Source organism: Bos indicus x Bos taurus, chromosome 10 (genome assembly GCF_003369695.1).
Source record: "Bos indicus x Bos taurus breed Angus x Brahman F1 hybrid chromosome 10, Bos_hybrid_MaternalHap_v2.0, whole genome shotgun sequence".
Classification (NCBI taxonomy): Eukaryota; Metazoa; Chordata; class Mammalia; order Artiodactyla; family Bovidae; genus Bos; species Bos indicus x Bos taurus.
Genome location: NC_040085.1, coordinates 80,108,700 through 80,252,396, shown reverse-complemented (window position 1 = coordinate 80,252,396; position 143,697 = coordinate 80,108,700). Strand labels below are relative to the sequence as shown.

Sequence of the window (143,697 nt, the reverse complement as noted above, 5' to 3'; positions counted from 1 at the left end):
TTTGTTTTGATGCTGTTGAACGTCATAAGCTGTTTGTAAATTTTGAAGACTAATCCCTTATCAGTCACATCATTTGCGAATATTTTCCCCTCATCTGTGGGTTACTTTTGTTTTGTTTATTGTTTCCTTTGCTGTGCAAAAGCTTTTAAGTCCCATTTGTTTATTTTTGCTTTTATTTCCATTATTCTGGGAGATGGATCGAAAAAGATGTTGTAATTTATGTCACAGAGTGTTCTGCCTATGTTTTCCTCTAGGAGCTTCATAGTGTCCAGTCTCACATTTAGGTCTTCAATCCATTTTGAGCTTATTTTTGGGTATAGTGTTAAAGAATGATCTAATTTCTTTTTTTTTTTTTTTAACATATGGCTGTCCAGTTTTCCCAGCACCATGAGATTTTTAAAGTACCCCACAGTGGACAGTACTATGCAGATCATTAAAACAGAATGACATGATAGCAAGTGGTTAAATGGCTACTGAGAACAGGTGGTTTGGGAGCATCTCTCAAAGGAAATGACCTTTACTCTGAGTCCTGAATGACCGGAAGGAACCAGCCGCGTGGGCAGCTCCTCCAGGAGAGGAGTCTAGAGGTCCAGCCAAGAGCAGAAACAGCCACAGTGTCCTTGAGGAGGGTGCTGGAGGAACCGAGGGGAGAAGGGTGGGAGGTGTGGCTGGAGCAAGGAAGCTACATCCTGTCAGGCTTTATATGCCAAGGCAAAGAGTTGGGGTTTTGAAGATTTGTTGGGAACCTATCAGAGGCTTTTAAGCAGAATGGTATGATCTGTTTAGAAGAGCATTTTGGCTCTGATATGGAGACTAAACCATCAAGCAGTGGGGTTCCTGCAATTGTTTAGGAGAGAATGGGGGTGATTTAGGCCAGAATGGGAGCAGTGAAGACGGAGGGATGAAGAAAGACTGGGGAGATGCTCTGGAGCCCGAGTCCAGAGGTCTTGTGAAAGGCCTGGATGCCAAGGCAAGGAAAAGAGTCAGGGACATTCCCGGAAGGAGAAAGGGCACTCCTATCAAATGAGGGAGGGAGCCTGGGCAGGGGAGGAGGTGATCAGGAAGTGTCTGCGAGTGAACAGCAGTGTGCTCTTGCGTGACACCAGGTGTGCTCACAGTTTCATTTTAGAGGCTTCCGTGTCAGCCTCAGTTTCCTCTTCCGTCAAATGGGCATGGAGATAGCATCTTGAGGCTTTCTTTTGAAGGTTAAATGAGAAAGCCTGTAAAGGGCCAGCACCGTCTGGCACAGAGGCAAGGCACGATGAATGAGCGCTCTCATCCAGTGCCCCACCCCTGACACACCCTCAACCCACCAGCCACAGACTGTCTGCGGCTCTCTCCTGGGGCGTGCACAGACACCTCTGTCTCCTCTGGGAGGGTCCCAATTCCCAGGCAGAACCAATTCCCCTACCCGCTTCCTGGGGGATTCTTCTACATTTGGTGCTTCTTGTAGGAAGGGCTGGAGCAAACAGCAGGGGAAACCGTGGCCCCAGGGCTGAGATTTTCTCAGATGAGTGAGACCCAGAAGTCCTGGGGGGACTTGCAGAGGGGTAAGAATAAGTGAATGGAGGAAGAAGGAAGGCAGTAGATGCTGCTTCTCTGTCCCATGGGGGACCAAGGGTCACAGGACCCCGAGGGGCTTACAGTTCTCTGCTCAGGGTCCCTCCCCACCTGCCAGTGACTCAGGGAGCCCAAAGGGCCCCAGGAACTTGCCTCAACTTGCCTTTACTGGAAATGCTTCTGGATCTTCCAGAACTGGAACCTCTGAGCAGTCCCCAGGGCTTCCAGGAGTTACTCCTCCCATCTACTCTCCTCCCCTACAGAGCACAAGTGCTATATATATATATATTCAAGTTATGTATGTAATATGTAGGGGAAGTATATATACATAAATACGTGTATGTCATATTTTATAAATATATATATGCATAGAAAGACTAAAAAGATGCACGTTAAAATATTAAAGGTGAATTTTCTCTGGGTGGCTAAACTGTGAGTGATTTCCATTTTTATCTTTGTGCTTTTTTGTATTTTCCACCATGCAGTGTTTTCCAACAAGGGCAAAATGTTATAAAGAACCTCCAAAATATCTTCCATGATTCTAATCTCTTCCTGAAATGGAGGGGAATGTTTGTGTAGGAGTAACAGAGAACATTCATTTACTTACTCATTCAATTCATTCATTCTTTCATTTGACAAATATCTGAGAGCAAAATGGGTATGATTGCTGGACCCTATGGTAACAGCAGACATGTAAGGTATAATTCCTGTCCTAAGAAGCTTTTAAATTCATATTTTAAAAACTGAAAGCAGAAAACCACAAGGAAATGAGTGAGTGAGTAATGCAGGAAATGAAAGGTCCTGAGGAGGACGAGAGGACTTGCAGCTGAAAGCATCATCAGAGACAATTCGAGAAATGGGGTTCGAACTGGGCTTGAAGGGACGGTCCAGACTTGGACAGGGGAGCAGGGGGAAGGACATTGCAGGCAAGGTGAATGGCGGAAGCAAAGGCACAGAAGCAGGAAAGGATTGGGGATGTTTACAAATTAGCAATAAAGCACTGTACAGTGTGTCTTGGCCATCAACAGCTAACAAGTCAAGGCTCATTTTGTATATTGAGAGTTTTGCTCAAAGTAATCCTGTGACGAAACAGGATTCATAGGCAGGGAAACTAAAAGCTGAGGAGATAATGGCTTCTGTCCAATGCCTCCAAGTTGCAGTGGAAGGTATGGAAAGAGAAGGTTTTCAGATCTCCTGACCCCATGGGTGCTCACATCTGGGAAAGAACATGTGGATAGAGATAGAGGGTTTCTCATCAACAGAGAAACTAATGGGACTTCCCTGAGGGTCCAGTGGCTAAGAGTCTCAAAACAGGGGGCCTGGGTTTAATACCTGATCCTGCATGCCACAATTAAGACCCAGGACAGCCACATAAATGAATAAAAATAAATATCTTTTTTAAAAAAGAGAAAGAAGCCAATCACTAAGAATGTGGAGCAGCATTCCATTACTCATAAACAAGTGGCCAAATGAATACAAGTGTCCATAGGCTGTGAGGAACTGAAGAACCTCCTGATGAAGGTGAAAGAGGAGAGTGAAAAGGCTGGCGCAAAACTCAACACTCAAAAAACTAAGATCATGACATCGGCCCCATCACTTCATGGCAAATAGATGGGCAAACAATGGAAACAGTGACAGACTTTATTTTCTTGGGCTCCAAAATCATTGCAGGTGGTCATGGCAGTCATAGAATTAAAAGACACTTGCTCCTTGGAAGAAAAGCTATGACAAACCTAGACAGCATATTAAAAAGCAGAGACATCACTTTGCCGACAAAGGCACGTATAGTCAAAGCTATGGTTTCTCCAGTAGTCATGTACAAATGTGAGAGCTGGACCATAAAGAAGGCTGAGCACCAAAGAATTGATGCTTTCGAACTGTGGTGCTGGAGAAGATTCTTGAGAGTCTCTTGGACAGCAAGGAGATCAAACCAGTCCATCCTAAAGGAAATCAACCCTGAATATTCATTGGAAGGACTAATGCTGAAGCTGAAGCTCCAGTACTTTGGCCATCTGATGCAAAGAGCTGACCCCTTGGAAAAGACTCTGATGCTGGGAAAGACTGAAGCAGGAGGAGAAGGGGACGACAGAGGATAAGATGGCTTGATGGCACCACCGACTGGAAGGACATGAGTTTGAACAAACTCCAGAAGATAGTGAAGGACCTTGGTGTGCTTCAGTCCATAGGGTCACAAAGAGTCAGACACAGCCTAGTGACTGAACAACGACAAGCTGTACATCATTGCTTAGGCAGAGAGAAAGGTGTAGAAAAATACATACTCTTCTGTCAACATTCATTTGAGTGGAGGAAGGTGCAGGAAAGAGAAGAAAGGTGGGAAAAAGAAGAAAGAAAATGAGTTAAAAGTTTTAGAGAATGCAGCTGGGGAAAGCATAAGAATATATGGACAAATACATTATTGCAGGCATACTTTATAATGGCAAAAACGTAAACAATTGAAGTGTTTAGTTAAAGATTTTGTTGTTCACCTGCTAAGTTGTGTCCAACTCTTTTGTGACCCCATAGATTGTAGCCCATCAGGCTCCTCTGTCCATGGGATTTCCCAGGCAAGGATATTGGAGTGGGTTGCCATTTCTTTCTCCAGGGGATCTTCCCCAGCAAGGGATTAAACCCACGTCTCCCTGCATCCCTGTAGGCTCAGCAGTAGAGAATCTACCTGAAATGCAGGAGACTCAAGTTTGAGCCCTGGTTCAGGAAGATGCCCTGGAGAAGGAAATGACAACCCACTCCAGTACTCTTGCCTGGGAAATCCCATGGACAGAGGAGCCTGGTGGCCTGCTGTCCATGGGGTCACAAAAGAGTTGGACCCAACTTAGTGACTCAACAACAACAAAGGTTTTACTTAAAATAGTTATGGCATATTTGTACCATTGGAAGCATGCTTAGTCTTTAAAAATGACAAAGAACATACATGATTATCAACATGAAATAGTGTTTAGAAGACACATTTTTTTAGGGGGAAAATTAAGTAATCGTATGGCTCAGACGGTAAAGAATCTGCCTGTAATGCAGGAGGCCTGGGTTCGATGCCTGGGTTGGGAAGATGTCCCAGAGGAGGGTATGGCACCCCACTCCAGGATTCTTGCCTGGGAAATCCCATGCACAGAGGAGCCTGGAGGGCTACAGTCTATGGGGTTGCAAAGAGCTGGACATGACTGAGTGACTATCACTTTCACTTTCCATGTATAATATAAGCCTAGCTCTTTATGTTAATTTGTACTTGGAATTTACTCCAATAATGGCTGTCAGTGGCTATGGGATTTTTTTTTTTTTTTAATAAAAATAGCTTGGTTTTAAGATGGGGAAAATTAGCAAGAATTCTAATCTTCTTTTATTTACTTTTCTTAAATTACTTTTTCTTATTTACTAGATTTAATCTCAGGCATTGTCCCTTCCTTTACTTCCCTACTTGATCAATGGTCCTTCTGGAGCTCTGTGACAAGGGCTGTCTGGTTCCTGAGATACCCCACATGTGCAAAGACTTGTCCTGAGATCCATCCTGGGGCTTATTCACAACAGATCCTCAACCCCAAAATAAACATCTGGGGTGTTTCCTCTTCCTAAAGGGGAAGCAGAAGGCCCTGGTGAACAGAGGGAAGGGTGAGCCCTGTCTAGACCATCATCCCAGGGGAATTCTGTCCACGCAGTTCCCCCTGGAAATCCCCGAGACCCAGAACAGCTCCGCTGACTCAGGCCACCCATTCTGGTGGCACCTCGGATCCCAGCCCTTCTCCAGCACCCCACTCCTTCCCATCCCCGCAAGGAAAGGCAGATTATCCTAGAGGCAGGTGGAGCATGGTGATCTTATAAAGGAGAATTTGCTCAGCAAAGTAATGGATCCAATTAGGGCCTCCTAGGTTGATGGGCCTATCAAGTCCAGCCTTGATCCTTGCCTGCAGAAAATCCTCTCTCCCAGTTCTGGGAACACAACTGGTGGGGACTTGGTCCAAAGGGACTCAAAGAACAAAGAGGCATTTCAGGGGTGTAGGCTAACAGGCTCCACTTTCATTTCCAAGTAAAAGAATCAAGGAAAGTGATTCTCAACCATGTGCAACTTGCTCCAAGGAGACGTTTGGCAAGGTCTGGCGACAGTTTTGGTTGTCACAGCTGGAAGCTCTGTGTGTGTGTGTGTGTGTGTGTGTGTGTGTTGCTGGCCTGAGATGCTGCTAAGCATCTCAGAATGCACAGAATAGCACCCTCTCCCATCAAAGAATTATCCAACCCCAACTGTCAATAGTGCTAAGGCTGGGAAACCAGTCTAAGGGGTGTTCTCTGCTTTACAGATGCAAAGAAAAGGTACTCAGACTTGAGGACATCTGAAAATGAAGACCTAGTGGGAGGAGAATTTTCCTAAAGATAAGAGCAATGTTTCCAAGCTGTTGTTCCCCCTCAAAATATGGTACAGAATCTATTTCAAAAATATGTTTTAAATAAATGATGAATGGATAAAGAGGATGTGGTACATGTACAGAATGGAAGACTGCTCAGCCATAAAAAGAATGAAATAATGCCATTTGCAGCAACATGGATGAACCTAGAGATTATCATACTAAGTGAAGAAGGTCAAAAAGAGAAAGGCAAATATCATATGATATCGCTTATACGTGGAATATAAAATGTAACACAGTGAACTTATCTACGAAACGGAAACAGACTCATAGACAAAAAGAACAGACTTACGACTGCCAAAGGGAGGAGGAGAAGGGGAGGGATGGATTGGAGTTTGGGGTCGGCAGATGCAAACTATTGTATACAGAATGGATAAACAGCAAGGTTCTACTGTATAGCACAGAGATCTATGTTCAATATCCTGTGATAAACCATAATGGAAAAGACCACTGAAGAATGTATATGTATGTATAACTGAATCACTTTGCTGCACAGCAGAAATTAACACAACACTGTAAATCAACTATCAGTTCAGTTCAGTCGCTCAGTCGTGTCCGACTCTTTGCGACCCCATGAATCGCAGCACACCAGGCCTCCCTGTCCATCACAAACTCCCGGAGTTCACTCAGACTCACATCCATCAAGTCAGTGATGCCATCCAGCCATCTCATCCTCTGTCGTCCCTTTCTCCTCCTGCCCCCAATCCCTCCCAGCATCAGAGTCTTTTCCAATGAGTCAACTCTTCGCATGAGGTGGCCAAAGTACTGGAGTTTCATACCTCAGTAAAAAATTATTGAAAACGTGAAATGATAACAAAAATAGATTATTGTCTTATAAATACTTTTTTAAGGCAAAAAGTGCAGGAAAGGACAGAGGACAAAGGAGAAACACCTAGATTCTGGCCACTAGCTTGCTCTGGTTCTGAGCATTTGGTAATTAAAAACAGACTTCTTCATCAGGAACCCAGAAAAATAAAGCAAAAGAATAAAATCCATATTTGTCATGTAACATTTATCATTATTCAGAACCTCGGAAATATCTTTGACTGCCCTGAGACTTATGTCAATATAAACAAAGTGAACTAGAAATTTAGTAACACTTGCTTTAACTACCAGATGGTCAAATGTCTATGGATGAAGTTTAATCAGTGAAGATTTGAATAACTATGTCTGCATGGATCATATCTGCCAGATCTTCATTTGGCATCTTCCAGATCTTCATTTGGCATCTTCCAGGAAATCTTGGTTACTTCCTTGAATATTTTGAGCCTCTGATCGGATACTGTAACATGTCCTCCTCCTTGGACTCATTCCCAAGATCTGATTTAATTCACCAAATATTTACTGAGTCCTTCCAATGTGCCCAGCAGGAAGGTAGCTGCTGTTGTTTAGTTGCTAAGTTGTGTCCAACTCTTTTGCGACCCCATGGATCGTAGCCCGCCAGGCTCCTCTGTCCATGAGATTTCCCAGGCAAGCATATTGGGGTGGATTGCCATTTCCTCCTTCAGGGGATTTTCTCAACCCAGGGATTGAACTCCTGTCTCCTGCTTGGCAGGCGGATTCTTTTCCACGGAGCTACCTGGGAAGCCCCGCGGCTGTGGATAGGTAATACAATGCATGGATGCTAATTTGGGATTAGCATCTCCAGGATTTAAGACTGAAGGCTTGAAAAAACATTGACGCTTCTAATGGAAGAGGATGCTAGGTGAGTAAGTGGGAGCTGAATAGGGCTGCAAGATAATGACTTGGCATCAGATGTTCAAATATCAGTTTAGTTCAGTTGCTCAGTTGTGTCCGACTCCTTGCAACCCCATGGACTGCAGCACGCCAGGCCTCCCTGTCCATCACCAACTCCTGGAGTTTACTCAAACTCATCTCCCTTGAGTCAGTGATGCCATCCAACCATCTCATTCTCTGTCCTCCCCTTCTCCTCTCGCCTTCAATCTTTCCCATCATCAGGGTCTTTTCAAGTGAGTCAGCTCTTCGCATCAGGTGGCCAAAGTATTGGAGTTTCAGTTTCAACATCAGTCCTTCCAATAAACACTCAGGACTGATCTCCTTTAGGATGGACTGGTTGGATCTCCTTGCAGTCCAAGGGACTCTCAAGAGTCTTCTCCAACACCACAGATCAAAAGCATCAATTCTTCAGTGCTCAGCTTTCTTTATAGTCCAACTCTCACATCCATACATGACTACTGGAAAAACCATAGCCTTGACTAGATGGATATCCCAGTGGAAAATATTCATGAAAATGTTGGAACTGGAGGGTTGGATCTCAGGTAGAACTAGCAGCTCAAGATCTAAACGTGGAAATCTTCCACGGAAAGATGAGTCCACTGAGGTGAGCAGAAAATAGAACAAAAGCCCAAGGGCTTGACCTTAAGATGCAATTCATAGTTGAGGGGTAGGAGGGGGAAAAGAATGCCACAAAGGAGATGAGTAAGAGCAATTAGAGAACTAGGAAGAAAACCAGGAGAGCGTGGCACCATTGTAGCTGAGGAGGGAGAGTTGGTTGGGGTTTTTTTTTTTTTTGATCTTTTTATTGTTTTTTTAAGGAACAGTCAAACAGTCAAAACTTCAGAGCATAAACCCTGAGAAAAGGATCCTGGGATGCAGGATGACCAACTGCCCTAGTTTGTCCAAGGCTGTCTGGCTTTTAGTACTGAAAGTCTCACATCCCAGGAAACATCTCAGTCCTGGGCAAACAGGACAGCTGGGATGTGCAAAGCCTGAAGCTAAGGGCTAAGCTGGGGCACCACAAATGAATGTTTCAGCAGCTAGTCATGTAGACACATACCATCCAAGAGACCACATTTTTAAAAAAATCAGACTCTGTATTTGCCACATTCTCTGAGCTTGACCCTGAGCTCGGACATAGGCCAAGGTTAATGAACTGAACTAGTTGGATCCAGTCTTTGAAAACCTTTGATCACTTTTTGAGGTTTTTGGCCTGGAGACATCTCGTATCATAAAGTTTAGCTAGCCAAACTCTTATTTGGCTCAAGTACTGTTTCTCTAAATTGCCTTCACTCAAGTAATTGCTTTTACTGGAAACACAGCTGTCAAGATAGAGTTGCCAGCCTTTCAGAAAAGAAAGTAAATGTAAAAACTGATGTAGCAAAACAAATAAATAACAACAAAGTACCTGATGGGCCTGAGAGAAAGATGCAAGAAAATGAGCTCACTCCATCAAAGCTATAGGTCCACTTTGGGGAAAACTGCAACCGATTTGGAGAACTACAAGGTGCTTCTCTGGCAACTTCCAGAAGCCCATAGCTTTTCTGAAGACCAAACATATTGTGGTTTTGTGAGCAGTGGTTGCCAAGCTCTTTTTCTAGTAGTATCTTGTGGTGTTTGGAAATTAAGGGAAACTGTGAATGATTTTCATGTTTTCTGGTTTTGTTTTTTACATGCATCTATTTCTGCCCATTTCCTTTAAGCTAGGAGGCCAAAAGCTGGCAGCCTGTGAGCCAATTCAGACTGTGAATGTGTTTTCTTTGGCCTACACGCTGTTTTTCAAATTTTTGAATTAGTTGCCAGCATTGAAAAATGAGAAGATATCCCTTCCCCCACTCACACACCAAAAAAATCAGGATTTCCTGCTTTTCTTGAAAAATTGGAGGATCTGGAGACACTGGGTTGCATGTCCACACTGCAGTGATCCACAGGAGCTGAGCAACAATGGCCCCCTTTGGACAGGGTACGTGCTCTTGGCCCCATCCCCACCTAGCCTGCTACCTCGCTTTGGTTTACCTACCAGACCCATCTCAAGACTCCACAGAGGAATGAGGCTTCCAAAATACCTAGCTCATTAGTTCTAAACCACTTGCCTTGACCTGCTTTCCATACATCCCAAAAGGTTCCCAAGACTTGGAGGTTCTGAAATTGTGACTGATTTCCTGTTTGCGGATTCGACTCCTCCACCTGGTCTAACACCTGGCACAATTTCCTCAGGCTACCTGTATTTCCTGCCCGTTTTGCCCCTGTGTCTCTACACCAGGAAGACCTACTCATATTCCATGCTGCTGGCAGCCACAAAAACCAAGCCAGAGGCTCCCCGTATGGTTGGCTCTCACCCCATATCTGTCCCTGCTCTGGTTCCCCACTCACAACTTCTTTCAGGGCGCACCTGGGGACTGACCCTCCAACTCTGTCTCCTGTTTCCATCCCTGAAATCATCTCTTGGACTTAACCACAGAATTAAGCTCTTGTTTCAACTCTGGGCCTGTCTTTCTCAAGCTTTGCTTATGACTCTTTGTACTTAAAAAATCTTCAGCTAAACCCAGCTCTTGGAAGTGTATTCGTCAGAGTAGTGCTCACTGCTATAACCAACAAATCCCCAACATTTCAAGGACTTAACACCATAAGAGTTATTTCTCACTCACATAACAGTCAAAGGCGAACTTTCCTGGTCTTAAGGCAAGACCCAGGCTCCTTCCAACTGTGGCTCTGCTATCCTTGAAGGTCTCAGAATCCTCTTTAACCAGCTAATGGGCAGGAAAAGAAGAGAATGGTAAGAAAGCCCTGCCTCTTCACTGCTTTTCAGCCTGAAATCAATACATGTCATTTCCACTCATTCGCTTGATGAGAGCTAACCATGCATTCTCACCTAAATGTACAAGATGAGAAGTATAATCTGGGGAAGGCGGGGTGGGGGTGCCATCCCCCAATGACAGTGTCTGCAAGGGAGGGGAGAGCATGAGTTTGGGGAGGGCAGTTGGTCTTCGCACCACAGTGCCCTGTCCAAGTAGAGACCTGCAGAGCTGTTTCCTGGCTGAGCTGGTACTAGTCCCCATTAAGCTGACTCATTTGAAAAGACCCTGATGCTGGGAAAGATTGAGGGCAGGAGGAGAAGGGGACAATAGAGGATGAGAGGTTGGATGGCATCACTGACTCAATGGACATGGGTTTGAGTAAACCTTGGGAGTTAGTGATGGACAGGGAGGTCTGGCATGCTGCGGTTCATGGGGTCACAAAGAGTTGGGCACGAATGAGCGACTGAACTGACTGACTGACTGAAGTATGGAAAGGAAATTGCATGTTTTCCTCCAGGACTATAGAACTCTTCATGGCAACTGACAAAAACCCAAATCAGCCTAAAGAGAAAGGGCATTTGCTGGTTCCCTGAACTGGGAGGGTCAGGGGAATGAGGCAACCTAAGTGCAATTGGACCCAGAGCCTTAACCATGGGTGTTAGGTTTCTCTTTTTCTTTGCATTGCCATTTCTTGACTGAGGACCCTCTATCCTTCTGGAGATTTTCTCAGTGTGGCAGGGAAGGAGGCTGATAGCTGTGCTTGTATTGCACCCTCCCAATTCCGTGCTCTAAAAGGCAAAGGCCACTTCTCCAGCTCCAAACTTTAAAAACCACAGAGAAGGCTCCAATTGACCTGGAAGGGGCTAGAGGCCTACCTGGGAGACAGATGAACTGTGAGTTCCTTTTCCAGCACACTGGAGTGGGAGAGGAGCAGCTTTCTTAGGGAGGGAGCTACTGAAGAAGAGACAAAGCAATACATACATGAACCTTTGACCACACCCGCTCTGAGCATACCTCTCCGGCCAGCTCAGATCCCAGGCCTCATGCATGTTCCAGGGAGCAGCCCCCTGAGGCCAGAGCATGCTCAGTCTATACTGTTTTAGTTAAAGCCATAGTTTCCATAAGAGTTAATAGGACCTTCATGAATTTCCATAAATTCACCAGAGTTGGGAAAGGCCTGATAAGTTTCTTGACAAGATTTGAAGGCCTTTTAAGTTTCATCAAGTTCCACCATAGGGAACTCTTTACATAATGAAATATCATTAGAAAATGTATATTTTTCAGGCAGGAATTCACTTCAAATGCTAAAGTATCTCCTTTACTCATCCGACCAACAAATAATTATTAATAATGTCTGTGTCTAGTTAGGAGTAAGATGCTGGGCATGCAGTGATGGATAAATTCAATTCATGACCTCACTAGGCTTAGAGTCTCCAGAAACAAGTCAAACTTAGAGTCTCTTAAGCAAACACAGCTGAAGCAAAATGGGATATCTTGACCAAGTCTTTAAGATCATGCTGTTACACAAACAAACAAAAACACCCTAAATCCTGAGTATAGAATCAAGAGATTCTCAAGAATGGAAAAAATTCCGGGCATGTTGGATAAATAAAGGCAGGAATCAGGAGCAAACAGCAGGCAGAATATCTTGAAGTCATGGCATATGGCCAAGGAATTTGGAGTGTAGGTATCACTGGCATGCTACCTTGCAGGTATGCCGTTAGGACCAGCCATCATCCAACTTCTTCCTTGACTGCTACTGAGTTTTAGAGGGAGATTTTTTCCCCATGAATACACATTACCAATTTTTTAAAATAAATTTTTATTTTATGTTTATTATTTTGGCTGCACTGGGTCTTCATTGCTGCACACAGGCTTTCTCTAGCTATGGCAAGCGAGGGCTATCCTCCAGCTGCAGTGCCTGGGCTTCTCACTGCGGTGTCTTCTCTTGTTGCAGAGCCTGGGCACTATGTACCCTGGCTCAGTAGTTGTGGCATTTGGGCTTAGTTGCTCTAGAAGCAACTAAGAATCTTCCCAGATCAGGGATCGAACCCATGTCCCCTGCATTGACAGGGGAATTCTTAACCATTGGACCACTAGGGAAGTCCCCCCCACCCCAGAACATTCTCAGAGACTTATAATACCATTACATGAAGTAAAGAAAATCTATACAGTCTAACTCTTGATTCTTTTAATATACTTTTTACTTATGACTAATTTTTGATTTCCAGAAAAGTTGCAAAGACAATACAGAGAGTTTCTGTATAACAGTCACCCAGTTTCTCCAAACAGTACCTTTGTCAGAACTAAAGAACCAACATTGCGATATTACTGTTCACTACTTTGGCCACCTCATGCAAAGAGTTGACTCATTGGAAAAGACTCTGATACTGGGAGGGATTAGGGGCAGGAGGAGAAGGGGACGACAGAGGATGAGATGGCTGGATGGCTTCACTGACTCGATGGACGTGAGTCTGAGTGAACTCCGGGAGTTGGTGATGGACAGGGAGGCCTGGCATGCTGCGATTCATGGGGTCGCAAAGAGTCGGACACGACTGAGCGACTGAACTGAACTGAAAGGCCCTACTTCACTTAGGCATTTTTGTTAGGCGTTATTCTGATTTCACTGCTTTCCGGCTGCTATCCTTTTTCTGTTCCAAGATCCAATCCAGGATACCACATTGAATTTTGTGGCTCTTGATTTTTAAGGATGGTTATTCGTCAGGCGTGGGTCAGCTGTCTCTCTCCTTGCTGCCAATGCCTCAGACATTTCATGGTTCGTTAGCACCTGCTATAGAGTGTGAACAAGGGGAGGAAACAATTTTGAAATGCAAATCAGCCAAATGTTGTTATTTATTGGTTTGTGGCAGTTAGCTCAGTTGTTAATAAGGCCAAGGTTACTGGCTCCATCTCTGTAAATGAGTCAGCCAGCTTAGCAATGATAGGGGAAATTTTCTCCTGTGGCCATTATTTGCACCCTAAATCTTGTTCAGCTTCTCTGAAATCTTTTTACCACAATGGGATAGTGGTGGGAGTGTCTACCCTATTACCTTGCTACTCAAAGTGGGTTATGGGCCAGTAGCATCAGCATCCCCTGGAGCTTGTTGGAAATACAGAATCTCAGGCCCCGCCCAGATCTAGGAATCAGAACCTGCACTTTAACAGGATTCGCAGGTGACAAACAAGCAAGGCCATTCTGCAAACATTTCTTAAAAACCTACCCTATAAAAATACTGGAGTCTCAAGCGAAAAAAGGAAGCACATCCCACCATCAGAGAACATACCCACCACCTAGTGGGGATTCCAGACAAGCCGACTGACAATTATCATGTCATATGTAAGCTGAGAGCTGAAGAATAAGAAGACTTAGCCAGTTGAAAGAGGGAGGAAGGTACACGGGGTGAGGGTGGAGGAAAAGCAGGCTGAGGGTGGAGAAACTCAGAGGCAAGGGAGACCATGGTATCTCCTGGGAATTGTACACAGTACATGGCTAGAGCATCACATGCCAACTCTGGGAATGTATGATGGGGATGATCCAGAGATTTCTTTCTCTCTGTATTCACCAGCATCTTCAACGCATATTATTAAGCACCAACTACATGCCTGGCACCATGCTAGGTGTTGGGGATATGGGTAATAAATATCCCATTCGATACAAGACTCTAGTCCAGGTCAGTTAAATGTTGTAATTACCCAAACAACTGGAGGGAAACGGTGCACAATATACCAGAGGCCTTGCAGCTGCAGCTCAAGGATCCCTGAGATGCAACATAGGGAGGTTAGGCCTATGTTCACGTAGGGTCAGTAGAGTGTGACAAATATTGAAGGGCTAAGAAAAGGGGTCCCAACTAAATCCTCCTTTAACTAAAGAGTACATGAGTCCCATTGGGCCAAAAGGTGATGCCAAGGTCAGTGCTTGAATTCATTTTTGTGTTGCTGCATAACAAATCACCACATACTTAGTGTCTCAAAAAGAAACCCACGTATTAGCTGACAGTCCTATAGGTCAGAAGCCCAGCAGGCTCAGTTGCACTCTCTGCATAGGTTCTTCCAAGGCTGAACTCAAGATATCAGCAGGCTGGGTGCTTATCTGGAGGTGCTGGGGAAGAATCCATTTCTAAATTCATCCAGGTATTAGCAAAATTCAAGTGCTGTGGCTATAGAGCTGAGGTCCCTGTTTTCTTGCTGGCTGCCAGCCGGAGTCCGCCACGGTCTGCTCCTAGACACCACTCACATTCTTTCTCAAGTGGCCTCTTAAATCTTCAAAGCCATCAGTGTTAGTTGTTAAGTCATGTCTGACTCTGCGACCCGTGGACTATAGTCTGCCAGGCTCCTCTGTCCATGGGATTCTCCAGGCAAGAATACTGGAGTGGATTGCCATTGCCTTCTCCAGGGGATCTTCCAGACCCAGGGATTGAAGCTGGGTCTCCTGCATTGCAGGCAGACTCTTGACCATCTGAGCCACCAGTAAAAGCTCCCTCACTCTCTGAATCTCCAACTTCCTCTTCTGCTGCAAGCTGAGAAAACTCCTTGCTCCAAAGGACCACATGATTAGATCAGTCCCACCTGGATAATCTCCCTCTCCAAACGTCAACTGTGCCATACAACATGCTATAATCAAGGGAGTCATATCTCATCATATGCAGAGGTTCTGGGAGTAGGCTATCTGTGGGTTTGGGGATGGAGACCAGGGACAATTTTAGAAATGCTGTCTGCTACAGGAGCTAGGAATCAAATGGAGTTTTGGAATCCTAATTGGCAGGTCTTGGTTCCACATGAGGTTGATGGTGAGAGTGGGAAGAGGAGTGTGCCATGTTTTTGATGTGCTCCAGGGAGGCGTGTCCTGGCACTGTTCTGACTGCAGACACTCAGAGATTGCACACAGATAAACCTTGTGTTTTATCTGATCTCTTGCAGGATTCTGGTGATCACGGTTACTTCTGGGGCCAAGCTCCTCCTTCCCCTGAATTAGGTCAGCCTATAAATCTTCTTGCCATCCCCGTGAAGGGTCTCTTCTGTTCTGTTCCATGAGAACCCGGATCTGGAGCTCAGTCCCATTTCAGTCTTGGCCCCAAAAGTCACTTGCTGTGGTTTTGGTGGGAGCAGCAGACCCTACCAAGCTTTGAGACATGCACCCAAGAGCACCAAGCATTTCTCTCCCTGGAGTTCCTTCATGATGATTGGCCCTCTCGCCTCTCTACTGGCGTGCTGCGGTCCATGGGGTAGCAAAGAACCGGATACGACTTAGCGACTGAACAGCAACAACAATCTCGCCCCCTCCCTAACTTCCCATCCTGCACCACTTCACCTCTTCCTGCCTGTCAGAAGCCAACCCCATTTCTCCCTTTATCATTTGTAGACCAATTCCATCTTCCCCAGCTCCAAATTTTCTTCTGCACAGCTGATGACTTGACTAAAGCTTTGGAGTCACCACTTGTAAGGATCTACCAGATTCAGTCCTTAAGTCAAGACCACACTCCTCCCAAGTCTTTGTCTTTCCAGGGGAGTGAGGGCCACAGTGGTTTCACATCCTTGTGGATAGAAGTGCCCAGTACAGGGGGAGCACAGGGTTGCAGCACCTCCCCTCGTGGGTCACAGGGAAGGGAAGAAACAGTGACTGCTGCTGCTGCTAAGTTGCTTCAGTCGTGTCCGACTCTGTACGACCCCATAGACAGCAGCCCACCAGGCTCCCCCGTCCGTGGGATTCTCCAGACAAGAACACTGGAGTGGGTTACCATTTCCTTCTCCAATGCACGAAAGTGAAAAGTGAAAGTGAAGTCACTCAGTCGTGTCCGACTCTTAGCGACCCCAGGGACTGCAGCCCACCAGGCTCCTCCATCCACGGGATTCTCCAGGCAAGAGTACTGGAGTGGGGTGCCATTGCCTTCTCCAGAAACAGTGACTAGGAGGGTGGAAACCAGGTCCCAACTAAGGAGAATAGTTTGTATTAAAGTGGGAGCAGAGAGAGAGCGTTCAAAGCCTGTTTTAGAAAGTGAAGAAGCACAGAAGTGGACCTTGAAGGAAGATTAGGATTCAAGTAAGCAGAGAAGATAAAACAGTTTTCCAAGCAGGGACCTATTGGCAGGAAAGGCAAGGAAGAAAGAGGACGGTAGGACCTTCTTGTGAATTACCAGACCTTTTTGACTTGAGTGGAGTGCTGTCACAGAACATGCTGGGTGTCAAGGCCAGTTGATAAAAGGCCTAGAACATGAGGCTATTACCAGACTTCCCTCCCACCGGCAGTATTAGGAGCCAATGAGGTTTTTAGCCTAGCATGTCAATTTATGCTACCAAAGTCACTTTTTATTGACTTAGCCAGCCTGTTTGCAAGTGTATACTTTCAGATTACACAAAACCCACTTTTAAACACACACAAACACTTCTGATTCACCAAAGAACAACAGTTTGTTAACAACCTGCATTGATTTTTTTTTTTTTTTCCCTTTGGGTTGGTGATTTCTTAGTTCACTGGGAATCAGCAGCAGAGCCACCACTGACAGTCAAAGTATTAGGTGAGACGAATTGGTGTTCAGCATCCAGTTCCACTTTTTACAAAAGGCTTCCCTGGTGGCTCAGATGGTAAAGAATTTGCCTGCAAAGATCCAGGTTCAATTCCTGGGACAAGAAGATCCCATGGAGAAGGGAATGGCAGAAAGGCAACCCACTACAGTATTCTTGCCTGGAGAATTCCACAGACGGAGGAACCTGGAGGGCTACAGTCCATAGGGTAGCAGAGTCACGACTGAGCAACTAACACTTTCACTTTCACTTCCACTTTTTATTGGATCTTCTTAAAAGATGCTGCTGCTGCTAAGTCACTTCAGTTGTGTCTGATTCTGTGCGACCCCACAGACATCAGCCTACCAGGCTTCCCTGTCCCTGGGATTCTCCAGGCAAGAACACTGGAGTGGGTTGCCATTTCCTTCTCCAATGCATGAAAGTGAAAAGTGAAAGTGAAGTCGCTCAGTCGTGTCCAACTCTTCTCAACCCCATGGACTGCAGCCTATCAGGCTCCTCCATCCTTGGGATTTTCCAGGCAAGAGTGCTGGAGTGGGGTGCCATTGCCTTCTCCAGTCTTGAAAGCTAGAGAACCATAAACTTTGTTTCTCAGAATCCCTTGTGGCTAGCGTTCTGAACGATGCAAATTAGGCTCCATCAATTAAATGCACTCATGAGACATTTAAATGGCAGAAGGGAGTCAGGGGGCACCTTTCTGATGCTTTGGCTATATCTGCTGAAGAGCAATGTCAAAACCATGTGGACAGCTACAGCAGCAGTCCAGTGTTCAGTTTCAAGATCTGTGAGTGTCAAGTGGAAGTTGTGGCAGAGGTGGGACTTGATCCCTGGATTACAGCCATGGTAGTGAATTCTTAAATCGAGCAGTTTCATTAGTAGCCTCTTATTTATGGAGGAGTCATAGTTCCCCAGGCAGGTTAGTTCTGCAGTGCTCTGGTTTCCATTCTAAGAGGGAGCTCAGTCCTCCAACTCTTCTGATAATTATAATTTATTAATTTTATTTCTGGCTTAAAATACCTTAAGTGGCTTCTGTTTCTCGCTCTGAACCTTAAATTCTGCAGCAAGAGTATATAAAAGCATAGTTTGCCACTAAATAGACTCAGAAAATATTCTTAGGGTTGGCATCCACACTGTGGTGAATTGAGGGGTCTGGGACTACATGTGTCCAGCATCTGAGCTCCTCTAGGATAAGGTTCCCAAAGCATCTACCTCTAATGATACACATGCGTCCCTCTGTGGGAGAATTTTAGATAGCACACGGGTGAACATTTACACGGTTTTAGTGGATGCATATTTATTTTTAAATGTTCTAGAAGAAAATTGATGGGTAGCATATCAGACCTGATTTCATGTGTCAGTGACTTCATGAATATTATTGTTTATGGGAAGGCTAGAATGGATTGTGGGCACTCCAGAAAAGCATGTTAATTAATTTAATGAAAATATGAAAGAAATAACAGATGGCACACAGAATTGGCAACAACCATGGAGATGGTATTCAAGTGACTGAGGTTTGGAAAACCCTTTCCTAGTAACTAATTTTTTTCTTTTGTTGGCTGTGAGGCATGTGGGATCTTAGCTCTCCAACCAGGGACTGAACTTGAACCCTCTGCATTGAAAGGCGAAGTCTTAACCACTGGGCCACCAGGGAAGTCCCCTAGTAACTCATTCTTGAGTCCTATCACTGTACGAATGAGGGGAAGCAATTTGAGACCATAAATCCTGTGCTTCAGCCTTTACCAGACCCCATCCCCAAAACTGCCATTCTTTTTAACTCCAGACATGACACAAAGTCTATAATTCTTTGGAACGTCACGGAGAGAACATAAAGAACCCTGGAGTTATCATGTGCCAAGGCTGGACCAGCCCATCAGCAGAACCAAAGGGTGGGGCTCAGAGGAGAGACTGTAGAATGAGCTCAGCTCCAGGAACAGTATGTATTCAGCACAGAGACATAAGTTCAGAAATACCAGACTTGGGTGTGTTTGTTATGGAAACTTACTATAGCGAGAAGGAGAGGAAGAACCCAGGACTGTTCTCAAAGGGAAAGCTGGCAAAGTCATCTCCTAGGAGTCCCTGTCAGAAGCCACCAACCCCAGACACAGTGACAAAATAAGGGGACAGCCAGGAGCCACCCTACCTCTCTGCTCTCGTTTTTATCCCTCAGACCTCAGAAAAGATAATGCAGATATATGACGCTAAATGTAATGAGTACAAATTGCAACTACTCCAAAGCTATACCTTGATAAAGCTTAACTGCAGCAGCAGGGAGATAAGACAAGAAACTGGACTAGAGGACATTTAGAAGAAAGGGTCTAATAGGTCAGTGATTTCTAAACGCTGGTCTATAGACCAGGTCTATAGACCAGTGTCCTGCTGACTACAGAGTAATCACCTGTAAGGAGGGTGGGTGGGTGTTTTTAAGTTTTTTCCAGCTTGACTGAGATGTAACTGACATATAACATTGTGTACGTTGAAGGTGTGCAGTGTGCTCATTTATATGCTTATATATTGCAAAACGATTGCCACCGTAGGACGGGTGTGTGCTTTAAAATTGTAGATTCCCAGTCACCACCCAGAGAGCATTCTGGTTCAGGTCAGAGATAGACTCTCAGGATTGGTGCCTGTAACAAGCTGCCCTGACAGTTCTGATGTTCAGTCAACTTTTCAAACTACTTTTTGAGCCCTTGTGACACATGTCTCGTTGCTTCTTTCCATTCCCCGTGGGCCCAGCCTAGTTCCTTTCTCCCACGTTGGTTGACCCTGACAGCTCACTAACCCATCTTCTGCCTCTCTCTTATCTTTAAATGCTTTGGAGCCAGAACCAATGTCTCTATTGAGCAGGAAAATCATACAGTAAAGAGAAATATGATTTGGTGTCCAAAAAGAGGTTTCCTTCTTGGGAAAAGTCATCATGTAACCTCTCAAAATTGTTATTCTCCTCATCTTTAGCAATAGTGGTTAAGAAATGTGCCCATGTTACTGGGTTGTTGTAAGGATCAGACAAAACTATGGATCCAAACACTTAGCGACATGTGCTCTAAGTTAACCACGTTGTTTCTGTGCTCAGGAGCACGCACTAGCTCGTGGAGCCTACGTGTCTCATTTAGTCTGGCTGACTGGCATCTCTTCCTTTGGGAACTGTCTCCCTTTCCCTCTTCTGCAGTGTTCTGCAGGTCAGTCCCAAAGCCTCTGCAGTGAGCACGTGACCCAAGCTAAGCCAATGAGACTCTGTCCTCGGAATCTGACCACTGAGTGGGGATTCAGGGATGAGATATTTGAAGTTGAGTCATGGATTCATCCTCTGGAGATCCCCTCTGGCTTGGTCAGTTCTCCCTTCAATTCTATAAACTCCCCAATGTCCTTGCAACAGATTGTCCTCTTTTTCATTTCAGCGAACCTAGAATTGATTCCTGTCTTCTGAAATTAAGGAGCCCTAAATGATACAGCTCCCTGATTTTTACCTGTGTTAAAAATTCTCCACATTGTATTTGCATCTCACTTACTGGCTCTTCCCTAACTAAGCTTAAGCCCTTGTGTAACAATCCCCTGGGAGATAGCTATCAGACTGTTTGCATTTTATGGGCAAGAAGGAGGTCTAACTCATTTCTGTCCTATGCCAGATGGCTTGACGTAGTACTTGAGAACTAGCTCGGACATTTTAAAGTAAGAAAAGGCATTCTGTGGCTCAGAGTAGAAATGTTTTCCAGAGACCAAGATTACAGAGAATCTGGGTATCAATCAAGTTCTTGGGAAATTTTTTAAAGTATGTTCTAGAGAATATATTCTAATTTTTTGGCTAGAAATTAGATTTGGAAACTTAAGATAGAGGGCCTGATGCTCAATGAGGCCAGATGCTCCTGGATTTAATATATCATAACCCTCTGAATTATGCATTTGGGTGTTCAGAAAGATTATTTGTACCCTCAGGACATCTCAATGACCCAGGAAATCTTATTCATAAAGGCTGAGTTTTAGGAACTTAAGTCTAAAAGACCATAAAATTTTTTTGAGAAAAGAACGGAAAACAAATTCTTAACTGATCACAAATAAAATTAAAAAGTGCTGATTTTGGATTGATCTGATGGCAACACTCTTAGTAAATTCTCTTTCACTTCCGTATCTGTTCTGCTCCCTCTGCTAACATTATTAGCTCCAGTTACCAACTAGCCATTGCTATCTGCAGCCACATTCACCAGAGGTCTTATATTTCCCAATAGTGAAGAGATGTAATAATTAATTTATCCTGCAAGAATGATGCAATGAACAAGGCAAGCTTTGAGTCCAATTAACTGGGGTTTATATCCAACTCTGGCACTTGTTAGCAATTTAACTTCAAGCAAGTGATTTCCGCTCTCGTAAGTTTCAGTTTCTTTATCTGTGGAATGGGGACAATAACACTGTCCTTCATCTCCAAGATTCTGATTCTGTTGGTCTGTGGTGGCTGTGGATCATGGGAATTTTGTTGTGAGAATCAAATGTATGAAAACCTAACCTAGTGCCTGGTTCTGAGTCTGTCCACAATAGACACTGCTTTCTCTTCTACAGTGCCCTCTTCCCTAGTAGTTCAGTTCAGCTCAGTCACTCAGTTGTGTCCGACTCTTTGCAACCTCATGGATTGCAGCACATCAGGCCTCCCTGTCCATCACCAACTCCCAGCGTTTACTCAAAATCATGTCCATTGAGTTGGTGATGCCATCCAACCATCTCATCCTCTGTTGTGCCCTTTTCCTCCTGCCTTCAATCTTTCCCAGCATCAGGGAAATTTTCAGATCAGTCAGTTCTTCACATCAGGTGGCCAAAGTATTGGAGTTTCAGCTTCAGCATCAGTCCTTCCAATGAATATTCAGGACTGATTTCCTTTAGGATGGACTGGTTGGATCTCCTTGCAGTCCAAGGGACTCTAAAAGAGTCTTCTCCAATACCACAGTTCAAAAGCATCTTCCCTAGTAACATCTGTTCATTTCCACTCCAGACCTCCTATCTCATTATACACAGACATATGTGTGTGTGTTCAGTCACTCAGTCATGTCTGACTCTTTGTGACCCCATGGACTGTAGCCTGCCAGGCTCCTCTCCCCGTAGGACTTTCCAGGCAAGAATACTGGAATAGGTTGCCATTTCCTCCTCCAAGGGAAATCTTCCCAACCCAGGAATCTGAAACCTCTGTCTCCAGCATCCCCTGCATTGGCATGCAGATTCTTTACCACTGAGACACCTGGGAAGCCCCCTATATACAGGAATATGTACATAAAACACATGATTTTAATATATAAGCATATTCTACGTATATTCATTTGTTCAACCAATAGTTATTGAGAATCCATTTGTGCCAGGCACTGTGATTAAACCAGTTAGACAGGTTCACTGTTCTCATGGGACTTACTTTCTAGTGGGGGAGTGATGTGATAGGGAGGTGCAGGTGTTGGGGAGGAGTGCCACCTGGGCTGGACAGGTGAGGGAAGACTTCTCTGAAGAGGGGGCCTGTGAGGTCCAGAGGACGAGGAGCAAACCTGGAACCAGAACAGGGAAGAGCACCCCAAGCAGAGGTCAGAGATGGTGGAGTGGGAAAGGAATGGAATCTGATTTTCTGTTTAAAAAGTATCGCTCTGGCTGCTGTGTTTCAGTGTATGATGAGAAGCCAGGATGGAAGCAAGTCCACGTGATTACAACACATCACCGCACACATGTGACTCCCCAGACTCAGAAAGAAGCGCAGAGGAGGTCTGGCCCAGAGACGCAGGAATGCCTGGGAGGGTCTCCAGCCTCGGGAACTGATCCTCATCTCCACCTGCGCTGTGCAATCCCCCAGGGGCGCTGCTAACAAAGTTCCGAGGCTCCACAGCCACTGCCTCGGGCCAAAAGAACGAGAGTCTCTTAGATGGGGCCAGGCTAATGGGAGTGTTTTGGATTTTTTCCAAAACTCCCTGGCATATATTCAGAATTGAGAACCATTGTGTCTGGGTGAGCTCTCCAGAGCCCAAGCTCTCTCTGATGCCTGAGACACGGTTCCAAGTGTTGGACATCCCATTACTACAATGTTCTTTCTCAGAGTGGACTAAAATCAGCCTCTGGGTAGCTTTCTTGCACAACCACCCTTGTGGGGAATCCCCACCTTCACCCCCATCTCCACACCCACCATCACACAAGGCAAATTTTGGCAAAGGGGAGTGAAGGAAATACGGGAAACTTGGACAGGAAAAGGAGGAGCTGTAAGGCTTCTGGGCACCTTTCCCACCCCCTGCAGGGTCCCAACTAGCAGGCTCTTGCACCCAAGGGTACTGTGTGGGCTGTTCAGGGGCCAGGCTAGTGGCAGCAATGGCCAACACAGCCCCAGGTGGTGAGCTGACGACTGTCCCCTCCCACCCACTCCACGCGTGCTACTAGAGAATTTGAGAGCTGGAAGGGGCTTTAGCATGAGTAGCTTAATTCTAAGTTTACCATGGGTGGGCGGAGGAGGGAGTCAGACACTAAATATAGTCAGTCTTGTATTTCTGGGGCATTCCTAGAAGGCTGAGAAGGGGGAAGGGAACTTGATCACCTACCTTCTGGCAGGCTTTGCGCTCTGTAATTTTCAGTCCTCACAAAAGCCCCACGGAGCAGATGCTTTTCTTCTCATTGAGAGATTGGGCGACTGAGGTTCAAAGGGGTAAAGTAACTTACCTGGCCAAGGTCACCTGGCAGATCAGTGTCCCGCGCTCAGTGTAAAACCGAGTCGGCCTCTGACTTTGGCTCAGCCTTTGTCCACCACTGTACCATGCTCCCTCTTGGGGTCCTTCTCTAAAATCTTCCTTCACCAGAGGGATAAACAGCATCATCTTTTCCCCCAGGCCACCCCATTCGAGGCCAGGAGCCAGCTTCCCAACTCCTGCTACCCAACGCCCATTGCTCTGTGGCCCCGGCCCCCTGGGTGCCCTCCACCAGTGCCCAGCCGATTCTGGCCCCTCTCTCTTCATCCTCAACCGTGTTTCCTACAAACCCAGGCCAGAGCACAAAGAAACTCTAAAGTGTTAGGGGAAAAAAAAGCCAAATGTGGAGGCTGAAAGATTGTTCATTTGGCTTGCAAGTTTTAATGGAGGACATTGGGAGGGAACCGTTTTCACTCCTGTTTCGACACAAAGCCAATGCTTTACCTGCATTGCAGTAATTTTGCATACTGATTCCTCAGCCATGAGAAATTTCCCAACCACTCCAGGCCTCCTGTGATCCCTGTTTTAAAGGTTGTGCCCACAGTATTAGCACCTGCCTGGGAAACTGACTTTTCCTCTAACGTTCTCTTGTTGCATGTGGACATGTGACCAACCACTGCCACCACCCCATGTTAGACTGAGGGGTTTTGTTCTACACTCCATCTGGGTTTCCCAGCATCTGAGTTACCAATGAGTTCTTGTTGACTAAATGATTGGCTGACCTATATGCTGGGACCACTCAACTGAAACCTGAGAGGTCGAAACCACACCTCCACCTAGATCTCAGAAGAGCAGGGACTAGAGAAAGAAGCCATTCTTTATGATGTTTTGCTTTCAAAGCAGAAACTCAGTCCCTGGAGGAAGCCATTCCTATAACCATAATCCTTTCCCACCTGAAGGAAGGCAGGAACTTCCTCCAACTCCTGGAAGACGCTACCCCACGTCCCCCTGGAACTCAGGAGTTAACATAATTACCTCAGGGGCTCTGCCAGGCCCTTTGTGAATCATATTTTAGTTAATTCCCATGGCCAACCTAAGCAGCTTCATTCCCATTTTACAGCTTAGACGACTCAGGACCAGAAAGTGTAAGTAACTTGCTCTGCCAGTGAAAAGCAGAAATGGGATCAGCAACCCAGTGTTCTGGGCCACAGAGCACCAGGGCCCCAGACACTCCTGTGTGCACTTCATCTCGACCAGATTCAAGGCTCCTGGAGGTGGGGACCAGGTTGGGCTGCCCCACAAGCCTCAGCATAGGGCAGGGGCCTAGTGAGTGTTTGCTCAGTAAATTGTCAGAGGAAGTTCACCCTGATTACCCATTGTGTGAGAGAAAGTATTGGGGGAAGGAAGAAGTGTTTGTGTAGTGATAAGGCCTCTGTGTTTGATGGCGGCCCCGTGTCCCGGGCCGGTGACAAGAAGCGGGAGTGTGGGCAGCACAGTGGGGCTGGTAAGAGGCCCCTCCCTGACAGCAGCTGAGTGGAGGGCCGGGGCGAGGCTGCGGACCTGGGATTCGGTGGAGGATGAGAACCGCATCCCGGAGCCTGGCTGGCTTTGCTTCCCTGGCATCCAGGTCTCGACCACCTGAAGGGATAACAGGGACAGGGAAGGAAGAGGGAGGCAGGTTCTCAGTAGACACCAGGGCTACCTGCGGGTTGAGGAAGAAACCAGCCCGAGTGGCTGTGTGTGAGGTGAAGGATTTGGGTTTTGGGGAGACCCTAGGGGCAGAGGTAGGATTGGAAGGTGCTCCCCAGGAAAATGGAGGGAAACTATGGTTTGATTCAACACCTCTGAGAAGAGGACATTTTCTTGGAGGGCCCCAGACCGAGGAGGCAAAGCCTGGAAAAGCATAGTTGGGAGGGATCAGAAAAAAAGGTGGAGCTTGCTGTGGGGAAGCTGCGGAGGGAAGGTTTGACAAGCTGGTTCAGAGAGACGGCTGGGCCTGATGAGAGCATCGGGGCGGGGGTGGTGCCTGTGGGGGGATTGTAGAAGCAGAGTACATAGGCAAGCAGAGGGAGTGGGGACCCAAGCTGATACTGCATATCCCAGCCTCACCATTCCCTGACTGCAGCACTCTGGGCAAGTTACTTAACCAGCCTGGGCCTCAGTTTCCTTAACTGCAAAATGGGATGAAATAATACCATCTGCTTTATATCATTGTAGAGAGGGTAACGTGAGATAACACATGTACTGAGCTTAGCAGAGTGCCCAAAAAAGAAAAAGATTCAATAATATTAGCAGTTAATTGGTGATGATAGGGGATGTTCCTGGGAGGGAGGGATCTAGGAATACACTGAAAAAAAAAACAAAATCCGTGACAGCCTGTTCTGTTTCATGACAACTTACATTTACTGAGTGCACACTATATGCCAGACACTATTCTCAATGTTGTCAATGTTTTATTTCATTTAATCCTCACCATAAGCTTAAAAGGTAGACACTGTAATTTTTCCCATTTACATTAGAAAGCAGACACACAGAGAGATTAAGTAATCAGTCTGCAGTTCACGGGTAACAGAACTTGAGTATTCTGACTCAAGGACCACACACTTACATCCTGCCTCTCATCAGCTTAAATACATGTGAGGCATCTAGAGATACAGCAGAGAAGTGGTCGTGGAGCGTACACAGCATGGTTTCTCAAACCTCTGCTTCACCAGAATCTCCCAGGGAGACGATCTGCAATGTACACACTGAGGAGCAGGGCCCAGAAAGCCTGACCCTGGAGGCAAGGAGGCCAGAGATTTGTATTTTTAATCAGCTCTGTTGGTGATTCTGATGCTGGTGGTCTAGAGCTGGGAGGGGAACACCTAGTGCAGGAATTACTAGATGGCCCACCGGAGGGAACATCTGGGCGATGAAAACAGGCACGTTCTCCTGGATAAGGTGGCATTTGACCTGGGCTTTTTTTTTTTCAACTGAGGTATACTTACATATAACATTATGTTAGTTTCAAGATCTCCTGGAGAAGGACATGGTAACTCAGTCCAGTATTCTTTCCTGGGAAATCCCAAGACAGAGGAGCCTGGCAGGCTACAGTCCATGGGGTCACAAAAGAGTCAGACATGACTAAACAACAACAATAGTTGATTTATATCATGCTAGTTTCAGGTATACAGCAAAGTGCCTCAGTTTTATATGTATATAATATGTATATATATATAAATACGTATATTATTTCTCACCCTTTTTTCCCCTTACAAGTTATCATAAGATTTTTTAATTTTTTATTTATTTAATTAACTTGTGGCCACACCCTGGAGCAGCAGACCTGGGTCACACAGTGTGTGGCATAAGCCCTCTTGGGGGAGGTCACCATTAACCCCACCATAGAGCTGCCGAGCAGATGACCCACAAACTGCAGAACAAATATACCAAATTCTCACACTGTTAAGAAAGTTCTAGGACCCACAACAGATTTCCCAACCTGGGGATCTGGCAAAGGGATTGAGAACCACCAGGGAATTTGACTTTGGAGGCCAGTGGGATTTGATTACTGAACTTACACAGGACTGGGGAAACAGACTCTTGCAGGGCACAAACAAAACCTTGTGCACACCAGGACCCAGGAGAAAGGAGCACTGACCCCACAAGAGACTGATCCAGACTTGCCTGTAAGTGTCTAGGAGTCCACGGAGGCATGGGTCAACAGTGGCCTGCTGCAGGGTCAAGGGCACTGAATGCAACAGTGTGTGCACAAGACCTTTTGAAGGAGGTCACCATTATCTTCATTACCCCTACCATAGTTTGGTCTCAGAACAGGGAGAGAACACAGCCCCGCTCATCAACAGAAAACTGGACTAAAGATTTACTGAGCATGGCCCCGCCCATCAGAACAAGACCCAGTTTCCCTCACAGTCAGTCTCTCCCATCAGGAAGCTTCCATAAGCCTCTTATCCTTATCCATCAGAGGGCAGACAGGCTGAAAACCACCATCACAGAAAACTAATCAAACTGATCACATGGACCACAGCCTTGTCTAACTCAATGCAACTATGAGCCATGCTGTGTAGGGCCACCCAAGATAGATGGGTCATGGTGGAGAGTTCTGACAAAACATGCTCCACTGGAAAAGGGAATGGCAAACCACTTCAGTATTCTTGCCTTGAGAACCCCATGAACAGTATGAAAAGGCAAAAAGATAGGACACTGAAAGATGAATTCCCCAGGTCACAAGGTCCCCAGTATGCTACTGGAGAACAGTGGAGAAATAACTCCAGAAAGAATGAAGAGACAAAGCCAAAGCAAAAACAATGCCCAGTTGTGGATGTGACTGGTGATGGAAGTAAAGTCCGATGCTGTAAAGAGCAGTATTGCATGGGAACCTGGAATGTTGAGTCCATGAATCAAGGTAAATTGGAAGTGGTCAAACAGGAGATGGCAAACATAAACATCAACATTTTAGGAATCAGTGAACTAAAATGGACTGGAATGGGTGGATTTAATTCAGATGACCATTATGTCTACTACTGTGGACAAGAATCCCTTAGAAGAAGTGGAGTAGACCTCATAGTCAACAAAAGAGTCTGAAATGCAGTACTTGGATGCAATCTCAAAAATGACAGAATGATCTCTCTTCATTTCCAAGGCAAACCATTCAATATCACAGTAATCTAAGTTTATGCCCCAACCAGTAATGCTGAAGAAGTTGAACAGTTCTATGAAGACCTACAAGACCAAGAACTAACACCCAAAAAAGATGTCCTTTTCATAATAGAGGACTGGAATGCAAAAGTAGGAAGTCAAGAAACTTCTGGAGTAACAGTCAAGTTTGGCCTTGGGGTACAAAATGAAGCAGGGCAAAGGCTAACAGAGTTCTGCCAGGAGAATGGACTGGTTATAGCAAACACCATCTTCCAACAACACAAGAGATGACCCTACACATGGACATCACCAGATGGTCAATACCAAAATCAGATTGATTATATTCTTTGCAGCCAAAGATGGAGAAGCTCTATACAAAAATAAGACCAAGAGCTGACTGTGGCTCAGATCACAAACTCCTTATTGCCAAATTCAGACTTAAATTGAAGAAAGTAAGGAAAACCATTAGACCATTCAGGTATGACCTAAATCAAATCACTTACAATTATACAGTGGAAGGGACAAATAGATTCAAGGTATTAGATCTGATAGAGTGCCTGAGGAACTATGGACGGAGGTTTGTGACATTGTGCAGGAGGCAGTTATCAAGACCATCCCCAAGAAAAAAAATGCAAAAAGGCAAAATGGTTGTCTGAGGTGGCCTTACAAATAGCCAAGAAAAGAAGAGAAGCTAAAAGCAAAGGAGAAAAGGAAAGATACACCCATCTAAATGCAGAATTCCAAAGACTAGCAAGGAGAGATGAGAAAGCTTTCCTCAGTGATCAGTGCAAAGAAATAGAGGAAAACAAAAGAATAGGAAAGACTATTTCTCTTCAAGAAAATTACTGTTCCAAGGGAACCTTTCATGCAAAGATGGACACAATAAAGGACAGAAATGGTATGGACCTAACAGAAGCAGAAGATATTAAGAAGAGGTGGCAAGAATATACAGAAGAACTATACAAAAACGATCTTCATGACCCAGATAACCACGATGCTGTGATCACTCACCTATAGCCAGATATCCTGGAATGTAAAGTCAAGTGGGCCTTAGGAAGAATCACTACAAACAAACCTAGTGAAGGTGAATGAATTCCAGTTGAGCTATTTCAAATCCTAAAAGATGATGCTGTGAAAGTGCTGCACTCAATATGCCAGCAAATATGGAAAACTCAGCAGTGGCCACAGGACTGGAAAAGGTTGGTTTTCGTTCTAATCGCAAAGAAAGGCAATGACAAAGAATGCTCAAACTACTGCACAATTGCATTCATCTCACATGCTAGCAAAGTAATGCTCAAAATTCTCCAAGCCAGGCTTCAACAGTACCTGAACTGAGAACTTCCAAATGTTCAAGCTGGATTTAGAAAAGCCAGAGGAACCAGAGATCAAATTGCCAACATACTGGATAATTGAAAAGCAAGAGAATTCCAGAAAAACTTCTATTTCTGCTTTGTTGACTATGCCAAGGCCTTTGACTGGGTGGATCACAACAAACTGTGGATATTAAGTATCGACTATGGTTTTTCACATCCTTCTACCCTTCTCTACTTGGAGGCTATACTGGATTGAATTGTGTCCCCAAAAAGATATGTGGAAGTCCTCCTAATCCCTGGTACCTGTGAAAGAGACCTTAATTGGAAAAAGGGTCTCTGCTGATGTAACTGAGTTAAGGATTTTGAGATGAGATCATCCTGGATTATCTGGGTGGACCCTAAATCCAAATACAAGTGTCCTTATAAGACACAGAGGAGAGACACAGAAGAGAAGTCCATCTAAAGACAGAGGCAGAGATTGGAGCTTTGCTGCCATAAGCCAAGGAATGCCTGGAGCCATCAAGAACTGGAAGAGGCAAGGGAAAAGACTTCAGAAGGAGCTTGTCCCTGACGACACCCTGATTTCAGACTCTTGGCCTCCAAAATTGTGACAGAATACACTTTTGCTGTTTTAAGCCACCAAGTTTGTGGTAATGTGTTAATTGGCAGAGCTTGGAAACTAGTAATACAGAGGCTTTCATCCTCGGCCCATCCTTTGCCGGTCTTTGCAATCAGAGGTCTTTGTGATTAGAAGCTGAACTGTGGAGGTCCTGGCCCCCGGAGATGGCTTAGCTGTGCTTGCTGAACCCCCAGCCAGGACACCAGGCCCAGGAGGGTGGAGGAACCTGGCTGTGAGCAATGCGGTGGCATCATCACCTTTGCGAGTCTGCGATTTCTCCACTATGTTTTGAATGCATGCTTATACAAAGTCAAATAAAGGCTCTGTTCTCAGTCCCTGGCTTCACATTTTACACAGGAGGAAGTCAACACCTAGATGGCGTAATTTCTAGCCCAAGGCCGCCCAGTGAGTGGGTGGCAGGGCAGAGCCAGGACCCCTGTCTAAAGGACACATCTCCTGAGGGAAGTCCAGTCCAAGGCTCTCACTGTGGGTTTGCCACAAAGCCCTGGTTATTGCAAGGCTGGATGTTGTTACTTTAACTTCACTCCGAAAGAGTCACTTCTAATGATTTTGCTTGCCCCTGACCCTCATGTGGGTAGTGGCGTTGACCTCTGGCTTAGAGACTCTGATGGTTCCCTTCCCCACAGCTGGGTCTTCTGCTTTAGGGATGCAAGTTTAGCTATCTTCGGAAGCCACTATCTGAAATGCAGAAGTTGGCCATCTGTAGAACTGACAGCACTGGCTGTGGTCTGTGAAACACCAAATCTTGGAGAAGTACCTCTTTAGCGAGGTTATTAATACTTCCTTTGCCCACGTGCCACAACGACTTTCTGCAAGAAAAAGAGAAAAAAAAAAAGCCTCCCTCATGTGCCTGCAAGAGAACTTCCTCTTCATCTAAAGTCCTGGCTTCCCATTCCCCCTTTGCTGACACTTGAGCTGGCAGAACGTGGCTGGCCCAGGAATGAACCTTGTCCCCCAGTTTGGGACAAGGTTCCAGAGACTCCCCTTACCAGAGGTCCAATTTCGTGTTGTGTCCCAGGAGAAAGGGCAGCAGTGCTCAGGCAGGAGAAGCAGGGATGGAAATCGGACTGAGAAATATTTATGGAGAGTGTGGTCCTTGGAAGGTGTGGAAAGGTCAGGGATGGAAATAGGAATGGCCAAGGGTTAGGTGCAGCATTAATTTGCAACTCTGGGTGCCATGTCGGGAAGTTTTAAAACATCTAAATGCCAGCCTGCACCCGTACCATTTGCATCAGAATGTCTGGGGGAAGGGGTGTCGTGGGAGGAGACAGGCATCAGTGTTTATTAAAGATCTCCAGATGGGTCCAGTGTGTAGCAAAGTTAGGGAACTCCCCTGGACAAGAGCCAGATATTCTGCAGACCTGGGACTGCATTGGATCCCAGGTGGGTCCTAGGCATTGGCAGTCTTTAAAAATCTGCCAGGTGAATTCAGTGTACAGAGCTGAATCAAGTAAATAATAAAGAGAAAGTCAAGTGGGCATTATCAAGGTGTCTGCAGCTGCTGGTCTTTTCCCATCTGTATGGTCTGTATCACTCACAAGATAGAGCTTTTGGGGAGGAGAATAACTTCTGGTAGATTCCAGACACAGCTGATGATGGCGGGCACCAGATGCTGACCGCTTAGTGGCCTATCAAGAACAGTGCATTGGAGAGAAAACAAAACCTTCTCAGAACCAGGAGTGAAGGCCCAAACCAGTGTAGTCCTCTGCTCTCAGTCACCAAGCTTTTTAAGTCTCAGAGGGCTTTTTGAAGTGATCCTGAGAGCTCTTAGGACCTGCATGTGTGCAGGCTACAGGCACAGCTGTTTCCAGGGACATGAGGGTAGATGCCATTTGGCTATGAATCTTCCTTTGGGGTGCCTCAACTCTGGAGCTGCTTCACAAAGCACTGAGCAATTTCCTCATTTCTGTCTTTCCTTCTCAATACATTTTTTTTTTCTTCTCAGAAGCATGATTGGCTACAGACATCAGGTAAACATGGGGCCCCTGCAGTTCCATCTTAGCTCCCTGACCCTACATCCTTCTCCCCTAGAGTCTCATCTTTGCAACACTTTTTTTTTTTTTTGCACCTTGGTACCTCCACTCCAGCTGGCCAGGTGGATTTCTTTTCATCTCATTCTTGCCTTGGGATTCTGCCTTCCTGGCCTCCAGGACTTCACCTCTCTGCCCTGGGCTCTGGGGCTGGTGTTTTCCATAAGCAAACAGTGCCGATGGGACAGCGGTGACACCTCCCTTCCACTCCTGCCCTTGTCAGCTTTGGTTTGCTCTCAAGGCATGTGGATAGTGGTGATGGTTCATGCGATGGTTCTTATATTGTCTGAAACTTCTTTGGGAACATATATTATTATCTTGTGCTTGCCTCATTTTTAAATGAGACTTCTTCCTGAGACTTTCCTCGTGGTCCAGGAGTTTAGACTCTGCTTCCACTGCAGGGGACACGGTTTGATCCCAGGTCTGGGAACTAAGATTCCACATGCCATGCAGCACAGCCCAAAATAAATACATAAATAAAAATTCTCCCTAATAATTTTTTCTTAAATCCAGACTTCTTAGTGTTCTCAACTCACATATAGCACTAGAAAAACTTTGATCCTGGGACTAAGGATTTATAGGATGTAACATAAAGGCTGGGCCCTGATAGGCTTACCTTGACAATGTTCTAGGGACAACACTAATGAAGGGCATTAATTGTGATGGAGGGCTAGGGAGGAGGTCATGCTTCCTACTAGGGAAATAAAAATTCAGAACATGAGAATCTGGAGAGAAGATAAATCTTGCTTCTTAAGCAAAATGAATTAAGGGGAGATGTTAACTGATTCTACAAGTTTCACATCAACTATCAGTATCTTTAAGAATGTCTTGAAAGACTTACATTTACTTAAACCCACAAAAGTTGTATTTTGAATATAAGTGAGAGTAGAAAAAGAGAACCCAGAAGAATCGAAAACTTCTCAGTAGAGTGGGGACTAAATAATATATATCATGTTTTATCAAATGTAATGACAGTTATGTCTGAAAACTGGGCTGCTCTCATTTCTATTCTCAGCTCTAATACTGACTCATCGTATGGCTTGAAGCAAGTCACTAAACAACGTTAGACCTCAGCTTCTCCATATAAAAATGGCAATTAAAATACTAGATAGAGGAACTAGCATTTATGGAGCAACTGATCTATGCTGGTGTGCTAAGTGCTTTATGTTATGTTGTAGTATTTCATTCAGCAAATATGTGACCACCCAGTGTGCACAGAATACTGTGCCTGGCCTCAGAGATACATCAGGCACACAGCAAAGATTGCTCTCTTAGAGCTTAAGTTCTAGTTGGGTTGGGTGATAACAAACAAAAATGAAAGAACAAGATACTGTCAAATAATGGCAAGGGCTTCTCAGGTGGTGCTCGTGGTAAAGAACCTGACTGCCAATGCAAGGGATGTAAGAGATTCAGGTTCCATCCATGGGTCCAGACGATCCCCTGGCACAGGGCGGCAACCGACTCCAGTATTCTTGCCTCAAGACCTCCACGGACAGAGGAGCCTGGCGGGCTAGAGTCCAATAGGGTCGCAAAGAGTTGGACACGACTGGAGCCACTTAGCATGCACATGTACCCTATATAGATAATAAAACCAGATCGCATGATCAAAAGTAACCTGGGGACAGGGTTACTTGTGTAAGGTGGGCTCCCTGGGAGGTGACATTGGAATTGAGACCTGAACAGCAGGAAGAGCCTCAGAGTCCAGGGCCCATGGGACAAGGTGTGGAGAAGAGAGTTCCAGGTAGGCGTTCAGTGCAAAGGCCCTGATGCAGGTAGAAACTTCAGCTGTTTGGAAGGCCAGGGACTGCAGGAGAGTGACCGGGTGGGAGGTAGGAGGAAGTGATCATCAAATAAGGTGAGATTAGGGAGGTAGGCAGGAGACTGATTGCAGTGGCAATCAGTGGGACGTGCTAAAGTATTTGGGCTTTATTCTGATCGGTCTGATTTACATCTTTTCAGGAAAATCACGAGGCGTATTAAGGAGTGTGGCTATAGTGGCACAAGAATGGAAGCAGAAACAACAGGAGGGAGGCTGTAGTCTAATCTTGGTGAGAGAAGAAAACTTTTCTGTAAAGGGTCAGATAGTAAATAGGTTTTGTGAGCCACATAAGCTCTCTTGCACACATTCTTCCTCTCCCCCTCTCTCTCCTGACCCTTCTCCTTCATTTGTAACAACCCTCTGCAAGTGTGGAAACCATTCTTAGCTCCCGGGCAATATAAAAGCAGGAGGCTGCCAGACGGATTTGGCCTGCCTAGCTGGGCAGTACTTGGCCGATCCCTAGCTCAGAAAGAAGTGGAAACTGATAGGCATATATTTAGGACACAGAACTCATAGGACTTGCTGATGAACTGGCTCTGTGTGGGTTGGGGGGTAAGAGAAAGAGGAAACAAGGATGGCCTCAGTGAAGAAGTAGAAAGTGGTGTCATTTACTGAGATGGGGAAAGCAGCAGATTTGGGAGTAGGGGGAGAGGCCAAATCAAGAGTTAAGTGTGAATTGCCTATTAGTCATCCAAGTGGAGATGTCAAGTCAGGAGCCTGATACAGACTCTGGAGTTTAGGGGAGAGGGCAGGGCTGGAGATTCACACCTGGGAGTTATCCTCTATGGATGCATTTCAAGTCCTGGATGGGATGAGATCACCCACAGGGCAGCATAGAGTTTCCAGGATCAGCTCCCCAGGGGACTCTAGAACTTAGAGGACTCACAGAAAATATCCTTGGAGTCACTCTCTGGGTCAAAGAGTATGACACATAACAAACTGCTTTCCAAAAGACTCTCTTGTCTCTTCACAGAACCCATCTTGTTTTAGCTATTCAAATGCAGCTTTGTGAGTGGGACTGTACACGCAAATGGGCAGGGATACCGGAGGTAGGGATCCTTCACTGCTTCTGCGTGGGAGCCGGGGAGCCTCAAGCCACACCAGAGGATTAGGCTGCTTGAAGGAGGCATCAAGGGGCCATAGGAGCGTCCAGAGACTCCCAACCACAGAACTGCCCAGCAAGCTTATTACAAATGCAGATTTTTAATAAGAGCTTCTGATTCACTGTCTGGAGTGAGGTGTGTGTTAAACAAACTCCCTCTCATACAAACGAAAGTTTGTGAAATCTGTGGCTTAAAGACAGACTGGGTGGAGGGTGCATCCTGGTGACATCTCTTCACCTCCAGAGGCTGGGGTGGGGGAGTGGGGTTTTCAGGAATCTTAGGTGAGGCTGGCTGGGGAAGTTTCAGGATGATGGGATAGCAGAGCACTGTGAGGCCAGGGGGTAAAAAAAAAAAACAAAAACATTTTCTTTAGTTGTGGGACACTTTCCATTTGCTCTCCAATTCAGAATGAGGCCTTTTCCCCAAAGAGATGTGAAATGGTACCTTATTTGTTATTCTCTTCTCCAGGGGATCTTCCCAACCCAGGGATCGAACCCACATCTTTTATGTCTCCTGCATTGCAGGAAGATTCCTTACAATCTGAGCCACCAGGGAAATCCTTATTTAACACAGAGGCAGAGTTGAAAAGTTCTCATTCCCTGGAGTATCTACTCTGCCCTCTAGTTACATAGCAGAGGGGAGTTTTTTGTTTTTTTCCCTGTAATTTTGAATGGAAACAAGAACACATTTTTCAATTAAAAAAAAAAAACACAAACATGTTGCTGAAACTGAAGTGGTATCCTACACTTTGAATACATTATGGATTAAATAAATTTGTGTGAAAACAACTAAGGAATAATGGAATAGATTTGCTGTTAGACCTCCTGCGAGGTGCTAAGGAATTAATCTTGCATTCATTGAATCTTTATTTATTGTGCCTTCTAAGTGCCAGGCACTATTTGAGATTCAGAAAATAAAGTAGTGAACAAAATAGACAAAAATCCCTGCGCCTAACAAAATAGATATCCTAATTAAGGAGACAGATTAATATTAAGACAGATTTATCATTAAATTATTAATGATAAATAAGTAAAATGTATGCAGCATTAGATAGTGACGAGTACTAAGGAGAAAATATAAAGGAGGGAAGGGGGGGCAGAGGGGGCGGGGGACAGGAAAGAGCTGAGGGCCAGGATAAGTGAGACAGGAAAGGACTTGAGAGCTGTGACTGGGGAAAGTAACTCAATTTGTCTAAGTAAAATATAATTTCTTCACCTGTAAAATATAAATAATATTAACAGCACCTTTCTAAAGATAGTTCAGGCCCTCAGACTGACTTTGTCACTTTTAAACTATGGGACTTTGGGTACAAGAATTCTTTGGGGTCTCAGAACCTCAGTTTCCTCATTTATAAAATCAAAAGATTTGCTCAGCCTATGTCACACTGGTTTTTGAAAGTGCCAACCAACATAATTAATATGTGTGAAAATATTTTAAAACATATAAGCTATTATTCAAATGTAAGAAATCTAAAGAAAACATACACATAGGTTTTTTGTTATGGTTTGCAAATCTCTTGCTGATGATCAGCAGAGCCTCAGGACTGTGAGTAAACAATGAATTAGATAATGACTTGGTACTGATTCCATGTACTGGCAAGGAAAAGGCCAATGCAAAATATCAGGATGTACTGGGAAATCCCAAGGACAGAGGAGCCTGGTGGGTTACAGTCCACAGGGTCACAAAGAGTCAGACATGACTGAAGCAACTTCGGACACACACACTAAGAGAGTGTCCCTGGTGGCTCAATTGTTAAAGAGTTGCTGGCAATGCAGGAGACTGCCTGCAATGCAGGAGACCTGGGTTGGATCCCTGGGTTGGGAAGATCCCCTTGAGGAGGGCATGGCAACCCACTCCAGTATTCCTGTCTGGAGAATCCCACAGACAGAAGAGCCTGGTGGGCTACATTCCACGGGGTCACAAGAGTCAGACACAACTTAGAGACTAAACCACCAATGAGTAGATTAGCAATCATCTCTCTTTGAAGAGGGATAAAATAATCAAATAAGTGTCCCTAAGTAGACACCTCATAAAATAATTATTATATGGCATTTGTCAAATTTTAAAATGATTTATGAAGAGCTGACTCATTTGAAAAGACCCTGATGCTGGGAAAGATTGAGTGCAGGAGGAGAAGGGGACAACAGAGGATGACATGGTTGGATGGCATTATCAACTCAATGGACATGGGTTTGGGTGGACTCCAGGAGTTGGTGATGGACAGGGAGGCCTGACATGCTGTGGTTCTTGGGGTTGCAAAGAGTTGGACACAACTGAGCAACTGAACTGAACTGAAAATGCTTTACAGCTCCTTTATGTTTGTTCTTGTTTTGTTTGTGCAACTTCAGTTCCAGAAAAACTAGGTAGACTGAAATAAGTTATAAATACGGAACAGTTATTTAATTTGCTAAGTGCAGACAGTCCACCTTCTGGGTATTTCTGTAGATGCTCAATAAACATGAATCAAAGTAAGATAATTTCAAACTAAGTACTCTTTTTTTCATCTTCCTATTTTTTTCAGCCTTGAATCCCCATAATGGTTAAATCAATAAACATGTCAGTATGTACGAATGGTATAGAGTCTGGCACACAGTAGGCAGTCAATAAATATTTATTACAGGAAAGCATGAATGATTACTATGTAAATTTTCTTGCTATGACTAGTAAGACGGTATTTTAAACGTTTAAAATACACCAATACTTGCCCTCCGTGTACAACTCTTATCTGGTAAACCACATTAGGTCCATCTACAGTGTTCATTCAATTTAAATATTAATCCAAATTTAGTTTGAATACTACCTGGCAGAGTAGGTGCTCAATATTTGCTAAATAAGATGCACATTCAGAAATTAGTTACTACAGCCTAAATAACCCCCACTCAGGCCCACGAACTGGACACCTCCAGCTCACATTCACCAGGTGACTTCTACCACTTCTCTCAAGTTCTGGCCCCCACTCGCCTAATAGCCAAATTAGAATCTTTCCTCAGCTTCTCGAAGTCTTCCTCTTAGGTGCTCTACGTCCCAACTGTCACCAGGGTGCTAGGGCCGCCCCACAGCCGGTCCGCGGTGGTCGGTGGGCGGGCCCAGCGATAGGCAGTGTGGCTGTTTCCTATTGGGGCTTGGTTGCTATGGTATCACCGACCTTAAACATCGCGGGCGCTACTTCCGGAAATTAAAAGAAAATTACTTCCTGAGCTGCCCGTACTTGCTATGGCCGACTGAGCAGGCACTGAGCTTAATAAAAATGAAACTTTTCCTGGAAACCCCTAGAAAAATCTCATTTAACCTTTTTAATTTGTGGGCATGACGTAGTATCATATCCCTTCTTCGCTTTATAAAGGTTTACTAATACATTCCCCCCCTCCCCAGTCTATTTGCCAGTCTCCAAAATGGCGCCGGCGACTTTGAGAAGGTCAGAGGTGAGTTCCGTGGGCCCTCCCGGTTCCGGCGCGATCGAGGCCCAGGGCGGCGAACAGTCTCCGGCACCATGTCTGGCTCCTCAGGCCCACAGGCTCAGCGTGGCCCTTGCCCGTTCGCGTTGCTGCTGCTACTCCTGCTGGGCCCCAGCTCGGTCCTCGCCATCTCCTTCCACCTTCCCGTTAACTCCCGCAAGTGCCTCCGCGAGGAGATCCACAAGGACCTGCTGGTGACGGGCGCGTACGAGATCACCGACCAGTCTGGGGGCGCCGGCGGCCTGCGCACCCATCTCAAGGTGCGGCGCGGGGCGGGGCGGGGAGGGGAGACCGCAGGCGCCGGCGAGGTGGCCGAGGATCGGGGAGTCGGGCGGGCGAAGGTCTGGAGGGCCGGCCTGGCCGCGCGGAGCGCGAAGGGCGCGCCGTCGAGACCGCCCCCTCACCCCGCTCGTTGGCGGTCGCGGGGCGGGACTGGGAACCGCGCACCGAAGCCGGGAACCCTTTAGAGGGCCCGCCAGGACCTTGGCGGATGTGGTGACCGCTGAGCGGCCGCGGCCTTGACTTTGGGTCCTTGTGGTCTTGTTCCTGTTTTGGTTTTAGGTACCTTGAACTGGTAACTAGGGGTCTTCAAAGAAGTCTTTGGAGGCTGATTATTTGTGGGGATCATCATCATAAGACATTGATACCTGCAGGAAAATAATGGAATCAGATTTACTGTGAATAATAAAAAGCTGTTATTTCTTGAGCATCAGCTGTGTTCAGGTCCCGTGCTGCTGTACACATATTAGCATTTAGTTCGTACATTACCCTATGAACTAAGTACTGTTTAGCCTCATTTTACACATGATAAAACGGAGGCTCAGAAAGGTAATAGAGCTGGTGTCAGAGCTGAAGTGGATTCTTAGGTTGGGAGTTAAGTAAGGTGACAGAAAACTGCTGCAATCTTATTCTCACCGTGTCTTTTATTTGTCATTCCTGTGATTGATTAAAGTCGATTTTTGGTGACAAAACGGTCTCAGTCTCTAGTCCTTTCCTTTCTGGTTCCCCAGAGTCTGGGCTTGGCCAAGTTTTCTGTAAATTTCAGTGATACTCTTGGATGGTGACAAGTATTACTGTATTGCCAGTTTGGTCCAATATTGATTTGGGATGACCAGACCTGATCTTCGAAGCGTTAATGTGTTCAATATCTGTCAATATTTGATTGCATTTTAGGTAATTTTATTCATTCACTATAAGCACCTGGTTTTTGTTTTTAACAGGAGGGGTCTTGAACCCAGACAGGAAGAAACATTTTTACACTAAATTAGAGCTTTGGGTGTAATAAAATCATAGTTTTATTTGTAAGTATTGGAACCCATTAGTGGTAACAGATGGCCTCCTTGGTGGGTCAAGGGTAAAGAATCCACCTGCAGTGTAGGAGACTCTGGAAATGAGGGTTGGATCCCTGGGTCAGGAAGATTTCCTGGAGAGAAGGGCATGGCAACTCACTGCAGTATTCTTGTGTGGACAGAGGAGCCTGGCGGGGCCTACAGTCACAAAGAGTTGGGCATGACTAAAGCGACTGAGTAGGCACAGTGGTTAACAGATGCAGATTATTTAAACTTTGAGAGGTAAAAACTATTTTCACCACTGTTGCACCATGACCCAGACTTTTGTTATTCTCTTCAGGCCCCAAACTTCTCTCTGGCCAAGAAAGGAATGATGGCATAATTTTATAGGCTTAGATACAGTATTTTGGGGGTCCTGCTTCTGGCTCGTCAAAGGGTGTAGGGCATAGAATCAAAGAATTTGAGCAATGAAAGAGAGTTTACTCTCATCTCTAGTGTTGCTCCTCTGATTTGTACTTACGATTTAAAACCTTAACTATTCTTCACCTGGTAAAGTTGAAATTTTCCAACATACTCTGTAGCACTCTTCATGATCTGTTCCTGAAGCTTTACGTACGTTGTCATCACTCCCCTTTGCATTTTATATATGAGCCACCCTGAACAGTACCCTAAACTCAGTTTATTTTCATCTTACAGTGTAACTAGTATTATATCTTGTCTTCCTCATTAAACTATTAGTATCGTGAGGGCAGTTGTTATTTTCGTGTTCATTTTTTTCTGAATGTCAAGCATACTGCCTTGCTTCTAGTAAGCACTTAATACAGGAAGCATATAATATAGCAGGTTCTTACAGGAATTACATTTACATCCAAGGCTGCTGAAGGGACCTCGGCAGCAGGAATCTGTATCTACATGCTACCATTTTATCATCACACATTTGCTCTCCCCACGTCTGCTCTGTTCTCTTGCTTTGTGGTTGTTTATTTCTAAGTCGGGCCCGACTCTGCAACCCCATGAACTGCTGCACACCAGGCCTCCCTGGCGTCTTTCACCATCCTCCAGAGTTTTCTCAGACTCACGTCCATTGAGTCGGTGATGCCATCCAACCGTCTCATCCTCTGTCTGCTCTGTTCTCTTGCTACTGGCCAGCTGACTCAGACTACCTCTGAGGTCCTTCTCCTGGATGCCAAGTAGGTAACAAAAATGAATGAATTGGGCCAGCTATAAGAAAAACGGCAGCCATGATTGATAAATGAGGGATAACTGGGAGGTGGAAACTGTCAGTTTGGAATAGTCAGTACTTATCTCTTGATGTGGACCTGTTGCCACATCTGGTTTTTCAAATGAAGTTAGAAATCCAGATTTTTAAGCGAAAACTCTTGATTTTAAAATATCACCAACTAATTCAAGTTGGTCTTGGCATTTGTTTTTTTATAGAGAAGAGTACAGTCTGTCCACCATGTGTACACATTACCCAGATTATCGGAATCGTGTCACACTTATTTCATCTTAACTGCTTCTCCCTTCTCATTTTATGCTGAGTCGTTGTAAACTAAAGTCTGAGTATCATGGTGTTTCAGTCTTTCATACTTCAGGATGAATCTCTTTAAAAATATGAACTTAATCACAATGTTATGTGGCTGTTTTCCTGCCTTGCAAAGTTAACAATGATTCCTTAATGCTGTCTAATGATTGATTGATGTTTAGTCACTAAATTGTATCTGACTCTCTTGTGACCCCATGTACTGTAGCCCTCTAGACTTCTATGTCCATGGGCTTTCCCAGGTGAGAATTCTGGAGTAGGTTGCCATTTCTTCCTCCAGGGGATCTTCCCAAGTCAGGGATCAAACCCACATCTCCTGCATTGGCAGGTGGATTCTTTATCGCTGAGCCACCTACCCACTTCATACTCAAATTTCTCCACTTGTCTCAAAAATAGCTATTTAAAATTAATTTGTTGTATCTCTCAAGTCTCTTTAATCTACAATAGTTTCACTCTCTCTTCCCCAGCTCCCTTTTTTTTATATGCTTGAAATTATATTGTTGGGGTCAGTGGTCCTTAAATCATGTCCTACATTGTAGGTCTGTCTCTGCTTCCTTGAGGTGTCATTTGACGAGTCTGTCCTCCACGTTCTTGTAAAAGTAATCAACTATAAATAGGTAACTAGATTCGGGTTTATGTGAGGTTACTTCACGAGTGGTATTGTGTACCTCATGTGACATCATGGCACTGCACAAGCACTTTTGTGCCCATCAGTGCTGCTAAGGTAGATCAGTAGATTCAGTGTGTGTATTAAAGTCCAACTGCTGCTCTAAACAAGTTATCATGGACTTAGTGGCTCACTGGTAGTTCAGCTGGTAAAGAATCCACCTGCAATGCAGGAGAGCCCGGTTCTATTCCTGGGTCAGGAAGATCCACTGGAGAAAGGGATAGGCTACCCACTCCAGTATTCTTGGGCTTCCCTTGTGGCTCAGCTGATAAAGAATCCGCCTGCAATGTGGGACACCTGGGTTTGATCCCTGGGTTGGGAAGATACCCTGGAGAAGGGAAAGGCCACCCACTCCATTATTCTGGCCTGGAGAGTCCATGGGGTCACAAAGAATCGGACACAACTGAGTGACTTTCACTGGTGGCTCACTGCACACATTTATCTTCCAGTTCTAGAGTTCAGAAGTCCTAGAATCAAGGTGTCAACAGTACTGTGTTCCTTCTGCAGGCTCTAGGGGAAAATCTTTACTTGCCATTTCCAACTTCTAGAGGCCACCTGCACTCTGACTGGTGACCCCTTCCTCCATCTTCAAAGCCAGAAGCATGGTATCTCCAAAACTTTCTCTTCCTTTCTCCCACCCAAACCTCTCTCCCTTCTCAGCTTCTATCATCTCATCTCCTCTGACTCTCCTACTTCTTTCTTTCCCTTATAAGGACCCTTAATTTAATTCACATCTGCAAACCCCTTTTTGCCACATAGAATCACACATTCACAAGTTCTGGAAATAAGGATATGGACATCTCTTGGGGGTTGGGAACATTATCCTGCCTACGAAGTTGGTAACAGCCTGGAGCCTCTAATGCAAAGCTGCCAATTAATCTTTAACTTGTGAAGCTATTGATGATTTATATGGGTATATTGTTTCATTAAGATTGTGAAATGATGATTTTCTGATTGTTCATTTCATGTTTACTAGCTGGAATTACTCCTAAGAAATGCATCACTTAAAGCCATTCGGTTACTCTATAACTCAGGAACGAGAGTTGGGCTTAGTGCAGAGCCCATTCCTTTGTATTGTTGGTTTTCACAGCAAGTAGTTGTTGCTCTTGTCATTCCCACTGTAGTCTGAAGAAGGCTGTTGCTGTTTGAAGTGTTATACTGAGATCATTTTTTATTGTTGTTTACTTCCATTTTTGGAGTGCTTGTTTTAGTCAGTTGCAGTCATTCTTTATGTACACTTGTCCCTTTGGCTCCTGTATCTTTTTGACCCAATCCTGTTGGACTTTGATGGCTTCCCTCTTTCGTGGAATAGCGAGGTGGTACCCTTGGCTCATCTTTTGTATGTCGAACCCCTGACTTGCATGCAGCTGTTCCTCCAGGAAGTTGTGGTTCCTTTTTGTGAGGCATGGTATTTTAGAGACCATAAGTCAGGTGTCATTTTTAAAAGTTTAATATATTGTGCAGGCTGCAGAACCTATATGTGAGCTTGATCACACTCCTTAGCACAATTTGCAAACTTTTTCATAGCCTCTGTCCACTTAGTTCTGCTTTCTCTTAAAGTTTGACCACTCACTGCCCAGACTCTGCCTCAAGAATTCTCTCTAAGCATCATTTTACCTTCTGAGGTGCAACTCCAGTGTGCAAGGATCTGAGTGGTTCAGCTTCTTTTTATATCCCAGGCCATATTCTAGGTCTCCAGACAGCCTGTTAATTATCTTCCTTTTGGTCATATATCCACCCCTGGTTTAAGCAGCCACGGTTTGGAGAAATGGATACTTTCTGCAAAAGTTGGTCACCTGGGCTTGGCATTTAGCTATTGCCCTGATTGAGACGGTCTCTCTTAGAAGGATCTTTGTGAATGTAGTGTCTTGATAAACCTGTCTCATTCATCATCCTCCTGTCACGGAGCACCTTAACGTCCAGTGAATACATGAGTGTCACCATATATCACTCTACCTTGTAGTTCAGTGTTTACCCATCTCCTCAGGTAGACTTTAAGCTTGAGCAGAGCCTGTGTCTGAATCGTCATTGAAATGCTTGTGTCTAATACAGACATCCTGGAAGGTGAAGTCAAGTGGGCCTTAGAAAGCATCACTATGAACAAAGTGGAGGTGATGGAATTCCAGTTGAGCTATTTCAAATCCTGAAAGATGATGCTGTGAAAGTGCTGCACTCAATATGCCAACAAATTTGGAAAATTCAGCAGTGGCCACAGGACTGGAAAAGGTCAGTTTTCATTCCAATCCCAAAGAAAGGCAATGCCAAAGAATGCTCAAACTACTGCCCAATTGCACTCATCTCACACGCTAGTAAAATAATGCTCAAAATTCTCCAAGCCAGGCTTCAGCAATACGTGAACTGTGAACTTCCAGATGTTCAAGCTGGTTTTAGAAAAGGCAGAGGAACCAGAGATCAGATTGCCAACATCCGCTGGATCATGGAAAAAGCAAGAGAGTTCCAGAAAAACATCTATTTCTGCTTTATTGACTATGCCAAAGCCTTTGACTGTGTGGATCACAACAAACTGTGGAAAATTCTAAAAGAGGCGGGAATACCAGACCACCTGACCTGCCTCTTGAGAAAGCTGTATGCAGGTCAGGAAGCCACAGTTATAACTGGACATGGAACAACAGACTGGTTCCAAATAGGAAAAGGAGTACGTCAAGGCTGTATATTGCCACCCTGTTTATTTAACTTCTATGCAGAGTACATCATGAGAAACGCTGGACTGGAAGGAACACAAGCTGGAATCAAGATTGCCGGGAGAAATACCAATAACCTCAGATATGCAGATGACACCACCCTTATGGCAGAAAGTGAAAAAGAACTAAAGAGCCTCTTGATGAAAGTGAAAGAGGAGAGTGAAAAAGTTGGCTTAAAGCTCAACATTCAGAAAACAAAGATCATGGCATCCGGTCCCATCATTTCATGGGAAATAGATGGGGAAACAGTGTCAGACTTTATTTTTCTGGGCTCCAAAATCACTGCAGATGGTGATTGCAGCCATGAAATTAAAAGACACTTACTCCTTGGAAAGAAAGTTATGACCAACCTAGATAGCATATTCAAAAGCAGAGATACTACTTTGCCAACAAAGGTCCATCTAGTCAAGGCTATGGTTTTTCCATAGTCATGTATGGATGTGAGAGTTGGACTATGAAGAAAGCTGAGTGCTGAAGAATTGATGCTTTTGAACTGTTGGAGAAGACTCTTGAGAGTCCCTTGGACTGCAAGGAGATCCAACCAGTCCATCCAAGGAGATCAGTCCTGGGTGTTCATTGGAAGGACTGATGCTGAGGCTGAAACTCCAATACTTTGGCCACCTCATGCGAAGAGTTGACTCACTGGAAAAGACCGTGATGCTGGGAGGGATTGAGAGGCAGGAGGAAAAGGGGACGACAGAGAATGAGATGGCTGGATGGCATCACCGACTCGATGCACATGAGTTTGGGTGGACTCTGGGAGTTGGTGATGGACAGGGAGGCCTGGTGTGCTGCGATTCATGGGGTCGCAGAGAGTCGGACACGACTGAGCAACTGAACTGAAATGAATACAGTGGATGGTACAAAGTAGGACTTCAGCCTAAGGAATGAATGAACAAATGAATTGGCACTGTCCTAATCTAATCTCTGATCTTTTCCTCTTCACTTGTCTCCTCCTACTCCTAACTGTGGCCATTCTGAATACCTTGCAGTTCTTTGAGCACAGTGTTCTCTTAATGGGGACCAGTCTTTGCCTGTACACCTCTCCTGTGTGCTTCCCCAGTAATGGAAAGTAATGTCATGCCTACTGTGTAGGCATTATTGTACAACTGAGTTAAATATTTTAGTCTTATTGAGCTTGGGTCTGGAGTCAGACAGATTTGGATTCAGATCCCATCAGCTCCACCATTTAAAGGGGGTATGGTCTTAGGGGAATTACTTAACCTTTCTCTCTGAGTCTCTTCTATGTAAGATGGGGATGATAGTGTTTGTAGAATTATTAGAAGGGCTAATGGAATGATCTCTTTATTGTGCAGGGCTTATTGCAGTGGGCCATAGATATTAGTACTTTGCTTTTCTCTCTAGTAAATGAAAATTGAATTGCCTATCTAACTTCCTCTCCCTGTGTCATTGCAGTGACAGATAAAGAGCATTTTAATGAGTAATTCTGAGGTTTTGTGATTTTCCCATTCATTCAGTAAATATTTATTTAATACTTAGTACAAATGCCAGACATAGCTGGGATTATAGGCATGCATAGCAGACAGGTCCTTGACCTCTAGTGAGAACAAAGACAAAATACAAGTTTAAAAAAATACAGACAAATCTCAGGTAGTAATAAGGATTATAATGAAAATCAAGCAATAGGTGGTAAGGAGTGGTTAATAGGGTAAAATGTATTTGAGTGGCCAGCCAAGGCCTTTCTTTTTTTTTTTTTTAATTTAATTAATTAATTTTCTATTGTTCTGGGTCTTTTCTCCAGTCGTGGAGTTGGGGCTACTCTCTGGTTACGGTGAGCAGGCCTCTGGTTTGCAGTGGCTTCACTGACTCTAGTACGCACGGGCTTCAGTAGTTGCAGCTCCCAGGCTCTAGAGCACAGGCTCAATAGTTGTGGCCCATGGGCTTAAGTTGCTTGGTAGCATGCGGGAATCTTCCCAGATCAGGCATCAAACCTGTGTCTCCTCAGTTGGCAGACAGAGTCTTTACCACTGAGCTACCAGGGAAGCCCCAGCCAAGGCCTTTCTGAACAGAGAGAGAAGTGGATTGAAATGATGGGTGGGACTATGTTGCAAAGATTTCTCCTTCAGGCCCATATTGGGATGTGTTTTCTGTTGAGATTTCCAATTGAGGTTATTCCTTCCCTACTCGTTTCATAAAATGAGGCTAAATCAGGCTAAATAGTTTCAGATTTAAAGATTGCTGCACAGAATTCAAGCAGGAAATACCAGCCCATTCTGCAGAGTGAACATAGAAGTTTTCTCATACTTCAGGTCCACAATAAAAGCCTGTTGTAGGGACTCAGAATCTGTGAGTTACAAACCACATTTTCATAAAGACATTTTCATAAAGATGGAGATTCCAGTATCCGTTGTTCTTTGGAATCCGTGTTAATAGTGAAAATTGGAGGGTGAATTAATTTTAGGGGATGAGATGAGTTATTGCCTAAGGGTGATTTATACTTTGGAAATACATTACAGAAAAAAGAGAAAGCAGTTGTGAGGAGATGTCATAATCATCACCAGAAAAGAAAGAAAAGCCTGATGGTAATGATTTAGGTCACTTATACATTTTTAGCTTTTTCCAAATAATCCAATTGGTCTAACTTTTTTCTTATTGTCATTCTTCAAGAGTGCTGTTGCTATTAATAATTCATTTTGCCAAATGAGATTATTTTTTATTTGGCTATTACACTCAGATATGGTCCCAGTGTTTCCCAGCTAGCTTACAGATGAGAAAGCCAAACAAGATCATTTGGAAAGTTCAGTGTTGAGTCATAGGCCTATCACAGTTTAACCCTAAAAATGATCAAGAAGAACCTTGGCCGTTGGGAAACCATTGGTCTATAATTTTTTCCACCACTAAAAGCTGTATGAAAAGATCGTGTGTGTGTGCGCACGCGCGCGAATGTGTGCGCACTCATGTGCGCTACACATTTAATTGATTTTATTTGGAGTAGTTAACGCTTCAGCTCATGATTACTGTTGTCTATGCTGAGGGCTGATCTTTTTCTCTTAAGAAAAATACATCTTTCTCAAATTTACATTTGATGTGACTGTTATCCAGTGGATTAGAAACAGATCAAGAAATAGATGGTTTAGTACAGAAAGCTGATTGGTACATTAAAATGTAATGATATTAAAATCTAGTTTATTTTATGTGTTATATACTAATTTCTAGATTTAAATTAAAACCTGATTGTGTGTTTCTATCTCCATAAAAGTTAAACAACATTACTTCATTTAAACCTTTCTCATTCGACATTTGTCCACAGCCTTCTCTCTTTTCAAGTGATCTAGAGAAGGGGGCTGCTTAGAATTTGAAATTTCTGTATCATGTCTTTATGATGACTTCTCGTGTTTCTAGGGAAGGGGAACTGATTTCTAAAGGTAATCTAGTGGGCTGCAGTGGCTTCTTTACTGTTTCTTGTGTGAGTTGCTGACTGGTGGTTGATCCTGAGCTGTGGCCCCCATATGCATATGCAGCCTCGAAGCCTGGACAGTGGAGCCTTCTGTGAAATCAGCCAGCTGGCCACAGACCAGAATTTGGGCTCCCAAACAAGCCTCCGACTTGAGGGAGGTTGATGTCATCTGCTTTATCCTGTGCCCCCAACCTCATTGTTCGACACAACTTGTGGGAAATCAAGGGACTAGTTGTTAAGAAAGAACAAGGCTTTGTTTGTGCCTGAAAGGGTCACACTGGAGGTTTTTACCGTAAATAACTTTGGAACAGTATGAAAAAAAACATTTGATCTGGCTTCACCCCCGCAGCAGTATTGTTAGGGCAGCAACTGGTCTTTCCTTCTCATTCCCCTTCCCTTCCTCCCTCTTTTTCTCCCCCGCCTACCCTGCACTCCCCCTCACTCCCACCCCCCCAGTCAATAATGACGTATTGCCTGTGTTGAGTTAATACAGTAAATGCTGATGGAATCAGGAAGAGAGCATCTATCCATTATCATACCACTGCCTGGAAATTTTCCATGTCTAGTTTTCAGTACTTCAGAAGCTTCTTTAAACATCACTTCTGTGCTATGCTATGCCATTGCTGAATTGTGTTGGAAATTTGAAAGAATTTAGTGTTGCTAGATGCTGCTTATGGCCTTCTAAGTTTGACTTTGTTCTGGGTAAAATCTAGATGTCCTTTGATTTCAGGGATGCTGTTGGTAGACTTCATACTTAATCTTGTTTGAAAGATCAGAGTAAATTTGTTTTAAATATAGCTGCTAGGCTATCAGAGTCATCCATATTCTTTGTATATAGCCTCTTGGAAGTATTTCTGATACTACTTTTCTAGTGTAATACTATAGCATCTTCGTGATTTGGTGTTCTCTCCCATTAGAGTAATAGACCCTACAGCTTTAGATTCAGCGTGAACTCTTACAAACTGAAACGTATGGACTTGCAACCTCTGATCATTATATATGCATCCACAGTCCTCTCTTCTCCTCCCCCAAACATAATGTTGTTGAGTCCTTTGTGTTTATTACTTATCAGTAAAACACATGCAGGAATTTCTGAAGTCGTCTGATACTTCTTACTGTGGCCTAGTAGCAGCTAAAATGATTCATTGAATACCTCCTTTGTTCACTTCAGTTGCTCAGTTGTGTCCAACGTTTTGTGACCCCATGGACTTCATCACACCAGGCTTCCCTGTCCGTCACCAACTCCTGGAGTTTGCTCAAACTCATGTCCGTTCAGTCAGTGATACCATCCAACCATCTCATCCTCTGTTGTCCCCTTCTCCTCCTGCCCTCAGTCTTTGCCAGCATCTGGGTTTTTTCCAATGAGTCATCAGCTGGCCAAAGTAATGAGTTTTGGCTTCAGCATCAGTCCTTCCAATGAAAATTCAGGCTGATCACCTTTAGGACGGACTGGTTTGATTTCCTTGCAGTCCACGGGACTCTCGAGTCTTCCCCAACACCACAGTTCAAAAACATCAATTCTTTGGCTCTCCGCTTTCTTTATAGTCCAGCTCTCACATCCATACATGACTACTGGAAAAACCATAGCTTTGACTAGAAGGACCTTTGTCAGCAAACTAACATCTCTGCTTTTTAACATGCTGTCTAGGTTGGTCATAGCTTTTCTTCCAAGGAACAAGTGTCTTTTCATTTTATGGCTGTAGTCACCACCTGCATTGATTTTGGAACCCAAGAAAATAAAGTCTGTCATTGTTTCCATTGTTTCTCCATCTATTTGCCATGAAGTGATGGGACCATCATGCCATGATCTTAGTTTTTTGACTGTTGAGTTTTAAGCCAACTTTTTCACTCTTCTCTTTCACTTTCATCAAGAGGCTCTCTAGTTCTTCACTTTCTGCCATAAGGGTGGTGTCATCTGCATATCTGAGGTGACTGATTTCTCCCAGCAATCTTGATTCCAGCTTGTGCTTCATCCAGCCTAGCATTTCTCATGATGTACTCTGCATGTAAGTTAAATAAGCAGGGTGACAGTAGACAGCCTTGACGTACTCCTGTCCCAATTTGGGACCAGTCCCTTGTTCCATGTCTGGTTCTAACTGTTGCTTCTTGACCTGCATGCCGATTTCTCAGGAGGCAGGTAAGGTGGTCTGGTATTCCCATCTCTTGAAGAACTTTCCACAGTTCGTTGTGATCCACACAAAGGCCTCAGTGTAGTCAGTAAAGCAGAAGTAGATGTTTTTCTGGAACTTTCTTGCTTTTTCTGTAATCCAGCGGATGTTGGCAATTTGATCTCTGGTTCCTCTGGCTTTTATAAATCCAACTTGAACATCTGGAAGTTCATGGTTCATGTACTGTTGAAACCTGGCTTGCAGAATTTTGAGCATTACTTTGCTAGCATGTGAGATGAATGCGATTGTGCGGTAGTTTGAACATTCTGTGGCATTGCCTTTCTTTGGGATTGGAATGAAAACTGACCTTTTCCAGGCCTGTAACCACTGCTGAGTTTTCCAAATTGGCTGACATACTGAGTGCAGCACTTTTATAGCATCATCTTTTAGGATTTGAAATAGCTCAACTGTAGTTCCTTCACCTCCACTAACTTTGTTTGTAGTGATGCTTCCTAAGGCCCACTTGACTTCGAATTCCAGGATGTCTGGCTGTAGGTGAGTAATCACACAATCATGGTTATCTGGGTCATGAAGATCTTTTTTGCATAGTTGTGCTGTGTATTCTTGTCACCTCTTCTTAGTATCTTCTGCATCTGTTAGGTCCATACTATTTCTGTCCTTTATTGAGCCCATCTTTGCATGAAATATTCCCTTGCTGCTGCTGCTGCTAAGTCACTTCAGTCGTGTCCAACTCTGTGCGACCCCATAGACGGTAGCCCACCAGGCTCCCCCGTCCTTGGGATTCTCCAGGCAAGAGTACTGGAGTGGGGTGCCATTTCCTTCGCCAATGCATGAAAGTGAGAAGTGTAAGTGAAGCTGCTCAGTCGTGTCCAACTCTTAGCGACCCCATGGACTGCAGCCCACCAGGGTCCTCCATCCATGGGATTTTCCAGGCAAGAGTACTGGAGTGGGGTGCCATCGCCTTCTCTGGAAATGTTCCCTTGGTATCTCTAATTTTCTTGAAGAGATCTCTAGTCTTTCCCATTCTTTTGTTTTCCTCTATATCTTTGCATTGATCACTGAGGAAGACTTTCTCATCTCGCCTTGCTATTCTTTGGAACTCTGCATTCAGATGGGTGTATCTTTCCTTTTCTCCTTTGCCTTTAGCTTCTCTTCTTTTCTAAGCTATTTGTAAGGCCTCCTCAGACGACCATTTTGCCTTTTTGCATCTCTTTTTTCTTGATCACTGCCTCCTGTACAATGTCGCGAACCTCTGTTCATAGTTCTGGCACTCTATCAGATCTAATCCCTTGAATCCCTTTAACATGTTTTGTTAAAGTGCTGCATTAACAAACCAAGCACCTGCTTTGGCAGGTACTTTGTATCCCTTCAGTTTCTAAATCTTCCTGCAGCTTCCTTTGGGTTTACCTGTCTTTTCCTTTTTCATGTAACAACCATGTCGGCCCTAGTCATCCCTGGGTTTAGTCAGTGTAGACTACTTTATCTAGTTTGCCATCCGTTGGCACTTTGAGGTTGGAAGTATGGTTAGTTACCTAAACGTTTAATTCTAACAATAACCTCGTGAAATACTTACTCTTGTCCTTATTTTACATATGAGGCACAGAGAGGTCAAGGAACATACCCAGGGCTTTACAGCTAGTAAGTGGCACAACTGTGACTTGAATATCAACTTGCAGTTTGACTCTGGAACCTTCAGTCTAACTATTGTGCTCTACTGTCTCTCAGAGGGAGAGAAGGGTAGGTGTTTCTGTTTTGGTTCATTTTTGTGCAATGTATAGAGCTTCTCTATACATTGTATAGGGTTCATTTAGTTCATTCTATAGGGTTCATTTGGTTCTATACATTTGGTTCATTTTGTTCAATGTATAGGGACTTGGTTGTTTCTGAATTCCTTAGTTGTTCAGAAGCTACAAGGTTGATGTTTATCCTTAAAATGACTTGTACACTTTGTGTACTCAGTATTATACCACAGACTGATCATAAACCTAAGGAAGACAGTGCAGGGTAGGAGCCTGTATGAAGGAAATTACATTTTCAAAATTTTACCACCTACACTCAAGGTGCAAGTTGATTGCCCTCTGCTGCTATGGCCTGAGTGGTGTATGGACTTGGACTGCTGGGGTATGGAGCTGATTCAGCAAATGAAAGCAGTGTGTGAACTGTGCCAGTAGAAAGACACAGCCTTGCCACCTTCCCCACAGACAATATGTCACTTTACAAGAGTAGGTATAGACCTGTCTGAATTACCTGTTTGTGTTTAAATACATCCTTGTGGCTCAGACAGTGGCAAATCTGCCTGCAAGGCAGGAGACCTGGGTTCGATCCCTGGGTCGGGAAGATACCAGAAGAAGGGAATGGCAACCCACTCCAGTATCCTTGCCTGGAGAGTCCCATGGGCAAAGGAGCCTGCCGGGTACAGTTCGTGGGGTTGCAAAGAGTCAGACACGACTCAGCAACTGACACACAACATAAGTAAATGAAAGTGTTTGTTTGCTTGCTTGACTTTGATTATAAATTTCTAAAGACTCTGGAGGTATATGTGTGTGTATGTGTTTGACTTCATCCTTCTGAATAGTATTTTTAAAATAAGCTTTTTATTTTAGAACAGTTTTAGATTTCCAGAAAAACAGTGAAGATAATGGAGTTCCCAGGTACCCCACAACCAGTTCCCCCTGTTGTATGGTACATTAGTCACAGGAATGAACAAGTATTTATACGTCATTATTAACTGAAGTCTGTACTTTATTCAGATTTCCTTAGTTTTTAACCCAATGTTTTGTTTTCCTGTTCCAGGATCTCATCCTTGATATGTAACGTTTAGTCATATTTCTTAGGGCTCCTCTAGATTATTACAGTTTCTCAGATTTTCCTTGTTTCTGACAGCCATTTGAGTTTTGAGGCATACTAGTCAAGTATGTGAAGGCAATGGCACCCCACTCCAGTACTCTTGCCTGGAAAATCCCATGGATGGAGGACCCTGGTAGGCTGCAGTCCAAGGGGTCGCTAAGAGTCGGACACGACTGAGCAACTTCACTTTCATTTTTCACTTTCATGCATTGGAGAAGGAAATGGCAACCCACTCCAGTATTCTTGCCTGGAGAATCCCAGGGACGGGGGAGCCTGGTGGGCTGCCGTCTATGGGGTCGCACTGAGTCGGACACGACTGAAGCGACTTAGCAGCAGCAGCAGCAGCAGCAGTCAAGTATGTTATAAGAGACCCCTCTGTTAGAGTTCATCTGATGTTTTCTCAGTGATGAAACCTGGAATTATGGGTTTGGGGAAGGAAGAACACAAAAGTAAAGTGTCATTTTCGTCATATCGTATGGAACATACGGGAGCATGCTGTCAACATGAATTATCACTGTTGTATTGACCTTGATCATGTGGCAGAGGTCGTGTCTGTCAGGCTTCTCAAGTTCCTCCCCTTCTGTACTACACTCTTTGGAAGGAAGTCACTGTGTACGGCCCACACTTGAGTGGGGAGTTATGCGCGACCTCCTTAAGAGACAACTCTACATAAATTATTTGAGAGTGTTCTTCACGGGAGACTTTTCTCTTCTCCCCTGCTTGTTTGTTTGATCATTTATGTCAGTATGGATTCATGGCTGTTTATTTTATACTCTGCATTACAGTCCAGTACTACTTTATTCTGTTGCTCAGATTGTTTCAGCTTTGGCTTTTGGGTGTCCTTTCGTTCAATTCATGTGTCCCTTTGACATACCCTGTTGGCGTTTTTTGTCTTGGTTTGTTTTTGAGCGCTTCTCTACTTCCTGGCACTACAAGATGTTCCGGGCTCATCTTGTGTGTTTCTTGCCCCAGTCCTGGATTCAGCTGTTTCTCCAAGGGGGCCTTTTATTGAAGAATAAAAGGTAATTATTGCTAATTAGGACCCAAGATCTGGATGGGTAGTATTATTTTAAGATATCTTTTCCTGACATTCACACACACACACACACACAGCAGCAGTAAGTGGCCAAAAGTAGTCCCAGCCTTATTGCAACTTTTCTTAAGGCTGAGATTTCCCAGGGCAGCCAGAGGACCTAGGATGGTGCTAGAGGGTGGAGGCCTGGGGCTCAGGAGCTTTCACCCAGTTCCTTCAGGTCCCGCCTCTGCATTAGATCAGGCGGATGTTCTGGCGGGTCACTAAAAGGATCCGTCTCAGTTGTCTTAATATTTGTATCTTTAGCCAGGCCATGTTTGAAAGTGGAAAGTCTAATATTGGTCACAGTCCTTTCACAAGGACCTTCCTGATAAATTGTTCTTCTCATTTAGTTCCAGGAAAATTAATCTCTGAAGATAAATTTGTGAGCTTTCATCAGTAAACAAATGATGTATAACCCAACTTGTTTCTTTCTTAATCTTGGCTTCCGGAAAACTGAGAGCCAGATTTATCGTGCAGATGCCATTTGCTGAGTTCTGATTGTTAGTGCCTTCATTCTATTTGATAGCACCTATTTGTTTCTTCTTCCAGGTGAACTCTGTTCCTTGAATTCTTAATTGCTTTATCTGCCTGGTGTTTGGGCCTAAGCTACTTGATCCTCTTGAAGCGGGGGGTATTATCTTGAATGTGTGGCAAAGGAAGAGGGTCAGGCTTCTGGAGCAGGACCTGCCCAAGAACCTGTTTTCTCTGACCACTACCTAGAATGGTCCAAGAAAATCCAATTCTAAATGAGTCTGTATTCCCAGTGGACCTGTATTCTCACTTATTTTATGAAGTGAGTATTCACATATTCTTGACATCAGCTACTGTGCATGTACAATTAACACTTTCCTACTTTATAAGTTGTGAACTTTGCCTTGCCTTTTTCCTTCAGAAGGTGTTATCTAGAAACAGACCTTTATTACTTTCTATTCCTTGATGTCATATGGACAGATTTTATGGCTTGATATTACCTTTGTTTAATTAAGAACTTCACAGTAAATTTTAAAAATGTTCTTTTATTGTTTAAGCGGGAATCCTTTATGAGCTTGCTGTTTGCCACCTTGTGGGCTTGTACTGGCCCATTAAACTCAGTTTATGTTGCTTACTTAATCCTTGTGGGCATACATTTTTTGGTCTTGTTCTGTGGGCTCTCTGTTTTTAAAATTTCTCAAATCTGGCCCCTGTCTCTCCATACCCACAGCCTTTATCATTTCTAACCTGAATGACTGGGTTAGTGTCCTAACTCATCTTCTTATCTCTGGTATTCTTCCTTCTTGAGTCTGTTCACAGTATTGAGTCTCTTCACAGTGTTAGCAGATTTATCTTTCTAAATTGCAAGTTGAATCACATTACTCTTATTTCAAAAAAAAAAAGTGTAGAGAAATCTCACTACTCAAAAATAACTAATATTATTAAAGTGCTTTAATTAAATGGTGGCTCAGATGGTAAAGCGTCTGCCTATAATGCAGAAGACCTGGGTTCAATCCCTGGGTTGGGAAGATCTCCTGGAGAAGGAAATGGCAACCCACTCCAGTATTCTTGCCTGGAAAATCCCATGGATGGAGGAACCTGGTAGGCTACAGTCCATGGGGTTGCAAAGAGTCAGACACAACTGAGCGACTTCACACTTACACTCATATGTATGCTACTCAGTTTTTGTATTTAAAATCTCACCTATAATCAAATCTTGATTTACAGACAGCATTAGAACATCCAGTTTATTATAAGGAATCCACTCCTTTTGTGTTCCACATCACAAGTAGCTTCCTGTCTTAGGTAATGAAATGTGCCTTCTGCCCAGACAGTCATGTGCTCTAGAAAAGAAGCCTGAGACCCAGTCTGTCATAATATTGTGTCAAACCCTTGCTTTATTTGCGATCATTCACTTAGCAATATATGCCGCTACTTGTGTTACAGGCCTTTCTCTAGGAATGGGGCAGTTTAAGTTTGGAAAACTTAGAAGAGCCAACAACTTAGAAGACAGGAATTGTTATTTGTGGAAAGCAAAGATGTCTTTTTTTAGAAGAAACTTCTTATCCCCACACCCATCTTCCCACACCTCCTGTAGTCCTTGGCATAATTAACGTGAAATTTGCAGGAGCAGCTCTTCCAGACTTGTCCTCCAGCAAGCCTTCTTTTCTGTCTCTCCTTGTATCAGGGGCCCCATTTCCACTCTCCACTTGCACCACATCAAGATTTGTGTTATACAAGAAATGTGTCCTCATATATCTTTCTCCTTTTGTAGTATATTCTTTTGGTAATTGTCTACTTGTATTTTTGTGACACATCTCTCTCTAGGAAGTGATACTGGCCTACAATCTATAAAGTGAGCTTTTGCTAATAAAGTCACTTATATCAACTGTATCAACTGTTAGAATGTTCGAAATTTACCGTATTTTGGTTTCACCTTCTAATCTAATTCTTGTCTTTGGGAGTGTTTGGACCATATCATCATAATAGACTGTCTTTTATAGACAGTGTTTTCTTTCTTTTCTCCACTTTGTATAAGTTCTCTTCCCAAGTATTATTTGCTACCTGTTCTTACTTACTTTTTCTTATAGATTACAGATTCTGCTGGCCATATTCTGTACTCCAAGGAGGATGCGACCAAGGGGAAGTTTGCCTTTACCACTGAAGATTATGACATGTTTGAAGTGTGTTTTGAGAGCAAGGGTAAGTAAATCAGAGTGTTGTCCCTGAATTAAGCAGCATCTTCCAAGTAAGTTAGAGTATGAACTTTTTCTCTCCTGGCCTCTCCTGGCAGGAAGAGGAAATGAAAACTACATTTGCTGGGGTGCATACACATATAAGTCAAAGTCAGCGAGTGGGTAGAGTTCTGCATGTGCAAGAGTAGGCATTTCTTGAATGCTGTACTTGGCTTGAATAACAGAGCTAAATTTTGTATAGATGCTAGAAAGTAGTGCATTTATATGCTAGTGACATGTTTTCTTAGAGGTTAGAAGTAGGGTCTGTCTAACAAATCACATCTCATCAGAAACACTTTTTGATCTCCAGGGCACTTGCTGTTTCCCAGTCCTCGTGTCTTGCTGTGGCTTGTTCTGTGCATATCAAGGCCAAGAGCCCTTAGAAACTTTTAAGCTGATTGATTATCTGATGGCTTCTGCGCATGATGGTTGGTGAAAAAGCAGATGCTTCTTCACTCCCTGTTCTTCAGCTTCAAGGATACCAGACTGTAAAAACTGTATGCATTTATACCTGCCATATTACTTGGGGCCCTTTGGGGCTGCAGGACAAATGGAACGAAACTCAAACTGGCTTAAAGAAAGACTGTGTGACTGCAAACAGGGGAGTTGACAATGTGGTGCTGGCTTCAGGCACAACAGTATCTTGGGGTTTTAACAGCATCATGGGCATTTTACCTCATTTTTAAAGCTTTTTGCCTCCATTTGACTTTATTCTCAGGCTTTCTCCATAAGGTAGCAAAAGGACTTCTGGCAATTTTACATTTATACAGTGTTCAGAACATAATGATCCTAGAAGAAAAGCAAGCACCTTTACCAACAGCATCAATGGATTCCCAGGAATAGCAAAAGAACTAGCAGCTTTTAACAGTTAACCAAAAACTGACCCCTTGAGCTCAAATGGGTCAATTTAGTCTGAAAGCTAAAGGAGTTCTCCCAAAGTAAATGGAATAATAGAATGGAACATGAAAAGACTGTAATAATAATTTCATGATTGATACCCCTCTCCCTGCCAGTTCCAGGATGTCTCAGTAGTATTCTAGATGGTTGTACTGTTCTTACCTCAAAACTCAGACATCTAAGACTATATTCATGACCACCTCTTTCAGACTAGTTCCCTTTATTCATCAGTATTACCACTGTCCTTGCAGTTATCTGGGCTCACAGTTTTGAAATTACGTACTTAATGTCTTTTCTGGTCTGTCATCAAGTTGTGCTGATACTTCTTTCAAAATACCTCCTATATCTGCCACCACACAACTCTGAACTCTCAACTATAGAATTGTGGATTATGTCAATAGCCTTCTAACCAGTATCCCTGCTTTTCATGTATCCAGATACTGCCACCAGATTTATCTCCTAAAACTTTGATTATATCAGTCCTTCTTTGAAAGCTTTTGCTGCTTTATAGTGGCAATAATGTTCCTGTTCTGTAGAATGAACCCCAGAATCATGAAATTTTCAAGCTAGATGAGATTTTAGGCACCGTGGCTTTTAATAGCCTCTATACTCTTGCTCCATCCAGCCTTGTCTCCCTCTGCCCATCAGGCTCCAGCCATTCTGGTTTCATTTTTCCCTCTAAACTTGTCACGTTTATTCATTTGCTGGAATGCCCTCTCCTATATTAACATAAGTTTACCTTTAGATGGGGAAACAGTGGAAACAGTGTCAGACTTTATTTTGGGGGGCTCTAAAAATCACTGCAGATGGTGATTGCAGCCATGAAATTAAAAGACGCTTACTCCTTGGAAGGAAAGTTATAACCAACCTAGACAGCATATTAAAAAGCAGAGACATTACTTTGCCAACAAAGATCCGTATAGTCAAGGCTATGGTTTTTCCAGTGGTCATGTATGGATGTGAGAGTTGGACTGTGAAGAAAGCTGAGCGCCAAAGAATTGATGCTTTTGAACTGTGGTGTTGAAGAAGACTCGTGAGAGTCCCTTGGACTGCAAGGAGGTCCAACCAGTCCATCCTAAAGAAGATCAGTCCTGGGTGTTCATTGGAAGGACTGATGCTAAAGCTGAAACTCCCAATACTTTGGCCACCTCATGTGAAGAGTTGACTCATTGGAAAAGACTCTGATGCTGGGAGGGGTTGGGGGCAGAAGGAGAAGGGGACGACAGAGAATGAGATGGCTGGATGTTATCACCAACTTGATGGATGTGAGTCTGAGTGAACTCCGGGAGTTGGTGATGGACAGGGAGGCCTGGCGTGCTGTGATTCATGGGGTTGCAAAGAGTCAGACACGACTGAGCGACTAAACTGAACTGACCTGAACCTTTAGAATACATCTTTTTGAATACATCCCTCAGCCATTCTAGTCTGCTTAATATCTCAATTAACTGACTTACCCATTGCTGTTCTAGGTGTTGGGGAGATAGCAGTGAATACAACAGAAGTCTCTGCTCTCAGTGGAGCTTACATTTTCATTGGAGCAAATAGATAATAGGCAAATATAAGTCAGATGGTCATGAGGGCTTTGGGGAAAAAGCAAACACCTTGAGATGCTGAGCATGTCTCAGAAATACCAAGCAGGTAACTGTGGCTTCTTCCGAATAGCGCATCACTTACTACTGGAGATACACGTGTATCACACACACAGCCTTGTGTTGTTTAAATGTCTTATGTATATATTTTACATTCCCAATTTTGAGTTCTTTGAAGGCAGAGATCTTCTGTTTTAAATTTCTTATATGCTGATGCCATGCATGTAAATGCCTAGGAACTAGTTTTAAACTGTGTGTGTCTATGTATAAACGTGTATACACACACATATTATAGTCAACACTCAATTTCTAGTTTTATTTGTGTTTATCCGTTTGTTTATTCAGATATGAAGACCTGATACCCTGTGGTCTTTGGAGCACCTTTTAGAAGATCGTCCATTTGCCAGGCAAATGCAAAGAGAGATTACTAACGGGTCTTTTTACAAAGGAGACCCTTTGGAGCCATGATGTCAACTAAGGGGATAGGCTGGCTATTCTGTGCAAGAAACTGTGTGTTCTGGACTCCGTGGTCTGTGGTTTTGTGGTTTCACTTGTATTTGAATAATGCTAAAGCTGTGCTGTGACAGATTGTGGGAGAAGTCTGTTAGGAGAGTATCTTGATCATTTGGAGCAGATGGAGCTATGAGCTGCTTGGATTTCACTTTTAAATGAGGAAAAAGAAGCAAAAAATTTGGATTTGGGAGAAGACACCTCTCTGAGGGTCCCTTTTTGTTTTGCTTTCTTTTGTTCTTGGAAACCTAATTAGTTTAATGCTCAGAAGGGATCTGTGATTTGGCTTAGTTTCTTTTTTTTTTTTTCCCCTAGTATTTATTTTGGAGAAGGGAATGGCAACCCACTCCAGTGTTCTTGCCTGGAGAATCCCAAGGACGGGGGAGCCTGGTGGGCTGCTGTCTGTGGGGTCACACTGAGTCGGACACGACTGAAGTGATTAGCAGTATTTATTTATTCATTTGACTGGGCCTTAGTTTTGGAATCTTCAGTCTTTGTTGCAGCATGTGGACTTCCTAGTGGTGGCATGTGAACTCCTAGTGGTAGCATGCGGGATCTAGTTCCCTGACCAGGGATCAAACCCGGGGCCCCTGTGTTGGGACTGCAGAGCCTTAGTCACTGGACCAGCAGGACTTAGTTTCTTGACCCTACCTATTGAGTCTTACTTTATTGCTTTCAACTTGACCTGTCCGGTTTATGCAAAAGAACGTCTTTACTGTCTTTTAAACATGCTACCCTCTTTTCTTCCTTCCTGGTTATTTATTTTTGGTTGTGCTGGGTCTTTGTTGCTGCTCGCAGGTTTTCCCTAGTTGAGGCAAGTGGGGGCTACTTTTTAGTTGTGGTGGGCGGCTTCTTATCCACTGTACCACCAGGGAAGTCCTCCATTCCTTTCAATAGCTGAGTCTTTGCCCATGTGTTCCCTTCTGCCTAGATACTTTGTTTATCTGCATTCAGGTGTTGTCCACAGCTAATCTCTTCCCTCTTCTAACCTTTGCTCAATAGCCAGGATTATCTAAACTGTTTTTGGTTTTGTTTTTTCCTTAAAGTTTTAGACTGCTTTGTATTTTCACTATGCTGTTCTGCATACTTGTGTCTTAGATGCCCATCAGATTATGTGAAGGCAGAGATTGCAGTCACCACCACGGTCCTAGCGCCCTGTGAGTTCTCAGTGAGTTGTTTTTTGAATTGACGTTTCAGAAAATCTCCAGTGTTTCTCAGGGTACAGTACCGTTCTGTACGGCTTACGGTCTCAGGAACCACAGTGCTTAAGTGGCACTGTTTCCCAGAACTCCTGATTTCATGCAGGTGGTTGTTAGTTTTATAAGTAATCGGGTGAATTCCACAGGATGAGTACTGAGCAGTTTTCTGGGGCTCTTTGCAATCTTTCCCTTTCTCCTACTTGATAAGAGTAGAATTCCTTTTGATCAGATTACCATTTCTCATGGGAACGTTGCTCTGTTGGTCCTACTATATCCCAAATGGACTTTTCTGTTTGTAAGAAGTATCCCTGAGAATTGTATTCTTACTATTAAGTTTCTTCTTGGGCTCCTCTAAGGGCTTTGTGGGGATAGTCCTGTACCATTTTATTTACCTATTGAAATGGCCTTACATTGACCAAAACTTTTGAAATAAGTGGAATAGTAGACAAATCCTGTGTACTTTTCAGTACTCGTATTTGTGTTAAGTAATCCAAGCTTAGCATATACTAGTAATCCTTCTCTCAGAATTTCACAGGCCGACTTTTTTCGGATGTGGAGCTGTGCCTGTGCAGCCTGCTTGGGTGCCCACCGCCTGCTGGTCTGTGCGCCGCAGTGGGTTTTCTAACCCAGCGAGCCTGTGTGTGCTCTCCTCTCCTGTTCTGCTCCTGTTCTGCCAGCTGCAGCATCGTGTGTCCTGCTCCCTCAGAGATGTTTGCCAGCAGCATGTTCTTGTCGCTTTCCGGCACCCCACACACATAGAGGCTTTGTCTGGAATGCTTGTGATTTTTAACCAGAGCCAGGAATTTTCTGCAGCTGAGTAGGGGGAGGAGTTGCGACTGTTTCCCTCTATTGAGAGGGTAGGGGTTAGGGAGAGGGAGGGTGGGTGGGTGATTTCCCGGAATTTTAAATATTCCTCACAATGAAGCCTTTGATTTCTTTCTCAGGAACAGGGCGGATACCTGACCAACTCGTGATCCTAGACATGAAGCATGGAGTGGAAGCGAAAAATTACGAAGAGGTGCGTCCTGCCTAACAGCCAGTGGAGGCAGTAGCTCGCCGCCCCTGTGAGGCTTCTGTGACCCAGTCAGGCCAACAGGCTGTGCTTTGCCCAGAAGGCTGTGGTTTTCTCAGCAGTCATGTGACAGCCAGCTTGATATAAAAAAGTTGTGTTAACAGCCTTGAACAATAATTCTGGCTGTGCTGTCAGCCAATTGACTGGACCAAGCGTCCCGTAGAAATGTTGGTGTGATAAAACACTCAAGCACATGCCAGCAGTGCTCTCAAGACAGAAACCAGATATATACTTAGAATTTCTAAAAGCTAGAATTCATTAATGTTGATGTTCAAGGTTAAGAAAAGTGATTTTTTTTAATTCCTATGGTTTTTATTCCCAGACTGACAGCTATATATGTGTATATATCGCTAGGGCATAGATTCAGTGCTGTTTAGATTTGAACAATTGTGTTGTCTTTGAGAAACACAATAATCAAAAGTAGCTTTTAATTAAAATAATTTCAAATTTTTCAAAAAGAGAGCAAGATGGAAGGACAAAAACTACAAGAGACTTGAAGTTTTGCTGACAGCATGTATTGTAGAGAATAAAAATAGGCGTTTATTTGGGTGGTGGGGAGCTGGAAGTGTGCTTAGAATAAGGGGAGGGGAACTGAGCTCTTTTAATCTATTGTGAGAGACTCTGGGGGCAGCACAGCTTCTTTAAATGAAGAGCACCTGTGAAAACCACAAGACCTATTTAAGCCTGGAGGATTGATCTTTACAGAAAGATAAGAGTTTTCTTACCGAGGTCAGTCTCTTTATGAAAGTACCTGAAGGCATATAGAAGAGATGGGCTACAGGAAGTATAAATGGATTCTGAAGAATGTAAACTGAATAAACAAAGGAAAGCTGTTTTAAGTGATTTTAAGAGAATTTTCTAGGAATGGTGGAACAGGAGAGGTTATTCTATCTTTGGTCAGAATTTGGAAAGGAAATATCCTAAAATGGAAGAGGATTGGAAGCCAGTGGCTGGCTCTGCAGCAGGAAGTAGTACTACAATAATTGTGGCTCTCCAGGTCTTTCCTCTTTTTTCTTAGTTCATGTGTTCAATTGAACAAAACTAGACTGAATTATTTGTCAGTAAATCAGAGCAAGTGATGCAGTTGTGAATGGAAGGCAATTCCTGATAGAGACTTTAGTTGGCTTGTTTCTGTCTCCAGGCTAGTTTAATTAAAAGAAATAAAGCCAAGAGCTTTTTTGTTCAGTGAACTTAAGAGTAAATTGAAAAATCCTTTTAAACTTTTATGAATCAGAGGAATCCTAATTGTATTTAGTAAGTTAAAGCACTGTTATATGATATAAAACACTAAGAAAAATGTTGTATTATTATGAGGTTGAAGAATAGGTAAAAGAATTTACAGTTTTTGAATACTGCTGCTATATTCTCACCCTCAGATTAGATACTAGACATAGCTGCTGCTTCTCTAAAACGGACAGTACTATTCTGAGTTTACATACCCAGTAACGTGGACATCACCACTGTATAGCATTTTAGAACCCCATACCCCTGTACCTCCTGGAATTTCCATCATCCTTGGACTTTGTTGACACTAGGAAAGGGCCTTTATCTTTCCTGACCTTTTACTTAACCCAAGAGGGGAATCCCTAGCAGAAAGGAAACCACGGTGCTTCCTTTGCTGCTTCCTGCTTCAGCAGTCTGGCACGTCCTAAGCCTTTCTTTACGCACATGGTTACAACACAGCTCAAAATTCTCTTTCTTAACCAAGAAACTCCTCCCATTACTTTCTTCGGTGACCTACCTCCCCACTCCCCCACCCCTCAATCAAAAAGCAGATCAAACTGAGACGGAGGATGACATGTGATGATGACACAGGCCAAAGACCAAAGACCTTTTCTCAGGACAAAGCTAGGCCGGCTCCTTGAACCTTGCTCAGAAATGGCTGTTTAGTTGTCGCTGGTCCAATGCCTATGACAGGAACATGGATGATAGAAGCGCTTGCTGTGTAGTTTATTACCAGAGAGCACTGGGCATTAATAGAGGTTTTGAGGCATTTAACTTCAGGCCCTGGGGGCGAGGGCAAGGCTTTATCTCCAGAGGATTGGGGCCCTTCAGCATCACTGTTTGGATTCAGGAAGGTGGTATGTTTCTTCTAATGTTTTTTCACATCAAATGTCTGTCTCCCTCACCTTTGTGTACTTCATAATTCTGAAATCCCACATGGTCCTGTACAATTAAGTAGTAATCATTGTCTAAACACCTGGACAGAGTACCACACTACCTACCAAATTGTTATGGAGGTTTAGTTAACGCATGTGAATTGCTATGTAAACAAATGTAATTTGTTTACAAATGACAAATGTAAGGTGACATTATTTGAAGGCAGAATGGTTGACATTTTGTAAAGAAATAAGTTTTGTAGTTTGAAATCTTTAAATAGAAAGAATGCATATTTCCTCCGAAATAAAACATTTTTAATTCCCTCCAATAGATTTTAAGGATCTCTCACCACTATTTTTTGCCCCTAAAAGGGTCCCATTTTCATAGGATCAGTATGTGAATTGAGCCATTTCTTTTTAGTTTGTGGTCTGTGAGCTAGAACAGCTGTTTGCAGAGACTTATTATCTAATCTTACAGTTGTGGGAATGAAGGCAGTTATCCCACCAGGAAGGAGCTGTCTGACATATCCTCTAACTCGCTGGGCTGTGTATGTCCCTTCTTGCTTAGATGTCAGTATTTTCAGCACAACTAAAATCATGTTTTGCCTGAAGGTTCTATTAGTATGCCATTTGCTACCAACAGATACACCAAAAACGCAGTTGCGCTTTTTGAAGCATCAGCTGCAGCCTTTTCAAAAGCTCTGTTTCTCTGAATGCCCTCATGAAGGAGGAACTCTGGTTCTACATACTAGATCCAAAAGCCCTTTCTTGACATAGCTTAAATAAATAACATGGGTAAGCTACTTGACACATAGGCAATCAGTTCAGTAGATTTTAGCTCCCTTCTCCTGCCCTGCCTAGAAGCTGCCACACGGCTATGACAGAGTGAATAGGATCTTTCTAAATTTCATTCATTTAGTCCTAAGATTGGCAGTCTTTTCTGGACTTATTTTGGCATGTTGTTGACCTTCTGACCTTCGTTGAAGAATCCTGTAATCCATATGCCCTCGTGCAAAAGAAGACTTGGCTTTGGGTGTAAGTCTATCTTCATTGTCTTGATTGTGTTAAGACTGGCTGGTTTCCTCTTTTATTGCTATGCTTCTAAAATTTGCAGGGGTTGAGGATGTGGGTATGGAGATAACAGTCATTTGCCTGAATCTGGCTCTCCTCGTGAAGCTTCTCTCTTGAGTTTCTCAAAGTTCCACCAAGGGAAAGAATCCAGTGATTCCCTAGAGGCTGGTTCCACGTGTGTGTTTCAAGAAACAGTCTTTCAGATTTACCACCTCCCTTGCTATAATTACATAGAACTCTGAACTCTTCAGAATTCAAATCATCATTAGAGGAATGGAAGATTTGGGTGTAGTTTAAGGGTAACTGTACAGTTATTTGGGAGGTATTGTAGATGTGTAGGGAAAGCGTTCTCAAACAGTACCTCCCACTACAGATGAGAGTGATAGATATTGTGGTAGAGAAAACTTTCTCCTAGGCAGTGGGCCTGGTGAAAGTGAATGCTGAGTGACAGTTGATGCTCTTAACATTGAAGAAGCACTTGCTTCAGGGGACCAGCAGCACTTAATATCTGCTGTAGGAAGTTGACTCCTTAAAGAAGGCATAGAATGGACATAACGGGTCAGCTTCAAGTATGTGCCGTGTATCAGGCATGTGGGATGACACAGAGTATATATCATTCTGATGCTGTGCGTTCAAGGTCCAAACTAGTGGGGGGAAGGATAAAAAGCAAAACAACGTGGATATGACAGTGTTACGAGTGTTAATTGTGTGGCAGTCTCAGTGTTGTGGGGCTTTAGAGAAGAGGGAATCGGTGTGGACAGTAGTGGTTAAAGGAGACTTCATGGTTAAGGCTGGAAAGATAGGTGGGATTTGGATACACTGAATATGTATGTGCTTGGAAGTCATGGATTCGTTTTTGCTTACATTTTATAGCAGAGCTTTGCAGTTTTGATGCTAAATAAATGCTTTGGTGACCCTGAATAGGGAGTCATGAGACTATGGTACTGGAGGTCTTGGTCTTGCACTCAGAGGACTGAGTAACTTTATGAAATTGTCAGTTTCCTCATTTGTAAAATGAAGTCTCTTTTAGCCCTGGTATTTATTTAATGGTTAAATGCAGCCTAAAAGGGGAATGCTACCTCCTAGTGGAGAACCTGTGAAATAGGCTTTTGCTTTTATCAAACTTGGCAAAACACACGTCATCCTTCTAATCATGGAAGAGAAAAGTAGACTAGAATAATAATGGCCTGCCTCCATGAAACAGGTTTAATTTCACATTCTTAAAGACTCTGTGAACATTAAATCAGATGTTTAGAGTAGCAGAACAGTCAGTAGGGATATTGATAGAGGTTTTCTTGTTAGCTCTTTGTACTGATGTTCATCCCACTCAGAAGTCTGGAGATAATTTACTGAACTAAAGACAGGATTGAGTAGGGATTTCATTGGGGAAATGAGATTCAACTTGGATGATATGTTATGAATAGAAGTATAGAGTCTAGAGTAGGATCTATACCAGAAAAGGGGTTAGGAAATTGAATGATTAAACAGTGGCCTGTGTACCATATGGAATACTGTGCAGCAATTAAGAAGAATGGGGTAAATCTACAAGCACTGAAGTGTTTAGAAAGATTTTATTAAATAAAAAAAGGAAGCCATAGAACAACATATACATTATGGTCACATTTATAGATACGTTTTTAATTATATATTCCCTTTGTACATTTGTATACACGCAAAGGCATAAATAGTGTGTTATCTTCTATCAAAGTCTTGAAAGATCTATACTAAATTCATAACCAAGGTTATCTTTAGGGAGGAATGGGTGGATGTAGGGAATGAGGAGCTGTGAAGATGGGCCTTTTGTTTTTATTTTCTTTACTTCTGAATAATTTAAATTTTTTAGTAGGAGGAATATGTTTTTTGTGCAACTAAAAAATTAAGGAGGCACCAGAAAGGAAAAGGATTGCAAACAGGTTTAGGAGACTATCTACTAAGGCTGTTCTCACTACCAAATTTATTGTCATTCCGTCCTCCTGTTTTGGATCTTAGGCCTTTGGGCTATTGTTTCTTAACCCCAAAACAGGATAGGGATTTAGAAGTGTCTTTAAAGTGAATTTTAAGAGTATTAGTTTCAGCTGGCAGAGAAAGGCACCGCCACAGTCTCGCTCCCAGCGCCTTTTGTACGTTTCTGTCTGCTTCTGCTTGTGCTTAGCTGTCCAGTCGTGTCCGACTCTGCGACCCCATGGACTGGAGCCCTTTCCAGGCTTCTCTGTCTATGGTGATTCTCCAGGCAAGAATACTGGAGTGGACTGCCATGCCTTCCTCCAGGGGATCTTCCCGACCCAGGGATCAAACCCGGGTCTCTCACACAGCAGGGAGCAACCGTGGGAAGCTGAGCTACCAGGGAAGCCCAAGTTTCTATCTAGGGAGCCTTAAACCATTTACCTCTATAAAGACGTATCATGCTGTTGCCTTATACTACCGCATTCAAGAAGCTTTGGAGGGGAAAGCATATACCAGGAGGGAAAATGTTAAACAGGCTAAGGTTCAGCTTATTTAATTATGTGTCTTGTATCCTTTTCCGGGGGGGGTTCTTTGCTCTCCATCTCTATGTGAGATCAATTAATAGATATGTATTGTAGGTTAATGGTAAAACCTGACATTTGTGTGTTCAGCTAGGAGTGTTAGCTCAATGTATTGACTATTGTGTAAATCTCATACCCAGTTAGCTTTACTCTGTTCTGCAGCTGTCGTGCCATTAACTCTACCCAACCCTTTATAATTATGAGAAAATGTACATCCAGTGGAAGAACTTAGGTAGATCATTACAAACCCATCACCATATTTTTAGGTACCTTAAATATAAAGTCAATTTTTATATCCCTACCTTAACAGTTTCTAGTTTTCTTTTTTTTTTTTTTAAATAACTTTGTCTTGTTCTTCAGTGAATAGAACATAAGAACACCCTCAAACTGTTCCCATTTACTTCACGTTAAGTGCTGTCAACATTTAACAAAGAAAGTACAAGAAAGTTTCATTGGACAAAAGAGAAGAAAAAGTAGGGAGTTATGTAGAGAATGTATAGGGAATAAAGAAGCAGATGCAGAAATATTTTTTGAAGAATTCTCTGTGGTAGAAAATTAAGAGCAACTGGTACATGAGTTTTAAGATCTGGAAAGCTCTGATACTATATCCCCGTTTTTAAAGCAAATCATAATCTAAGATTGATAAGAAAAAACAAATAGAATAATGAAATCCTTGTTCTGGTCATATGTGCCTTCAGTTACTAGATGCTCTTAGAGGTTTCACAGTGGTCTGGGTTGAAAAAAGAAGCAAGTTTATTTCTCACACTCTGTATTCCTTAGCACACAGGGATATCCTTGGGGATTTATTTTGATGACTGGCATTGCAGTTTGAGTTACTATCTTAGTGCTATAGTTATCTGTACTCTCTCATTCCTGTGCATTCCCTATTGGGAATTTGGTATGTTCTCTTCTTAAAATCACATTTGACTAATACTATGATGCTCACACTTATGTCTAATAATATTGCTTATTTCTTAGACAAAAGTGAAATGGCAAGTAAAATGCTTTATTAAAGTCAGAAATCTTGGGAAATATAGCCTACCATATTATTAGTATTTCTAAGGAGGTTTTAATCAAAATTAAAGTATATAAAAAGTCTGAGATGGAAACAATCTAGAGAGTAGGGAAGGGAAGAAGCCCAAATTTTAAAATGTGTTAGAATGATGATGGATTTTAAGATCGGTGAAACTTTTAAAAAGACGCCTCTGTTACATGGTGCTCTTGAGCAGAACAATTTTTTTAGGGAATGGGTTCATAATTCCTTTCTTTTCCAGATTGCAAAAGTTGAGAAGCTCAAACCTTTGGAGGTGGAGCTACGACGCCTAGAAGACCTTTCAGAGTCTATTGTTAATGATTTTGCCTACATGAAGAAGCGAGAAGAGGAGATGCGCGATACCAATGGTGAGGGGAGGGCAACTCTTACTTCTCAGTGACTCTTACTTCTCAGCACCATAAAGGAGATAGGTCCCCATACTTTAAATTCTGGTGTACCCCTTTCTCAGTTTTACCAAAGGGCATTTTATGAAAGGGCAATTGCTCACTTCAGTGCTGTTGCTGTTACAGGTAAATGAGCCCTGTTTGATTTTCAAGGGAATAGCATTTTTTTCTGTAATAAGCAATTGATCATATCAGTCAGCTTAGTGTATCAAATTAATAGCACTAATCTTTGTAATTTTATTTTTTTTTTTTTGACAATGAACAATTTAATAGAATGTGAATAAAGAGTGATCTTCTGAGAATTACAGAAAATTCTCATCTACATGTAGAGATTATATCCTATGAATTTCAGAAACTATATTTATGTACTAGAAATTACCTTATTAACATTATACATAGTATATATTTGATCCCTATAATGTTTATTGAACACTGATATGCCAAGCAGAATTTCAAGTATTTTATACATAATCTTTGTAATTTTAACATTTATATATCAGATCAGATGAAAATTAAAGAAAAAACTATCTGAAGTCCTACTGTAAGGTTTAGGGGCAGAGTGAAGCTAATTAATTGCCTTTTCCCCTGGCCATTTAGCCTGTTGAGCCTCCTTTATTATATTTACACTGCTTTTTGTTTTGTTTTGTTTTAGAGTCCACGAACACTCGGGTCCTGTACTTCAGCATCTTTTCAATGTTCTGCCTCATTGGTCTGGCCACCTGGCAGGTCTTCTACCTGCGTCGCTTCTTCAAAGCCAAGAAGTTGATTGAGTAATAAAGCCCAGTCTCCTCCCACCTTGAATCTTAGCCAGCAGAACATCGCTGGGACGTGCCTGGCAAAAGACATCCTACCAACAGCACCATCAAGGCACCTTGGAGCTTTCTTGCCAGAACTGATCTCTTTGATGTGGGAGGACGTGGGTTACCACCTTCACCGAAGAAGTCAAAGAGGGACTTCTTTTTAACCTGGTAGGATTTGGACTGGTTTTGCAACAAGACTATTATTAGAGTCACCTATGACAAAAAACAGGGGTTACCTAGATAATGCCAAAGCCAGCATTTGTACTGGGTTTCCTCGTATGATCTGTTTGAACCATGTTTTCTTTCCTTCTCCCACTTGCTCACCAGCTTGGGCTTCCATTCTTCTTCTTTTACCAACATTTGTATGACCATGTTGAACTTGTTTCTTTCTGATTGTCCTCTTTGGATTTCTGTGTGACAACACCCTTAACTTTCTCTTGACCCTTAGCTGAAATGTTTAGTTAGCTTCTGGTGATACCTTTTCAGAATTTTATGTCTCTCAAAAGGGTGATGGCTGTGACACCTCATAGAAATGAGCTTTGAACTGTAGATAGCTCTTAAAGAAAATTTCACTTTAGAGAATTAAAACATTTGTGCTCAGCTGCTTGAACTTTTCTCTTTTTGTGTATTTATGTGCGTTTAGTTCCATGCAGTTTTATCACATGTATGGATTTGTGTGACCACCACGAGATGCAGAACCATTTCATCACATGGATCCATTGTGGTTCCCTTTTATAGCTGCAGTCATCTCCTTCTGTAACCCCAAGCCCCAGCCTCTGGCAGCCACTAAGCTGTTCTCCATCTCTCTAATTTTGTCATTTCAAGAATGTTATATAAATGGAATCATACGGTATATATATACAACCTTTTGAGATTGACTTTTTTCACTCAGCATAATGCCCTTGAAATGTATCCAGGTTGTTGCATATGTGAGTAGTTTGTGTCTCTCTATTGCTTAGGGGTCTTTCGTGATGTGGGTGTACCCTGGTTTCACCAGTCACCTGTTGAAGGACATCAGTGTTGTTTTCAGTTTTGGGCCATTACTAATAAAACTGCTGTGAACATTCATGTACAGGTTTTTATGTGAACACAAATTTCATTTCTCTGGGATAAGTGCCCAAAAGAGCAGTTGCTGGGTTGTATGGTAAACACGTTTATTTTTGTAAGAAACCGTCCTCTTCTTTATCCAGAGTTACTGTGTCATTTTACGTTCCCACTAGCAATGTCTGACCAATCCAGTTTCTCAAGATCCTCAGCAGTATTTGCTATTATTTTTTAAAAAGTTTTTTTAGTCATTCTGAGAGGCATGTGGTTTTAATTTGTATCTTCCTATTAGCAAATGGTGTTGAACATCTTTTCATGTGTTTATTTGCTATCTGTATATCTTCTTCAGTGAAATATCTGTTCTTTTGCCCATTTTATGATTAGACTGTGTGTTCTTTTTCACTACTGAGGCTTTTTTTTTAATGAAGTATAGTTGATTCATGCTATTGAGTTTGAGAATTTCTTATATATCCTAGATACAAGTCCTTTGTCAGTTTTGTGGTTGCTTAAATTTTAGCATAACTTCTACAGAAGAAAAAACAAGTAAAATTTGCCAAGTATTCTTACATGGTAAGTCACTGACTTTATTTCTGTTCTCATGTGTTCACGAGGAGATTAAGATATATGAAGTAAACACACCTAGAAGGATCATGAATCGAGTAAATACTTGAAAATATTTGTTGTAAAAGCAAAGCCAAGAATCGCTTTGGGACGTGTGCCTGCCTAAAGGCCAATACTGATATGAATAAGAGAAAGTGTGGGCACAAATGACTATGCTCATTGACAGTTAGTGACACATAATATCACTTGACATTTTCCCCACTTCTCCCAGTAAAGTGGGTGGGAGTTTGTCCTTTCTGTAATCTCTCTCTCTTTTTTTTTAAGTCTACTGACTCTTACAGGGCTTGTCCCATTGCAGTGACAAGAATTACAGGACTTAGGGCTGTGCAGCTTGCAGTTAAGCAGCAGCATATTAGAATTAACAGAACACTGTTGTGATGACCTGGATAAAGTACCAAGGGGGAAGTGGGGCAAATTATGTTGCTAAAATCTCAGCCTGTTCTGTTAATGTTCCAGCTACTGTAAACACAAAAGGCTTTTCATCCTCTCTTGACTCCCTGTATGAATTCTTGGACTTCCCAGATGGCTCAGTGGTAAAGAATACACCTACTAATGCAGGAGACATGGGTTCCATCCCTGGGTCAGGAAGATCCCTTGGAGAAGGAAATGGCAACCCACTCCAGTGTTCTTGCCTAGGAAATCCCATGGATAAAGTCTGAGCCTGGTGGGCGACAGTCCATGGAGTCGCAAAGAGTCAGACAGGACTCAGCAACTGAGCACACACTCAATGAATTCCTCCCTTGTGGCACGGAAGTGGTTCTTTCATCAGTTTGTGTAACACTGCCATCTGCTGTTGAAAAATAGGTACTGCTTCTGAGAACCTGACCAAATCTCACCATAAGGGCAACAGTGTTTAGTTTCAGTGCAAGTCGCTCAGTTGTGTCCGACTGTTTGTAACCCCATGGACTATACAGTATGGAATTTTCCATGCCAGAATACTGGAGTGGGTAGCCATTCCCTTCTCCAGGGGTTCTTCCCAACCCAGGGATCGAACCCAGGTCTCCTGCATTGCAGGCCGATTCTTTACCAGCTGAGCCATCAGGGACACCCCATAAGAGCAACAGATGTTGAGAAAGTCTGTGGTATTACTTATACTAAACAACAGAGGATACATCCAAACAGGTTGAGAATAACCCAACCTGTGAGTTAAGCTCCATCTTCAGACATTTAAAGGTGAAATTCTGTTTCGTACCATTGGCCAAACAAGATCCTCGTTTCCAACTCGTGCCTTTCCCCTTTTTAGAAGCAATGAAAGCTGCTCCATTGGTTACAGTCTTCTGACAAAGTGTCAAAGAAGAAAATAGGAGAGGAAAATATTTTATTTTGCTAATGTTTTGTTCCCAAACGTGACTGTGAAACTGAAATTCTTTCACGTCCTTTCTTTTCCTTATGTTAAGACTGCCAAATTGGACATTTGTGCTTTGGGTTTAATGTTCATTGATATTACACTTTGATTTGATCTGAAAAGTAAAATTATTTGCTTTTGATAAAAGACTAGTGCGAGAGCAAATCAACTTTAAAAACAAGGATGTTATCTGTTTTCCTCCATTTGGGGATCTGTGGTTCAACACAGTCTAAATTACTGATCAGAGTGATAGTTTTAAGTATGCTTTGTTATATCATTGTCATAAGCCCATCATAAGCTGTTTTTCTGTTTGTTTAATGGAAAGAGGCATGTGGGATTTATACAGATTCACTTGTAAGTGTTGGATTGGGATTTTTGTGTAAATTTTCTCAAATAAAGGCTAGCAGAAACCATTTTAGGTGTATTTTTCTGTTACTCATGAGTATCTCTTTGTCTGGATTGGCAATAATTCCTCCATATTCCTCAGTATTAAAACTATGGCAAATTATATGTGACAAATTAGAGGAAAAAATACTTGTACTCCAGATGGATAAAGTTTATGTGAGCTAGCAAAAGTTCATTATACTTAATTTGTAAATGTATAACTATATAATATGTATATTAAAATAATATTCTTAATTCAGAAAGACTAAATAGGGTTCTGTAAGCCAGGAATTCTCTGTAGCTTCTCTGTTTTAGAAACTGCTGTTGAAGTTATTCCTACAGAGTCTTCTTCCTTTCCTTCCATTCTTAAAATACCCCTCCTAATTTAGAAACTCTAGGACTTATTTTTTTGGACCATCACCTCTATGTAAAATGCTACTCCAACAGGTAAAGGCAAGATCATCTTTCCTTTTACTTGCAGTTGCGTATTTTCTGTAAAGCTTCTTATTAAGAGTCAATGTGAAGCGCTTTACACATTGACTAGCTAGCCTCCTATTTAGCCTCTTTCTCTATTCCTCAAAAAAAGTTAATGTCAGTGAATCTCTAAAGTAGTGGTTCTTAACATTTGAAATACTTTAGAAAATGTCTCATTTCTCCCTGATACTTTAGAGAACATAAATAGTGAAGGCAGCAAAATGTTTAAGTGTGAATTTAAATAAATTTAAGTTTAAATGTAACTGTCTCAGCAGTATCATATTTGTTAAATGGTTGTGCATGTTCTGCAAATTATTATCTATTCAGTCTGCTACAATCTCCTATAGCATAAGCCCCATGAATAATATAAATTTTTCTAGTACCACATTTAAAAAGTATAAAGGAACATGGCATTTTTTATTTTATAATTTTTATTGAAGTATAGTTGATTTGCAGTATTGTGTTTTTTGCTGTACAGCAAGGTGAATCAGTTATACACTTACATAAATCCACCCTTTTTTAGATTCTTTTCCCAAATAGGTCACTAGGTGTACTGAGTTCCCTATGCTATATGATAGGTTCTTCTTAGTTATCTATTTTATACATAGCAGTGTGTATATGTCAATCCCAATCTCCCAATTTATCCCTCGCCTGCTTTCCCCCTTGATAACTATAAGTTTGTTTTCTGTATCTGTGACTATTTGTTTTGTAAATAGGTTTGGTTGTACCACTTTTTTTAGATCCCACATATAAGCCATAGCGTATTTGTCTTTGACTTACTTCACTTAGTATGACATTCTCTAGGTCCATCCAAGTCACTGCAGATGACATTATTTTGTTCTTTAGATGGCTGAATTTCCATTGTATATTGTAATATTCCACTGTGGTATCTGTGTGCCACATTTTCTTTATCCATTCATCTGTTAATGAATATTTAGGTTGTTTTCATGTCCTGGCTATTATAAATAGTGTATAATACTGTCTAATGGATCCAAAATAGAATTTCAACATAAAATTCAATATAGAAATGTAAAAATGACTGAGATGTCTAACGTTCTTTTTTCCTTATAGTCTTTGGAATCTGGTGTGCATTTTACAGCATGTCTTATTCAGACTAGCCATAATTCGAGTGGTCGCTAGTGGCGACCATATTGAACAACAAAGCTATAGACTTTGCTAAGTACTTTGACAATTTATTCACTTGTTAAGATATAAAATGGAAATACCAGTTTTTACCAAAAGCATTTTAAAATCAGTTATACCTTCAAAATGTTGAGTATTTCTGGGCTTATGTGTATTCAAAAGTCAGATATTTAGTTTCATTTATATCTGATGTAATGAAGTGCCGAGCTTGAGTTTCTGTTTTGTATTGTCTAAGATGGAAAGGGACATTTGTTAAGCTTTTATCTATGTATTATAACCAGAATAATCCACAATATCAGGCTAACCAAGTTATAGAATACTATTTGCACACTGCAAACTTTTAGTTTCCACACAAAGAAAAGTGAATTTTTAAGCTTTGGCTGAAACCTATTCAGCTTCTCTGAATGCAAGTCAGTACTTCTAGCTATAAGCAATTGTTTTTTCCATGCAACTCAAAAATTTATTGATCATCTGTTTAATGTGCTGAAGTAAACTCTGGAGTAGACCCAGATAAAAAAGAAGCAATACCTGTCCTCAAAGTGCTTTCTAATTCATAGGAGGAAGTAGATGGGATGGCTTCTGTCCAGCATGATCTCCATGCGTGCTTTAGCCACCACTGACTTAACATTGTGGATGTTAAGGAAGCTTTCACTAACCCAGCTAGTTTGTCTTGCAAAGATGCCCCTCCTAAACACCTTTCTAGAAGATTGTACTTTCCTTATAATAGCACTTAGACACCGTTGTAATTGCCTGGTTGTTTATCTGTTTAGATGGACTGTAAGCTCCAGGAGAAGAGGAACCATGTTTATTTTGTCCTCTGTTATAACCCAGCGCCTGGCACAAGGTGGTACTTAATGTTTGCTGGATGAATGAATTGAAAATTGAAAACTATGTACAGTCTAGAACCCTGGAATGAAACCAATAAAAAATCTAACAGGGTGTTATCTGTCAGGCATTTTGGTTTAAGAGATGTACATATGCAATAACAATGACCTGATATTCTTTCAACAAATAAAGTTTAGGCTTGTTATATCAAGCACTTTTCTAGGCACTGATGATACATAGTTGTGAACAAGAGGGCAAAATCCAGGCTCTCGTGGAGCTTATGTTCTAATGAATGGAGGTAGTCAAAGCAAACAATAAATAAGACATCAATTTTAAAGATAAACATTATGAAGAAAATGAGTGATGTGATCTGGCAGGAGAACTGTGTTACTTTGGATCAGATTGGATGTGAAAAAGAGGTTTGCTTAAATACAAGCACAGTATAAGCAGACCATCATAAAGTCTGGTACACGAATAGAAAAAATGGATCCAGAAAGAAAGACAAAAGTCCCTCCTATTCAGACCCAATGTGGAATGTTACACAGAGTGTAGGATATTACTTTAAAAGGAACAGTGATGAACTCGAGAGAGGTCAGAGGAGCGTGAGCTCGTTAGCTCACACCCCTCACCCCATTCTACCCATTCTCTTCCTCCTATGTTGGCTGTCACTATCCACCTACTTAAAAACCTAGATGCAAGTCTCCTGTACTCAGATTTGCTTCACCAACCATATCCCAACTGATCACAAAGTTCTAAATGTTTCTCAGATGGATTTCTTAAATCTGGCCCCCCTCCCCACTTACACTGATAGCACCTGAGTGCCTGTCTCTAGGCCTCTTGTCTTTATCTTCCATGTTGTCATCAGTTCTTTGTAAAGTATAGCTTTGGTCTTATGCAAGATGCCCTTATTATTTATTATCTGTGCTGGGCACATGAAAAAAGACTCATTAATTATGCTATGGGGAAAAGTATTAATTGGGACTCCCCCCAGCAAATCAGGACATACAGAGACACAGGTCATGTACTCCTTTGCTTAAAAATGTCCAGTATTTTCCATTGCCCACAGGAAATGTCAAATTCTATATAAATAAATATTTGAGGCCTTGTCTTCTCCTTCTGTCCCACAAATATCATGATCTCCATCTACATGATCTTCTCTTAGCCCCCAAATATCCTGCTCTCTGAAAGAGATCCCGGGCCTTGTTGTGGGCTTTGACTTCCAGCTCCCCTCAATGGCTATGTAACATACAGTAGGTTACTTAACCCCCTATCTCAGTTCCTTTTGCAGAATGGGAATACTATGAGGATTAAATGGAATGACACATGGAAAGAAAACCTTTAGCATAGTGCCAGGAACATTATAATGAATGTTAGCTGTTATCTCTGTAGGTCAATAATTCCCGTAACTTTACGACTAAAAAGTTACCTTAGCGATGTAAAGTTGCTCAAGGCACATAACTGATGGAACACGCTTTTCCACTGTATTGCAATTCTCTTAGTGACTTGAGGGCTTTGCAGATTCCCCACCTCCGATTACAGTATCTGGCACTTATGGCATGAAGAATGTTGCATGAGATCATCAGGTGGTCAAAGATTTGGAAATACACTTGGAAGAATGTGAAATCTGGAAAGAGAGGAGTGAGTGTCAGGAGAGTTGACTTCAAATATTCTCTAAGTTGTGTGGAAGACAGGGACCCAGGGTAGTTCTGGAAGAAATAATTGGGCCCACTAACAGATGACAGGAGGCAAGAATTTTCCGCTGGGAGAGGGAAGGGAGGTGAGGTAAACGGGAGACCTAAGAGACACAGTTCAGTCCCTGGGTTTGGGAAGATACCCACTCCAGTATTCCCGCCTGGAGAATCCCATGGACAGAGGAGCCAGGCGGGCTACAGTCCATGGGGTCACAAACAATCGGACACCACTGCGACTTAACGCGCACGCAAAAATATCTTTGCTGTAACAATTCTCTAAAACAGAGCGCTGTGCCACGCTAGGAAGGGCTGCTTCCCCCACTCACTGCCCTTGAGATAGCCCTGGCGCCAAGATGAGACTGGACGACCTCTGGACCTCAAAACTGTCTGGGCACCGGGCTAGGAATCAGGGGAGGGGTCTATAGACCCGAGGAGGACGCCCTTGCCCCTGCGGGAGCCATCTGGCCCCATTCGGTCTCCACCGGGCGCCGCCAACCCCTGCCCAGAGCCTCGTTTTCCCGGCCCGCCTGGAGGGAAAGAAGTCCCCCCGCCCCGGGGCTTAAAGGAACCACCAGCAATAGAGGAAACCCCGCCGGGCCGGAAGCACCCAGAACTGCTTCCGGGCCAAGGGGGAAGGAGCCGCCATGGAACCTAGCGGGGTGGCGGGGCTGACGGGGCCGCGGGGCTGACGGGGCAGTGGGCCGGCGTCTGAAGCGGGAGAGGCGCAGCGCCGCCAGCGCCACCGGGGACACTCAGGCTGGTCCCGTCCCCGCCGCCGCCGCCGCCATGTCGGTGCTGGGCGAGTACGAGCGACACTGCGACTCCCTCAATTCGGACTTCGGGAGCGAGTCCGGGGGTGGCGGGGACTCGGGCCCGGGGCCCAGCGCCGGTCCGGTGCCGCGAGCCAGCGGCGGCGCGGCGGAGCAGGAGGAGCTGCACTACATCCCCATCCGTGTGCTGGGCCGCGGCGCCTTCGGGGAGGCCACGCTGTACCGCCGCACCGAGGTAGCGGCCCTGCTCTCCCCCGCCTCTTCCTCGCTCAGCGATCGGGTCCCGCAGGGGTGTCTGTCTTGGGGTCCTCACCGCTCCTGTACTAGGAGTTCGTAACAGCACTGGTTTTTCTAACCGGTCGTTTTTGTTTACCATGGGGACTGAGCAAAGAATTGAACCTTCTCTGAGCCTTAGTTTTCCCGTCTGTAAATTGGAGTTAGAAATAGCAACGTACCTTAAAAGTAATATTTTTTAAGATTATTTTGAGCATCGAAGGAGGATACTGTGGAGATTGTGAGTTAGAGTAGTATATGAATGGGGAGTATTGTCAAAACTTCCTCTCATGCCGTACGTCTCTCCAAGGAAGAGGTGGAGAAGTGGGGACAGCTTCAAAATTCCCACATCCGCGGCAGCTCCACTGGCTTTGCCAAATCTTTAAGCTCAGATACGAACACTCAGGGATTTTTCTTGAAGGTCATTGGTAAGATTGTAGCGTGTGGGCTTCTTCATCAGTGATGATCCAGCAGCGTTTATGCCTGGGAAATACTTCTTTCTTTTTTGGTATATTTTAAACCATTCGTTCTTAACTTCAGGAGGGATAAAGGACTTCTTTGAGGTACCTTCCCGCCTATCCATTATTGCACACATACAAATCCTTTGAAGAGATTTTTGGATTGCTGATCCCCAGTTCAGAATGTATACTGATTAAAACCTTAGAGTGGGGAGTCTACTTTCAAAATTGATCATGAACTTTGATCACTAAAGTCTTAAAACTCTAGTTTCAGAATAGTTAAGCATCAGTGTGGGGTTGCTGAAGATGAGATTCTATCAGTGATCTGTCTGCAGGTCTGGTGTGTGTTCCAAGTACTTTTAAGTCTGAAAGATGGATGAGGAGCGAGGTGGTTGCAAGATTAATGTATTATGAGTTATTGTTAGTATTCTCATGAGAATGAGATAAGCTTTGGTATTCCTATTTTTATAGTTGAAGAAACTAAGGTAGTATATTTAAGTGACTTGCTCACTTAAATTAGAAAAAAATCCTGGGCTGGAATGGAGGGTCACATCTGCTTGTCCATGCCTTTCCATGATTATTGCGTTGAACTTGATTACCAAGGTTGTTTTAAGTTAAGTCTGATTATGCTTTCCCCAGAATTGGATAGCATTATCCATAACATCAAATGTTTATTACTTTTGTGAGTTTACAGGTGTTTAATTAGAAGCAGATTTTTCCCTCAAGAAGCATATATTTCAGTGGGAAGACATGTTAGTCTTGTTAGTAACAAATAGCATTTAAGTTGTATGTGTATATAAGTGTTAAAGAATGGACAAATATTTCAGTGGAAGGGAATTAAGGGAGTGCACAGTAGAAGGTTTATTGATCTTTTGCTCAGGTTTCAAAGGCCCAGCACAGCCATCCTAAAGGACAGGGAGGGTTATTTAGGTGGGGATGCTTCTGAGCTGGGGAACAACATCAGTAAATTAGAGGTGTTATAAAATGGAGTGAATATTAGGAGCTGCAGGTAAGTCTTCATGAATAGAAGAAAACATGTGATAACATAAAATTGCAGGAGAAACAGAGTCACAGAACGTGACAGAGTAAGGAAAGTGAACTCAGAGCCCTTCAGTTCAGTTCAGTCATTCAGTCGTGTCCGACTCTTTGTGACCCCATGAACCGCAGCAGGCCAGGCCTCCCTGTCCATCGCCAACTCCCGGAGTTCACTCAAACTCATGACCATCGAGTCAGAGCCCTTAGACATGACTTATTCTTATCTAGAAAGAATAAATGAAAATCATTAGAGAAATCTACATAAAGTTAGAGGCAATTTTAACATGTCTATTTTATAAGAAATGTCAGCCATAGATAACCACTCTCCAGTTCTTTGTTTTTCCAGTAGTCTAACCATACTACAGTTCTCAGCATGATTAGCAGTCTTTCATAATGTCCCTCAATAGAAACTCTGAGATCTACCTGCATCCCATATTTTTACCTGGAATTGACATTATGTAAATTAAAGGTAGAAACAACATAACATTTTAATGCTTTCCCTAGACCTGCAGTAAATTTTGATGCTCAATTGTATGCAGAATTTTTTAAGTCTCTTCATGTTTTATTTAAAGGAGGAAAAGGAGTCAGTTTCTGCCCATCTAGGAAGTTTTCTTTCTAGGCTCAAGAGATCTGGGTGTGGATTCATTCTCTGCCAGACTCGAGGAAAGCACGATACCTCTGTTGCTGTGTTATAGGATGACTCATTGGTCGTGTGGAAGGAAGTTGATTTGACCCGACTCTCTGAGAAGGAACGTCGTGATGCCTTGAATGAGATTGTTATTCTGGCGCTGCTGCAGCATGACAACATTATTGCCTACTACAATCACTTCATGGACAATACCACCCTGCTGATTGAGCTGGAATATTGTAATGGTAAGATAGAATTCAGTGGGACTTCCTCCAGCAAGACATTCCTTTACTTATACTTACCTTGAGGGGGAGAGAAAAATAAGATCCATATTGACAAAGAATAAGAACTTTAAATGGACTGCTGGAGTTTAAGAGAAATAGTTCAGGCCCTGAAGAGTTTTGAAGTGATCTACAAAATGAGGAGAGGGATTTTCCCCCTGTATACTCAAATTTTGCTTTGTGATGATAATTCCATCTTCAAATTATTTGTTCAGTTGAATTTTACACTCATTTTTCAAGGTTTTTTCCCTTATGAAATGACAGGCATTAGAAGCATAGCATGGTTTGACACCTGATAGTGAAATCTTGTAGGTGATATTTATTTATAATGATTTTAGCTAAAGCTGTCCTACTGAAAGGTGGTCTAAAGACCATAGCTGACTGAAAATGATTTCTTTGAACCCTTTGCTTATTTTTTAAAAAACAGCTGTATAGCCTATTTGTTAAAAAATAGACCCTGAACCCATATCCTAAGCTTCACTACTTTTTAATCTCTGTTATCTTGCACAGACTACTTCTCTGTGCCTCAGCCTCCTCATCTTAAATAAGTTTGCTAATAAGCTGTAGATCCCTCCTAGGGTTATTGTATTAAATGAATACATAAAGCCCCAGCAACTTTAACATTTCTATTTTATGAGAAAGGGAATTATTTTACAGTAGTTCTTGATATGTAGCAAATTTTTGATAGATTTTGTACTATTATCATTATTACCTAAGAGAACGCCCAAAGCCCGTTCTTGAGCTGAATGCTAAAATGGTCCAAGCATATTCTTCATTTAAATCTCTTAAGAGAAAGCTCCTAGATTTGTCATTTCTTTGCTAGATTCTTGTGTATCGTGATTGTTTTCAACCCTAAATGTATGAAATTATATTAGAGATTTTTGAAGTAGCAGAGGCCTCTTAACTTCCTTTGTGGTTAGGAGGAACTAGAACGGATGGTACATTTATTGAAACTTTTGAGTTACTAAATTGTGAAGAAGTTGTGAAACTTAACTAGGACTACAGTGTAAGTTATAGCTTCAGATAGGAAATAAAACGAACCATCATCATTTGCCGTCTGTGTTACCTGATAATAAAGAGGAGAAGGAAATTCAGACTTACTCTGAAGGAATGAGTTAGTAAAGGGAGTAATAATTGAAAGCAATCTAGAGTCTACCCTAAATTTTGGGAAACCTTTTCAGTGTGAAGTGGAAAGAAAAAGAAGTTGATGGTGATATGTACCTATCTTTGTAAAACATCGCCTCACAGGTATAACCCAAATCTTCTAATAGACTGTGGAAGTTGTTACCGAAATATTGCAGATTCCTTCAATAGGAGTTTTGGAAAAGAAAGTCATCGATTTTGAAGACTTTCAAAGTACTTGCATAAATTAGGGTACTAGAGAAATGGTCTTTATTTTTATCTTTTCTAAAAATATTGTGCTTCCTGTTTTCATACTGAATCTCTTCTATTAGGGAGGGGAATCTTTGGAGAATATTTCAGATATAGTCCTGGACAGATGGGAAGTTTTGTACCCATGTGAAGAGCTGGAAGGAAGAGGGGATATCTTTTAAAAGGAAGCAGAACAAGGTGACTTGGTGGTAAAGAATCCACCTGCCAATGCAGGAGATGTGGGTTTGATCCCTGGGTCAGGAAGACCCCTGGAGGAGGAAATCCAACCTACTCCAGTATTCTTGCCTGGAGAAGCCCATGAACAGAGGAGCCTGGCGGGATACAGTCCATGGGGTCTCAGAGTCAGACATAACTGAGCACGCACACAGTCATGCAGAATATTTTACTTGCTGTGCCACCTGTTAAAATCCCAGTAGCTTTGATCTCTGTTAAGCAATTCAAACCTGTTTCTTATTTAATTGCAGGAGGGAACCTGTATGATAAAATCCTTCGTCAGAAGGACAAGTTGTTTGAGGAAGAGGTAATTCATATTTCTGTGAAAGGAAGCTAGAATTGTATTGTGATTCTTGCATTCTGGTTCTGTATTTACTCTTCCAACAATGAAGAGTGTTTTTTTTCCTTTTGTTCATACTCCTTCCAGGCTCTGATTGATATTCATGAGAAAGGAAACCTCTAACAAGGAAGCTGTCTATAGCTGCTTCCTAAACGGTTTACCTCCACATCATGATTCTCTATGGGCTTTCTTTCCCGGTTCTATTACTGCATACTGGTATGCCCAGTTTTCTCTACCTTTGCATTCTTCCTGGATTTCTTTCCACAAGTCTGCTTCACCATACTATATTTTATAACAACATTCAAACTATTTTATGATAATCTGCTGGTTTTTTTTTTACCCCTACCACTTTTCTTTGCCTACTCAACCTACAAGCAAGAAATGTCAAGTCATGTTGAATCATAACCTCTAGTTGCAGTTTTCTTTGTTGCGTGTGTGTGTGCGTGTGTTTATTTAAATGGTATTTTTTTGTTTGTTTCCAGTCCAAGTATAATTTATCTTTTCTCTGCAGATGGTGGTATGGTACCTATTTCAGATTGTTTCAGCTGTGAGCTGTATCCATAAAGCTGGGATCCTTCATAGGTAATGAGTGAAAGAATATGTGATGGATTCTTTTCTATCAATCCAACCCCCACCTTGGGTACCTCCCATCAGCTCTATTATTTTTTTGATTAAACAGTCAAAGCTTTTCCGTTGATAATGATTTAGGAAGGAAAGAGTGAGTAATGAGGGGCGTTACCTTCGCTTCCTGAAGTTAAACTGTTTGTGATCTAGGAAGATCTCAATAGCTTAGTACTACTCAGTCATCTCTTTATTTTAGAGGTGAGTTCATTAATTCATCAGTACAGACTAGAAGGCCACTATAAAAGCTGTATTAGACTGGTTGGAATTCACAGTAAATGTTTTCTCCGAGCAATAAAATTGGCATTTGTTTTTAATTTAAGTAAAAAGCTTATTCATTGTTTTACAATTAATTATGCAGTTTTACCAGATCTTGACCAGGGAGAAACAGCTTTCTATTCACTTCTAGCTATAGGAGAGAACCTTTATAAGAACATTTCCACTTCATTATACCCTTAAATGAGTCATGGACTACTGCTAGAGATTAATATTAATACACTAGTTTTCTTTTTTATTGGTTTGTCCATTTAACATATAGTTCTTGATAGTTGTTGAGTGGCTACAGTTGTATATTGTTTTATTTTTGAAAATTATCAAAAATATTGTTCTGATTTTTTCACATCTTTCAATAAAGGAAGGCACAGTGTGAACCAGGCACAGTTTATTTGTGTTACACATGGTCGGTTCATCTTTAGAAAGATAGCTGGTGATTTTATTTAGGTGATCTGTATTGGCCGATGTGCTTCTCTTGCCTTAACAGATTTGAAACTTTGACACAACTCAGTGTTAAAATTGCCTGGATATCACTTAATTCAAGGCACCAGTGGTAATTGAAGAGGCAGTGCACCTTATAGGAATTACTTAGGGCACTTTTTATTTTTTTTAATCTGACCTTTCAACTTTTTCTAATAACTTCAGTTTTGGGGGGGAAGTGCCTGTGCTGTGAATCCCTGGAGGATGAAGTAATTCTCTGCCTCTACTTCCCCAAGTTCCCTTCTCAGTGTTAAAATGTATGAGAAAGTAATGAACACTCTTTTGGATCCTATAACAGCCTGAACAGTGGTAACACACTCTTTTATTTTGTACTAATCTTGGGTGGGAAGGTAGATGAGATAAAACAGTTTAGTGTATGGGTTTAATATACAGCATTTTTTTCCCAGGGATATAAAGACATTAAATATTTTTCTGACCAAGGCAAACCTGATAAAACTTGGAGATTACGGCCTAGCAAAGAAACTGAATTCTGAGTATTCCATGGCTGAGACGGTAAGTATGTGTTATCATTAACTTAGTTGGGCTTTTTTTATTTTTTAATTTTTTTTTTAAATTTGGTGGTGCCATACAGCATGAGGGACTTTAAGTAAAGTCCTAATAACCATTGGACCACCAGGGAATTCCCCCTTGACTTTTTTTTTTCTTTTCCTTTCTTGCATCTTGAGATATAACTATACCCCCTAAATCTTGCATGCTTTTTCTCGATGTTTTTGCAAGTTCTTCATACTTATAAAGCAAGTCTTTTATAAGTCATGCTTATAAAAGGAGTCTTTTTCCTAGACCCACTAACAGGTATTTACCTGCTCAGGTGTTTTTAAGAGCCATTGTCCGTATAACAGCTCAAACATCATTGCCCTTTCCAACCCTAACTAAAGACATTTCTAAAAGCAATAAAATGCTTTACCATTTTTTCCAGCTTAGGATCTTTAGTAGATCTCACTTTATCTCTCTTTTAATGTTTTGAGCTTCGAATGTTAGACGTCTCTTGTTGTGTTTCCTTTGAATTTTTTCTGGTTCAGAAACCCTGTATTACAAAAATAAAGGCTGATGCCCAAAAAACAATCTCACCCTTAATATACACAGTCTGCACCACAGGGCTCCCTTCTCACCTGATCCTATGAAAGACCATTGGTAAGGAGTAGACATAAATTGATCTCTGATGATAGTGAGCTGATCCTTTTAGGACTTATAAAACCCAATTATTACTCTTCTGGTTTCACAGTGCTCTGTCAGAACTTGAAAATGTAAGTTACTAATATTAATTTTGTCCTGATTTTTTTTAATAATATTGAGATATCCCTGCAAGCAAGCTAGAAACATCCAAGGATACGGATAGCCAGGGTTGGGAGTCTGCTTCAGGGACTCAGTCTGCTTGTATGATGTTGCTGTATTGAGTTTCTGAGGAAGTAGTCATGCCCTTGCATGGATTTTTCTCATTAAGAATAACCCAATAAAATAAATGCCATGTAAGCCGTCTGAAAATTGCTTTGCTTTCCTTATTAAAGATGGCTGTCAGTGTTATTAGAATTTCTTGGGTACTCATTGTCTCTCATCTTGGGAGAGACATGACCTGCATTCAGGACATTTATTTCCTTCCAACACATTCTTGAACTCAGAAGATCTTTTTGAATTTGGAAGAAGTTCACTATGTTAGTGTTACAGATGTTAAATTGAGTTGTTCACAGAGTTTCACTACTGTGTGTTTAGTTAGAACTTTTAAACCCCTTTATTCAGTTACCATCTCCTGCTGCCCGTTTTTGTATTTTTTTTTTTTTCCATTGGTGAACTTTTACCAAGTATGCTTTTTTCAAGCCTCTGAAGTCTTCAGTGGTCCTTGAATGCCTAAATCTTCTGTGATCCAGGAATCACAGAGCTGTTCTGCCTCCCAAGTTACCACAGGTCTTCACCACAGAGATTGTCTCTTTATAACTGGCCCAGGACATTTGATATGAATAAGATTTCTCCCCAGAGTGGCATCAGCTCAGAATGATGATGGGATATGCCGTTTGATAGGAATGTTTTGGGATATGCTGATGAATGTTCTATAGGTATCACTAACTCCTGGGAAATTTAATTTAGTTGTTAAAATATTAATATAGTTAGCTCAGAAAAGAAGTTAATTTTTGATTGCTTTCTTTGTTGTTCAGCTTGTGGGAACGCCGTATTATATGTCTCCAGAGCTCTGCCAAGGAGTAAAATACAATTTCAAGTCTGATATCTGGGCAGTAGGCTGTGTCATTTTTGAATTACTTACACTGAAGAGAACATTTGATGCTACAGTAAGTTGATCCCTACATTGTCCTTGTAAGTGGTACAACTTGGTTGAGAGAATCAACTTCATTTATCCCTGAGCTTCTGACTTCTTGAACAGAAATCAACTGTAGGCAAAATAATAACCAGTGTTCAGGCACTGGCTTAGTAGTATATTGTAAAGTACTACAGACAAGATTTATTACCAACTTGAATTCCCCATTGAAAAATAATCAAGTAGTTTGAGCATGCCTTGAATCCATTGACTATAATTTTAAAACTGACTCTAGGATCGACTGTCTGATGCAGCAGTTTGGGTAAGCCATTTCATTTCTTATACTTCAGCTGCATCGTTTTAGAAAAGCTAAGGCAAATTATATAATACTCATTAAAGTGTTTTGGTCTTTTTTATGAAAGATTACACACTGACTCTTAGTTTTACTAAAAACTTACTGTTTTATAAACAACAAATACCTCTAAGTCTCTTTTCTTCTTAAAGCCTAGTGTTAAGCAGTGCTTCTCAAGCTTTAATATACATAGGAAATCACCTGGGCATCTTGTTAAAATGCAGACTCTGTTTTAGTGTGTCTGGATCTAGTCCTAGTATTCTACATTTCTGACAGACTCTCAGATGATCTGATGCTTGTTCATGGACCACAGTTTGAGTAGCACAAGTGGATTCACATCCAGTATCCTCTACAAACCAGAAAACTTAGGCAAATCACCTCATCTCTTTGATTCTCTATTTTGTCAATAACAAGGGAAAAGATACATATTCCCCTTATAGAACTGCTCTTTAATGTATATGAAAATGCGAATTAAGATAATGCAAAGTTCTTTGGCCGTTTATGAGACGTGTTTATTTTTCTAAGTCCTGAAGTTTATTTTCTTAAATAATATAGTGGAAGGAAAATGAGTTTTGGAGTCAAACAGACTTTGGTTGGAATTACAGCTCCATTTTTTTTTACTGTTTGTGTAGTCTTGGGCAGGTTACTTTACATCTCTGAATTGGTGATGATAACCTTGTGTGGTGTTTACAAGAGTTAAAAAACATATGTGCAACTTATGTTACATAGTGATCTTCAGTAAAGGTGGTGGTGGCATTGTTATAATAATTTCTTATCACTGTCAACTTATTATTCACTGCCTTGTCTTTTGCAGCAGAGTATCACCTGACCATTATTAGGATATATAAATCAGGAGGCAAAATAGTTGGCAAAGGAGATACTTAAAGCCAAGAAGCATAGCTAACTTTGCTTTCCTTTTTCTTGGGAGTCATTTGAGGGGTCAGATTATGATATACTCTGAATATTATTCTGTTGGTCATGTAGTCATACCTCCGTGTTGGCCAGTTGGTTTCGTTCTCTCTGATAGTAGTAGTGAAATATACTGATAGTTGTAAAAAGAAGTCAGACCTCATTTACAGCTATTGCCATTTCTTTATATGATAATCACAGACATCTCAAAGCCCCTACTGGTAGATTGTAATGCCATCTTTATATAACCAAGGACAATACAATAATCATTTTCTCATAGAATCCACTCAACTTGTGTGTGAAGATTGTACAAGGCATCCGGGCCATGGAAGTTGATTCTAGCCAGTACTCTTTGGAACTGATCCAAATGGTCCATGCATGCCTTGACCAGGTAAGTGTGATTTGCATATTGATTTCAGTTCACTGTTTTCCCTTCCAGCCTTAGTGTCTGGAATATGGCACAGAGGAACTTGCACAAAACCACATCCACGCCCCCAGGGTAGGATGTATTTGTGGCTGTATTCAGGTGAATGAAAAGTGAAAGTGTCAGTCGTGTCTGCCTCTTTGTGAACACATGGCCTGTAGCCCACCAGGCTCCTGTGTCCATGGACTTCTCCAGGCCAGAATACTGGAGCAGGTAGCCATTCCCTTTTCCAGAGGATCTTCCCAACCCAGGGACCAAACCCGGGTCTCTTGCATTGCAGGCAGGTTCTTTACCATCTGAGCCACCAAAGAAGTCCATTCAGATGAATAGGCATTGGCAATTCATGCGAGCTGTGTGCTTCAGCCAACAAGTTCTTCCTTTATTAGTTTGTGAAATTGTGCTCCATTTTTTATAATCAAGATTAATTTTTATAAACTGTATAAAATAAGAGGTAGTTTAGAATTCCTGAGGTACAGAATGTATATAGTTCTAAATGTCACAGTGGCCTTGCAGTGTAGCTCTAGGTCAGTATTATTCAGAGGTAGTCCAGGAACCACAGGTGTGAGAATCGCCAGGGGGTGGGCAAGTTTTACAAGAAGATGAAGATTCTTGGGCCCTACACCAGACGTTCTGAATCAGAATTTCTGTGAATAAAGCCCAGAAATCTTTATTTGTAACAGGTACTCCAGGAGATTCTTATGTTTTATATATATTGAAATTTGAGAACCACTGCCCTAACAGTTAAAACCAGTGAGGAAGGTGGATTCTCATTCTCACATGTAAGTGCTGATGGTAATGAGCATGAAGCATAGAATGTGACATAACAGGTTTTTAAAATAAAAAGGATGATATATAGTGGTCTCTGAATAGCAAACCTACAGCCTTCTAAGAAAAAGTAAAATGCCTCTTTAGATCCCATTTTGCCCATTTCCTTTAAGTTAAAACTAACCCTTTGGTACTTTTTAGGATCCTGAGCAGAGACCCACTGCAGATGAACTTCTGGATAGACCCCTTCTCAGGAAACGCAGAAGGTAAAGAACAAAGAAGTCGCTGCATTGTCTTTCTGTAGATGGTCAACTGACTATATAGGCCTGACCAGAGTACCGCAGAGAGAGGGTGATGTTCCCTGACCTGGTCACTCTGATGCTATTTTCTTCCAGCATCTCCGTTTTCATCACTCGGCTTCGACCTCCTTCGCCCCTGCTAGTTTGTTCTGAATCAATCCTGATGAGGCTCTAGACCCCCCATCTTCTGTGAGTTCTACTCTAGAGTTTGGGCATGAGAGTGTAGTAATTAAGAGAGGAGGGCTATGGACTCAGTCATCCTTATGTTTGTATCTGAGTTCTGTCACTGTCTTTGTCAAGTTATTTAACATCTCTGACCCTTAGTTTTCTTCTCTATGAAGTGAGGTAGGCTGAGGATTGAAGGAGGCAATGCATATAAAGGGCTCACCCCCGGGCCCGGCACAAGGTGCTCAACAGTTGTTGGATAGGAGTGTAGGATTGGACTGGGCCGTAGCTTTTTAGTGCACTTGTTTAGATGGTAGGTTGTAATCGGAGGGGTCCTCTTCAGATACCTTTTGCCCATTTCCCATAGTCAAGTTTGACTGATTCCTGACAGGTTATTTTCTGAGATTTATTCAGTATTAGAGGTCTCTAGAGGTAGAAGGAAGGCCCTTTATCCCTCACTTTTCGTAGGAGGCTTCAAACCCTAGCTCAAAGGAAAAGATGTTCTTTATGCTTCTTAAGTGTCCTAGTCTCTGTTTCATCCTCTTACACTATTTTTGCCTTACTACCCTTCCTCCTTCTGCCAGTTCTTTGTGAATCTTCCCAACATTCAAACCTGTACTGTGTTCTTTTTCAAGTCTTGCCCTTGGATGCTTTAAGTGTATAGCTAATTCCATAATCTCTGTTCTTCAGTATAAAGGTCAGTACCTTTATTCTGTTGTGTTAAATTGATCTTATCTGGTTTTCCAGTTGATCTCTAGCCAGTGTTTTAGTGCCTAGAATTACATATAACACTCCAGATGCAGCACTGTAACCTCTCATTTATGTTGTATTCATATTCAGGCAGTCACCCTTTAGGGCTGGGTAGGCATATTTAAATTCTTTTATCTGGCTTATTTTCTAACAGTATAATCACTGTTTAAATCACTTATTTAAATATCTCCATTGATAATTTTTAATTGCCATTTTTATTGAGATAATTGGAGATTTACAGATAGTACTTCCTTAGAACTTTGTTCTTTGATGGAAAAACATAAGACAGAGCTTTCCAGATAAAGCACAGACACAGAGAATTGTGAAAATATTCAGGAAGCACTAAGTCCTGTTTGGCTACACTAGCGGTTTTAGACCTGGCATTCTCAATAGCAACAGCACTAGAACTTTGAAAAATTACTGGTACTTAAGCACCACCCCAGGTCTTCAGGTGTAATTGGTTTAGGCAGAATGGGAATGCTGAGCTGAAACATCGGAACTGATGGAAGGAACCCTGGAAAAGTAGGTGGAGATCTTGAATGCCAGATGAAGGAATTTGTGCTGTATTCAGGGAATTGTATGGAAGTGTTGGATATTTGAGAGGGCGGTTCATGTGATGAAAGATGGAACCTTAGGAAAAGTTATTTAGCAATACTAATATCAGTGTTAAGTCAGTGCAGGACTGAATAAAGTGGATTGAAACTTTGGTGAGACCAATTAGGTGCTACTACAGCCTAGTTGGACAGTTGTATGGCTGTGAGAATTGGACCATAAAGAAAGCTGAGCACTGAAGAATTGCAGCTTTTGAACTGTGGTGTTGGAGAAGATTCTTGAGAGTCCCTTGGACTGCAAGGAGATCAAACCAGTCAATCTTATAGGAAATCAGTTCTATATATTCATTAGAAGGACTGATGCTGAAGCTGAAGCTCCAGTACTTTGGCCACCTGATGCAAAGAACTGACTCATTGGAAAAGACCCTGATGCTGGGGTTGAAGGATTGAAAGGTTGAAAGATTGAAGGCAGGAGGAGAAAGGGATAATAGAGGGTCAGATGGTTGGATGGCCTCACTGACTCGATGGACATGAGTTTAAGCAAGCTCCAGGAGTTGCTGATGGACAGGGAAGCCTAGCGTGCTGTAGTCCGTGGGGTTGCAAAGAGCTGGACACGACTGAACTGAACTGAACGGCCCAGTTGGGAAGTAAAGTTGCCCAGAGTTACGGTGGTGAGACTGGGAAGGACAGGTGAGGATAAAGGGCACTGTACAAGTAGAAACTGTAGAATTTGAATATTGAAGAAAAGAAGACAGCTGAATCCAAAATCGTTGACGTTTTAAGCCTAATTCACTGAGAGGATTGAAGGTGCCAGTTACAGAATGAGGAGAGTCAGAAAGAAAACCTTTATCGGGAGAAAGTTAATGAGCTGAGCTTTAGCAGTGTTGAGTTTAGGGAGTCACTGGGCTAGATGGAGATGTTAGCAGGTTCCTAAAATGTGCATCAGAAAGAAGTTCTCAAGGCTCTGTGGTACAGCCTAGAACATTCCTCAGAGATAGAAAACAAATGACCCCAGACTGCTGGCCTCATTGTGGTTAATGAATTGTCTAATGCTAGGCCTATGTAACTGTTTGAGTTGTATCGAAGTACTTTGCTAAAAGTATTATAGCATCGTGTGAGGCATATGGTTTACAGAAGATTAAGTCTGTGGAAGGTTTTAAAGAGACACTGGTGCAATATAGAACCTGTTATTTCTCTCATGTATCTTTGCTTTTCTTTTGGTAGAGAGATGGAGGAAAAAGTCACACTGCTTAATGCACCTACAAAGAGACCAAGGTAATGCTCAGGAGACTCTTGAAAAAAGTAATATATCTTAAATTACCACCAGGGGGGTCTTTCTTTCTTGGGTCTGGACATTGTTTGATCCCAGTTGGAAGCCTTTGGCATCCTTTCAGAAGCCCAGCATCCATTTAAATATCAAATAGTCATTTCAGAGGAAAAGAAAGCTGTAATTTCACCCTTTTGCCAAAGTGGACATCATTATCGTGATGAATGTTGAAAAGTTGAAAAGTGTAGGTGTTACGGGTCAGACTAGTATCTGATCTGGCTGGGCTGTGATGAAGCCCTGAGGCAAGAATTGCAAAGCCTGCCATGATAGAGGGTTGGAATAAGTTGTCGAGAAAGAACATACTTTCTCATACCATAATTGGCAGTTCTACTCAGGGAACAGACTGAAAGCATTTTTCTTTGATATAATTTTTATGTTAAATGTGCCTTTGTTCTGGGGGTTGTTGGCAGGTCAAGCACTGTGACTGAAGCACCCATTGCTGTGGTAACATCCCGAACAAGTGAAGTCTATGTCTGGGGTGGTGGGAAATCCACTCCCCAGAAACTGGATGTCATCAAGAGTGGCTGTAGTGCCCGGCAGGTGTGTGCAGGGAATACCCACTTTGCTGTGGTCACAGTGGAGAAGGAGCTATACACTTGGGTGGTAAGTGAAAGCTACATCCTTCAGAACAATGACGTGCACCTCACTGGGCCCAGGATGTATAAGAATTTTGTTGGTTGAGTGTGTGCTGCAGAAGTGGCAGCATAATAAGCTCTTTTGAGAGGAGGGATTTTTTCTGTTTAGTTCACTGATGTATCCCAAGTGCCTGGTACATGTTAGATCGCTTTTAAGTGTTTTTTGAATGAATGAATGAAAAAGAGCGAGAGAAGGAGAGAAAGAACTAAAAGGCCCGGACTCAGGAGACTGGATTCTCATTTACAGATGGGTGACTTCAGAAAGTCACTTGTTTACTCTGTTCTATTACCATGCATTTCAGAGCAACTTACATCTGTGAAGTAGCTTTGTAAATAAATGAAGTAGTGTACCATGTCAGGAAAATTCTAAGACCTCCATCAGTGATTGAATATGATATATCTTGAGTAGAATTTTCCTTTGTTCCCCTCTAGATTCTACCTTCTCTCTCACCTTGAACATACTGCATATTTTTGCTGTCTCTTTTCTTATCTCCTACTCATTCCTCATTCACCTGCCAGTCAATTGAAACTACTGTTGACAAAATGACCTCTAAATTATAAAAACAAAACAGATAGGTGCCCTTGAGTCCTTGCTTGACCTCTAGTATTAATATATTGGTCACTTTTCCTTCTTGCAGGAAGCCTTGTCCTCCCTTGGCTTCCACGGGAGCATGTTCTCTTGGCTTCCCTCCTGTCTCTTCAGCTGTGCCTTCTTAGGCTCACTTCATGCTGCTTTTTCATTACCCAACGTGTCTTAGAACCTCAGTTCTTCCCACTCTTCCTCCTTCTGGAGGGAGCTCATTTTTTCCAGTTGTTTCAGCTAAGTTCTCCAAGAGGACAGGCTTTATCCCCAGCATGTGACAGAGTAGACACTCAACTATTGGTTGAGAGAAAGAATGAGTGATTTGACCTCTGTTACAGAGTTTTAGCTTGCTGTTATTTCCAAAAATCCTCTCACTTGAAGACTAGCTTCTGGGGGTACTTCTAGAGGTAGAGTGAAATTAGTGCCTTAAAAAACATTTATAGAAGGCCTTACAGTTGAGCTATTATATGGGAAGCATGTCTCACCTCTCTAAAACTGCTGGGAAATCATTTAGGACTATTGTCAGTGCCTTCTAGCAGCCTCTTTGATGCATCCAGAGTCCTTATGACTCGCGTATTTCAGGGAGTGAAAGATGCTGTTGTGTCCAACTCTTTGCGACCCCATGGACTATACAGTCCATGAAATTCTCCAGGCCAGAATACTGGGATGGGTAGTTTTTCCCTTCTCCAGAGGATCTTCCCAACCTAGGGATCGAACCCAGGTCTCCCACATTGCAGGCAGATTCTTTACCAGCTGAGCAGCAAGGGAAACCCCCCTGTGACCAAAATTTGTAAAAACTTTTGTAAGGATTTCCAAGAGTCTGTCCTATAGGAAAAATCAAGCTAAACTATGTAAAGACATTGTTTTCATCATCACCCATAATTAGTTTACCTTAGACTTGAAGAAAAAAGACAGAATTGGGAATGTGTCCTTTTAAGTCCTAATAAGATATTTTAAAAATCTTTATCTGTTGGCAGGGGATTTTTACTATCTGTCATTAAAAGATTTAATGCCCTTTAAGTACCTTTTTGTTATGTTTTCATTTCTTAATTATCAGCTGATTCTTTTTCCTACTGTTTTTCTTGATAAGAAGTGATGTTAAAGATTTGCTTTCGCATAAAAAGTTTAAAACTTCACAAGACCTGTTTATTTCACAGAACATGCAAGGGGGTACTAAACTCCATGGTCAGCTGGGCCATGGTGACAAAGCCTCCTACCGACAGCCAAAGCACGTAGAAAAGTTGCAAGGCAAAGCTATCCGTCAGGTGTCATGTGGTGATGATTTCACTGTCTGTGTAACAGGTAAGCCAGCAGCAGAAGGCACCCAGGTGCATTTCAGGTGGAGTGTTGTACTTAATTCTATGCAGTTTTAGCTGGGATTTTACACAAAAGACAAGATTCCAAAGAACCAAAGACAGTGAGCAAATAAACACTTTAATAGCAACATGCCCAACTTGATATAGCATTACAGGAGTAATGAGCAAGGAGAAAGCAGGTGGGTAACAGAAGAGGTGGGACTAGGAGAAATATACTGTCTGTCCCATGTGGGGCTGGGGAGGAATAACCTCATTATCTAGTCAGGTGTAGATAACACTAAATCAAGAGTCAGGAGCTAAAATTTAGTTTTGGTCTTACCATTACTCACTTTATGATTGCTTGGTGCTTCCTTTTTTCTCTGTAAAATAGGCTTAAAATTTTAAGCCTTTTTAACACGATCATCCCACCATTTTTTTAAAAACTGTTACATAACAGTATGCATGACCCTCTAAATATAAAGAACTCTAGGCTTCATAGACAGTCTGTCAGATTTCTCTGCTGCAGTCATCTGATATGAATGAGCTCAGTGTCTGAGGTCGTCCTCGTTCCAGTCCTGTCCAGCTTTCTCATTAGACAAAACAAGTAATTCATTTAGTGGGTTCTGCTTTCCTTCCTCTCACAGATGAAGGTCAGCTCTATGCCTTTGGATCTGACTATTACGGCTGCATGGGGGTGGACAAGGTTGCTGGTGCTGAAGTCCTAGAACCCATGCAGCTGGACTTCTTCCTGAGCAATCCAGTGGAGCAGGTCTCCTGTGGAGATAATCATGTGGTGGTTTTGACACGAAACAAAGAAGTCTACTCTTGGGGCTGTGGTGAATATGGTAGGTGTTGCCTTGACTCTCTCCACTTATTCCCAGGGGCACAGCCTGACTTCAAGCTTATGCACCTCTAAATATGTCATGTAGCCTCTATTTAAGTGTTAATTTAGTAAAAGAGTATCTTATGGAACATTTTCATTGGGACAGGAGCCCTCACATTATTGATTTTCTTTCTCATTTGTGTCTCAGGACGCCTGGGTTTGGATTCAGAAGAGGATTACTATACACCACAAAAGGTAAAATCAAAGGCAGCTGCTTCTTAGCCTGTCTAGGTCACACAGCCTTCAGTAATAAGTCCTCCTTCCCTGCCACCTCCTATCAAGGGGTTTTCTTTCTGAAATATTCCCTATCTGGGAGATTGACAATCCAGGATTCCTAATTTAGCACTCTGTGGTCTTGTCATCTGACTAAATCATGAAAAGTTGAGAAATGATGTAGCCACTCTGGACACTCGAGTCACAGCTTGCTCATCAGTGAGCACTGAAATTAGCATATACAGTGAAAAAGTCACATCAAGCTAAACACACCCTGCGTGGAAAGATGCTAGAAAGCAATATGCTATCCTTTCACCTGGCACAGCCATTTCCCTTCCTCCTTCCACAACTGGACACCAGATGAAGTAGTTGTTTGTATTTAGGGGTCATAGTGTATGAAGCATAATACCTAATTCCTCAGCACTGTGGAAGCAGGCACTGCCAGAGCCGGCATGGGAGTGGAAACCAGCTGAGTGAGAGCATGGCCATGTTCCCACCCTGGGACACAGGCTCACCCATGGGAAGGCTGACTGTAATCAGCTATACTATTCACTATTAAAGATGTTTATTTACATTTTAAAAATTAACTAATTTATCTGTGGGACCATTCCCACTGAGTAGAATTCATAGCTATTCCTCTTCACCTGAAAAGGCTCTAGTATTGTTAGAAGGTTTGAGCTTTCAGGTTTCACAGGTACACCCATCATGTCCCCCACCATTCTCCAGCCCTGTCTAGTTAGCTGCAGAGGGATATGAGCCTTCAGACATCTTGGCTGCTGCCTCAATCCTTGGTCACCTCACTTATTGTATGACTGGGATTCCACAGGTCTGAGCTCTTCTGTAACCATCATGGGATGTTGTATCTCAGAGCACTAAATCAGTAATAGATTGAAGCTTCTCCTTCCTCGGTGTTTTCTGAGAAGTGTTCCTAAGTAATAACTAAGTTCCTGTTGCTAAAACTTGGACACAAGCTATCTGTTTAGCCGACCTGCAGTTGCCTCTTTATTATAAAACTTAAGCTCCTCATTGAAAACAGTAGCCTCTAAGCTGCTGGGCAAATCTGACGAGAATAGAACTTCCCTGTAGTCATTCTGCTAAATGCAGGACATCACAGTTTTGAAAGAATTTGAGGATTTTTTCCTAATACAAGTTATGTTGGGGAGATTTTTTTTTTTCTAATTTGTTTTTTTCTTGCAGGTGGATGTTCCCAAGGCCTTAATTATTGTCGCGGTTCAATGTGGCTGTGATGGGACTTTTCTGCTGACCCAGTCAGGCAAAGTATTAGCCTGTGGACTCAATGAGTTCAACAAACTGGGTCTGAATCAGTGCATGTCTGGAATCATCAACCATGAAGTGAGTACCCCATTTGGTATCCTAAATAAATCATCAGAACCTCTCTAGGTTGAAATTTCTTTGGAAATGCCATTATTGGTTTGTGACCACTTAAGAATAAAGTGAGGATCTCCACAGATACTATGTCCAGCAAAGGTAGCCAGCCACAAAAGAGTACATACTATATGATACCCATTATTTGAAGTTTGTGTGTGCTAAGTCTATTTAATCGTGTCTCTTTGCGACCCCATGGACTGTAGCCCACCAGATTCCTCTGTCCATGAGCTTCTTCAGGCAAGAATACTGGAATGGATTGCCATGCGCTCCCCCAGGGTATCTTCCTGACTCAGGGATCAAACCCACATCTCTGACATCTCCTGAATTAGCCGGCAGGTTCTTTACCACTAGTGCCACCTAGAAAGCCCACTGATGCCCATTGTTTGAAGTTTAAAGGCAAAATTAACTTATGGCAGAAGTCAAAATAGTGGTTACTTCTGGGAGGAGGGGTATAGGCATTAACAGGAAAGATAGGAGAGACCCTAGGATGGTGGCAGTGGCCTGTATCTGGGTAGTTTTTATGTTTATATACCTATAGAAAAATATATCAAGCTGTACAGTATTGTACAGTACATTATACCTCAATAAATTAGTTGATTATAAACAATCAAGTGATGGAAATCAGGTTCTACCTTGTCCCTGAAATATAAACACAAGAAAATTAACATTATGAAAAGAAACATTTTTCCATGTATCAACTCCCAGGAGAGTTTTTAAGATTACTTTCAAATCACTGATCCTATACAGGCTTATTAAATGTAATTACTATTACCTCCTTCAAGCATGTCATAAAATACACCTTTAATATTAAGCCCTAGTCCTCTCTTTGTGGTAGTATGAGTTTTCTTCCTTTTCTAAAGAATCGTATTAAGAGACAAGTTTGCTGACTCAGTGGAAAAGAATGGAATTAATTTTAAGCAATCTGTTTTAAAGTAGTGATTGTGAAATGGGAGAGTACAAATTTGGAGCAAGTCTTGGGAGGGTGTCTATGTAGTTTGAAAAGATATTCAGAATTAACATTACTTGATTTGGGTTTTGTTACTGCATTGTATTGTGAAATGTTAAACTTACATGACAAGATTTATTTTTATGCTAATCTAAGGGGATGTGGGTTTTAACAGGTTGAGAACTTTGTAGGTAAAATTAGGTCACAGTAAAGTGATAGCTTAATAAGCTAGAGAGTCTTCAAGATTCTTTAATTCCTTGCCCTCCTTTTTTTAGCTATGCACAGTGTATAACCAAGACAAATGTCAATGATTCTGTCTTTATATAGATGCCTTCTGGGATGGAGAGTTCATGTTTTGCATACCCTAATTTAGGAATTTAAAACTTCCATTGTCAGAAAGTCCAGTCTCATACTAAATTCTCTGATTACATATTGAACTTATTTCTTTTTTTATTCTGTTGGAGATGAAAAGTTACCTAGTACCTTCTTAATAACATGATTTGCTTGAAAGTCCTTTTGGTCACCCTGACAATATTTTCAGCCTATTTTCCCTCCATTTTTTACCTCATGAGTCTTTGCTTATCTTGTTCCAGGCATACCACGAAGTTCCCTACACCACCTCCTTTACCTTGGCCAAACAGTTGTCCTTTTATAAGATCCGTACAATCGCCCCAGGCAAGACTCACACTGCTGCTCTTGATGGTGAGTTGATTTACAACTGTGTGCACAGGCCTTAGAATTTCAGGTTCTTTATTTATCAAGTAGTAGCTCTTAACTAAATGTATTCTCCTTATTTCCCCCCATCATCAAGTATTATCTTGTTAACATCTTGGGTGTTCAAGTAAATGTTTTGTTGGTAATCATTACAAATGTATAATCAATACATTTCTTAAGGAAAATGCCATACCTGTAATTTCTGGCAAATACTGTCTCTAATTAGCACCATCTATAAGTTTTCTAAGTTAAATAGTACCCATTTTCCACCTTTATAATAGAGTATACAGGGCTTTCCTGGTGGCTCAGTGGTAAACTCTCTGCCTGCCAGTACAGGAGACCCATGTTCCACACCTGGTTAAGGAAGGTCCCACATGCCACAGAGCAGCTAAGCCCGTGCACCACAGCTACTGAGCCTGGGATCTGCAAGTACTGTGCTGCAGGTGTTGTGTGTAGGTGTAGGTGTTGAAGCCTACACACCCTAGAGCCTGTGCTGCACAAGAGAAGCCACAGCAATGAGAAGCCCGCACACGGCAACTAGAGAGTAGCCTCCACTCACCACAGCTAGAGAAAAAGCCATTGCAGCAATGAAGATCCAGCCAGCCAAAAATAAATAAATACGATTATTTTTTTAAAAGAATATATAATATTGAGTCATTCCCTCTATCTAATTGGTCATAGTTCCCCTAACTGCCCTAGGTCTGGGCTTATGTGGCAGTTTATACTTGTATACTCTTAATAACCAGAAGCTAGTCTGTAGGACTCTGCATTGTCTGCCTTTTCTCTGTTTCATGACCCATTTGTACCTGGTTATTTATTTTTGCTTCTGTCTCAGAGCGAGGCCGGCTGCTGACCTTTGGCTGCAACAAGTGTGGCCAGCTGGGCGTTGGAAATTATAAGAAGCGTCTAGGAATCAACCTGCTGGGGGGACCCTTAGGTGGAAAACAAGTGATCAGAGTCTCCTGTGGTGATGAGTTTACCATTGCTGCTACTGATGGTGAGTCTGTTCACATTATTTCAAACTTGCTGGAAAGATGGGTCTATTTTAATTTTGGGGTGTGAAAGAGGTGGGCTGGTCATGTATAGCTGGGTCATATGTTTACTTTTTTATTTGTGTTAAATTGGTGGCCATGTTTTTATGCTTGTGTAACCTCATTAACTATTCATGTGTCCAAGATAGTGCTTGTTATAAAAAGCTTAGGTTTCTAGGAAGTGGCAAGTTAGTACTCTTAAATTCCTACTTTTTTTACTTTTACTTTTTTGGCACAATGTTTTAAGAATTATCAAATACTTACACCTTGCCCAGCACCATGTTGGTTCCAATAAATGTTGGATGAGTAGCTAGAGAGAGGAATGTGTGTGTGAGCCTGTGTGCTCAGTCTTGTCCAACTCTTTGTGACCCACCAGACTGTAGCCCACCAGGCTCCTCTGTCCATGGGATTCTCCAGGCAAGAATACTGGAGTGGGTTGCCATTTCCTGACTCCAGGGATCTTCCTGACCCAGGAGTTGAACCTATCTCTTGTGTCTCCTGCATTGGCAGGCAGATTCTTTACCACTGGTGCCACCTGGCTAGAGAGGAGAACATCATGATTTGACCTTGCTCCTAGGTTGGGGTCACTGCACTGCAGTGATGTCCTTAGGGATTGCTAAAACTTGAAAGGCTGTATACCGTGTGTCTCTCAACTTTCTGAATTGGTCTAATGGGATTTTCTTCTCTTTCCTTTCAGCTATTTCTTCTCAGCATCTTCTTACTGTTACTTCTGCTACCCTTTACTCCCTTTCCTCTTTCTTCTGCTTTCTTTTTTTCTCTTTTCCTGTATCACCTTGATTTTTGTAGCCACTTCTTTCTGGTAAATAGTGAACAGCAAAACACGTTTCATTTTCTTATCTGTTGACTCTTTTTTTGTTGTTGTTATTGCTCATGCTCAGAGATGTCTTTGTTTTCTTTCAGTCTGTGCCTGGTATTTATACAGGAGAGATCCAGCAATAATGTCAGACAAATGATCTGTTACAGTACCTAAGGACGTGAACCAGCCTTCAGAGTTGTTTGTCTCAAAACAAGGGGTTTTAGGGAACAGACTGGTTAGTTCATGCTGCTGCTGCTGCTAAGTCACTTCAGTCGTGTCCAACTCTGTGCGACCCCATAGATGGCAGGCCACCAGGCTCCCCCATCCCTGGGATTCTCCAGGCAAGAACACTGGAGTGGGTTGCCATGTCCTCTCCAATGCATGAAAGAGAAAAGTGAAAGTGAAGTCGCCCAGTCGTGTCCGACTCTTAGCGACCACATGGACTGCAGCCTACCAGGCTCTGCCGTCCATGGGATTTTCCAGGCAAGAGTACTGGAGTGGGGTGCCATTGCCTTCTCCATAGTTCATGCTAGATAACTGGAAATGTTAGACAGAATCAGGGTGTCATTGAGAATTAAAAATACTGTAGCAAATTCAGTAGCACTTTCTGATAGGGCCTTAGAGAGGGAATGTTTCTTCAGTAGATCTGTGTACTTCTCAAGTTAAACTTCAGAATGATGACTTTAGAATTAGATTCTGTGACTGGGCTTATTACCTATTGATGTATGTTCCTCTACTTCTCTGAACTGTACTTGATCGCCTCACATGGCAGACATTAACTGTGTGTGTACTATGCTCCAGATCCTCTTTTAGACCCTGGGAATATGGAAGTGAGTTTCAGTAAAAATAGAACTGTGATCCAGCAATTCCATGCCTGGGCTTATCTCCAAATAAAAGGAAAAGAGTAATTCAAAAATATACATGCACCCCAGCGTTCATAGCAACACTATTTACAATAGCCAAGACATGGAAGCAAGTGTCCGCCAAAAGACGACTGGATAAAGAAGATATGATATACATATACAATGAATGGGATATTACTCAGCCATTAAAAAGAATGAAATACTGCCATTTACAACAACGTATATGGACCTAGAGGGTATTATGTTTAGTGGAATAAGTCAAAGGAAGACACTTATATTAGCACTTACATGTGGAATTCAAAAATAAAACAAATGGATGAGTATAACATAACACAAGCAAACTCACAGAGAGAGTGAGGACAAACTAGTAGTTACCAGAGGGGAGGAAGAAGTGGGGAAGAGCAATGTAGGGGCATGGAATTAAGAAATACAAACTGCTGTGTATAAGACATAAGCACCAAGGATATATTGCATAGCATAGGAACATTTAGCTATTATTTTATAGTAAATTTAAGTGAAATATAATCTATAAAACTGTTGAGTCACTATGTTGTACATCTGAAACTAATAAAATATTATAAATCAACTATACTTAAATGTTTTTAAAAAGTCTTGGAAAGCTGCTCTCCTCAGGAAATTCATAGTTTAGTAGGGTAGGGGAGATGTACATATAAACAGATTAGTGCAGTCAGGTAGGTTCTCTGCTGTTAATTGCAGCGTCCGGCTCTAAAGCTTAAAGTGTCCAGGGCTCAATCCTTCCATCCCTTCCATTTTCTGAGTGAGGTTATTACCTTAAATCCTCCCTTGTACACTGATAGCTTTATATTACCATCCCTGACTCCCAGACCCACTAATTTAACAGCCTCTTGACTAATATGTCTAAAGATAAGGTGGCTTTATAGCCCGGTCTTCCCAGATTGGTCCCAATTCATGCCTATTATCTGAGCTTAATCGTTAATAGCCCCCCCTTTTCATTAAAAAGTGTTCTGATTTGGATAAGAGGTAATGAACATCTCAAACAAACTTACTGTGTTCCAAAACAAATTTCTGATTTTTTGTTCAAATCAGTTCTTCCTGCAGCTCACATTCCATCCATTAGCAAATTCTATAGATTATCTTTGAATAATCCAACCACTTCACTACTGCATCAGTTCGTGACTACAGCTGATCTCTCTACTTCCACCCTTGGGTCCCTGCAGTCCGTTCTCCTCATGGTAGCCTGGGGGATACTTTTAAATACCTACTGTTAAGTATCTTTACTGGTCTCCTATCTCAGACAATAAAAACTAAAGTCATTGCAGTGGCCCACATGACCCAGACCTCAGTCACCTCCTGACCTCTGCTGTAGCCACTGTCCACTCCTTTACTTTGCTCCACCTGCAGAGGACTTCTTGCTCTGTGTTTGTGATACTCACCTACCTACGTGGAGCTTTGTACTTAGCTGTTTTCTCTGCCTGGAAAGCTCTTCCCCTGGATAGACCTGGTTCCCTCTCACTTCAGTAGGTCTGCTCAGGTTGCCTACACTATCTAAAGAAATGATACTCCACTGTTATAGTTTATTTCCACTTTTCCTTATTGTTGATCTTCCTTCAAAGCACTTAATACTACCTAAAGTAATTAATCAGTCTCTCCCCACTAGAAGGTCAGTTCTGCAAGGGCAGCGACTTTGTTTTGTTCACTGCTGTCTTCCCAGCACCTCAAGCAGTGCTTGTCATGAAGTAGATGCCAATAAACACTTGAATGGATGACCAAAAATGTTGAATGAGTGAATGAATGGATGGCAGTGTGTAGAAGCAATGGTCATTTTTACCTGGGTGGCATCAGAAATTGTTTAGGCTTTATACAAGGGAATAAACGGACGAAAAATCTTTTTAGCTCTAGAGCATAAAGGTGGGGAATCCAAAAGAGTTGGGAAGCCAGTGTTCTGTTCAACTTTCTGCTATTTATTTATTTCTTACAGATAATCACATTTTTGCCTGGGGCAATGGTGGTAATGGTCGCTTGGCAATGACCCCCACAGAGAGACCCCACGGCTCAGATATCTGCACTTCATGGCCTCGGCCCATCTTTGGATCTTTGCATCATGTCCCAGACCTGTCTTGCCGAGGCTGGAACACCATTCTCATTGTTGGTAAGGGTTCCACTTGTTGGTTAGGATGGCTTTGACAGAGGATTGACCTACACCTAAGTTACTGAGGGTCACACTCTTGCAAACAAAAGTGTCCTAAAGAAAAGAAGCTACTTCTGTAATCTTAACAGTGATCAGGTGGGAGGAACAGGACATTGTTATTTCCTGAGCTTTGTCACTTACTATCTCATGAAAACTTTGGGCTCTGCCCCCTTAACATAGAATTTGTTACTTCTGGTCGTCCACTAATTAGTTTATCTGTAATCATGCTTTTGTGAGAAATATTCAGTGCACCTTTAAAAAGAAACTAAATCATAACTGTTTTCTGCATAAAGATTCCTTTGTTATGAACTAAATTATAAAGGCCTGTTTGAAGGTCTACAAGTTCATTGTTTTAGGTCAATGGTTCTCAACTTTGGCTGCACATTAGAATCCCTTGAGGAGTTTTCAGAAATCCCATTGTCCTGACCAATTACATCGGAACCTCTGGATTGGGACCTAGGCATTGCTACTTTCTAAAGCTTCCCAGCTAATTCCAAAGAATAGTTAAGGTGGAGAATTGCTACTTCACGTAGTGATTATAGTTAAAGTTGCTAGTGGTGCTTGGCTTCTAATATTTATATCTAAAATAGTAATTAGTTGTCTGGTGTGAGAGATAGCAGTTATCTCCTAGATTAAGTCCCTATCCAAGTCTTGTCATTTTTCCTGCCTCTGGCTGTAAACAGTGCTTACCTACTGAATATTTTTCCTCAGAGAAAGTATTGAATTCTAAGACCATCCGTTCCAATAGCAGTGGCTTATCCATCGGAACTGGTAAGTAGCAGTATCTCAAGTACCAGTGGTTTTTCTCAGGTGTGAGTCTTTGGGTTGAATTCCATGCAGTCTTCCCAAAAAAAGGAAATAGGAAATATCTTTGGGAATGAGGAGCACAGTGATCAAGAGGGAAGAGCATATTTTTGTAGATTTCACAATAGATTATGACTTTTACTTTGTAGTCAGGGGGAGAGTACATCTTTGCCACCACACATGTGGGAGTAATTACGTGGCTAGCCCAACATTGTAATGTGACTTATGTACTGTTCCTTTCCCTAGAATGCTAGGGGCCATGTTTTCTGGCCACCCTTCACTTCTATGGTGTTCCCAGCGGTGTTCTAATCTATAGAAATAGTCCTTCAAAACAGGCCCTCAGAATTAAAAGTTGGCTTTACTTTCAGTGTGGTCAGGAAAATCAGCCCAAAGGTCTCTAATACTTTTCCTTTGACTGCTTTGTTCATGGTTCCCTTGTCTAGGGCCTTGCTAGGAAACTGAATCTGTGTTCCTTTTGGTTTTCCATTTGCTAGAGTACCTATCTATAGTCCTTGATGTCTCAAAACTGGATATTTTGTGGAATCAAAACAGATAAAGACCCGGAATGAAAGCAGATTAATCCTCTAAAAAGACAGCTGAAAATCTGATCCAGACTTGTTAAACTCCAGTTGACATAAACACACATCATACCTATTATTAGTTTTCTTTAGTAACTCATTGCTCAGCATCTGTTTTTCCATATTAATATCTGTTACAAATGATAAAGTATCTTTTTGCTCAACACAGCTGTTCTATTATAACTTTATTTTACTGGAACAGTATTTAAAGGAAAAACATAAGATTAAAAGCACATGTCCGTTATCTGGAAGATGTAAACTCTGTAAGAGGAGGGATTTTTGTCTTTTCTCTTCAATAATTTTATCCACATTGCCTAGAAGAGTGCCTTGCAAATGGTATTATAATTAGTCAGTAAGTGTTGATTGAGTGTGTTACAGCCATCCAGTGGAATATTATATGTGTTCAAGTGAACAACAACCCATAAAGTTCAAAAACAAGCAGAATAAATAATATATTGTATAAGGATACATAAGTGTGTGATAAAGTCCCCCCCCCAAGAAGAAATGAAAAATACAAAATTAATCAGAGTAGTTATATCTAGGTAGGATGCCAGAGAAAGAAGGGAATTCACAAGGTAGATAGAGCAATATCCTTATTCAGTCCTGTCCTGTAACTCTGTGCAACAGTCAGAATGTTCTGTATCTGTGCTGTCCAGTGTAATAGCCACCAATCACATGTGGCTGCCAAGCGTTTGAAAAGTGGCTCTTGTGACTGAAGCACTGAATTTTTAATCCTGTTTAAATTTAAATAACAAAATATGGCTAAAAGCTACCATATTGGAAAGTAATTGTACTTTCACATGGTAGATTCATGTATGTTTCTTTTGTTAGGCATCAGAACTTACACATGTTATAAATAGTCTTATGTATATGTCAGTGGTAATATAACTTATTTTTTGTAATACAATTTTTTTAAAGCCATTTAAGACAAAAAAGCAAGCTTCAGAGATTATTTTGGCATCTATAGTTGTGCTGCTTCGATATGAGCACAGTGTGGCACAGTGCAGTCCTCAAACCAAGTTAGCTGGCGGTCATGAATAAATAATCCTTTACATTTAACTGTAGAAGATACCATGCAATTCTTTTTGTTGTTTTTTGGCAAATTTCTTAGTTATATTTTTCTTTGGCCCATTTGAAAATTCAGTTTCATTTCCTGACTGTGCATCAGCTCATCTTCATTAAAGGTAATTTGGAATCTGCTGTGTGACATTAAAGAACCAGCCATCACATTTTTTGTTTTTGTTGTTATTGTGCTTAGTTGCTAAGTTGTGTCCAACTCTTTTGCAATCTCAGGGACTATAACCCACCAGGCTCCTCTATCCTTGGGATTTCCCAGGCAAGAATACTAGAGTGGGCTGCCATTTCCTTCTCTAGGGGATCTTCCTGACACATTCTTTACTACTGAGCCACCTGGGAAGCCCTCAAATTTTTTAAATTCTTACAGATAGTCATTAAAGAATTTGATGAATTTAATGGTTGAGGACTTCTCTATTCTATTGTTTTCCCAGAAAGGGAATTAATGGTGAGCTTATCTGGCAACTTTAAGAGGTGTTTGGCTCAAATGTGAAAAATCTTTTGTATTCAATATATAAGAAGAACCTCCATGGAGGATGCTGGAGTCTGAATACTTAAGGTGTGGATGCAGTGCTTGGGGTCATTATTCAGTAATCCTGTAGAACATTGATAATCTGCTGAACATAAGTACAAGCAAGTTTGGAAAGTAGAAGTGAATACTGTCATAATGATCCTGATACACAATACCTTGTGTAAAAAACTAGAAATTTAGCCCCAGGTATCTGACTTACACTGTTGCTGTTCCACTTCATGCAACTCTCAGAAACTCTCCAGGGGGTGGTGGGGCTGTCAGCTGGTAAATATTGTTGCATAGCAAACCTCTGTATTTCTGTGCTGCATATCTGTCAGTGGTTCAGAGCTCTAGCCCAGGAGGTGGCAGCGGTGGCGGAAGAGAAGACGACGACAGTCAGCAGGAATCTGAAACTCCTGATCCAAGTGGAGGCTTCCGAGGAACAATGGAAGCAGACCGAGGCATGGAAGGTCTTGTCAGTCCCACTGAGGCCATGCGGATCAGCAGTGGGGCCAGCAGCTCCTGTCCTGGCTGGCTTCGAAAGGTAGTTCCTTTGGTGATGGGAACTCTGTAGGGACTAGAAGGATCTCTGTTTCCTATGTCCTGCTCAAGTGCTTTGCAGCAGGCATCTAGGTTTCTGATTCTACCTGAGCCAAAATCATCAAATCTCTAATCCTTTTTCTTCCTGACAAGAAAAGATAAAGTGGTCTCATACCTATATTACTTAAGTGGATGGAAATTAACGTAACCTTCCTTGAAAGAAGTATTTGTAATGCACGTGTGCAAAGATTAAGCTTATAGATTTTGTACTGTGGTTCGTAGAAGTAGAATATCAAGGTAGTTGGAATGCCTTACAGTAGAAAAATGCCTTAACAGTGGTTACATGGGATGATGGAATTACTGTTGATTTGTATCATGTCCCTTTGCCTATCAATATTTGCACATTTTCTACAGTGAATATTTATAGTTAGGGACTTCCCTAGCAGTCCAGTAGTTGAGACTTTGCCTTCCAAAGCAGGGGATGCAAGTTCGATCCCTGACTGGGGAGTTAAGATCCCACATGCCTAGTAGCCGGAAAAACCAAAACATGAAACAGAAACAATATTGTAACAAATTCAATAAAAAGACTTTACAAATGGTTCACATTAAAAAAGAAAATCTTCTTAAAATTATAGTTAAGAGAAATTTTAAATCCCACCCCCCCCCCAACAAAAAAGAGGGAACCTGTAAATGTAAGGCTCCCTCTGAAATAATATTAACCTTGATAGCTACTTAGGAATGTGGATGAAAGAAGCGGCACACAGTTCTGTCTAAAGCTTCAGCCTTTAGCAGCCTGGCAGTTAGCCTCACGGCCATCACCTTAGAGCTTCCCAACTTACTGAATAGCCTTTGTTGACTGAGTGTGTTGAGGCATCACGCTGGGTATCAAAAGTGTTCTTGAAATTGAGTTTGAATTCCCTTCCCTATCCGCTCCTCAGAGGAAGGACTGGCAGGACGCTGACTGACGGGGCGAGCTGTGTTGTAACCACAGCTGTCCTGCTCCACTAGAGGGAGCCGGTGACACGCCAGCGTGAAAGCTACAGCCGGGAAGGAATCCGGACGAAAGTGAAAAGGCTCAGATGGAACTGATGAGGTTCTTTCTCTCATACATAGGAGCTGGAAAATGCAGAATTCATCCCTATGCCTGACAGCCCATCTCCCCTAAGTGCAGCTTTTTCAGAATCTGAGAAAGATACTCTGCCGTATGACGAGCTACAAGGACTCAAGATGGCTTCCGAAGCGCCTTTGGAACACAAGCCCCCAGCAGGAGCCTGGGTAACTGAGCTTTTGCCTTTAAATCAAGACTAGATAAACAATGGCTGTAAGCTCTACCCCATTCTCCTGGCCTCCCTGTCTCTCCCGCTAGCTTCGTTGTTTCCCAGCTGCCCAGCATCAACTCACACCTCCTGTTCAGCAGTGCTTAAAGCCTCTGCTGCTGCTGCTAAGTCGCGTCAGTTGTGTCCGACTCTGTGCGGCCCCGTAGACGGCAGCCCACCAGGCTTCCCCATCCCTGGGATTCTCCAAGGAAGAACACTGGAGTGGGTTGCTATTTCCTTCTCCAATGCATGAAAGCGAAAAGTGAAAGTGAAGTCGCTCAGTCATGTCCGACTCTAGCGACCCCATGGACTACAGCCTACCAGGCTCCTCCGTCCGTGGGATTTTCCAGGCAAAAGTAGGCAAGGCTAAACTGACTTCTGCGGAAAGTATTTACCCTTTCGTATTTCTGACAGGCCCACACCTTTCTATACCAGATGATTGTCTTTCTTTTCTCTCTGCCTTCAGTTCAGTTCAGTGGCTCAGTCGTGTCCGACTCTTTGCAACCCCATGAACTGCAGCACGCCAAGCTTCCCTGTCCATCACCAGCTCCCGGAGCTTGCTTAAACTCATGTCCGTAGAGTTGATGATGCCATCCAACCATCTCATCCTCTCTTGTCCCCTTCTCCTCCTACCTTCAATCTTTGCCAGCATCAGGGTCTTTTCAAATGAGTCAGTTCTTCACATCAGGTGGCCAAAGTATTGGCCAAAATATTTCAGCTTCAACATCAGTCCTTCCAATGAAAATTCAGGACTGATTTTCTTTAGGATGGACTGGTTGGATCTCCTTGCAGTCCAAGGGACTCTCAAGAGTCTTCTCCAACACCACAGTTCAAAAGCATCGATTGTTCGGTGCTCAGCTTTCTTTATAGTCCAACTCTCACATCCGTACGTAACTACTGGAAAAACCATAGCCTTGACTAGACGGATCTTTGTTGGCAAAGTAATGTCTCTGCTTTTTAATATGCTGTCTAGGTTAGTCATAACTTTTCTTCCAAGGAGTAAGCATCTTTTAATTTCACGGCTGCAGTCACCATCTGCAGTGATTTGAGAGCCCCGCAAAATAAAGTCTGACACTGTTTCCACTGTTACCCCATCTATCTGCCATGAAGTGATGGGACCGGATGCCATGATCTTCATTTTCTCAATGTTGAGCTTTAAGCCAACTTTTTCACTCTCCTCCTTCACTTTCATCAAGAGGCTTTTTAGTTCCTCTTCACTTTCTGCCATAAGGGTGGTGTCATCTGCATATCTGAGGTTATTGATATTTCTCCTGGCAGTTTTGATTCCAGCTTGTGCTTCATCCAGCCCAGTGTTTATCATGATGTACTCTGCATATAAGTTAAATAAGTAGGATGACAATATACAGCCTTGAAATGCTCCTTTTCCTATTTGGAACCAATCTGTTGTTCCATGTCCAGTTCTAACTGCTGCTTCCTGACCTGCATACATATTTCTCAGGAGGCAGGTCAGGTGGTCTGGTATTCCCATCTTTTTTAAGAATTTTCCGCAGTTGTGATCCACACAGTAAAAGGCTTTGGTGTAGTCAATAAAACAGAAGTAGATGTTTTTCTCTCTGCCTTAGAAGTACCAAAATTGAAATTCCAAAATTCAAGTCCAGTATTTCATGACACTGTGAGGGTAGGTTGGAGTTTTAAGTATATGTCAGAAATAATACTTGTAGTCTATTGGGAGAGCAATGCATTTATTCTCAACTTTGTTAGAAATCAAATTGTGGTAAATATCTCAATAAAACTGTAAACTGGGGATCATCAAACGTTTTCTAAAGGACTGCATAGTAATTATTTTAGGCTCTGCAGACCATACAGTCTCTTGTAACCACTCAACACTGACATTGTAGCACAAAAGCAGCCAAAAATAATGCCTAAAGAATGGGCATGTTTATGTTCCAATAGAACTTTATTTTACAAAAACAGGCCGTAGGCTGAATTTGGCCTATGACTATCATTTGTTGACCCTTTTTAAAAAGTACAGTAGAAAAAGGGAGAAAAATCCAGGCTAGCATAATTGAAAAGCTTCCCAGAAGAGGAAATAAGGCCTTTGAAACTTCAAGGTAAACATTTTTATTCCTCTGTCAGTTAGCAGTCTTGAATTGTTTTGGTGATGCAGTTTATTGAGCACCTCTTAAATCTCTTCTAAAGTGTGATCCACTATATTTCATGAATATTGACCTTTTGAATCATGGTGTCCTCACTGTGATCATACTTGTTCCAAACCAAATTGTGTATTCTCCCACAACTTTAAATTGGGAAGATATCAATGACTTTAAATTATTTCACAGAGTCCTCCAAAATAGATGATTTTTCTTTTACCTCACCGTAATGCAACTGAGGCACTGAGAGCTCCCTTGCTCTGTGATGTTAGAGCCAGCTTCTACAGTAATCCCAGAAGTTTTCTGTTTCTTTTACATTGACTTCATGTGTATGTGTGATTTTTCTTGTTACTTTAAAAGTAAAATCTGGTAGCACATAGAAGGGACATTGGATTAGGGAGCTGTAGCATCCAGGTGGAAGCTCCTATGACCCCTTTTCTCCTGTCTCTCTAGCCACCTCGGCTGAATCCTGCAGGAACATGTGCTGGGAAGGGAACACCCTTGGCTCCTACCTGTGCATGCAGTTCTCTGCAGGTGGAGGTTGAGAGATTGCAGGGTCTGGTGTTGAAGTGTCTGGCTGAACAACAGAAGTTACAACAAGAAAACCTTCAGATTTTTACCCAACTACAGAAGCTGAACAAGAAATTAGAAGGAGGGCAGCAGGTGAGAGCATTAAAAGAATAATTCAGTTTCTAATTTTGTTTTGAAGAATCACAGAAACAAAACACCAGTCACTGAAATAGACTTACTTCTTTGCAAGTGCTTATTTTTTGATGGTGTAATTTTTATAATTAACTCCAGAAGCTCAGTCTGTCTTTAGGCACCTGGATTGAATCATCTCATCACATAACTTCCATTGTTTTTTTTTGTTACCTTTTTCTTTTACTTATTATGAAAAATCTTAAACATTGTATTTCGGTGGACTCCTGTATATACACCATCTACATTCAACAGTCGTTAATATGTTGCTGTGATTGTTTCAAATGTATATATGTTTAAATATGTGTTGGTATTTATCTGTGTGTATTTGAAATAGGATTGTGTGTGTGTGTGTATACTTTTTCTTTAGCTAAACCATTTTCAAATAAATTATGAAAGTCATGACATAGCTGCCCTAAATACTTTATTACATACATCCAAAAACAGACATTCATTCTCCTGGAGAACTATAGTACTATTATCACACTTAACAAAAATAACACTAGTGTTCTTAATTCTTATCTAGTACTCAGTTGACACTCAAATTTTCCAAGGTTTCCCACAAAAAAAAAATGTTCTTTATAACTTTTTATCAGACCAGCAACTAGTTAAGAACCTCCTTTTACATGATGTTTCTTGTTTCTTTTATGTAAACAATTCCCTGCATTACCACTCCTACCCCCTTTTAAAAAAAATTTTCCATGGCATTGGTTTGTAGAAGAAACAGGGTCAGTCAGTTAACAGAATGTCCTACATTCTGACTTTGTCTTATTTTCTTGAGATGTTGCTTCACTTGTTCGTCACCTTGTCATTTCTGTAAACTATAAGCTAGACTTAAGGCTTGATTAGATTCAAGCGAAGCATTTTTGGTAAAAAATACTTCACTGGTGTTGCTGCTTGCATCATTTTTAACAGGTCATAGTATTGCTCTGTATAGAGTGAACTAGGATAGAGAAATACTGTGAACCATTGGCTTTTTCCTTTACCAGCTTTACACGTTTGCACAAATTAGTTTATTTCTCTGAGTCCTTGTTTTCACCTGAAAGAAGAAAATAATACCACCTACCTTGTATGGTTGTTTTGAGGATTAAATGAAATAATGTCTGTGAAGGTATTTTGGAAAGTAATACACACACTTGAGGTAAGCATGGAGTGATTGGCAGCAGTAGCAGGCAGGAGGACCATTTTGCCTAGGGCTGTTAGAGTTTTAAAACCGAAAATTCTGCATCCTAGAAAATCCTGCAGCCCTAGGCAAATTGCAACACTTGGTCACCCTACTTGCAACAAGTGTACAGGAGTGGACTTTACATAAAATCCTACTCTACTCAGGTAGTAGTATGGGCTCACAAAACTGTGGCTACGCATTCTTAGCGCTTGGCATTGAAAATGTAGTCCTGAACTGCCGTAACCAAGTGGCAGTTAACCTGGAACTGTGTTTTATCTGGACAGGTGGGGATGCATTCCAAAGGAACTCAGACAGCAAAGGACGAGACGGAAACGGATCCAAGGCCTGACTTAGATTCAGATTCCTGGTGTCTCCTGGGAACAGACTCCTGTAGACCCAGCCTCTAGTCTCCTGAGCCTGTCTAGCCTCCAGGAAACTGGGATCCAAAGACCTTCACAGCACACTTACTGAACGCAGAGCGCGCTTTCCTGGCTTCGTTCACTTGCAGACAAGGAGCGCGAGGCGGAGGTTCTGAAGCACTTTCCATGTACACTTGGAGAGTAGCACTGCCTATTAGGATCTAGGAGTGGTTTTGTGTTGGAGAACGGAGGGCCCCATGGCCCTGGCTTTGTCCTCAGTGACTGCCATAGCAACAGCAGCTCTGTACCTCGTCTGGTGATCCCACCTTTGAAGAGGAGACACGATGCTCACGTTCATTTTGCTGCTAGCAGCTTATATCCCACTTATCACTTTCACCGTTAATTGGAAGCTGCCTTGGGAATTCAGTGCCAGGCATTGCACCTCTGGGTGGAGGAGGTTAAAGTGTAAAGCTGAAGAGGGCTGCAACCAGGTGCGGCCCATCCAGGGTCATCTGGAGAGTGGTGAAGTGTTCCAGGCCCTCTCAGGAGCCTTAGTCCAGGAAAGTATGTCTGGTGGAGTCAATCTCCAGCTTGTTTTCAGAAAGTTGAATTACTTTGTGCAGCTAAATGCTTTAGGAGGAACAATGGGCTTAGGTTGCTTTTCCTCTGAGAGTTGAGTGGAACTTTTTCAGTGAGGAGTAGAGAAAGAAGGGCAGGTCCCTCCTCGTCACACAGCAGGAGTGTCAGGGTGGGATTTCCTAGCTTTGGAAAAGCCTTTTGAGAGGGAAAGTGTCTCATAGAGAATTGAGTCCATGGGGCAGAAGAAATGGACTTTGGAGGAAACCATGAGGGGAGGTCCTCCTTAGCTGCCTCGGCTTGGCATCTTCGAGAGGACCTAGAGTGACTTGAGTCTTCTCCCCGGAGAAGGCTACTTGTGCCTCTGCCTTCGTGGCTCTTAGGGTTCTAATCTTGACATCAGCAGCCCCAGCCACTCCCTTTCTGTATGTCTAGTCAGTATTTTTCCCCTTTTGGTGTTTTATGAAGCCATATCAGTGAATCTGTATCATCTTTCCTACTTGAGTGGCCCAGAGCCAGCACCAAAACCTGGCAGTCCCTGAAGCCTGACAGAATAGGAGGATCCTGCCAATTTTGAGAGGAATTTGGCTGAGAGCCAATCCCCGTGTCTTCATGTCCTTGTAGACAGGAGCAAGCCAGCTCTTCCAAAGAGAGCAAGTGTCCTCGAAACGTTTGATGATTTTACTTAAGGAGGTGAGCTTTGTGTTTCCAGCTCACCTTTACATGAGCTGCCTTGATGACTGTCACATCCTACCTCCTTAGAAAGAGCTAAAATGATCTGTTTCATTTTCCCCAACCAACAAGTAAATGTTTGATATCTATTTAATATTTTGGAAGGACCTGTGCAATGGAAATTTTGCCATTTTCCCTAAAATTGGTGGTGTGAAGGCTGCTGCTCCAGGAAAACCCCACAGCTGGGGATGGGCAACTCTACTCAATGGGATCTTCTTTGGTTTGATATTCCCATTGTTTTCTCAATTCTGGGAAGCCTAGTACAATGGTACTAATGTAATCACCGAAGCCTTTTCTTAAAATAAGGGAAGGGGCCAACCCTGGATTAAAGTTACAAGTTCTGGGGACTTGGGGGGTTTGCAACAAACCCTAACAATGGGTTTTGGTTCATCATGTAAATGCAACTTTGATTTTTTTTTTTTTTAAAAGGACTGACTGGCCTTTCATGTTCCTGTATCCCTTATGCTCACCATCTCAGCAGGCCTGAGAGGCAGGGTCAGTTTGGGTGTTAATCATGAGTATTGCTTGTGCCATGGAACCGAGGGACATGGGCACGTTGCTGAGACCGTGGGGTGAAGGAGCACTGAAGGGAGGGTGGGAGCCCTGGCTCCAGAGAGGGAGTCACTCTCCAGCAGTGGAACGCTGGGATCGTTTGCTCTAGCGTGTTCCCTTGGGAAGTCTTGGTTTGCTGTTAATCTGGCTGAGAATCTAAGTTCTGTGCCTTAGAGACAATTTGCACTTTCCCAAATTGTGCCTGGGACAGCCATATGATTTTTCCCACCAGAAAGCTATGCAAACAGAAACCAGTTCATAGGTGGCAGCCACACATCAGATAAGAAGTGAAAGGTGAGGCAGCAGAAATGCCTTTAACTGGTTTTCTGTAGCTAATTTTAAATTGTGTCCTACTTTTCTTCTTTATGTAGTGCTAGGTGTTTTAAGTTTTCCAGTAGTATTGCTTTTGCATTATAGTATAACCTGAGTTACTCCTTTGCTCTGACGTTGTTGCTGAAGAATTAGCTTATTGTTAGCCAGATGTTTGAAAGGTTGAGGGTGGAGTGGTTTGGCATTTCTGTTTTAAATAAACATTTCAACTCTCAATCAGCGCTATGCCTCAGTGAGCCCGCACATGGACCTTAGTCACTGGGGATCAAACACGCAGACTGCAGGCCTTCGTGGATCTTCGATTCAGTGAGTCTTCATATAAACAAATAAATGCAAGGGGCATTTGCAAAGAAATTATCTTTGCTTGTTTCCAATTTGTTTTTCTTGCTAATAGAATCATTTTTGCTGCTATAACTTTCTTCCCCCACCCCAAACTTTTAAAATATAGTGCTTAAAGTGCAGAAGGAAAAAAACATGAGCCATTAAAAGCGGAAGGGTGATGTCTTGTACTTATCTCCTCAGTTACAGTGGGCTTTTTCAAGTGATACTGCCAGTTTATGTTTATAAAACTGTTTTCCCTCAAAAAGGCTGAACTGTATTTGGTCTCCCTGACATAGCACAGCCAAGTTGTAACTTCTCTTGGCTGAACATTTCACTAAAGTTAAAAGCAAGAACAGACCTAAACTCATATTTCATTTGATTTTGCCATATATTTGGAAACATTCATAATAGAACAACTCTGGTGCAAGGATGTATTATAAATAAATTATTTCAAATGAGCATCCCTGGGCCTCGAAAGTAGTAGTATTCATGATAATGTCAGGGCAGAGTGGCTGTAGTCAGGACTGCAAAAACATGTTCCTTCCAGCCACAAAGCAAAAAATCACTTATCGCTGCAATGATTAACCATGGAGATAATTTAGTGGTTCATGCTGATCATTAAATCTCACAGAATCATGAACATTAAGGAGGGAAACACTATATCATTTCTCTGCTACCTCCTGTGTAGCTGTGAAAAGTGACAAATTGATGACCTACAGCAAATGTTGGCCAAAGGTGCTGTGTTGCATTCAACAGACTGCTGTTAATACTGTCTCAGCATGTCTGCATATACTTTTCAACAAAGTGAGTCTTACTGTGAGATTTTTTTCCCATTGCTTAACCTTTTGAACTTTAAAAATTTATAGCGTCTACTTACTAAAGGTTCTTGGATACAGTAGTATAACACAAAGACATTAACAAGCAGCATTTATTTATCCTCTGTCATCCTCTGCTATCCAGGAAGAGACTTAGAAAAAGGGTTCTTTCTTCTTCCCAAAGATCCAATCAAGCGAAATTTAAAAGACTAATGGATATTCCTGTTATAATCAAGGCCTAAACATGTTGAGATCGAAGGGAACACTAGGGCACTGACTATTGTTTATTTCTCTAGCAGCGTAAGAAAGCGCTCCCCACACACACATTTGTTCTCCCTGGAGGCCCCTGGCCTGTGACCTTATAACATCATCCAGGGCTTCTGACCAGACAGACAAGGCAAATAAGTGAAGCACGCTAGGCGGGTGGTGCCCTCTGTGCTCCACCCCGTCTGGAAGGAGCAACTGGTTCCGAACCCCACTTGGTGCTGAGTAGAGCTGCAGGCCCAGGGTTTCCAGAACTTCCAGTTTTTCAAAAGATGCTCCATATCACCATTTTTAAATGTCAGATTATACTTTGAATGCTATGTCAGTCAAAACATACCTGTGAAGCAAAGCAGTCCACAGGCTACCACTTCGTGACCTTGGCCACCACTCATTGTCATCATCTATTGCTTTTACTATCAAGTGTGAAACTTAAAAGTGGGTACCTCATTAAACTTGCCGGGGAACTGTGTATATTGGGTTAAATATCTGCTGTTCCTCTGTGAGGTTTCTTTAAATGAACAACCAGAGGCGCCATTAGGTTATACCTCTTTTTCTTTGTAACAGGAAAAGCATAAAGCAATACATGCTGTTTTTTAAAATATATATGATTTTGTTTTCAGCCTAGTGTCCAGCAGCTTCACAGCTAAAGCCTTAAAGATGGGCATATCAAATTGGTCTGATCTGTTGGCCCAGCCACTCAGCAGAAGCTGTAGAGGAAATGGAACAAGAGTTAAGTGGCCATCTGTAGTTAGTTAATATGGCTTTGTGGTCTGCACAGTCCCCTTTGCCCAGGTCAGCTTCATTGACTTTTCTCCAGTATCTTAAACTAACAGTTTGAGTAATGCTCTCAGGACAGTAATCTTATTAGTATTTCAGATCTTTTGTGCTCACTTCATTCTACCTGAACTGGTATTTCCCCCATTAGACACTGCCTTATCACTTCTCCTGTTTGACAAGTCTGAAAGTGAAGTCACTCAGTCGTGTTCGACTCTTTGCGAACCCATGGACTGTAGTCTACCAGGCTCCTCCATCCATGGGATTTTCCAGGCAAGAATACTGGAGTGGGTTGCCATTCCTTCTCCACTGACAAGTCTAGGACTCACTCATTTTATGATTTAATTTTAAATTCACGAAACCTATTTTTTCAGTGCCTAATTATGAAGGTTACTTGCAGTAGGCACGATTCTGCTGAGAAAATTTTAGATCTGGCATCTTTTCCTTCAGAGTTTACTTTTCAGAAGAGAAGTTTACTGTGATATAATCAGTACAGACATGTGACACTGAAATGTCCCAGCTTGCTTTGGGGGTACATTTTGCTGCGTCATTTTAAAAGTAATCAAACCAAAATGATTTGAAAGCAGAGTGCTAGCAACAGCTGAAATTAAAGTTCCTTCCTTTTTTTTTTTTTTTTTTGACATATGAAATCCATTAGAAAAGAACAACTACAGAGACATAATGTGCTTTCTCCCACCCCTACCCTGTAAAGTACATAAAGATGAGGTTCCCTTTATTACACAGTACAACATGGGGAGGGTTTAGGACATACTGGCGCCCCAATCTTACATACTTGTATTGACTTTCTGCCAGGACCATGTACCAGGGAGGTCATTTGCCTTACAGCAGAAGTGTATTTTTTATAAGAGATACCATGCATGATCCTGTGACACCAGTGAGCCAACTTCTTACAAGAACGAGAAGAGTTAACCAAACATGCAGAGGCAGTGGCAAGAAGGCACAACAAATGCAGGCATTTAACTAGCACAAACCATAATCAGGCTTGCGAGAAGAGAGCTTTAATGTAGCCTGCTCACTGCTCTTAAGTTTCTTCACCCATCAGTTCTCAGAGCAATTACATCAGGCACATCAGCCGGAGGTGGTGATTTAGTGGGAAGCTGAGGCTTCTTTTTGCATCTTGCTGCTTAGCAATGGGTCTCTCTTTCTTCACTGATCTCAGCTCTGCAGGCAGATCTGGGATATGTAAAAGTGTTAGTTCTTCCTGCTCTGCATCAAATTACTCTACTCCTACTTACTGCTCAAGAGAAGCAGAAACCTTCTGAACCATCGAGGAGGTTTCCACTATTGTCTGCTCAACTGTAGTGCTTTCTTGGAGGCGGAGGACGGTTCTTGATGGTCTTACACTTGGGGATGTGCCGCTCTGCCACCTTGGGAGCAAAGTGGCGGCTACAGTGAGGGCATTGAATATAGTCTGGATTTTCTACAGGCAGGATGGGAGGCAGGTCTGAGGGGTTTCCACCTTTGGCAATCACCTGCTGGAACTCTCGAGCCTGACGGAGGGTATGGATGAAGGATTCATGCTTCTGTCTCCAGTTGCTCTTCCGAGGAGGTTCAACCTGTAAGTTGAAGAAAGACTGATCATTTAACTTGGTATCTAGGTCATCCCCTTCCTGAGTCTCCGTTAGAATGAAAGTAAGGAAGTTAAAAGGGTGTTAATACACAAGGTCAGAGAGAACAGGAAAGGAGCAACAATGATAACTGACTTGCCAGAGTGGAGACACTTAAACCTAAGGGCCTGCAAAGGCGGATATCACTGAGAGGCAAGCTGGTTTTCCCTGAGAGGCTTAATGCTTGGAAATACAGGTAGTGGAAAGGGGAGGTACAGGGCTGGGAACAGGTCGGCTCCCATGGCTCCTCTCCACCTTGCATGTCCAAGTGCCCAGTACTTCCAACACCCTCTCTGGAGAAACTGAACCAGACAGGTTTCAGACTCAGGATATCCGGCATAATGGAGAACAGCATTAATCTAAGAGCTGAAATGGGATTAAGGGCAAGTTGTACGTGATGTATTGTGTCCCCCACCATCCTCCAGAGTACCAGGCACACTGGCACCCTCATAGGAGACGAGAGTTCTCTGGATGCATCAAGCAGTTGAGAGAAGTTGAAATGCTGACTCTGCGCAACCCCACTTCAAAGGCTCACTGTTTGATAACCCCAATATGAAAGCCTTCAGTCAACAAGCCCCACTTAAGCTTAAATATGAATGGACAGACAAGGATCACTAGACATTTGAGTAAAGCTCTGACTTTAAACTTTCCTGACTTCAGACTACACCACAAAGCTACAGTCATCAAGACAGTATGGTACTGGCAGAAAAACAGAAATTTAGACCAATGGTACAAGATAGAAAGCCCAGAGATAAACCCATGCACCTATGGGCACCTTATTTTTGACAAAGGGTGCAGGAATATACAATGGAGAAAAGACAAGTCTTGTCAGTAAGTGGTGCTGGGAAAACAAGACAGCTACATGTAAAAGAATGAAATTAGAATACTTCCTACCACCATACACAAAGATAAACTCAAAACAGATTAAAGATCTAAACATAGACGAGAAACTATAAAACTCAGAGGAAAAATAAGCCGAATACAGTGACATAAATCACAGCAAGATCCTCTATGACCCACCTAGAGTAATGGAAATACACAAAGGAGATCTAATTAAAAGCTTTTGCACAGCAAAGGAAACTATAAACAAGATGAAAAGATAATCCCCCAGAATGGAAAAAAAATAGTTATAAATAAAGCAACTGACAAAGGATTAATCTCCAAAATATACAAGCAGCTCAGGCAGCTTAATATTAGAAAAATAAACAACTCAATCAAAAATGGGTAGAAGACCTAAATAGACATTTCTCCAAAGAAGATATAACAGATGGCGAATAAACACATGAAAAATTTGCTCAACATTGCTTATTATTAGATGCAAATCAAAACTACAATATATCACTTCACACTGGTCAGAATGCTCTATCTCTGCTCTGTTCAGTCATATCCAACTCTGCAACCCCATTAACTGTAGCCTGCCAGGCTCTGTCCGTGGGATTTTCCAGGAAAGAATACTGAAGTGGATTGCCACTTCCTCCCCCAGGGGATCTTTCTAACCCACAGATTGAACGCATGTCTCCTGCATTGGCAGGCAAATTCTTTACCACTGAGCTACCTGGAAAGCCAGAATGGCCATCATCAAAAAAATCTACAAACAATAAATGCTACAGGAGGTTTGCAGAAAAGGGAATCCTCTCGTACTGTTGGTGGGAATGTAAATTGATACAGCCACTATGGAGAACAGTATGGAGATTTCTTTAAAAACTAGGAATAAAATTACCATATGACCCAGCAGTCCCACTACTAGGTACATACCCTGAGAAAACCACAATTCTAAAAGACACATGTATCCTAGTGTTCACTGTAGCACTATTTACAATGGCCAGGACATCTAGGCCAGGAAGCAACCTATATGTCCATCAACAGATGAATGGATAAAGAAATTGTGGTACATGTATACAATGGAATATTTCTCTGCCATAAAAAGGAACAAATTTGAGTCAGTTATAGTGAGGTGGATGAACCCAGAGCTTGTTATACAGAATGAAGTAACTCAGAAAAACAAATATTGCGTATTAACACATATATATGGAATCTAGAAAAATGGTGCTGATGAACCTATTTGTAGGACAGCAATAGAGACACAGACACAGCGAACAGACTTGTGCACACAGCGTGGGAAGGACAGGGCGGGATGCAGCACTGGCACATACACATTACCATACGCGAACAAAGCCAGTGGGAAGCTGCTGTAGGGTGCAGGGCGCTCAGCCAGGTGCTCTGTGACAACCTGGCGCGGGCGGGGTGAGGTGGGAGGTGCGAGCAAGGCTCAAGAGGTAGGCTATGGCTGATTCACGTTGATGCATGGCAGAAACCACAACACTGTAAAGCAATTATCCTCCAATTCAAAATAAGTTTTATTTAAAAATCATAATATCAACAAGTGAGTATTAGAAGAGATTTTGTCTATGAAATGAGAATATATATATTATGAAAAAGTAATGAGAAAACCAAAAGTAACTATTATAAATTAATGCTGTGATAACTAAAAAACAGAACTGTTGTAAATAATGTCAGAAAAATTACTCAGAATGGGAAAAAAGAATTAAGATGGAAAGTAGAAAACATCAGAAAATTAGAAAGCCAATCTAGAAAAATCCAACACCAACCAATAGGAGTTCTAAAAAACAGGACGAGGTGGAAATTATTAAACAAATAAGACACTAAACATTCCTGGAAATAAAGGTCCCTACCCTTGAGATTGAAATGGCCTATGCACTACCCAACACAATCACTGCAGAATTTCAGATTAAAGAGAGAATCCTATAAACTTTAATAAAAAGAAAAAATATATAGACTTCATATAATGGAGAAGGAAACAAAACGGCATCAGATTTCTCAACAGTAACACCAGATGCTGAAAGCTAGTGGGAAACTATCATAAAAGTTCTCACAAAATAATTTTCCATCTAGAATTCTCTATCTGGCCAATTCATCAGTCAAAAAATAAGACTATAAGATAGATATTTTCATTCATCCCATGACAAAAAAATATGCCTCCATTCACCTTTTTTAATAAGCTTCTCCAAAGCAAGGAGTCAAGCAAGAAAAAGGAAGACACAAGAGGCTAGGAACAGAGGAGAAATAAAGAGAAGGTCCCAGACAACAGGTCTGCACCAGGCCTAGAGGAGAGCCAGTCTGAACTGGAGCAGGAAGAAAACAATGGGAGGGAGGTTTCAGAATAAAAAAGTCAAATGGATAGACTATGAGAAGTGTTTCGGCAGTTACAAAAACATTAACAGGTGTCTGCGCTGGGAAGATCATTTAGGGAGGAAAAAACATTTGAGATCAGTATGTAGGAAACCAAGCAAATTAAAACATGAGTCAATTATTAACTCTGGGTACATGTGGACAGGGGCAGATTCTGTTCCCTGAGCAGTGAACAACATTTATGTGATTATTATCATATAAATAGCTGACTACTGGTTTAACCTAAAATTGAGATTTCAGTACAATGGAAGGACAGAAGTGGGAGGAGATGGGATATGAACCCACAGTGTCCATAAGTGGAGGTGAACAGATCATGTGCCAAACCAATAAATCAAGAAAATAAGTATATTATTTAGAAATATACATACCAGAAGAGTCATCTATCCGAACTGCCTGTTGGGGATAGCTGAAAGGCAAGAGAGGGATGAGGCAGAAGACTGTTGATCTGCACTACAGGTCACTTAGTAATACACGATTTTTAAATGTACTCAACCATTAGATGAAAATAATATTAAAAAGAAGGGGAAAAAAGGCAAGTAGCTACTTGGTGATGAATATAGGAAGAGATGTTATCAAAGGGAAAGGAAGGATCCATCAGGAGAGTCTTACTGAAAGAGACAAGGTAAGAGAATCAGTGTTAGAGATGGTATCTAGCAACCTTTAGAATAGAATTAGGGGAAAGTTCCTCAACCGTATGATACTTACACTTTAATTCTTCGTTGTATTGGAGTTCATTCAATTAACACTTATGAATCACAAAGCACAAAGATGTAGTCTCTTACACTCAATGCATGATGTACAGTAGAGAGACCAGAAGTATGAGTCTATCGGAAATTATGTGAATATTAAAGGAGAAAAGAAAAAGCATCCATTCTTCTGAGTACACAGAAGGAATGACAGACACAAACCACTCAGCTTGCAAAGGCACAAAGCTTTGGAATAAGACTCAGGACAGTCTGAGGAGGGGAGTGCATCTCAATCCAGATACTTTCTGCCTTCCTATCCTCAACACAACATGTTTCCTCAAACAAGTTTCCACAAAGCCAGGGCATCTGATCTCAAAAATCCAATTGTTTTGCTTCATTGCTATGGTATTTGGGAATTTAAGAAATACAAGATTCTTTTTGGCTCTGGCCAGAAATGAACCACTGTAGTGGGACAGAGAATTCCCCAGCGGATTACCGGGTTGACCAGAAAGAAAACAGGAAAGAACAGGAACCTGTGATCATATCATTATCTGCAAGAGCAAAATGTTGACTTCTCATTGGCAACAGGATTTCAGGGAGATCATCGATAAACACAGAAATGACTTTCTTGTAGTCATTTCCCATACTAAAAGAAATAACTCTAACTGCAAAAAACATCTCTTAACAGCCTTCACATAAATGTGAGTTTTTAAAGGCCCCACAAATACACACATAAACTATAAAGTGCTAATGGACAAGAAATGCTAGTGCAGCAGTGGGGAGGGTTGGAAGGAAATGAAAATAAAATAATGCTTTCATAGTTTAGAGACAGGGCTTTGAGATCAGGTGGTCAAGGCTTTCCCACATTTTGGTCATTTGCATACCACTTTCACCTTATCCTCCTTACTATTGTTCTTTAAAGTCAATATTCCTAGAAATCAAGGGCTTGTTATGGTTTACTTTCCTAATACACATTAAAATTACTAAAATAAAAATTGTTTGTCAACATGCCATACTTATTTACAATCCCGGTGGTATAACCTTGACAAGGTATAACCAGACAATCTTCTCCCGATCTGACTGTCCAAATGTGCTTATGAAGTTCTCCCAAACGTATGGAAGTGTCTTGAAGTCACTTTTTACAACCTAATTTTTCTGCAGCTAGGAATGTTCACCAAAAATAAAGTCCTCTATCCCAGAAAAAAAATCACTCCTAGGCATATATCTGAAGAAAACCATAATTCAAAAAGATACACACACCCCGATGTTCACAGCAGTACTACTTAGAATAGCCAAGATACGGAAGCAACCTAAATGTCCAGCAACAGAGGGATGGATAAAGATGTGGTACATATACACAGTGGAATATTGCTCAGCCATAAAAAAAGAATGAAATAATGCCATCTGTAGCAATATGGATGGACCCAGAGGTTGTCATACTGAATGAAGAGAAAGCCAAATATCATATGATACCACTGTTATGTGAAAAAAAATTTTTAATGGTACAAATGTGCTTGTTTGCAGAACAGAAATAAGAGTCACGGATGTAGGGAACAAACTTGTGGTTGCCAAGGAGGAGTTGCAGGGGCGTATAAATTGGAAGACTGAGATTGAGATATACAGACTACTGTATATAAAATAAGTAACTAATACGGACCTGCTGTACAGCACAGGGAACTCAATACTCTGCAATGACCTATGTGGGGAAAGAATCTAAAAAAGAGTTATATACGTGTAGATATAGAGATGTCTATTCCTATATATGACTTTTTCACTTTGTTGTACACCTGAAACTAACACAATATTGTAAATCAACTATACTCCGATAAAAATTATGTAAAAAATAAAGTCCTCCACCTTTAAGTTGTTTACACTCTAAATGGGGAGAAAAAGAATTCCAAACTTAATCATGTATTTCATGTATTTACTAAGAAGGTATATCAAAATTAGCCAAACTGGAAAAAGTAGATAGAGTTCCAGGAGTGGTAACAAGTCCTGATTTGGGGTGATGGTAGAATATTTTATAAAGAATGAGGAATTTTGTCAGGGTAGTGAAATGCTTCATAATATTTTTTTTTCATTCTCTTAAATTTTCTATAGTAAGTGTTTATTACTTATGTAACCAAAACGACATATTTTTTTAAGTCTAGATTTTGGAGTCATTCTGACCCAGATTTATATGCTGCCATTTAAAGCTGTTTGTGATCTTAAGCAAGTTAACCTGAGACTTGATTAATGAACTGATAAGACAATGAAATCTTCACAGGGCTGTAGCGAGGAACATATGAAAACCTCCCATCACTGTGACTGGCACACAGCAGTAATCAGTAAATCAAATGTGAATTTGTTCTCCCTATAAGACACATGAAATCTTTCTAAAGAAAATGGATGAGGACATAACAGGCTCTTAAAAGTGATCCCCACTCAATGGCAAATCCATAAGGCCCTTGTTACCTTGACTGAAGCTGGACCCTTCCAGTTCAAGTACTGCTCTAGCTCTGTGCCCTTGGCCCGGGCCCTGGAGGAGTCAAACACTTTCCTCTTGGAACCCTGCATCCTGCGGCAGATGCTGGAGTGTCTCTCCAGCCTGAGCAAGAGAAACTTTCGGCCGCAGTGGCTGCACTCGCCCAGTTCTGGCTCTTCAGTGGAACAGCTGGAGCCTGAAGAGTCTGGTGCCCTGGATGAGCTAGAATTGCTGGTGTATCTCTGCAAAGCGTTGAGCGGCGCTTCTGTAGCTTGAGAAAACTTCTCCTTCAATGGCCTTGAGACTCGGTCTCGGATTTTGTTATTGCTTGCCACGAGTCTTTCCCTTTTGAGCTTCTGAATTCTATAATTAGAGAACTGGAATGGACTAGAATTCTCTTGAGATTGTCCCCAAGTTTCGTCTTCTCCTGTGTCTCTGCTGAAGACCTCCTCAGACCCAAGTGCTGGAGAGAAGATAGGTTTGTATGTGGTGATGCTATTATCTTTAACTCTCCTCCGTGAAAGCACCATTCTCTGGAGCTGTCTTTTTTCATTTTCCTCAGCCTGTTCTTTTCCCTTCTGGATCCTTCTGAGTTTCTCCTCCGTCTTCTTCAGCTTTTCCCTCAGAAGAGTCTCTTTTCTGCGGATTTCCTCCCCTAAGCTCTCCCCTGCAGCTTCTAGTCTTTGGATTTGCATCCACTCTGTCCTGTTGGCATTTGCCATGACCCTTTCCTCCTGAGTGGCAGCAACTGGACCAACCATCGATGAATTCACCCAGTTCCTCGAACCAAAGCTACTGTACGAATACTTTCTTGGCTCAGGGGTTCTTGGAAAGGCGTTCTGGTCTCCATCAGTGCCAGCCTCACCTGTACTATGGGACTTCCGATGAAATACAGGTTTCAGAGGGTATGCTCGGTCAACCCCCACTCGCTTCTTTGTCAAGGGGATGAATTCCTGGTCATTTGTTTTGGGATACTGGCACTGAGGGTCTGATGTGTAAAACAAACCCTTGGCTTGGCCCTGGGGATTGCTCCTTGAATCGTGCTGGCTCATTCCAGCACAGTGGGGATACGAACAGCTCTGGGCTTTTGTGCAGGTGTTCCACTTGGGGTGAGTGTAGAGATTATCCAGCATCAGTTCTTGGTTACTCCAAAGTTTCTGCTGGAAATTGTTCCTCGGGTGCCCTGTAGAGGACCGCTGGGAAGAGTCACCTTTTCTATAGGGGTCTTGCTTAGCTGAATGGAGCTCTGGAGAATCCCTTTTATTATGTGGGAGCATAACACCCATAGGCAGAGGCAACACCAACTGGAGACCAGCCATTCAGGGCCTGGACTGAAGCCTAGGGGAGATTTAAACCAGACATACGTGAGGAGTTTGTCTGAGGTTTACCTCCACTGCTAAAGTTTCTACATCTGTTTCTACATCTGCCTAACCACAATTTCCCTTAAACTTTTTAGGGACACTGTTGCTGGGTCCACCAGAGCTTTCACTCAATAAGCATTTGGTGAATGCTTACTGTGTTCTGTGGGTGCTTATTAGGTTCTGAGGATAGAAAAAGGAGTGTGATACAGGTGTTCCTGCCACCTACCTTTCCTTTATATCACTACCAGCCTCTGCCATACACAGTGATGCTCCCGCACACACAATAATACACTCCACAGCAGATGGAAAGAGCTATCGGATTGAAAGTCAGTTTTTAGGCCTGTGACACAGGACAAGCAGCTTCCCCTCGCTGGGGATTCGCCCAGAGTTACAGGACTGGAATTTAGGGGCCGTAAGACTCTGAGTCCAGCCCCATCATTTTATAGGCAAGAAAACTGCAGCCCATTGGTAAGTGACCGGCACAAAAACTCTCGGGCTTCCCTCCTGCTGGAACCGTGCTTGACCCTAAAGAGCACAGAGCCGGTTCAGGGCATGCAGCAGGTGCTTGGCTGCCAAACCCTCACCCAAGGACCACACGATCCGGCCACCGCGGGTTTAGATCGGAACGCGGAAGTTGCGTTCTGTCCTGGAGGGTCACCCGGGACGTCCCCGACTTGTGACTCCGCTTCGAATACAAGCCCTCGGCTCTTCAGTCCGTCGGGCCTTGGGAGATCGATGCGCTGACCCCATGCCTTCCCGCCCTTCCGCGTACCTGAGGCTTTTTTGGAGGTGGCTCCCGCTTAGGGGAAGCCGCAGGACTCAGGTTCCCTCACCACTCGCCCTCCCGCAGCCGCCGGCCGCGCAGGCACTCTCAGAGGGCAGCTGTTATTCCCGTTGCCTGGAGACGGGGGCACGTGCGGGCGCCCAGCCCCGCCCCGCCGCGAATTCGGCTGGGGCGTGCGCAAGCGCAGTCCGCGCACCCGGGGCCGCCGGGGCCGCGGGCGCGGTCCAGCAGGGTCACTAGACTGGGTGTCCCGCCAACTCTGCAGCTCAGTCCAGCCCTGCCCTTGGGGAACGTCGGTAGGGGGTGGGAGAGGCTCTTCTGGGGCTCCGTCAAAGAGCTTGTATTTTTCTCAGAGCGATGCTCTCTGATCCTGGGGTGTGCCCTTCTCTGGCAAAAGACGGAGCGCCTAGATGCGCCCTCAGGTCATTCTGCCGCAAGATTCCGGTGTCGGCCCTCCTCTTAGCGGGAGTGGGCATGCTGATCGCCTTTCTTGGCACGCTCGGCTGCTTGGTACCGGCCCCAGGTACGGCTGTCGACTCTCTGTCCATGCTTTTCCTCGCACATAATCTGGGGCTTGCGTCAGATTTTAGCAACTCTGCTAGGTTTTGCTACGCAGTCTCCTTCCGGGGAAGTTTTTGTAGCCAATCTCATTATTTTGATATAATGTTTTCCTTTCATGTGGTAACTCTGGCCCTGTCTTCTTAGGGCCCAAGAATGACTCAGACAAGTGTAATGATAATGAAGTTAACCACCAGATCCAAAATACTCAGTATAAACTGGTTTCAACCCTAAAGATATTCCATAACTTGTTAACATCAGAAGAAAGTTTGTCTTCATACTTCAGTTCATTTGTGCAAGCTGTTTGAAACAGGCAGCTTACTCTTTTTCCCTTGTAACTACTTAAAAAGATTCATGCACATGGAAAATAATATAGACAGCAGTGGTCGGTGTTACTACTTCAACATGTCATATTGCAGCTTTTACATGTTATAAATTCCTTGGTGGTGCTCCAAAGCAGTCTTCTGTTGCCCTGTTTTCTCTCCTAGTTGTCTCTCACCTGCCTTCTGTGTATGCATTTCCAGACGTTTCTCACTCTTTTCAAGGTCCGAATTATCTCAGCATGGGGCTTGCCTGTCATCAACTCCAAAGCTCCCCTCTAGCCTGGCAGAATTTCCCAGGGTGCCTCCTTCCATCTTGACTTCTTTCCATCTTGTTTCAGAGGAAAAAAAATCTTTGTCTTTCCTTGAGTTCTCTTAACTTAGTCCCTTTCAGTACCTTCCAGGAATTGACTCACTATACCCATCCATCTTGCTAACTTCAAGTTGTATCCATCCACACACACTGGTTTTAAAATATGCTTAGCTTTGCCTTACAAAAAAAAAAAAAAAAAAACTTCCTTTGCCTTAACCTCACCTCTCACCTTAGGGTCCCAGTCTTTTCTCTTCTTCTCCACAAGACTTCTTAATAGAAAGCTTTACACTTGCTGCCCCCACTTCTTTGACTCTCCCTCATTGTCCAGTCCATTGTGGTCTGGTTTCCCTGTCTCTGCTTTGAACTGGCCAGGCTACCAGTGACCTTCCAAAGACCCTAAAGACAAAAGCTGCTATTTCTTCAGCCTACTCTTTGACATTATTGATTTTTTCTCCCCGTTGGAACTCTCTTCTCACTTGCTTCTCTGTGCGTTCTTGGTTTCTTTTTTCATGTCCTTGTTCCATCTTCTTTCATATTTTGGATTTATGTCTTTTCCTCACCTGCCTTCCCAAACGTAGTTGTTCTCCAAAGCCCGCTTATTTCTCATATAAATGCAGTTTCAGACATTCTCTTCCTTAATGATTTCAACCAAATGCTGGAATTCCAGTTCTCACCTATGTTTCAATGGCATCTAGCTTAGTTCTCTCCCTTAGTAACAGACTCACGTTTCCAAATGCCCACGTAGCACATCCACATAAATGTTCCTCAGGTATCTCAAAGTCAATATGACAGAAAACACACTTGTGATTACCTCCCTATTTCCCAGGCCCCTTCTCCAGTGTTCCCTCTCATGCTGAAACATCAGTCTTCTTCCACTCCCCACTATGTGTCACCCCTTCTAATTGGTCAGCAGGCTCTGTTGAATTTATTCTGCAGTGTCTCTTATATATGTCCCTTCCTTTTCATTTCTCCTACCCTAGGTGAGTTTCTTCTTCACTGCTCACTGGGACGGCACCACTCTCCTAACTGCTGTACATCTGCTTCTTTTGGCTGTTCTGAGTCTTCACTGTGGTGTGTAGGAGCTTCTCTAGTTATGATGTGTGAGTTTTAGTTTTCTGACTGGGGATCGAATGTGCATTGAAAGGTTAACCAGTGAACCCCCGGGAAAGTCCCTATCCTAAATCCTAAATACATCTGAACCTGTCATTCTCCCACCCAATTGCTTCTTCTTTACCTACAGGATAAAGCTGAAACATGCCTTACCTCCCCAGAGTCAACCCTAGCTGTGTTTTAGGGCTACCTGGAAAGCAGTTTTTCTGGAGGTAAGGCCTGGGTATCAATCTTTTGTAAACTTTCCCCCAAAGTCTTAATGTACAGCCAGGGTTGATATATTCCCAGTAGTATATCAGTAGTATATACTCAGTAATATACACTCAGGGTCCAGCCACATCTGACTACTCATACTCTCTTACCTCAGTGGCCTTCCTCCAACTCCATGTGCTGGAAGGTAGTAGAATATAGCATTCAGTACAGAGTAGGCTCTGTACTCAGGCTGCTTGGAACTAAATCCCAGCTCCATCACTTACTCTTTGTGGTAGTGTAACCTTGGGTAATATGCCATTTCCTCCAAGAACGCTTTCCCAGTCTTGCCAGCCAGAAGGAATCTCTCTGCTCCTTTGAGCTCGCATAATATTTTTGTCACAGGGCTGGCTCGTGATGAGCTCCCAATGGATGTTCATGGAACTGAATTCACATGTCGTGCACTGCATTGTCATCATTTGCATGCATGTTTGTCCCTTATGCGAAATAAAAAAGCTCTTTAAGGACAAAGATTATATACCATCCATCTTTGTATATCCTACAGTGTGTATACATGTAGGTACTGAATAGTTTGATGCTACAGAGAAACTAGGTTTTTTTTAATAAATTTTAGAGAAATAACATCAGCCAGTTACTCTGTTCAACATTATTTTCAAATATTGCCTAGCATAACAATTCAATCCAGTTTCCAACCTCACTGCCACCCCCATACCAACACTGAGGTCATATGACTCTCCAGGATCTGGACCCTCACTTTGTAGTGGGGAACTAACGGAATAATGAATCTCCATGGCCTGCAAATCCATCTCACCTTGCCAAGTCTGCCAACCTGGCATACATATGGAATCTTATGGAGGGATGTAAGGTACACAGCACTCCAAAGGGAACAGTAAGCACCACAGTTTATCTTCATTCACATTCTTTACATATATATATGTATAAATTTTTTTTGTTTATTTTTGACTACGCTAGGTCTTCATTGCTGTGCTCAGGCTTTCTCTAGCTGTGGCAAGTGAGGGCTGCTGTCTGTTGCAGTGCAAGGGCTTCTCATTGAGGTGGCCTCCCTTGTTGCAGAGCACAGGCTCTAGGCACTTGATCTTCAGCAGTTACAGCACGTAGGCTCAGTAGTTGTGGCTCTCAGGTTCTAGAGAAAGGGCTCAGTAGTTGTGGCACATGGAGTTGGTTGCTCTGTGGCACATGAGATCTTCCTGGACCAGGGATCAAACCCAAGTCCCCTGCACTGGCAGGCAGATTTTTATCCACTGTGCCACCAAGGAAGCCCCATATGTATTCTTAATCATAGGATATCTGGATATAAATGCCTACAAGGTGACCTTTGGCTTCCCTTGTGGCTCAGACAGTAAAAAGTCTGCCTCCAATGCAGGAGACCTGGGTTCGATCCTGGGTGGGGAAGATCCCCTGGAGAACAAAATGACAACCTACTCCAGTATTCTTGCCTGGAGAATTCCATGGGCAGAGGATCCTGGTGGGCTACAGTCCATGGGATCACAAAGAGTCAGACATGACTGAGTGACTGATACACACGAGATGACCCTACTTTTAACAATCAACACCCACAACTCCCCTTGACAAATTCCCTTCTCCCTAAAGAAATTCATGCAACTTGGTCACTTGGCTTGCTGCTGCTGCTGCTGCTGCTAAGTCGCATCAGTCGTGTCCAACTCTGTGCGACCCCATGGACTGTAGCCCACCAGGCTCCTCCATCCATGGGATTCTCCAGGCAAGAGTACTGGAGTGGGTTGCCATTGCCTTCTCCGGGTCACTTGGCTTAGGTTGACTGATTCAGTTGTGATTCTGGAGCCCTGGGTTATTTTGTTTGTGTTTGTGATTGGTTGCTTTAGATAAGCAACATTGTTTTGAGTTTACTTAGTAAGGTAGACTTACTTAGTAAGGTAGACTCTGGTGGACAGCTTCCAGAATCACAGTGGGAGAAATAACCTTGTGTGCGACCTCCTATACTCTTGTCGCTGCTGCTACCAATTGCAAACTTAGGCATGACCCAGAATTGGAGGAGAATTGAGGAAAAGGGCAGAAAAATTTTATGTCTTCTATTTATTTTTTTTGTTTTGTTTATGATGTTTAGTGTTTGCCGTCCCTCTCTGTCTCCAGAATTTAAGCTCCTCCAATCCAGGGATCCTTTCTTTTTGTTAACGTGTGTCAAGCACCTAGAAGTGTGCCTGGCACAGAAGCTCTCAGTAATTATTTACAGAATGATTGGATTTATCTCAATTGTTTATTCGTCTTCGTCCTTCTCCCCAGGAGAAACTTAAAAAAAAAAAAAAAAAAAAGAGGTGCGCTTAGTAACCAAGGTAAGATGAGGACTCGGTCTGTAGAGTCGTGGCCGAGACCCTGGACAGATCCTCCCCAACCCCGAGGCTCGGGCGCTCCTAGACACGCGCCTCCCGACATCCCACCCTCTAGGCGGGCTCTGGGCCGAGCGCGCCGTGCGTGATTGGCCGGTGGAGATGATGGACAGGAGAGGCGGCGAAGGAGGAGCCGCCTTCTAAGCTTCCGGGCGCGGCGGTTTACGCGGCTGAGGGGTGACTGTTGGCCTGGTGGTCTGCCGGGTAGTCCCTAACGCTTGAGAGGACGACAAGGAGGGTGAGCCTGGGACAGGGACCCCGGGCGTACCCGTGAGTTCGATTAGCCCTAAAATTTAATAGGGGGAGGTACTGGCGGCAGCGTGGAAGGCAGGTCTGTGGGAAGAAGGAAGGATGGAGAGGGAGTGGGACCGGGGATGGGTGTAGGGAGGTAATTGGATAAGCAGGTAATTGCCCCAAAAGAGGCCTCTGTGGGCAATCGCGACCCGAAGCTCCCTTGCAGGTGTCTTCCTGTTATTTCAGACACCCGCGCTTACACGTATCCGAAGTACGGGCACCTTAAGGTCAGGGAGAGGTCGCAGTGGTTAAGGATGTAGAGCTATAGATGTGATGACCCTTTCTGCCTAAGGATTGGGGGCCCTGGAGTAGGATAATGACTCCTTTACTTTTCTGCTGCCCTCGTCTCTGACAGGTTTGAGCATGAGCATGGCAGAAGGGGATACCCTGATATCAGTGGATTATGAAATTTTTGGAAAGGTGCAAGGAGTGTTTTTCCGCAAGTACACTCAGGTATGTGACCCTACCTACATTATCAGCATGGGAACAAGAGACATGTTCCCGAAAAATATGCTTTGGAGAAGCTGGCTCTTTGTTAGCTGAATGGCAAAGAGGTGATTTGTAGAAGAATAGGTATGAAAATGCTTTGCAATGGGTAAACCACAGCGCAAATGGAAGCTTTTCTCTCTGTGTGAGTGCATGCTCAGTCGTGTCCGACTCTTCAGCTCCACGAACTATATAGCCCTCCAGGCTCTTCTGTCTATGGGATTTTCCCAGCGAGAATAGTAGAGTGGGTTGCCATTTCCTCCTCCAGGGGATCTTCTCCATCCAGGTCTCTGGCATTGGCAGGTGGATTCTTTTACCACTGAGTCACCTGGGAATCCCTACTGGAAGCTTTGTCTGCTGTTATTATTGGTCTACAGTGGTATTGAGTACCAACACACATATGGATGAGCTTCTCTTTTACAAAGAGAAAGGGCTTCCCCAGTTCTCCCTACTGGGGCATCATCAAAACAAATCACAATTCTTACAGGAAAGTTAACACTGATCAAAGAGATGACATTTAAATGACTATGTAATTTATGTAACTGCTTCGTCTGTAGCTGTTGCATTTTCTTCAGACCTTTTTTTCTCTTAAACCTTCTCCCATTCCCCTACTTAATTCCTTAATTCTGCTCATTTTAGGTTTTAAAGAACAAATACCTTTTCCAGGGGAGGACTTCCCAGGTGGCTCAATGGTAAAGAATCTCCTGCCAATGCAAGAGACGTGGGTTCTGTCTATCCCTAGGTCAGAAAGATCCCTTGGAGATCCTTTGGAGAAGGAAATGGAAACCCACTCCAATATTCTTGTCAGGGAAATCCCATGCACAGAGGAGCCTGGAGGGCTACAGTCCAAGGTGTCACAAAGAGTCGGACACGACTTGGGGACTAAGCAACAACACCTTTTCCAGGTGAAGCTTTTCTAATGAAAATACTTTATTCATTCCAGGGTAAGTAATAGTAACACTGAACATGGAGCCTGGTATGACATATTAGTAATTGAGGGGATGAACAGACTGTTGACAGCCTCTGCCTTAACTTCACTCAGTTCAGTTCAGTTCAGTCGCTCAGTTGTGTCCGACTCTTTGCAACCCCATGAATTGCAGCACGCCAGGCCTCCCTGTCCATCACCAACTCCCGGAGTTCACCCAAACTCATGTGCATCAAGTCATGGATGCCATCCAGCCATCTCATCCTCTGTCGTCCACTTCTCCGCCTGCCCCCATTCCCTCCCAGCATCAGAGTCTTTTCCAATGAGTCAACTCTTCACATGAGGTGGCCAAAGTATTGGAGTTTCAGCTTTAGCATCAGTCCTTCCAAAGAACACCCAGGACTGATCTCCTTTAGGATGGACTGGTTGGATCTCCTTGCGTCCAAGGGACTCTCAAGAGTCTTCTCCAATACCACAGTTCAAAAGCATCAATTCTTCGGCGCTCAGCTTTCTTCACAGTCCAACTTTCACATCCATACATGACCACTGGGAAAACCATAGCCTTGACTAGACAGACCTTTGTTGGCAAAGTAATGTCTCTGCTTTTGAATATGCTATCTAGGTTGGTCATAACTTTCCTTCCAAGGAGTAAGCATCTTTTAATTTCATGGCTGCAATCACCATCTGCAGTGATTTTGGAGCCCCAAAAAATAAAGTCTGACACTGTTTCCACTGTTTCCCCATCTATTTCCCATGAAGTGGTGGGACCAGATGCCATGATCTTCGTTTTCTGAATGTTGAGCTTTAAGCCAACTTTTTCACTCTCCTCTTTGACTTTCATCAATCTTCCCTAATGACAAAGATGAAATCTTAGTTTGCCTTCTGTCTTCTATAGGGGAGTATCAGGCTACTGCCTTCCCAGTGTATCTCCAACCCCAAAGATAATGAGTTAAAATGAGTTAAGACTGCAGAACTTGCCAAAGCCACTTTAAAGTTCAAACCTGAATCTTTGAAATGTGAATGTTAAGTGCCACTACCTCTTTTTCCAATGATTTGCAAATCAGTTCCTCCTGATCCCTGCTCATATATGAAGTGCCTGTTGGAAGAAAAGAATTACTGAAAGTCCTAGCAAGAGCTATGTTCCAGATAGCTTTGCCTCCAGTTACATAGGGTAGGCTTTCTTGATAGCTCAGTTGGTAAAGAATCCGCCTGCAATGCAGGAGACCCTGGTTCGATTCCTGGGTCGGAAAGACCCCCTGGAGAAGGGATAGGCTACCTAGTCGAGTATTTTTGGGCTTCCCTTGTGTCTCAGCTGGTAAAGAATCCACCTGCAATGCAGGAGACCTGGGTTCGATCCCTGGGTTGGGAAGATTCCCTGGAGAAGGGAAAGGCTACCCACTCCAGTATTCTGGCCTAGAGAATTCCATGGACTATAAAGTCTATGGGGTCACAAAGAGTCAGACGCAACTGAGCAACTTTCACTTTGATGTAGGGTAAGTTCCTGTGGCTTAATAAGTGGATTAAAAATTAATGAAGATTAATTAAAGTTGTTGAGGGAAAAGGAGTAGATGGCAGGAGAGCCCATCTTTATAGCACCTCCCAACCCTCAGTGTAAAAAGAGAATAAAAGAATACAGAAAAACAATTTTTAAATATTTATTTGGCTGTGGTGGGTCTTTTAGTTGTGGCTAACAGGATCTTCGTTGAGTCCTGCAGATCTTTTGTTGAGCAAGGACTCCCTAATTGGGGTTGTGGGGGTCGTGTGTCTTAGTCGCTCTGGGGCATGTAGGAAATTAGTTCCCCTACCAAGGATCAAACCCACATTGCAAGGCAGATTCTTAACCACTGTACCACCAGAGAAGTTTCTTTATCTCTGTTTTATTTATTAACTCCTGCTCTAATCTTTATTATTTCCCTTTTTTTGCTTGATTTGAGTTCAGTTTGCTCCTCTCTTTGTAGTTTCCTAATGTGGAAGGTCTATGTTATTGGTTTGAGGATAACCTTTTTTTAGATTGAGACTAGAATTGGTGATTATAATCCTTAAAATATTTCCAGATGACAGTTCAAGAGGAAATATGGTTTTGAGGAGAATCAGCTTTTTGGAATTTTCTTAGGAGAGAGCACTACTTGCTTGTTTACATATATAGTCAAAGCTGAACATGACTCAGCAATATTGTGTTACCATTTAAAAATAAGAACAGAATCCAGTGCCCAGACAAAACCCATAGGAAATCCCCATTCTCAACACCTGTCAAAGTTGGGAGTGTTTTGTTTACTCTCAGGAGTTCAGATAAATCACACTACAGTTTAAAATGTTATTGAACTATTATAACCTCCTGCTCAAAACCTCAACACAATCGTTCTTATAGCAAGTTACTATATAAGGTAACTACGAACTAGGCATGGCCCACTCCCCTGGGTTAATATGAAGTAGGAGAGAGTGCGGTTGTTGCACAAAGTCAGTGGGATATGGAGTCTTATTCAAATCCATTCTCTGTATTCTTTTTAAATGCTTCAGTCTACAACCCTTAATCATGCTGTAGATATCTCTTATTTTTCTTCATTCTTTAATTTCCTCCATATCCTTTAAACTGTTATTTGACCAAAGTCTCTTTTGTTCATTATGCAAACATGTCTTTGCTTTGAACATAACTGATTTAATGAATACTTCAGTTCCTCATCAAACATACTTTTGCTCTGCATAACATTTTCTTTGGCCAACTCCAGCAGTTTCCCATATTTACTAGATCACTAGTCCAGCATTTGGACATGCAGTCATGTTAACTCCCATTTTCTTCTGTAATCCAACTCCTTCTATTTAGATAGAATGTAACAAGCAATAACTTTTATAAATCCTTAGTTGGAAATTTTACAAAAATACAATTGCCTCTGAAACATTGCTACTTTCCCCCAGTTTTCAGTTATTTCGCAGTTAATGCTTTATAGGAAAGAACAATAAAAAGTCTAAGAAAATGATTACAATTACAACGGTTACAATGACTAGATGTTTTTCCTAAGCTTATTCAACATTAAAGGCCTTGTGATTATTTAGACAGAAGAAAGTCAAGTGAAAACAATAGTTAATGTGGTCTTACGAAATGTAGGTGTTTAGAGGCTGCTCACCAGCAACTTTTTCCTTCTCTCAGAGGATGAGAGAAAGTGGGCTTTGAATGCAAGGTAAAGACCTTGGATTAGACAGTTTCTCTACAGTGAGAACAATGGAATGATTTGCCCAGGAAATTGTGAAATACTCTCTAATGATCTTTAAAGATATAATGGACACTTAGTCATCTGGGTTTGTTTAGGTATTCAGTTCAGTTCAGTCACTCAGTCGTGTCCGACTCTTTGCAACCCCATGAATTGCAGCACGCCAGGCCTCCCTGTCCATCACCAACTCCCGGAGTTCACTCAGACTCACGTCCATCGAGTCAGTGATGCCATCCAGCCATCTCATCCTCTGTCGTCCCCTTCTCCTCCTGCCCCCAATCCCTCCCAGCATCACAGTCTTTTCCAATGAGTCAGCTCTTCACATGAGGTGGCCAAAGTACTGGAGTTTCAGCTTTAGCATCAGTCCTTCCAAAGAACACCCAGGACTGATCTCCTTTAGAATGGACTGGTTGGATCTCCTTGCAGTCCAAGGGACTCTCAAGAGTCTTCTCCAACACCACAGTTCAAAAGCATCAATTCTTCGGTGCTCAGCTTTCTTCACAGTCCAACTCTCACATCCATACATGACCACAGGAAAAACCATAGCCTTGACTAGATGGACCTTTGTTGGCAAAGTAATATCTCTGCTTTTGAATATGCTATCTAGGTTGGTCATAACTTTCCTTCCAAGGAGTAAGCGTCTTTTAATTTCATGGCTGCAGTTGGTCTTGGCTAAAGAGAAACAGAAGGATCAGATAACTTTATGCTTTTTTCTATTTAATATATCTATTAGATTCTTGATTAGGAGAAGGAAAATGAACAAGATATAATCCAGTATCCTAACAACAATCAGCCTTAGAGAATCATTTTGAAAACATCTGATTTGGTCTTAAATCTTTAGTACTTAATCAAATTGACTACACAGTGAAAAATTCTGGTGCCTGGGTTTTATAGGGTAGAAGAAGGAAATGAAGTCAAGTGGTCAATACTTCATGTTAAGATCAGCAATGAGATTCTCCTTGCTGTAGTTCTGTTTTGACTGTTCTGGACAAAATTAATTTCAGTGGCTTGATTGTACGCCAAGGTTCTGGCAAGAGATTATAGTCTCGCTTTGTTTTGTTCAGTCTCACTGGATTTCTCTTTCTTGTCTTTTTCTTTCCCTTAGGCTGAGGGTAAAAAGCTTGGATTAGTAGGCTGGGTCCAGAACACTGACCAGGGCACAGTGCAAGGACAATTGCAAGGGCCCGCCTCCAAAGTACGTCATATGCAGGAATGGCTTGAGACAAAAGGAAGCCCCAAATCACACATCGACAGAGCAAGCTTCCACAATGAGAAGGTCATCGTAAAGCTGGACTACACAGACTTCCAAATTGTGAAATAATGGTCTGCATTTAAATTTTCCAAGATACTTAGCGGTTTTGTTTTTTATTGTTAATAGAGATAGAACTATTCTGTTGTCAATATTAGAATTTGTCAGTAAGTTATTTTAGCAGCAGTTACTTGATGGTTACTGTGTATTATATGTGTGATGAAAGAATTACAACTATATACAGTTCTAATCAATAAAAACAGAACTTTCTGTGTAAGATAACTTATTTTCTTTTGATGAACTTCATTTTGGGCAAAATAAGAGGCATTTACCCTGTGAGCATCTTTGGGAAGAGAATTTGGAGGTAACTTAAGGAAGTCTGAAAGAAAAAGCAGTTACTTTTCATCATTTCTTTTTAATAGTTTCCATGAAATTTTCTTCAGGAAATTGTACCTAATAAGAACAAAAGTCCTGGGACTCCCCTGGTGGTCCAGTGGCTAAGACTATGAGCTCTCAATGCTGGGGCTCTGGGTTTGATCCCTGGTTGGGGAACTAGATCCCACATGCCACAACTAAGACCTTGTGCAGGCAAATAAATAAATAAAAATAAATATTTAAAAAAAGAACAAAAATCCTAAAGTTCAATTTGTTGACTGTTCAAATGATATCTGGGTTTCCCTGTGGGCTCGATAGTAAAGAACCCGCCTACCAATGCAGGAAACCCCAGGTTCAATCCCTGGGTTGGGAAGATCCCCTGGAGGGGGAAAAGGCAACCCACTCCAGTATTCTTGCCTGGAGAATCTCATGGACAGAGGAGCCTGGCGGGCTATTACAGTCCATGGGGTCGCAAAGAGACACGACTGAGCACAGCACATACACAAATGGTATCTTGGACTAATTATTTTACGTTTTCTGGAGTTTCTGCTGTCATTTCTGTCCTCCAGGTAAGGAATTCACATAAACTGATGCTATGTGTTAAATTATGTTACCCCCTCACCCCTGCCAAATTCACATGTTGAAGTCCTCTCAATACCTCAGTATGCGACTACATTTGGAGAGAGGGCCTTCATAGAGGTAATTAAGGTTAAATGGAGTCATTAGGGTGGGCCCTAATCCAATACACCCTAGTGTCCTTATAAGAGGAAATTTGGACACAGGTGTGTGTGCACAGAGCAAAGAACTTGTGAAGACAGAGGACGAAGATAGCAATTTACCAGTCAAGGAGAGAGGCCTTATCATCATTCATCATTTTAACACTTTGACCTTCAGATTTCTAGCCTCCAGAACTGGGACAAGATACATTTCTATTGTTTAAGCTGCCTAGTCTGGTATTTTGTTATGGCAGCCTTAGCAAACTAATTCAAGCAGTAACCATTTTCCTTCATCAGACTTAGATTATCTATCTCCTGATTTGGTTTTGTCAGCCATTAAAAAAGTATATATCAAATGCTTACTGAGTTTGACACATTGGTCATAAATTCCAGTCTTAAAAAAAACACGGTTTTGGATTTCCTTGGTGAGCCAGAGTTTGGGAGTCCACTTGCTAGTACAGGGGACACAGGTTTGATCTCTGCTCCAGGAAGATCTCACCTCCCCCAGCCCAACTACTGAGCCCTCACTCTAGACCCTGTGCTCCACACCAAGAGAAGCCACCACAATGAGAAGCCCACGCACCGCCAACTAGAGAGTAGCCCCAACTGACTGCGACTAGAGAAAGCCAGCACAGCAAAAAATAAATATAAAAATTTTTTAAATGAAAATACTCAATGAAAACAAGACAAAGAAACAACTGAAGGTTGGTCATGAATTTCCAAAACACGAATCTCACAGTAATGCTGTGTAAATGACCAGTGATGCTGAAGAACCTGCAGTTGAACGGTTCTATGTACTTTGGCCACCTCATGTGAAGAGTTGACTCATTGGAAAAGACTCTGATGCTGGGAGGGATTGGGGGCAGGAGGAGAAGGGGACAACAGAGGATGAGATGGTTGGATGGCATCACCGACTCAATGCACGTGAGTCTGGGTGAACTCTGGGATTTGGTGATGGACAGGGAGGCCTGGCGTGCTGCGATTCATGGGGTCGCAAAGAGTCGGACACGACTGAGTGACTGAACTGAACTGATGAAGACCTAGAAGACCTTTTAGAACTAACACCCAAAAAATATGTCCTTTTCATTATAGGGGACTGGAATGCAAAAGTAGGAAGTCAAGAAACACCTGGAGTAACAGGCAAGTTTGGCCTTGGAGAACAGAATGAAGCAGGGCAAAGGCTAATAGAGTTTTGCCAAGGGAACGCACTGGTCATAGCAAATACCCTCTTCCAACAACACAAGAGAAGACTCTATACATGGACATCACCAGATGGCCAACACCGAAATCATATTGATTATATTCTTTGCAGCCAAAGATGGAGAAGCTCTATACAGTCAGCAAAAACAAGACCAGGAGCTGACTGTGGCTCAGATCATGAACTCCTTATTGTCAAATTCAGATTTGAATTGAAGAAAGTGGGGAAAACTACTAGACCATTCAGTTCAGTTCAGTTCAGTCGCTCAGTCATGTCCGACTCTTTGTGACCCTATGAACCCCAGCACACCAGGCCTCCCTGTCCATCACCAACTCCCGGAGTTCACCCAGATTCACGTCCATTGAGTCAGTGATGCCATCCAGCCATCTCATCCTCTGTCGTCCCCTTCTCCTCCTGCCCTCAATCTCTCCCAGCATCAGAGTCTTTCCAATGAGTCAATTCTTCGCATGAGGTGGCCAAAGTACTGGAGTTTCAGCTTTAGCGTCAGTCCTTCCAAAGAACACCCAGGACTGATCTCCTTTAGAATGGACTGGTTGGATCTCCTTGCAGTCCAAGGGACTCTCAAGAGTCTTCTCCAACACCACAGTTCAAAAGCATCAATTCTTCGGCGCTCAGCTTTCTTCACAGTCCAACTCTCACATCCATACGTGACCACTGGAAAAACCATAGCCTTGACTAGATGGACCTTTGTTGGCAAAGTAATGTCTCTGCTTTTGAATATGCTATCTAGATTGGTCCATTCAGGTATGACCTAAATCAAATCCCTTATAATTATACAGCAGAAGGGACAAATAGATTTAAGGGACTAGATCTGATAGACAGAGTGCCTGAAGAACTATGGACGGAGGTTCGTGATATTGTGCAGGAGACAGAGATCAAGACCATCCCCAAGAAAAAGAAAAGCAAAAAACCAAAATGGCTGTCTGAGGAGGCCTTACAAATAGCTGTGAAAAGAGAAGCAAAAAACAGAGGAGAAAAGGAAAGATATACTCATTTGAATGCAGAGTTTCAAAGAATAGCAAGGAGAAATAAGAAAGCCTTCCTCAGCGATCAATGCAAAGAAATAGAGGAAAACAAAAGAATGGGAAAGACTAGAGATCTCTTCAAGAAAATTGCAGATACCAAGCCCATGGAAAGATAGGCTCAATAAAGGACAGAAATGGTATGGACCTAGGAGAAGCAGAAGATATTAAGAAGAGGTGGCAAGAATACACAGAAGAACTGTATAAAAAAGATCTTCACGACCCAGATAATCATGATAGTGTGATCACTGACCTAGAGCCAGACATCCTGGAATGTGAAGTCAAGTGGGCCTTAGGAAGCACGACAAACAAAGCTAGTGGAGGTGATGGAATTCCAGTTGAGCTATTTCAACTCCTAAAAGATGATGCTGTGAAAGTGCTGCACTCAATATGCCAACAAATTTGGAAAACTCAGCAGTGGCCACAGGACTAGAAAAGGTCGGTTTTCATTCCCATCCCAAAGAAAGGCAATGCCAAAGAATGCTCAAACTACAGTACAATTGTACTCATCTCACATGCTAATAAAGTAATACTCAAAATTCTCCAAGCCAGGCTTCAGCAATACGTGAACAGTGAACTTCCAGATGTTCAAGCTGGATTTAGAAAAACCAGAGGAACCAGAGATCAATTGCCAACATCTGCTGGATCATCAAAAAAGCGAGAGAGTTCCAGAAAAACATCTATTTCTGCTTTACTGACTATGCCAAAGCCTTTGACTGTGTGGATCACAATAAACTGTGGAAAATTCTGAATACCAGACCACCTGACCTGCCTCTTGAGACACATGTATGCAGGTCAGGAAGTAACAGTTAGAACTGGACATGGAACAACAGACTGGTTCCAAATAGGAAAAGGAGTACATCAAGGCTGTATATCATCACCCTGCTTATTTAACTTCTACGCAGAGTACATCATGAGAAACGCTGGGCTGGAAGAAGCACAAGCTGGAATCAAGATTGCCGGGAGAAATATCAATAACCTCAGATATGGAGGTGACACCACCCTTATGGCAAAAAGTGAAGAAGAACTAAAGAGCCTCTGATGAAAGTGCAAGAGGAGAGTGAAAAAGTTGGCTTAAAGCTCAACATTCAGAAAACTAAGGTCATGGCATCCAATCCCATCATGTCTTGGCAAATAGGGAAACAATGGAAACAGGGGCTGACTTTATTTTGGGGGGCTCCAAAATCACCGTAGATGGTGATTGCAGTCATGAAATTAAAAGACGCTTACTCCTTGGAAGGAAAGCTATGACCAACCTAGATAGCATATTCAAAAGCAGAATCATTGCCAACAAATATCCATCTAGTCAAGGCTATGGTTTTTCCAGTAGTCATGTATGATGTGAGAGTTGGACTATAAAGAAAGCTGAGCACCAAAGAATTAATGCTTTTGAACTGTGGTGTTGCAGAAGACTCTTGAGAATCCCTTGGACTGCAAAGTGATCCAACCAGTCCATCCTAAAGGAGATCAGTCTTGGGTGTTCATTGGAAAGACTGATGTTGAAGCTGAAACTCCAGTACTTTGGCCCTCTGATGCAGAGCTGACTCATTGGAAAAGATTCTGATACTGGGAAGGATTGAGGGCAGGAGGAGAAGGGGACGACAGAGGATGAATGGCATCACCAACTCAATGGACATGAGTTTGGGTAGACTCCGGGAGTTGGTGATGGACAGGGAGGCCTGGCATGCTGTGGTTCATGGGGTCGCAAAGAGTTGGACACGACTGAACTGATCTCAAAATGCCCGTCGAGGTCCACTCTCATTTCATTAGAAAAATACCAAAAAAAAAAGTCAGTGAAGA

General features: G+C 42.5%; 4 protein-coding genes across 6 annotated transcripts; 3 read left to right on the top strand and 1 right to left on the bottom strand.

The window, feature by feature from the left end:
* The first annotated feature begins 38,632 nt into the window (after nucleotides 1-38,632).
* TMED10 (transmembrane p24 trafficking protein 10) lies at nucleotides 38,633-73,641 on the top strand. The gene is made up of 5 exons (XM_027552463.1): nucleotides 38,633-38,904; nucleotides 56,876-56,987; nucleotides 62,159-62,232; nucleotides 69,256-69,382; nucleotides 70,071-73,641. The coding sequence occupies exons 1-5, from the start codon at nucleotides 38,680-38,682 to the stop codon at nucleotides 70,190-70,192; spliced, it is 660 nt and encodes a 219-aa protein (XP_027408264.1). The 5' UTR covers nucleotides 38,633-38,679; the 3' UTR covers nucleotides 70,193-73,641.
* Nucleotides 73,642-78,357: 4,716 nt separating this feature from the next.
* Nucleotides 78,358-115,560, top strand: NEK9 (NIMA related kinase 9). Its single transcript, XM_027552461.1, has 22 exons — nucleotides 78,358-78,750; nucleotides 80,977-81,154; nucleotides 83,047-83,102; nucleotides 83,647-83,717; nucleotides 84,917-85,022; nucleotides 86,678-86,809; nucleotides 88,317-88,427; nucleotides 89,427-89,491; nucleotides 92,215-92,265; nucleotides 92,728-92,920; nucleotides 94,693-94,837; nucleotides 95,475-95,675; nucleotides 95,862-95,908; nucleotides 97,124-97,279; nucleotides 98,855-98,963; nucleotides 99,811-99,972; nucleotides 103,647-103,817; nucleotides 104,568-104,627; nucleotides 107,162-107,367; nucleotides 108,477-108,638; nucleotides 111,244-111,453; nucleotides 112,939-115,560. Exons 1-22 carry the CDS (start codon nucleotides 78,532-78,534, stop codon nucleotides 113,059-113,061), a joined length of 2,934 nt encoding a protein of 977 aa, XP_027408262.1. The 5' UTR covers nucleotides 78,358-78,531; the 3' UTR covers nucleotides 113,062-115,560.
* Nucleotides 115,561-117,987: 2,427 nt separating this feature from the next.
* On the bottom strand, nucleotides 117,988-127,683 carry ZC2HC1C (zinc finger C2HC-type containing 1C). Its single transcript, XM_027552462.1, has 3 exons — nucleotides 127,499-127,683; nucleotides 125,356-126,703; nucleotides 117,988-118,954 (listed from the first exon to the last, which is right to left on the bottom strand). Exons 2-3 carry the CDS (start codon nucleotides 126,682-126,684, stop codon nucleotides 118,691-118,693), a joined length of 1,593 nt encoding a protein of 530 aa, XP_027408263.1. The 5' UTR covers nucleotides 126,685-126,703; nucleotides 127,499-127,683; the 3' UTR covers nucleotides 117,988-118,690.
* Nucleotides 127,684-127,772: 89 nt separating this feature from the next.
* On the top strand, nucleotides 127,773-138,847 carry ACYP1 (acylphosphatase 1). 3 transcript variants are annotated; one of them, XM_027552464.1, is made up of 3 exons: nucleotides 127,773-128,033; nucleotides 133,055-133,152; nucleotides 138,422-138,847. In XM_027552464.1, the coding sequence occupies exons 1-3, from the start codon at nucleotides 127,868-127,870 to the stop codon at nucleotides 138,635-138,637; spliced, it is 480 nt and encodes a 159-aa protein (XP_027408265.1). In that variant the 5' UTR covers nucleotides 127,773-127,867; the 3' UTR covers nucleotides 138,638-138,847. The 3 variants fall into 3 exon arrangements, with proteins under 3 accessions (XP_027408265.1, XP_027408267.1, XP_027408266.1); XM_027552466.1 differs by lacking the exon at nucleotides 127,773-128,033 and adding an exon at nucleotides 132,506-132,643; XM_027552465.1 differs by lacking the exon at nucleotides 127,773-128,033 and adding an exon at nucleotides 132,516-132,675.
* Nucleotides 138,848-143,697: the final 4,850 nt, after the last annotated feature.

Excerpts from the sequence above, each read along its gene's own strand:
- TMED10 (XM_027552463.1), top strand. The coding sequence starts at position 38,680 with ATGTCTGGCTCCTCAGGCCCACAGGCTCAGCGTGGCCCTTGCCCGTTC. Across the intron at positions 56,988-62,158 it reads AGTGTGTTTTGAGAGCAAGG|GAACAGGGCGGATACCTGAC; the intron begins GTAAGTAAATCA and ends TTTCTTTCTCAG. Across the intron at positions 69,383-70,070 it reads GGAGATGCGCGATACCAATG|AGTCCACGAACACTCGGGTC; the intron begins GTGAGGGGAGGG and ends GTTTTGTTTTAG.
- NEK9 (XM_027552461.1), top strand. The coding sequence starts at position 78,532 with ATGTCGGTGCTGGGCGAGTACGAGCGACACTGCGACTCCCTCAATTCG. Across the intron at positions 83,103-83,646 it reads ACAAGTTGTTTGAGGAAGAG|ATGGTGGTATGGTACCTATT; the intron begins GTAATTCATATT and ends TTTTCTCTGCAG. Across the intron at positions 97,280-98,854 it reads CTGGAATCATCAACCATGAA|GCATACCACGAAGTTCCCTA; the intron begins GTGAGTACCCCA and ends ATCTTGTTCCAG.
- ZC2HC1C (XM_027552462.1), bottom strand. The coding sequence starts at position 126,684 with ATGGCTGGTCTCCAGTTGGTGTTGCCTCTGCCTATGGGTGTTATGCTC. Across the intron at positions 118,955-125,355 it reads AGGGTCCAGCTTCAGTCAAG|GTTGAACCTCCTCGGAAGAG; the intron begins GTAACAAGGGCC and ends TTCAACTTACAG.
- ACYP1 (XM_027552464.1), top strand. The coding sequence starts at position 127,868 with ATGCTCTCTGATCCTGGGGTGTGCCCTTCTCTGGCAAAAGACGGAGCG. Across the intron at positions 128,034-133,054 it reads CTGCTTGGTACCGGCCCCAG|GTTTGAGCATGAGCATGGCA; the intron begins GTACGGCTGTCG and ends CGTCTCTGACAG. Across the intron at positions 133,153-138,421 it reads TTTTCCGCAAGTACACTCAG|GCTGAGGGTAAAAAGCTTGG; the intron begins GTATGTGACCCT and ends TCTTTCCCTTAG.